This window comes from Manduca sexta, chromosome 23 (assembly GCF_014839805.1).
Source record: "Manduca sexta isolate Smith_Timp_Sample1 chromosome 23, JHU_Msex_v1.0, whole genome shotgun sequence".
In the NCBI taxonomy this organism is placed as follows: domain Eukaryota; kingdom Metazoa; phylum Arthropoda; class Insecta; order Lepidoptera; family Sphingidae; genus Manduca; species Manduca sexta.
Window position 1 is genome coordinate 4,079,305 of NC_051137.1, and position 108,374 is coordinate 4,187,678.

Genomic DNA, 108,374 nt, shown 5'->3' on the forward strand with positions numbered 1-108,374 from the left:
TATGTAAGAACAATGGATAAGAGAAATAAAACATTAAACATAATTGTAACTTCAATCTAGGTCTGATTTTTTCTGAAATATAAAAAAATGTTATATAAATACATATTTTTTTTATATTTTTAAATGATAATCTTGCAAATAAACTAAAATTCTATTCAGCTTTTTCTTACTCTCAATTACTCATCCTGGGTTTCTCACAAACAAAGGAATTATCCTGTAATGCCCATTATTTTTTCTTTTATTGTCTCATTGTTTTTAAAAAGAGAAAAGTAAGGCTCTCAGCAATGCAGCCTTGTCGACCATTTCTTTTCCACGTACAGTCAACGTATGAATTTTTGAACTTAGGTAATATAATATATCGATTCTTCTTATAAATATAAAAAAATCTGTAATCGACTACTTTCAGATATATGTATACAAATTAAATTTTATGCAATTCTATAAATGTAATTTTAAGATAAATTCAAAAATTTTAATTATCTGAAGTGACTGATTTTTTATCGATAATTACCGAATGATGGACATCATTATACCGTTTCATAGATGGCTGTCCGATCACTCAACTCTAAGAAAAAAGCAAAATGCAATGAACTGAAATGCGAGAAAAATGAACTTTCTTGATGAATATCTATAGTTTATGTTGTGAAAGAGGTTAACTGTTCTTGTATATATTTTGTGTTCCTACAAATGTTACGCATACTGTTTTATAGGAAAAGTAATGGTATGTAGTCATGGTTTACAATTTATCCCCTGAATGTTTTTAGTGCTCTGCCGGTGGATACGCTCCGTAATCTCTTTAATGGAACTTCCCACCAAAGTGTCACAGATGTGTATTATCGTTATGTTTGGTTTAAAGTGAGCGTTACATTGCTTTATGCAATTAAAATGTAATCATAACACATGTGGCATTGACAGTATCAACATAATAATGTGCGAAAGAGGTCACCACAGGCCCGAACAATTGTCACCAATAATATATGTATTGCAGGTCATTTGTAGCTGCTTCGAAGTAGTAGAGCAATGGCGAAGCGAAAGAAGGCAGCGACAAAGCCCGTGGCGACGAGGCGGACGACTCGACGCGGGAAACAGACTGGCGGCGCCTCGGCCATTGCGGAAGGCGAGGCATCGGCGCCACCGCCTGTCGACACCACCGCCGAGCCCAGCGACCCGCCCCCTGCAGCCACTATAGAACAAATTGCTTCTAAGAATGATGAGACCACCGTACCAGAACCCCAAACATCTGAAACATCCGAAACTCCCATCTCAAAGCCTAATCAAGTACCGTTTGTGTCATTGCACAAGAAATTTGGCAAGTACCGGTGTCTGTTCACAAATGATGACACATTTACTAGAAAGTATGATGTTGGCAGTGATAGTGAGACAAATAGTAGTGTAGAAATAAGGATTGTTGATCCGTGCGCTAGTTCAGAATCAGATTCCAATGCAGCATTGGACACACAGTCTGACACTAATAGTGGTGCGTGTCCCAGCCCAATGAATAATGCAACAAATGCTACAGAGAGGTCTAGAGATGTGTCTCCTGTGGTAATGTTAGATAATGTACAGGAAAGTAAACAATGTGTAACAAATGATGTTAATACAATCAACAGCAGAGAAGTAGAGTCTCCATCTATATTAGATGATCCAGTACCATATGAGGAGCATGTTGAGGAACCTAAAACTGAGTCTCAACCGGAATCTGCTGCTAACAAACAAACAAATGCTGAAATTGAGCTCAGTGCTGCTGTCCCTGAGTATGTTGAAGAAACTTTAATCACTCATGACATTCCATTGGATGATATGCAAATAGAATATGCTGTTGATGATGATGAAGTTATTACGGTTGTCCAAATTGTTGAGGATGACAATCCAGAGCTTTACTATGACATCAAAATTGATAGCCCTAAAGCAGAGAATAATGAAGAATCTAATAAACCAGATCCTGATTTCCAGAAACATTTTGAAAATTTAAAATTGGTTACTACGGAATCTGAGTCCCCATTGGATTGTAACGAAACAAGTGATAATAGAACAGGTTTACTTACTTGTGTCCCTGAGGAAAGCTTTTCCAAGGGCATTGTGAATGAAATGCTAACTCGTCCAGATCCTAGTCTAACACCAAGCTCAACACTATCTGATGACAGCAATTCATCACGGGTTACAGATCAAGTTCAAAACTCTAATGACTCAGCTGAATCTTCACCCACTGGTGTTAGAAGATCAAGCCGCATTAAAACCATAAGCAACATGAAACAAAAGACTAAAGGGTATGGGTTAGTAAAAACTCCATTAAAAAAGGCATTGATAACGCAAACCAAGTTGAAATTGGAAGAAACAAGTTCAGACAGTCAAGATAAGCCCGAATTGGCGCCAAATAATGCGCCGAGTTCACCCTTTCCTGTGCCCTCAGAAATGCCCGTAAAAGTGAAATCCAGATGGCGTCGGTCAAGCGAGTTGGAGATGGGCGCCAATTCACCAGCCAATTCGCCACTCGCGAGTCCAAGTTTGCCTCAACGTTTGCCAACAGTGGCAGAAGCTGAAGTCAACAATGCTCCAGAAGAAGATACCCCATCCAAACCCTTAAGCAAAGAGGCATATGATAAAATAATTCAAGAAAGAATGGACCAGTACCAGCATTTAGATGAGAATGAATACCTGTGTGATCGGATGATCAGTAGGGAGACTAAGAAGATGATTTGTGACTGCTTTTTGACCAAAGAGGAGTTGGAACGTGGGGAACTGGCTTGTGGAGAGGACTGTCTCAATAGATTGCTTATGATTGAATGGTGAGATTAATACATTAACTTGTATTTTACATTAATTATTACTAGTAATTTAAGTTTTTCACATACATATTATCACTTAAGTAAAAATTATGAATGTTTCTAACTATAATGCTGCGATGTTATACATCCATATCTTCAAAAATTTACAGCTAAATAATTCCTTCACAGTAACTCCAGATGTCCAGTTGGTGATAGGTGTACAAACAGAAGATTCCAGAAGATGGAAAATGCTGCTTTGAAGGTGTTCTATGCTGATAAGAAAGGTTGCGGTGTGGAAGCCTCAGTTGACATTCCTATGTAAGTAAGGCAGCTATGATGTACAATAATTTATTGACTAGATCTAAAAGTTTAGGATGCCAAAACAATGATTCTGTTTTGCAATAATTGAGTTGGATTTCTACCATAAAATTTGCATAGCGATTGTCAATTTTAAGGTTTTATCTTATAAATATAGTTCTCAAAAAAAAAAAATGTTTATTCACTATTTAAATAGTGGGTGTCCAAAAACAATTGCTAGAAAGCTTTGTCTATTCTCACTATTATTTTGTCCAAATTTAATGTTCCGTTATTTTATTTAACATTCATATTTTTAAATATGCCCTTTGTCATACTCGTAAGAATTAACCTTCAATCTGCCTTTTAGATATGCAATCTAATTTAGAACGGGAGTCACAGAAAGGTCGCTATTGCGATTGTCTAAATGTCTATATTGGTGGTCCCAAATTGCAGTAAATGGGCGGCGGTGTCGGCTTATTGTACGGGGTTCTAGCTTGTTTGTCCACTTGGACAATTAAAATGTCTTTGTAGATACCTTGCTTTATTAATTGATTAATCTTGAACTTGAGAAGTCGAAATACATGACGTATTATCGTTTGTATGACTTCTTGAGTCTGTAACGTGAAGGTCAATTTAACGTCGTGATGAACAATTGAATATACTATGATAAGTGACGTTATCCATTGTATATTGTATGGGATTGTCAGATGGTAAATTTATTGGATGATAATCTTTAAAAATGTGTATAAGCAATAAATGTTACTCTTATCGTCTGCGCATGCGCATTATAAATTGATATACGGCCGATTTCCATAGATGATACAAATCGCTATTTCGTTTATCACGATAAAATATACCTCTATGGTAAACCAAATAGTAATAAAAAATATAAGCATAGTTTATTATTATAATTAAGAATATCCTTTTAAACATTTCATTAACCTGCTCTTAGTCACGTATTTATCGTCTAAAGCCTTTTCCGTCCCAGAAATTTGATGTATCAAAGTCTATGGTCGTATTTTTATGTAAAAGCAATATCAGATGTTTGTTATAGAACATAAAACTGAACATCGCGTTTAGTTACTAATAATATCAGCCCTGTATTATATACTGTCCTATTGCTAGGCCTCATCTGCTACTGAGAGGGATTAGGCCTTAGTACATACACCATGCTGGCCTAGGGTGTATTAGTAGACTTCACACACCCTCAAAATTCCTATAGAGAACTTCTCAGGTTTGCCAGTTTCCTCGCGATGTTTTCCTCCACCTTTAAATCAAGTGATAATTCACAAAGAATACACACATAATTTAAAAAAAGTCAGAGGTGTGTGCCCTTGGGATTTGAACCTGCGGTCACTCGTCTCGGCAGTCCGTTCGACATCTAACTAGGCTATCGTCGCTTGAAAATATTTAAAAGTATATAAATTACAATCCAAAACTTATACCTACGTTAACAATAAGTTAGCAAATTGTTGCCAATTCGATCGATAACGCATAGCAAACACACATTTTCCAAAATATATGCATAATTCAAATAACTGCTAACGTTTCTTACAGGGGTGAATTCTTAATGGAATACGTCGGCGAAGTGCTCGACTACGAGCAGTTCTACAAACGGGCGCAGGCCTATTCCGAAGAGAACAACATGCACCACTATTTCATGTCGCTAAAGGGCGACACCGTAATCGACGCTACAGTAAAAGGCAATATTTCACGTTTCATCAACCATTCCTGTGAGCCGAACGCCGAGACCCAGAAATGGACAGTGAACGGCGAACTGAGAATAGGGTTCTTCAGCAAGCGAGATATTGTCGCCGGCGAGGAGATAACGTTCGACTATCAATTCCAACGGTTCGGGTGAGTGATATTCATACGATAAATTACAAGTGTTATTATTGATCAAATGATAAATGTGCGTATTTAATTATCTTTGATTCTTTAAATTTTTTTATATATTCATTGATTTACGTCACGATAACTTATATCGAATATGAATTCGATGAATACGTATATTCATTTATCGAAATTAAATAATTTATAACGTTGAATTTTGTTACAACCTGTATAATAATATAACGCACATCATTGGTTGTTGGTTCGTTGTTCGAATACAGGGTGTGTATGGTAAGAGTTAGTGTTGTTTCCGTGCAGAAAGGTGGCGCAGCGCTGTTATTGCGGTGCGGAGGCGTGCCGCGGCTGGATCGGCGGCGAACCTGACTCCGATGACGATGATGATGATGAGGTACAGTCCTATAACAACTTTGACTATAAAAAAACTTTACTGTTTTGTAAAAAAATCTATAAATTTTCAGGCATTTTTTTATGAGCATTGTAATTTTAGCATTATATTGCAGTGTTATAGAACATAGACTAAATATACATTTGACAAATTGTACGCGGCTTTTGGGATAATATTGATATTATGTATGTAAACTATGACACAGTTCATAATTAGCGTTGTTTTATAATTTGACCCCACATTAGGAAACTCTAAAACGTTATGTAGCATTGTATGTTTATTCAGGAGGAGGAAGACGTGTCGACGTCGAAGGACTTGGCCGGTTCCACCGAGGAGTCGCAGGCCTTGCTGGCGGAGCAGCCGCGCCCGAGACCGCGCAAGGCCAAGCCGCGCAAGTACAAACCTAAAGCGCCCGACCTAGTGCAGGACGCTGATGTAAGTATTACTTACCATTTCGTATAGTATTTAATTTAAAATAAACTGGCATATAGGTAATACTCGAATCTAAGCTTTTAACTATGGTTTGATTGATATTTAAATGAGTCAGGTCAAATTGGTTGAACTGCGACTACAGTGTGACTCCAGTGCTGCATTTTATCGGCTATTTTTTAAAGTCGCAGTGTTAGAATATTATTTTTGCCAAAGACTTGTTTCTACTAAAGTTGCTATGAATGTTTTAGAGATCATCCTCTGTATATGACAGATCTTTTTGTTTATAATTTTGAATTCACCCTGTATACTTTGGTGCACAGATCGAGGAAGATCTAGAAGCTCTAAGCCGCACCGGGGTGAAGAACCAGTCGCACACATTGCGCCTGTCGCGTACGGTGGTCCGCGCGAAGGGCCGGCCGGCGCAGCTGTCCCTGCTGCGGCTCCTGCGCGACGCGGACCTGCCGTGCCGCCGCCTGTTCCTGGACTACCGCGGCCTGCGACTCCTCGCGCCGTGGTGTGCCGACGCGCCGCTCGACTTCAGGTCTGTATACATCTGCCAGTTCAACTAATTTTGAGGATAGAAATTCGAGATTCTTGATTTGATTTGAGAGCCTCGGGTGATGCTCTAGCGACATAGATATTTGACGTTAGTGTTAACACGGTTCGTCGGCGGAAAAATACTCTTTATCTCTTTTAAACAGCAGCACAATTGTACATAATTACGCAAACTAGGTTTATGAACATTATAGCGTCTTCAAAGTCAATAGAATAACACTTTACGTCCAGGTTGGAGATGCTGCTAACAGTGGACCGTCTTCCGATCCCGAACAAGACGATGGTGCAAGAGAGTCGTTTCTTCAACATCGTAGAGCGTTGGCTTAGCGCGGCCGACGTGCCCGTGGACAACGTGTACATTGACGAAGCCACAGGTGAGATATTGATACAGGCATTGTGCTCATGAACACCCTTTTATTTACTAGCACGGCAAGGTGATCCTGCTACATCTGATGGTAAGTGGAATGGGGTCCAATAGAATCGATCGTCGATACAATTATGCCGGCCTGTCGGAACTGGGTATACATAAGCTGATCCCAGAACGCGACACACTTATGTGGGTTACCTGATAGAGAATAAAGTTAGAGTCACTGGCGAATGAAATTGTAAACTGTTTTACATAATAAAGTGTATATAAAGTTTGAAAACACTTTAAAATTTTTAGTTAAGTTTTGGAACATTCTGTATAGCTTATTGTTAAAAACTGAGTTATTTGATTGTATGACATTTTTTTTCCTGAATTGGAAAGTAGTATAGTAATGTAATTTTATTGTGTTGTTGATGGTAAAACAATATGAAATATCAGTGATTGGTATTCAAAAAATTTCAGGTTTACCAATAGATCTGCCTAACAGACCAAATCAGGAAAACGCACTGAGTCCAGAGAAAATCAAGGAGAACGCCATCATGTCGGAAAAAGTTAAAGATCTCTCCAACCAACTGCTGGAGCGGTGGTCCAGTTTGAAGGTATGTGAACAATCAATGATTTTATAGCGGAAGTTAACATTTTATTAATCAATATAGTGTATTAAGCTAATTTAGATACTGTATTAAAATTTTTGACTAAGCTGTGTCAGGGTCAGTAATAGGCAATATTGTAATTGCAGGAAGTTTTCAAAATTCCAAAGAAAGAACGCATACAACAAATGAAAGAACATGAGAGGCAGGCGAACGTTGAACGTCGCGCTGCAGACTCAAGCGGAACTCGAGATCGAGATAGGGAACGGGACCGCGATCGCCGGGAAGATCGGGAGCGTGACCGGGAAAAGGAGAGGGAGAGAGAGCGCGAACGGGAACGAGAAAGAGAACGGGATCGAGACCGTGAACGGGACAAGGACCGCGAGAGGTATAGAGAACGTGACCGCGAGCGAGACAGAGACAGGGATAGAGACGACCGCGACAGGAGGAAAAGAAGGACCAGTCCTGAGGGCAGGAGAAGCATTAGGTAAGATTCGGTGATTTTGTTTAAGAAATTTTTCATGATAAAGTATTGTTTCTGTATTAATACAGATGTAAAAATGTTTTGTTTGCGTTCTGATTATTTTTAGTACTATATATTGATTTGTTTGTTAATGAGAGAAGAGTGATCCAGAATGACATCTGTCACTCTGTACATGTAGAGTGGGTGTGGTTGTTAATTTGTTGAAATAAAAACTATTTAACCCCCCCGTGACCATGAAGGCTGCAAAGTCTTCGAAACGTCGGCAGAAAATAATAATATAAAAAACCGCGATAAAACTCGTTAAATAGTTTTTATTTCAATGTCTAACATTCGCGTAAACATAAGAAATCATTATCGTTAATGTGTGTTGTGGCGCAGACTGAGCGAGCGCGTGCTGGCGCCGGTGCCGCCCATGAGCAAGGAGGAGCGGCGGCGCGCGTTCGCCGAGGCCGCCGCCGCCGCCGAGCGCGCGCGCCGCCTGCCGCGCTGGCGCAGCGACTACGCGCAGGTACCGCCGCTCTCTTACACTAGCCCTCGCCAAGCCCTTACTCATACACACTGAGTAAGCTAAGGACTGAAATATACGTCACTGTTTTTATACCGACCCTACATTGGAGTAAATAAGGTGCAGGAAAGTGAGGAGGGTGTTTTTTTTATTCAATGATTCTATGTCCTTTTAAAAATTAGTTCACACATATATCAGATGTTTCCTGGCGGTATGATGGGCGGTCCCGGCGTGCAGCCTGGCATGATGGGAGGCTGCGTGCCCGGAGTGCCCGGAGTTCCGGGTGTACCAGGGGTCCCTGGCGTGCCGGGCGTGCCAGGAGTCGGTGAGGTGCCCGACTGGATAACGCAAGAGTATCCGCCTCAATCCGGCTACTTCCCGCCGTTCCCCGGAGCCCAACAGTATTGCATGCCGCAGCACAAGTTAGTACTTTTTTTGAGCATTTTAAATATGACTTAACATATAGATTTTATTGTAAAATATGTCATCATCATCATCAGCCTACAGCTGTCCACTGCTGAACATAGGCCTCCCCTAAAGCGCGCCACGCTGTTCGATCCTCCGCTCTCCTCATCCAGCGTCCACCGGCGATCCTACGAATATCGTCGGACCAGCGGGTCGGAGGTCGTCCTACGCTACGCTTACCGAGACGCGGTCTCCACTCTAGGACTCGTCTGCTCCAGCGGCCATCGGTCCTACGACAGATATGGCCAGCCCACTACCACTTCAGCTTGCTTATTTTCCGAGCTATGTCCGTTACTTTGGTTCTCTAACGGATAACCTCATTTCTGATTTTATCCGCGAGAGAGACACCTAGCATAGCTCGCTCCATCGCTGCTGCGCGACCTTAAAATGCTGTAAAATATGTAATTTTATTAATTTACTAGCTTTTGCCCGCGGCTCCGCCCGCGTTATAAAGTTTTACAGGCTAAAGTTTTCCGTTATAAAAGTAGTAGTTTCCCGGGAGCCTATGTTCTTCCCAGGGTCTCAAACTGTCTCCATACCAAATTTCATCTTAATACGTTGGGTAGTTTTTGAGTTTAACACGTTCAGACAGACAGATGCAGCGGGGGACTTTGTTTTATAATATTTTTTAGAACTTTTAAAGTGGAACAATCCCGTCATACATCATTGTTGCATAACTTTAACTGTTTAAGCAGCGCAGGCAATGGAAGCTCTCAAAACTTATAATTTTCCCCGTTTTTGCAACATGTTTCATTACTGCTCCGCTCCTATTGGTCATAGCGTGATGATATATAGCCTATAGCACTCCAGGAATAAAGGGCTATCCAACACAAAAAAGATTTTTTCAGTTCAAACCGGTAGTTCCTGAGATTAGCCATTACTGCTCCGCTCCTATTGGTCATAGCGTGATGATATATGACTTTGAGCACTCCACAAACAAAGGACTATTCAACCCAAAAATAATTTTTCAGTTCGAATCTGTAGTTCCTGAGATTAGCCATTACTGCTCCGCTCCTATTGAATATAGCGTGATGATATATAGCCTATAGCACTCCACGAACAAAGGGCTATCCAACGCAAAAAGAATTTTTCAGTTTGGACCGGTAGTTCCTGAGATTAGCCATTACTGCTCCGCTCCTATTGGGTATAGCGTGATGATATATAGCCTATAGCACTCCACAAACAAAGGGCTATCCAACGCAAAAAGAATTTTTCAGTTTGGACCGGTAGTTCCTGAGATTAGCCATTACTGCTCCGCTCCTATTGGGTATAGCGTGATGATATATAGCCTATAGCACTCCACGAACAAAGGGCTATCCAACGCAAAAAGAATTTTTCAGTTTGGACCGGTAGTTCCTGAGATTAGCCATTACTGCTCCGCTCCTATTAGGTATAGCGTGATGATATATAGCCTATAGCACTCCACGAACAAAGGGCTATCCAACGCAAAAAGAATTTTTCGGTTTGGACCGGTAGTTCCTGAGATTAGCGCGTTCAAACAAACAAACAAACAAACTCTTCAGCTTTATATAATAGTATAGATTTCAGTAAAAAATTCAATTGCCTATATTCTATAACATAGGATGTTTTTTTTTTAATTTTATGTTGAAAAGTGAATGGTAATGTGTGTATTTGTATATACACACACATATATTGCATTTACGTCTTTCTAATAAGCTCATATTTATTCATACTATATACATATATTTTTACCATTAATAATACCGAAGATGTGAACCGGATTTGGTCGCCATATGAAAATGTATACATATTGTTAATTCTTATTTGGTCAACTGCGATACGGGCCTGGAGCCGAGTGCAGTGACCGCCGTGAACTGATGTAACTAATGTGAACTGAACCTAAATATATTTCTATTTCTATATATGTATATAAAATAAAATACATAAAAAATACATAAATTTCGCAGTATGATGAGTATGAGCGGGTTCGGCATGGGCGGGTTCATGTTCGGTCCGGGGGCCCTGGCGGGCGCGCTGCCCCCCACCCCCGGGCCGGCCCCCGCGCCGGGCGTGGCGTCTGCCCCGGCGCCCTCGCCTTTTGGCCACCATGGACCGTTACCGCCAGAACCAGAGGCGTTGGTAAGTGACAATTATTTTTTAAACTCTAATATTCCAATAAAAAGCTTTTTTTGGTGCAAAAGTGTTCGACTTCAAGGACCTCATTTTGGCTCTCATTTTATTTTAAAATGTATTGTATGCTTAAAATAAAATATTGTTATTTATAATGCTATTTATATATTTTTTTTATTTAATTAGAAGTATACTTTATGAACTTAGGTAAAAATTACATTATTATTATAGGCATCACATAAAGGCTACACGAAATCCGTCTATATATGATAAGTCGATATACAATGTTCTGGTTGACGGCTCTGTGCGATGCTTGAGCGATTAGAGTATAATACATAAATGTATAAATCACAATGAATGACAACGCTTTGGTGGTCAGTTATTATCGTATTTACAGTTCGCGTGTGAGCGCCAAAGAATTAAAAAAAAAATTACCATGTATTTTTAGTTAGCGAATGCATGCTATATTTGTTTTGATAAATTTAATGGCAAATAAAATATATTGCTATACTTTTGCACTTAAAATGTAAATTAATTAAAAAGTCTTATTTTTTTTTAAATATATTTGCTAATTTGTGGGTACAGCGAATAGCTTTTCAAACATCATAAAACTAGATAATGCAGAATGAATTAACTGTAAAAGCTGTAAAATTAGAAAGTGCGCATTGAAAATGAGTAACGCGACATCGACATTAATATCGCAAACAGTCGATAGCCTCGAGCCGCGGCACCTCGAAGCTCGTTCACGGGCTATAGTGTGATTGCACATGTCCTCAGAGCGTGTCGCTAACAGCGGTTGAGTAACGCAACATCGATATTAGTATCGCAAATAATCCCGTTCCTCGAGCCGCGATACCTCGGAGCTTGTTCACGGGTTATAGTATGGTTGCACGTGTCCCCAGAGCGTGTCGCTGTCAGCGAGTGCGGCGAGTGTGGGCGGTGCAGCGAGCGTGCGGCTGCCGTCGCAGTGGCGCAGCGCGAAGGACGCGCGCGGCCGCACCTACTACTACCACGTCAAGCTGCGCCAGCCGCAGTGGGCGCCGCCGCCGCCGCCCGGTCAGTACACGCCTATACACTGCCTGACGACGTTGAGGCACGTGCCTAATATATCGGATGGAGACTTGTTTTGCAAGGGAAATTGGGTGAACAGATATCTTCTCAGTATAGGCACAGGAACGGAAGAGGGTAGTTGAGACACCTTTTAGCTTTGATTGAATCGACATCCGTAAGTTATGTCACTGTATGTATATTTGTTGCATACGTATTACGTAGTCTGCAATAAATAGCTTGGACATTTCGGTAATAATCAACTGAACTCGACGCTTCTTGTAATAGATATGTAGGTTTATTTTATGTTCTACATAGGTTCCGCATATTTGTGTGTGCATCTCATTGAAAAAAATCCCTTTTTTGACTTATTTCTGATAAAGTTTTGTCAAACTATTTATACCATATTATTTATACCGTTTAGATGAGAGTTCGTCAGAAGAGGAAGACGATCAAGATAACGCCTTGGACAGTCCTATAGTGAGAAGACATGTAAAAGGGAAGCTTGTGGAAGGCGTAAACGGGATATACGAAGGTAATATTTTTATATTAGATATTGAGACAAGAGTTCCAACGATTTGACTACTTTGTAGGTAAAAGATATATCGATATTTCGAATAAATAATTATAGATCGATACTACATATATCGATAATGTTAGTTCCAATACTTATAATTTTTACTATTATATTTGTTTTGTTTTAATTAGAGTAGGGACTCGTATTACAAATATTTAGTTTCGATTGTATATATACAGACAATAGTCTACTGTATAATATCGATAGTGATATCGATACTTCCTTGGAATCGATAGTTACAAGTTGAGTTATTGAGTTAACGATAAAAAGGGATAATAATAGAAACTCAAAGGTCTATTTTGAAAGGTAAATTTAATATTATAATTATATGATTGTCGATTCACAACTTTCTAACCGAAATATGCCTTTAATAATGTTGACCTGTTTATTTCAGTGATAAAAGAAGACACGCATAACGGTTTGATACCGGACCACGCGCTTCTTAACATGAGGCCGAGAAAACGAAGAGTTGGTTTGGTCTCAGAAAGGCCTATAAGCGTAAGTTTTTTTTAACTAACATCAATTATTATTCTATTATTGTTCACTAAAGCACTCGATATTGTCGAAGCGCGCTTCGCGTTTCTTAAATCTTCTTTCTTATTAACATTGATTGGTAGGGCATGTTTCTACTTTAAAATTTTCTTTTATACAATTTTATCTTTTATATATTTTTTATGAACCCTTCAGCCTAGAACAGAGGAGGATAAACTGGCGGGCAGGTTAGAAGTGAAACGGTATAAACAGACAAAGGAGAAGTTGCGAAGAAGACGGGAGAGGTTGATGCAGAAGGTGCGCCTGCTCTCGGGCAAGTTGAAAGTGAAGGCTGGACCACAAGACAAGCTCGCGGTGAGTCACTTATAGGACTTAAAGAGTGATTGTGCAGTAAACTATGTAATAATTTTTATGTTTATGATTTTTTGCTATTTTAAACATTTTAATATTTGTTTGAATTTATTTCATATTATGATATACTATTGGCGAGTAGCATCCGCCACAAGTAGATTTTATTTTTGTCATTAATAATTTGCCTCACTTTCAAGGCCATACTAATAAAACAAGTGGGCCTTGAACAGTTTAAACTGTGCGTATTTTATTAAACTTTATTTGTAGGTGTTGGAGCTGACCGAGACGGACAGCGACACCGACTCGGAGGGCTCGGACGAGGGAGACAAGGCCGCGGAGCTGTCACCCAGCGCGTCACCCCCGAGCGCGGCGCCGTCGCCCGCGCCGGTGATCGCCGGCGCCGTGAGCGAGCGCGACAGCCGCCGCATCAAGGAGCAGTTCCGCAGCGCCATGGCCGGCGTCATGGTGCACCACCTCAACCCCTACCGGCACTCCGACGCGCCGGCCGGCAGGATCACCTGCACCGCTGACTTCAAACACCTGGCTAGAAAGGTAACTGCACGACCTATTATACACCTGTATGAGTGTTCTTATAATATGGGCGTATTGTGTTTATAAAAGGTTTATTAATATCGTTTTTTGTTTACAATAAATTGGGTATTATTCGTGTGGCGAAATTTATGTAAATAATATTTGTTAGTCAGTATAAGTATTTGATCAAAAAACTTATGTTGTAAAACTACAAAATGTTGTCCATTTCCCAATTAATGTATGTAATATTTGCCATATTTACACAGTTAACTCACTTCGTGATGCTGAAGGAGCTGAAGCACTGTAGATCAGTGGACGAGTTGGTGGTGACGGACTCTGTACGTGCGAAGGCGCGGACGTTCGTCAAGAAGTATATGGCTAAGTTCGGACCCGTGTACAAACGCCCGCCCGAGGAGATCGACTAGCCGAAACTCTCGCGGCTGCTTTACGCGATTGTGTGATGATAGTTGGGGTTTTGTGTTCACTGTCGTATCCAATGTGACGTCACAAGTGTCATGTGAGATGTTTGTAACTAAGTTCAGACGCGAACGCCTAAGGAAGCTGAATAGACGCGGTATACGATCCTGTCTATAGATATGTTCATTGTGTGTTTGAGTTTCATATGTCGTATGTTTCACGTCATTTAACTGATCATTTCCATTTTGCACAAGTCTACAATCAGTAAGATACTAAAGAAAAAAAAACTTATATTCAAAAACAAATCAACAAAAGCTTATTTTGTTCTCTTATGGTATACAGATTTTAGGTCTGAAGTTGGCTTCGAGACGCGTCACAATTGGTAGTTTATGATAGAGAGCGTGGATGGCATGTTTAAATCTAACTAACTTCAAGCTGGTTATAAGCTACATTTATAATTGGGTATTTAGACAGTGAATGCGTTAAGGCATGTACGGTTCAGTAGAAAGGCTTGGGCGTTGTGTATGCAGTGCGCGATATTATAAATAATAGCAGTTGTAAAAACTTTTGTTAATGCGAGTAAATAGCTGTCAATGCACCATTGACCGACAATTTGTTATATGCAAAATGCGCAGAACTTTCAATCTATCATTTGAAACACATTAGATTTTTAAAGTGTTGTGGGTGAATATGTGAATTGAGCATTAGGTAACTCACTTGCAAACTTGTGATGTGATTTGTATTATTACAAATTATGAAATATAAAAAGTAAATTTTTACTTATTAAAATTTTCTTAGTTATTTTTTTGTAAGTCTAAAATGTTATTTAAAGGAAGCAATATTATTATCAAAAACGTTATGTAACAAATTGTCAGCATAAAAGTGTTAAGATCCCTAATCACACATTACAAGATAATATAGTAAGACGAACTTTTATTTGTAAGAAAATGTCGATGTATTAGCGTAATTGTAATTGTAACTGGAATTATTAGTACACAAATGTAGGGTTAGTTCAGACTACATCGGGTAGTCGATTCATAGGAGTTCTGGGGGATGTTAGAAACGCGACGTCAACACGACGTTGTCTTGTCGATGTATCGCGGGAATATCAATGAAATAGTTTATATTTAAGGCCAAGAGTATAGGTGACTGCCTCGGTGGCGTAGTTGTATTGCACGTCCGGTACAATAGCGCTCTGAGGTCCTGGGTTCGAATCCCGGGTCGGGCAAAGTGATATTTGGGTTTTTCTGCTCAGTATCAGCCCGGAGTATGGAATTTGTGCCCGATATGGCGATAGGCTCGCCCCCTATCACATCATGGGACGGAACATACTTGGCGAAAAGTGGGTGCCCTGGTTGCGCCTCTGCATACCCCTTCGGGGATAAAATGCGTGATGTTATGTATGTTATGTATGTAAGAGTTTAGGCAATAAAACCTACAAGACGCTACGTTATAGGGATTCTAGTTTAACTAGTATAGCATCAAGTTACAGTCACAGGTATTCGTTGATTTACTGCTATTTTCAATAAACGATCCGTTTCAAGAGAATGTGGTCTTAAAAAGTGTTTTGTGATGATGAGCAATAAACTTTACGTCGCATAGTTAGGTAATTGTAGTACATATTGGACTATCGTTTATGCTTGGTACTGATCGGATCAGGCACCGCCCGGTCGGTCTCTACTATAATATAAAGCTAAAGAGTTTGTTTGTTTGAACGCGCAAATCTCAGGAAGTACTGGTTCGAACTGAAAAATATTTTAGTGTTGGATAGCCTATTTATCGAGGAAGGAAGGAATAACATCACGCTGTGATCAATAAAAGCGGAGTATCAATGAAAAATGTTGCAAAAATGGTGAAAATGTATTTATTTTGGGAGCCTTCGTTGCGTACAAAGTGTGCAGCACAAAGTCCCCGGACTTGTTTGTCTGTTTGAATGTAATAAACTGAAAAACTATCGAACGGATTGCGATGAAATTAAGTATGGAGATAGTTTGAGACCCTGGGACGGACATTAGCTACTTTCTGTCCCGGGAATATATAGCTGGACTTTATTGCCGGAAAACTTTATCACGGATTTTTTTTAACGCGGGCGGAGCCGCGACGCGGATCTAGTCCGTTCAACACGAGCAAAACCACGTTCATATGTACGTTTGTAAGCTTTATTGTCTATGGCCAAAAGACCATGTTTCTAACGTCCCCTGGAAAGTGTCAAGATTTTTCTATCGTACCGTTAAATTTCGATAGATTAGTGATAGTGTTCGTGTGCGCTGTCCGTGTGTTTATAGAGAGTTTTAATGTTTTTAACGTAATGTAAATATATCCATAGACAATGTGTGAGTTTGCTATACATGTACGATTATGACGGAATATTTTTATTTTGTTTATTTTAATGACGTAGTATTGTAGGTATTTTTTATAAATGGATACGTTTCGTTTACGGACACTCGGAAGTGTATAGGGAAGTTGCAAATCGATAAAATGTCAACTGACGTCGCAAAGTGGGACAATATTTAAGGGAAATATTGTGTTTAGTTGTGGTTTCGTCCGAACAAAGGTTCAAAGGTTTGAGTTTTCAATGTATTGAATGTCCAGTTCTAACTATATCCTACATGGTCGATTATTAGTCGGATTTAACGTGGGAAAGGCAAATGTAGTGCTTCGATAGTTTATAAAATGCTCATATTTAAAAACGAATAAGTCACGACTTGCGATAATATGATGAGATACTAACAATATGCGGTATTCGATTTGACCATTCTGAAGTGAGTAGCAAACTGTATTTATTGACTAACGAGTGACAGGGACGTACAGAGTGGTTAGTGACTAACTTCATTAGACTAAATTTAATTGTTACAACTCAAACAATATGGGCCTTCTATATACTGTCCTAGCACTGTGAAATTATCAAAACTGCTCATTTGCTGTTTTGTAAAGTGTATGAATTCTAAGAGATATATAGATATATTAATATGACGCGATATTTGTTGCGATGGAGATTTTTTAGAGGTTACGCAGGGCACAATTGTGATTAATGTGGGCTGAAATCATTTGCTTAGGGTCTAACGGCGACAAAAAGTAAATTTGCTCTGGGCAACTTTAGCCTTATCTCCATTATTTATCAAAGCAACCACAAACAAATCAAATATTTTGCTGCACTTTTTTATGTCAGTCATTCGGCTGGTAATGAAAACGAAACAAAAAAATATTTACCCTAAATTAATTGACAAATGTGCTCTGTTGTGAATTAAACTTTACAACCACAAGTTGCAATGATCTCTACAGCTCGCGATTTTTTGTACCACCCATTTTTAATGTAAGACGCGATCGAAATTCGCAACTCGAATACGAATCTAATTAAGTTGAATGTTTCTAATATATGTGCAGTATTAAAATATGTTTTTTTTTTAAGTACTGACGAAGTGTGCTTTTATAGAGCATCTTAAATTTTTGGATGAATAAAAATGCAATTAATCGCTGTAAATGGCTTATAAATAGTTGGCAGTTACAGTAATTTAAATATATTTTTCTCTATGACTGTGTTGTATTGTTTGCTATTGTCTATAGTCCATGTAGTTTTTCAGATCAGCGCTGTGTGCATTTGTTTCGTTTCATGATGTATTGTCTCTCGTATTTGTACAGTGTCCTAAATATTTGAAGCCATATGAAATTATGAATGAATATTGTACGTGCAATAAACTAAAAGAGCGACCAGGGCCGAATCGGAATAGATTCGAGTAGGTTACATTTAATTATTCGAATAAATGTTAATATATCGAGCACTGACCTCGTAGTTGTAAATTCAAGTAGGTAAGAATTCGGCTAATTTCGGTAATTCGCGTTAAATTATAGATTCGCTCCTGGTGGCCATGAACGATTTTTACATTTCGTAGTATCGGTCTAATGTATGTAGTTTAATACTTTAGAGTGTTGAGCTGTTAGTGTACTTGCGTAGAAGCCTCAAGTGTTCGAGCTAAGCGAAATGGATGATCTCTTCAAATTCAAAACTTCGGATTATCAAGCTTCTATATTAAATTGTATTTTGTTCTGACTTACGACAGACCTGATACGTAAAAAAATATATCTATAATAAATACAATTTAGAAATCATATTAAATAAATAATATTGGTAGTGGAGGATATTCTTGATTCTGTCTGTATGTCTAAAGTATTTTGTTTCTTTCCTATTATATTTAACCTCTTCCATGCGAGACTGCATGATCACAACGAATAAAAAATTGTACAGACATGCGTTGTGTGTAAACTCTTTTTTAATAATTCACAGACAATATAGCTATAAAACCTGGCGAAAATTATTTTATGTAAACACTCTAACGTCCCTAAAAGGTGGTATAAGGATAATACATAATGATTGTGAGTGGTCGAGAAACCAAAGTGTAAGGTGTTGTACGTGTTGGTTGATCCACCAATCACAATCAAACGATACGGACGTTCGTGTCGTTTTTCATAACACAGTGTAGGGAGCAGTACGCATTGAAAGGGTTATTCTCTGCTCAAATCTTACTCTACAAATTATAAAAAACATCGCAAAGACAAAAAAATTGCATGGAATATCAAGTGTACACGAGATCATTTAGTACGATTATGTTATTGTAAATATTGTACATAGACCAGTGAATTATGACGGTGTGTATGAAGATGAGATATTTTTAATGTTAAATGGATTGTGAGAGCGCGGGCCGCGTGACCCGACGCCGCGTTTAGATGTAAGCAGCCGATGGAACAAAATAAAGTGTTATTTCTTTTATGCAGTGTCGTTTTATTGATCGTAATTGACTAGGGACTGAGTAATGCAGGCAACGTACGCCTAAAATAAAGATTCCAAATATTTGAGGTTTTGATTGATGTTAACGCAACAAAATTAGTAAAATTAGTAAGTATATTTTTCATTACGCAAACACTAACAATAATGTTTACAACTTAAAAAATATAATCTTACAATAATAAAGTGGATAAGATGTCTAGATTAATTATTATAACGTCTATTAAGGCATGGACAAAATTTATTCAAAACTTGTCTGCAGGACACCACATCTTTCGCTGTTTTATCACATCCCGGTTTTCTCCTCAGATAAGAAGTGCTTGTAGTGTTCTGGCCCTGTTGGTAAAATATACGATTTGTAATATTTAGATTACGTATTGTTTTCTAAAGTTACATATAAGTAAAAATTTTGGGTTATGGAAAAGAATATTATGAAACATATTTCCTGTAGGAACTTATTAAAATTCCAATTTAATGCTATACATATTTGTTTGATGTATAGTTTTTTGGTATAGGTATTTTGAATTGACATTCAGCATGTTTCATAATTAATTATTTTGTGGTAATCATTTATTTATTAGTAACAAACTTAAAAAACGATATAAGTAGAGATGATAATTCATAAAATTTAAAAACCAATTCAAAAAGATAAATTCGTAGCGGGAACATTTGTTAACATAATGCAATCTATTATTCAATCTACATACCATTAAATAACCGAACAGGGCGCATGTCATATACTGTAAACTCCGGCAATTTGGCACCAATTGAGGGTAGTTCAAATAATTATGATCGCAAAGGCAGCACTCCCGTATCAACTGATTCATGTATCTAGTGGCCGGCTGTTGTCTGTCCAATCTGTTTAGTAGCGCATACGCTTTGGGAAAACTCACTGTGTTCCTTCTCTTCCCGTTTATTCCATATTTATTTCTAACAACACATTCTCCAAACTCACACTGTGAACGTGGTTTTTATAGTTATGCAAAATGTGACAGAAGATACATGTAAATAGAATTTACGTATTACTTAGGTATTTCTTTACTTGACAAAGTGACACCACTAAAGCTAATGATAAGTGGAGGAGAGTTCAGACAGAGTGTCGACTGACGAAAGATTACCTTTTTTCAGTCGACACAATTATGCAGGCCTGAATTATTCACAATTATGAAACAAGACACGTTTACGAAGACTACTATGGCGGATTTAACTTCATGTTTGATGGTCGCTATCTGGTCGAGTACAAATATTTTACGATTTACTACCTTAGTGGGGAGGTTACACTTTAGTTTTGGTGCTCTTGTACTTCCTACAATGATAATTATCATTTCAACAACATGATTAATTCCAAATCTAATTATTCATAGATAGTTGTTGGATCCAATTACTGTCTAATTTGTCACCATTATGTTACAAACATTTGTTTAGGCACGAAAAATAGCAGTAAGTATAATTTCGCGTTTTACAAAAATGATCTACTTTCTTGCTTACATTAAAGCGGGATTCCATCCAATTATTTAGCCGCCAGTAATTAAATCTATGTTCTACGACAAGGAACCTAAATTTATATTTTTGTAAGTCTTAAATTATATTTAATAAGTAGATCTTACCGTTAACTCTCCGGCATATTGTTTTCTACAACTCTTTATATTGTTGATGAATTGATCCAAGGGCTGCGCGCAAGACACTTTCATCACCTGTTTTATTTATGAAATGAATTGAAACATATATATATATATATATTTAATATTTCATAAAATATATAAAAATATTGGAATAAGTAAGTATATTTTTAACACAGACACACACATCATGTCTTTATCCTTGAAGGTGTAGGCAGAGGTTCAATAAGGGCACCCACTTTTAGTCAAGTAATTTCCAAAAAGGTGAGAATATAACCATACCGAGCTTACATAACGTAAATTTCACACTTTAGACTGATAAGTACCGAGTCGATAAACCGAATATCACTTTGCCTGATCCCGGACTGGAACCCGGTAACTCAGAGCGGTGTGCACGCACATTGCGGCAATACAACTACGCCACCGAAGCAGTATAATTCCTAATATAAAAAAATTTCCATACTCACGCTTTCAGTCATGAGAGCGGAACATGCTTGTTCCGGAGTCTTTGTGCATTCGTGAACAATCTGTGAACCAAGTTCTCCAATTTTTTTTTCTATTTATTTGAGGGGGTTTTTTCCAAAATTCAAATGTCACCCCATTATTGTTTACAAAATTAAATACAAAAAACAGAAATATTTTTTTTAAAAAAGATTAACAGATACAAGTTCTCCAACAACAAAGTAAGAAACAATGTAGACACCATTTGTTTGACAATGAGTCATTTTATATTACTTGGAGTTACTACGTATTCAGCCAGTCTAGACCGCAACTGTTTGGTTGGTGCATTTTGGCACGTTACAGATACTACAGGAGTTGGGCCGCACGAGGTGGCTCTGCGCAGGTGCGGATGCGAACAACATCTTAGACACAAGTCGGAGGAAGTCAGTCACCGCGGAATTTTAGTTGGTAGGCCGTACATAGGGTGTATATAGCGTTAGGGACTCGGCCCGGCGATCGCCCGACGTTTACTATCTCCCCGGGCGATGCAATGTCGGGTCGTAAGGCACGGTAACCCCAGCATAACCGATCAGTCGCTTCCCATAAAGGCTGGACGGTAGTAATAAGGTACTTTCTCCGCGAAACAAAAAAAAAAATACAAATACTTCAAACTTTCCTGCAGTTGCTCCTAAATATTATATTATGGTAGGTATTAAAACTAATTAATTTATAAAGAGTTTAGATACTTACCAAATTGTGGCAAAATATTAAAATAGCACTAAAGACACTAGTTGGCCACATCATATTATTCATCGCAGTTTTGTTTTATAACTGAATGTTTGGGAAATAATTTTTGCAATAAGTATTTATCATAAAATGAATCACGATCGCAATGCCCATGATAATTATTATGAACATAAAATAATAGTTGATAATATTATGTGGTTAGATGACACGTGTTTAATGCCGATGGAGTAGTGAGTGGATAATGAACAGTCTATGTAGAGAAAGTTGTGGGATTGTTTCCCGCGTTTGTACGATTTTTTGTGTGAGCTTTCAATAGGTATGATAGTATTTTAGGTCTGGCTTTTACAAGTGTTTTTAATAACCCGACAAAATATTTGAATGTTGGTAAAGATCTTTCCTATGACAAATATAAAGTTTATGTTCATTATGAATAAATGTTAGAAGTTGTTTTCAAGTAATGAACAAATTTATAGGCAGTAAGTAAAAGTTTATTTTTAGCGTGCAGTTACTTTATAATAGCTACAATTAATAACACGCCTATTTAATTTCCCGTTGCCGTTTGTTGTTGCCTCCAAAATTCTTCTCTGTTCTCTAAAAAGCGTATAGCTTCTTGTGCTTGCTTGACCACTATGTCATTCTTTTTGTCTGCTATGGCCAAGTCTGGATTCTTGATGAGGTTTTCAAGATAAATTTTGTCCGACATAAGTTGTCCAAGCACGGGTCTAGCTGATTTAGAAGCAGCTCGTTTGCCTGTTTTCTTGACTGTTTTAACTGCACCAATAGTATTCTCGATAGCCTCCTGTTATGTTTAAATTTAATATGAGTAATCATTTTTACCTACCGCAATGAATTGGTGGGATTTTTATCTAGGTAAGTAAAATGTTAAAAGCAAAAGTCGGTGAATTAATAATAGATTCTATTATTAGACGCCTTTCATAAAATACAGAAAGAGAAACTCAATTCAATATTACATTAATAATACCTGAGCTTTCTGCACTCCAAGTCTGAAGTCGTTCAAATCGGGCCGCGTGCGCAGACCTCTATGGTAATGAACCAGGCTCATCTCAAACTCGCCGCAGTAGTACAATGCTTCGGCTTTACGAAGCAATGCCTTCGCGTCTTTCGGGTCCAGCTTCAAAGCCGCTTCTGCATCAGCGAGGGCAGAACGAGGTTCTCCGAGAAGTAGGTAACATTTGCTGCGGGCGACGTATGCTGCTTTCTCTTCTGGGGCTAACTCGATTGCCTGAAATCCGGAGATAGAAACGAATTATTACTTGCATTATACATTTGATACTAGGACGACGGTTGATTGATTTTGAATTGTTAAATTATTTAATTGGATTTACACTGCGCATTATTGATTTTAGATAGTATATTTATACCTTATTTACGAACAGTACCGCCGTGCGATACCGTTTCCTCATCATTTCAGCTTGCGCCAACGCCAAAAGTGTACCAGCATCGGCTTCTACTGGCAATTGCAGGGCACTGCTTCTCTCCGCCTTATCTTTGAGGCTTAAAGATTGCTTAATATCTTTAGATCCCATCACTACAGCGGCTGCACGGTCTTTGTCCGTGTATAATTCTTCTTCACGCTTTCTCTTCTCGCGTTTCTGCTTTCGCTCCCGTCGTTTACGCGGTTTTAACGACTCTTTCCTACCTCCAGCTGCTGGTTTCTCTTCTTCCATCTCAGGTTCACGGACTTTATCAGCGGACGGTGGAGCTCTCTTGCTGATAGAGGCTTTTTGAATCGGGATTTCGTCTTCATCCTCAGCAATACCAACTCGAACGAAACTTTGTAAGAATTCGGCGTCTTTTGTCGGGCCGAGGATGGACCTGGCATGGGCCTTTGCGTTGTCGTAACTTTCCATTGCAACTTAGCAGAGTTACCCTGAGTTACGTAAGGCGTATGAAGAGGCGTTAGTATTGACACCAGGTTCGTAGTTGTCATGGAGACAGTATGTGTTTTCGCACCCTCTTAGCACTTGCCTTCACACTAGTAGCGCTTAGGTTATGAGGCGAAGCGCACGTGTAGTTAGATCTTGGAGCTCTATTCTATAGGAAACCTTTCAAGCAGACCTTCGCTGGTGCCGTTGATAAATGCGTTAACATATTTATTTTGTTTAAGATTTGGGTTTTTATATAAAACAGCATTTAATTTATCACATGCGATTTTTGATAATAAATTTGCAAGAGCATCACTCAGTTCAATTATTTTTTACAACACATCTAACACATTTAACTTCTAAAATGTGTACTATAATGAAATAGCATTAAAAATTGAGTCTTATACAATTGTATATTATGCAAATATGTAAATATTATAATCCGATGTATATCGATGATGAAAAAAAAATTACTGGCCGTCTTTGCTTCTTAAATAGCTAAGTAGGTACAGCAAAAAAAATTACCTACATGAATAATGCATATACTTATGCACTTTTCTAGGGGTTTAGGTAGAGTGTAATATATTTAAAAGTTTATGCATACTTATGTCAATAGAAATATCTATGATATTTATTAAATTCAGCTTTGTGGAGGTACATTTTAACTGAAAAATTGTACAAATAATGGACTTACTTTATAGAGTGATGTAAGAGCACGTTCATAATTGCCATTCTTCAAATGCCCCGTGGCTTCATCACGATGTTTCTTCGCTTCTATCGGGTTACTAGTTGGTTGGTCTTGCTCTTTACCACGACCCATTTTTCACAAAACCTATAATGATAAATCAATTGTTTTGTGCTTCCTAAAATTATATTTAAGGATCTTGATATACTTGTAGCTAATCATGATTATCTTAAAGTGGAGTAATTACAAAAATATTGATGTTTTCTTAGACTTAAGACGTACTTAATGTTTTCTAATACTGGAAAAGTAAAAAGACCATTTTAATCACTATCAGAAACTTTGCACTTTATTTAGCACCAAAATTAGTAGGTACTTACGGTTTAAAGAAAGAATTATAACTAACGAAACATTTTGCAGTCACAATTATACATATAAGAAGACAAAAATGCTATGTTAAAAGTTGACTTCTTTGATGTAGAAAAAGGGGTAGGTAGGTAGGTATATTAGGGCAGAAAATTATAAGTAGTTGACAAACATTGCCATACGAAACTGATACGTAGTCAAACGAAGCTTATGGATTGAGTAAACATTATTTACCGAAAGGTCGAATATGATAATATGACATTGATGAATGACCTAGTACAGAGCAAAACCTTTTTGTTGCAATAAATCTGCCTATTTTTGTATCTTTGATGAGATACTGCTAATGTTCGTCGCATGCCTCGGCTAATATGTGGTTAAAATTAATTTCCTGATTTCTTTGTTTCTATGGAGTAAAAGTATTGACAAGTAAAAGTATATTAATATAAAATTTTGTATAAACTAAATTGATGTAGTATGATGAATTCGGATTTATGATATAATAACGGAGGTTGTGAACACTTTCCTTATCCACAAATTGTTAAAAAGTTGTTTGTGAAAATGGCTTTAAATGATCGGAAGCACAGCACAACGCTCAGTGGTACCAATTGATTATAACTATTTGTTTCGTAATATGAACTCTATCTATACTTTTAACTAAGTTACAAATTATAAAATCAAACATTAATTGCGTAAAGAAGAAACCAGTCAGTCTATGTAATGTTATCATCTTCAAACAACAATTTTGCGTTGAATACTTACCTAATATATATACCTACCTCGTATTATGTAGACAAAATATACTTTTACATACTATTTTATCATTCGAAAATTATTAAAGAAGTCATAAGTAGTAAGTACAATATCGGTGTCTAAATTAGTTGTTGGTATTTTAGTGGAGTATCATTTATCTGTGGTCTTATCATCTGATCTCCCCTCCATAACAGTCATAACTAAGTTTATTATGAACGATATACAAAGTGGGTCAATTAATATGAAACCAAATTATACTTTCTTAGTTTCTCTATCTGTGTGGAAAAAAACTAATATTTGCGATTTTAAGCGGTGATAGCCTAGTTGGGTGTGGATTGGACTGCCGAGACGAATGTCCGCAGGTTCAAATCCCAAGGGCACACACCTCTGACTTTTCTAAAAAATCATGTGTGTATTCTTTGTGAATTTATCGTTCGCTTTAACGGTGAAGGAAAACATCGTGAGGAAACCTGCACATCTGAGAAGTTCTCTATAGGAATTTCGAAGGTGTGTGAAGTCTACCAATCCGCACTAGGCCTCAGCAGTGGGCAAGTATATAATACAGGGCTGATATTATTATTATTTATTATTATTTGCAATTTTGTTAAAATCAAACTTTTCTGAAGGCATTACGTGATGTTATTATTGTGAATGAATTAGGTATGTACACGGAGGATGTTATCGTTATTTAAAAAGTAAAATAATGTAATTTGTTTAAAATTTGTTTTCGTCCTTCTGTGTTGAACAATTCTACCCATAGAAAAAAATATTTTTAGAACCTTTATAGGTTCATCAATAGTCCCGATTATCTTCTGCCGATTGTAACTGTGACCCACAGTCGCTCGTTCTTTTTCCCTTTAAAGAAGTACCTCATGTCCATGCATCGGATTTCGCGTGGCTACATTGTAGTATATATATATATTATATATATTTGCAGGGCTTTTCTTATGGGGGCACGCGAGGGCAGGCAGTGCCTCCAAAGGAAATTTCGAAAATATCGAAACAATTGCCATTTAAAAGTACAGGAAGGGAGGGGGGTACAAAAAATTATAGGCTTACAACTTTCGCGTGCCCCCTAAAAAGAAGTGACAAAAAAGGCCTGAGTATAAAAGTTACCTATGAAATATTACTCTTGCCTAATGCAGTGGCGAAAAGCAATATGCTTGCGGATTAACTTTAAATATTATTTCAATATACAATTCCGAATTCTCAATAATTGAACCACAACACAAAGATAAACTCACAGCGAAGACTTGCAAGTTAAGGTAGCTGTCATAACTTTGGCATCGGTTACTGGCTCATTATCGTCGAAATTATTCATGCAAACAAGCCGAGTATTGTGGGAGATCACGGCATGCTCATCATAATGCAGGGATTGTGGTGCAACGGTCCATTAAAACTGTTACTTATTATCATTTAATATTCATTGGGTATTGTTTTGCTCGTGATGTGAATTGAGAGTATTAGTGAGGTTTATGAGAACTTAGAAACTAGAGATATATTATTGGTTGTACATTAGTGCTGGTATGTCATGGGGCTAGTAAGATTGTCGGAGACCTAAAATAAGCTAATTTCAATCTACATTTTCTTCCTTAAAGGTCGACAACACAATCAAAATTCCTCTGGCATATTGAGTATCCATTCTCCAAAGAGTGTCGCCGGCAAGCAACATGGGGCTTTCTTAATTTTAATAATTATTTAAAAATACGATTTTCGTTTCTATTTTACATATAATTGTGCTATTTGGAAATAGATTTTCCGGAGATTAATAGTACTTTTAAAACTTTAGCCTTTTTGTTATACCAATATTAAGTGTTCCAAACACAATATTGTTCAAATAGCAATTGCTAGTTGTTAACCGGTTAGTGCGTGTACATCGTGAGAGTTATTTTCAAATTTAGCTCGCTTTAATTCTGAAGCCGAGCCGATCCGCTGATAACAGGAAGTATCTACTAACACATGATATGTAGTGTTTGTTCGGTAAGTAATTATGGTGTTACAGTTAACCTAGTTTGTTGCTTCGTAGGTTACCTAAGTACATCGATAATGTAGTAGTCGGATACATTTTATATTCGTCCGGATAGTGACAACCGTACACAAGGTGTTAAAACACGCCATACTGGCCCACGTAAGTGTCACGTTCGGGGATCAGCCTGTGCATATCAAGTTCCAACAGGCCGGCATAATTGTGTCGACTGCTGAGGGGTAATCATCTCAGTCACTCTATTGGACCGCACTCCACTTACCATCAGGTGCGGTTACTTTGCCGTGTCCATATAAAATATATAAAAAAACCCAAGCTTACGTGTATCTTAGATAAAGATAAAGACTACCATCATTATAATACATGCATGATGATTTAGTTCCTTGCATTCTCAACTCTTTGGGTATATTTAGTTTTAATTATTTTTTGCGTTATCCTAAAAGCTCACTATTCCCTACTAATTTCTATGAAGGTATCGCTAGTGCGTTCTTACTACGGTTATCTTGACATAACTTTCATATAACATAACATAACCTCTTTCGTCCCTTGTAGTTAATGAATTTGCCCTTCGAAACTGCTCATGATAATTTCACATAATATAAAAACTACAAATGAGCGTTATCCAACATTGTAGTCGTGCCTATTTTCTATCATTATTCCATATGGGCGAAGTCGAATAACTCAATAAAGCTAAATTGATTACTTGGCAATATTTACTTACATCATCTTTTATGAACACAGATAACTATCGTGAGTCGTGAATCACGCAACCCCACAATATAGCCGCTTTACGACCGCAAAAATAATGAAATTAGATATTATTTTGCTTGTAAAATATTTATTACGTCCGCTCCTACACGCAGAATTCAATATAGTGCAGCCTGTTTAGAAACTGATTTATAATGTTGAATTATAGTTTAGAATTTAACTATGTATTTTTAATAAATGAATCTATACGTATTATAAAACAAAGTCCCTTTTTCTGTCTATATTATATAGTATATTATCGATTTTCTCAAAATATACTGAACGGATTTTTATGAAATTTGGTATGGAGATAGCATAATACCCTGGGAAGGTTATAGGCTTTCTTTTCCGTGAAAATATATCGCGGGATTTTTATCTCGGAAAACTCCATCACGCGGGTGAAGCCGCGAGCAAAAGCCAGTTGCTAAATGCTTTTAAAATCGACCCATTTCACGTAAGAGGCCTGTACCTACCTGTGTAAATATATTTTTGACAAGATCAGTAATTTAACAGAGATACTCCTTTGAGTATCTCTGTTAAATTACTGATGATGATGAATTAGGTCTTTACCTAAAGGAATCTGCACTTTCAATTGTCAACTGTGCCACATAATCTACGATTCCTTTAAAATATAGGGGTTATACTTACGGTGTATGTTTTTTTTTTAATGGCCCACTTACTAATTTGGTTCCGTTTTGCAACAAATAAATAGTTTCAAGACTAACGTTTCCTTGTATTTATAAGTTTGTAACTAATAGCATTAGTTTTTTACTTCCGCCGTATTTACGACATTTATGTCCATGAAATAGAGTACCTACACTCATCGACTGTTATTGTACTTTATTTAAATGTTGAGTGCTTAATTTTTTTACTGAATACCTAACTAAGAATCTCTATAAGTTCTAACTAACTAGATTATTAGGTATATGCGCATAAAAAATGTTTTTTTTTTCGTAAATTATGCACATTCCAAAAGAAGTTGAAAACAAATCCAAGCAAAAAATATTTTTAGATAAAGTAATAGCTACCTATGTGGATCTATAGATGATTTATTATATACAATTTGTATGTAGGTATATTATTACTAAGTTACTTTACTTATACTTATCTTTTAAAATAATTTATATTTTACCAATTAAAATAGGTACGTTAAAACGACTCCAATAATAACAAAACATAAACTAATCAAAACTTAATAATTTTCGAAACACCAAACTTGGACTCACCTAATTAGTTTAATTACGTCACCAACCTAATTGTTTTCACTCAATCAAGTAACTAATTAACTGAAGTTATTAAAATCGCAAAGGACTTGATACCGAAGCCCGTTGTGTGTCGGCCGGGTTGACTTTCAGACTGAACTAGTGGTAAAGTTACCCCTTAATGAAAGGGGCTGTTTACACAGTACGAAATTATGCGATGGTTGTAGAAACTATTTTCTGTGAATTATTGTGGAATCTGTTTTGTTATTCTATTAGGGAGTAAGTTTTTACGGAGACATGTGTGTGTGTGTATTTATTGAATAGGTTTCTGAATGTGTAATTTATTTATAATTTGGACATCCAGTAGTTGTTATTACAACTAACTCCAATAACATATAACAGTAATAAAAGACTTAAATGCACAACATTCTAAGATATATGGAATGGGAATTATCTCAAATCTGTAGAAATGGTGTAGTGTAATTACGCTGTAAAACGCAGAGATTGTGTGTTATGCAATTTAGAAAATACATGTGAGTTAGGACGGCATCGGGTTTGCGATGGTGAAGACCCCCATAACACGCATCAGATATAAGTTAGTAAACAAAAAACGCAAGCTCTTTTGAAACTTTAAAAAATATTTTATTATTGACGTAATTGTTATGTATTTTCTTAAATCTCTACGGATCTTTAAAAAATGCGAGCTCTATATTTTAAAAACTTCAGATCGAGCTAAAAAAATTACAGACCTTTGAATACTTATTGCCGTAGTTGTTGAAAACTCACTAAAAACAAAAAATATTTTGTATGTAAGTAATTAATGTTATATTATTTTTTGGTGTTTATTTGTTTTTGAAGACAGTAAATTTTTTTGTTACAATGTTTTTTTTTTAACTACGAATATCGTGCTAAGTTGTTACACCTCTGCCTACCCCTGAGAAGCGGAAAATATGTGATGGTATAATAAGTAGTCTCAATCAAATCCTACGCAAAAGCACAGCTGAAAAGCGTTACAGGAAAGCAATTTCCAATATTTGGGCGGCATGCTTATTTCAGTTTAAGTTTTCAAATCAAACTTCTTCAAACCAATTTTGAAAAAAAGTCGATTTTTCCAAATTGATTAATAAATGACAGAGTTCTGAGATGACAAACAATAAAAAAATACACGTTGAATAAAGAGCATCGTGCTTATTTTGAAATCGGTTAAAAGTTTTAGTTCAATGTAATATCTTTTAGCAATAATCATAAAATTGTCCAAGTTCGTAATATTTTCAATCGGCGTTTAAAAAATCGTAATCTACGTAAAAGTTTGACGAAATTACATTTACTTTTTATATTAACAGTAACGGAGCTACGTGTTTATTTCAATAAAAGAACGGGTCGCGTCACGCGACCTGATGAGCTTCATCGAGCTCGGGTGAAATATAGCCATGTCACAGCAGTAGACAAAGGAAATTCATTTGAAGACATAATTGCCATTTTTTTGGGTTCCTTAGGAAAGGTAAATGTAGAGTCGATTAGGGTGCATTAAGGTTTGAACTCGAAATTCGCTGCAAGAAAATACTTATAATATTTTTCTTTTAAGTATATCTCTCTACAGCATTTGACCCCGGTTTCATTATGATATGATAGATTCTTGTATGCATCAATCATGAATAGAACGTCAAAGATTTTATAATAAAATACATTTAAAGACGACTCAAATTCCTGTACTTTATAATTTAACCAGGTATAAATAACAAAGAAAAAAAAATCTTTCTTACACCTTTATAAATTTCGTGATGGACAATTAATACGGAACCTCGATTAGCTGCTCGCGGGTTTCAGCCGCACTTGGCCGTTTTATTTTTATTCTCGTCGAGCGAGTTAGCAGTGACACGAACCTATTTGATTGATACAAACAGCACAGCATTGCATTGTTTTCAGGCAAAAAATAAAACTAAATTACGCTTATTATGTTAGATACATTTTTAGGCAAGGTTTCTTTGAATTAATCGACTTGTGTCTATGTAAATACATATAAAAATATATAAAAAATACTTGTAAACTATATCGTGAAAAATACCTATATTTCTTAAATAACTTGATAATTAATTATTCTTATTATTCCTCATCATGCACCTTCATTTTTCATATTTTTTTAATAAGAGAAATCGAAACAGTTTTCTTTCAGTAATTTTCCTACAAAATACTTCCTTATTTTAACTTAAAAGCTGCATTAGCCATTTAGTAGCATGTAATTATGTTGACAGTATATTTCATTTTGGTTGCACGCAACGTTCCCTGGTAAACGCTGCGTAAATGTAAATACTTAGTAATTTTGATCTTCTAATCGTGTTCTAAGCTATTTGCCGGAGTGCATAATTTTTAACGAATCCAAAGAAGAGACGTTATCTGTTGGAAATAAGTTTTTGGAATAGTTGCCTAATTAAAATTCCTAAGTTAAGATTCAATTAAAATTAGAAACCGCCTTTGGAAACTAATGTATAAACATAACAACACAAATTGGAAAGATTTCTTTGCTTAATAATAATATCAACTCTGTATTATATACTGTCCCACTGCTGGCTGGTCTCCTCTACCTTATAGCTGCTAGCTACACGCTGGTTGACTTAACATCAAAATTCTCATAGAGAACTTCAAAGGTATGCACGTTTCCCCGCGATGTTCCCTTCACCGTTTCATTGCTTTCATTTTAACAATGTCTTATTAAAATAATTAACGCGTATATAAAGTTCATTGTTTTTTGGATTGCAGTGGTTATTTTTATCTATATACGTAATTATTGCTGTTATTATGCTTGAAGGTATTAAACCTTTAGAAGTTAGGATGTGACCATTCCTTAGTTATTTTAATTGTGTTTTTTTTTTCTATAAATAACAAAATACCCGTATTTCAAGATAGAAAAATAAAGTGTATGAAATTGTGATAGGTTCAATTTCTGTTTTTATGTATAATATTCTTTTCGATTCAAAAATTTAAGATGGTGAGACTGAATTTGTAACAAAGTGCTGGTCAGACGCCATTGGATTTCAAGCTTTCAGGCAAAGGAACAAATAAAACAGCCATTATTTTATACATATATTTATTTCATAGACAATAAGTAGATACACAAATAAATTTTCAGTCTAAATTTTACTTACATTTTTAACTACGCAAACCGTTTTACGGTCGCAATTTTTCCATGATCAAATATGTTTTCCTTATTTTCTAATCTACAAAAAGAACTCTTCCAATCTACCCAATGTTACCTATTATACAGCACTACTAAATCTTTATTAGATAGCAGAATTTTTAGTCATAGTTTGACATATACAGTCTTACTTATAAACTTGTCAATAATTAGCAAAAACAACACCGGTTTCCTAGTTTAAACCTTATTCAGACGAAAGATGGCGGGTTTTGACTTACAGCTCATCGATTAAATTTGTGTTTTAACTAAGCATAGCTTTGCGATTTTTTTATAATTAAGACTGTATGTCTAAAATTTAGTAAGAAGTTCTATAAATGTTAATCGACATATCTTCGCAATTTAGCGTAATTATTTTCGTTATTTGTTTATAGTACCACGAAGGTTTTAAATGCGTATATAACAACGCATACACGCTACAAACATTACATAATGTAACTGGTTAATTACAGGGTATTTAACCATTAATACCTAAGGATACGCCGGTTGCAGACCAAGGACTAAGCAAAGTGAGTTTGGCTGAGAAAATTACACAAAGAACATAATTCCGCAGTGGCGAAAGTTGAATTCTTTCGAAAGGGAACTTGGCACAACATATAGTAATTAGTAATATGCAAGAATGCAATCTGCAAATCATTCTGAAGATAATTAGAATCTACATAAAGGTAAGTCGACTGGAAATGGATTATATGAACCCTTTGTCGTAGTGGCTTAGTTTAAATAGCTTGCGGTCTCCACAAAAGTATGCAATACCACAGCTATGCGATCTAAAGTAAGGCTTAGTTTTCTACCCGCAACCTACTTTAAGTACATTTAGATAATATAACGTTTACACTAAAACACCGAGATATTGATAAATTGGCACATTATATAATCGAAATCATGACCAGGAATAGACAATTATTATAACCAATTCTACTATACCTACATGACCCCGATTGAATACATTAAAACTACTACATAAATAAAATTATACAGTATTTAAATAATACATTACATCTCCCCGCTTTCTTTCGGTTATGCGAAAATAGACTGCTTATAATCAGTTATTGTTTAATCAAATTATTGTTCTATTAAAACACAAAATATATTACACCGTAAACAATTTAAAACAATATATTATGTTCTATTCTAAAATAAATGCAAAGAAGGAAACGATTTCAATGGAATGTTTGGTGGAATCTTCAATCGCTGGACAGTACGATGGTGGGTAGAGGAGTACGTACGCCGCTGCAAGCTGACGCTAGCGAGGCGCGTACACCCTACAATAGGACCAAATAGAATCACCCATTGATACTAGTTTTGGCCGCAGCGCCGTCCACTGAATTATGTAGAATTTTTAAAGCATAAGAGATCTGGAGAAACCCCTTTAAGATTTTCAGTTGCAAGCAAATCGTGTTTAGTAAGTCTGTACAAATTTTTATGCACCTGGGATTTGAACTCAGGACCTCTCGTTCTACAGCCTAAATATGCTGCTATTGGAGTCTAGCGCAAGGAGAAGGAAAAATAATTGAAAGACGGATTGTTGGTCGCGGACGACACCTTTCTGTGTCTGAGTTCGATTCATCATGAGACTTCTTCACCTTAACCTGCTTGCACTTGATTTGGCAGATGGCTTTCTGCCAAAAGATCTGGTCAGTTTAAAACCAGTCCTTATCTTCTAAAACTACTGATTATGAACGAAGGTTTTATTGTTTTTTTATTTTTATTACTGACCTTATTCTCTGAAACAGCAGACAGCCTCCTCTTAGCTGCAGCGCTGGCCATCCTGGTCTTCTTCCCTTCAGCGAGGTTACTGGACGCAGACGACATCTTCCTGTGCCTGAGGCCGTGTGACTCCTCATGAGATTTCTTCGCCTCCAACTGCTTGCGTTTGACGAGGCGGGCGGCGTTCTCTCGGATGAGCTGATCAGCTCGGAGACGCAGGATGTTGGCGGCTTCCTTGTGGTATTTGAGAGCTGCGTCTAGGTCGTTACGGGAGAGAGCGAAGAGGCTGGAGTAGCCACGGGATCTGTAAAGGATTGTCTGGGTTTGTTTCTGAGCCGACAGTTGAAGGACGTCAGCGTTTGGTTCAGAGGGAGCGATTAAGGATTTTTTAAAGGTATTCCCAATCATTAAGCTATGAAATCCAGGCTGGGGTTTTACTTTCTTTTGTATTCATTAGAGACATATGTAAGCCTAATTAATTATTAACTTCAACAGACTTAGAAATTTGTTTGTATTCATACTTTAGTGCCTTTAAATAAAAAGTAATTTCGGGAAGACGTGAAAATGCTTATCATTTCAATAATCTTTCTCATTCTTAGGTACATAATGGAAAACGGCAATATATGTTGAATTTTACTACTAACTGATATAAATTCGAAAGTTTGAGAACGTTAAGATGTTTGTTACATGTAAACGCAGAAACAACTGAACGGATTTGTATGAAATTCAGTATACGAATAGAACATGCCCTGGATTAATACATACTCTTTATCCCGGTAATTCGCACCCATGGGAAATTATAGGATTTTGAAAATAAATAACGCTGGCGTCATACAGGTGGTGTTATAAATCGTTACAATGTTTTAGAAACGTTTGTAGCGAGAAAGGGTTTACACGCGGGTGAAACCGCGAGCAATATCTAGTGTTTCATAAACCTGACAGTAGCCGTGCGCCGGCGCAGTCCCTCGATGCCGAGTAGACTGATCTCACCGAACACAGAACCCTCACGCAACGTTGCCAGCACCTCACTCTCGTCGTGGGACATCACCTGCAAATACAATCAAGCACATATTGCTCCGGACTACATAAGCGGCGATAGCTGAATTGAGAGTGGAGCGGACAGCCGAGTCGAATGTCCGCAGGTTCAAAACTTAAGGGTACACATCTCTTTTTTTAAATTATGTGAGTATTTATTTGTCTTTTATAGGAAAACATTGTGAGGAATTCTGCGTATTGAAGTTTTCTATAAGAATTTTGAGAGTATGTGAAGTCTGCCAATCCGCACTAGGCCAACGTGGTGAACAAAGGACTAATCCCAGTAGTAGAGGAGTCCCGTGTCCAACAGTAGTATATTATATTTACGTATTGCTTCGATATTTGAATATTGTTACTGAAAATCAGAACAGAACTAGCCATCACTGTGATCTTGAAGTCAAAAACGCGTTTAAGAGCGATCGAGTGTTTTAGTGTTTGTTTATTCACGTGTTGCTGTGTTTGTGTTTAACATAAAAACACTAATAGTGTTTTTATGGAGTGTGCTAGTGAGCTAATGAAAGCGTTTTTGTTGTTTTAAGTATAATCGGTATTGCAATTGTCTATAAAGAACCCTGGCACGTAACAGTATTAGAAAAATAGTACCGTAGCACGGACAAAAATATATAAACATCTAAAAACACTAAATTCCCATACTCACACAGCACTCGCCAGACTTGATGATGTACATCTGGTGGCCCACGTCCCCCCGTCTCACCACCAGGTCTCCCGGCAGGAACGACACCGGCCGCAGCTGCAGCACCAAGTCCCGCAGCAAGGAGTCGGAGCAGTCGCGGAACAGTTGCACCTAAACAGATGATGGCGAGGTGTTTGGAGAAGTTAGCATTTTACAATAGGCTCATCCAGGGAAATAGGATAATAATAGATTCCTCTCTTCTAGATCGTGATGCCCGATAAGAAAATTGTAATTAGTCCTTCCCATGGGTTTAAAGCTGGTTATGCCCATAGCCCTTCAGCGTCAGTCCCTTCCCTTGGAGCTGATTATTCCCATAGCCCTTCAGGGTTATAAATTGTCTCCATACCCATCCTTAAGCGTTGCACCATCGTCGTCATCTTGTTGCAAAGAACAGTACTATATAACTGGTTCCCTAGCAGTTTCAACAATCTTCAGCTTAATAACGTCTGTATTTTAATATATATTGTAGGCTGATAAAATCACATTTTAACAATTTTCGCAAGGTACACGTACCTTGCTCAAGGTGGACATGTGAACGGCCAGCGCCACGTCTCGCTTCATGTTGAACGGTAGCGAGTTCAGTATCCTCGACTCATCTGAAAGACCTTCATGTTTAAAAGTATTTTTGTTTTCTTTTTAATGCTTTGACGAAACGAGCTTGCTGTTCGCCTGATGATAAGCTATACGACCGCCCATAAATAGTAGAAACACCATCCAACACCTTGAATTACAAAGTATTGTTTGGTATTCCACTGCGCTCGCCATCCTGAGACATGAGATGTCAAGTCTTATTATGCCCAGTATTTACACTGGCTACAATGTCCTTCAAACGGGAACACAACTGCTGCTTGGCGACAGAAATAGATATTGTGGTGGTACCTACCCAGACGGACTCTCACATATGAGAGATCTACCACTAGTAATATGCTGTAAAATCAGACTGATACTGCAATATATCGGTATATTACTAATCACAATTATGTATATTATTGTCGGTTACTATAATAAGAAATACAGCCTTATACTAGTTCATCTATACTAATATAAAGCTAAAGAGTTTATTTGAATGCGTTTATCTTAAGAACTACTTAACTGATTTTTTTTTTTACTTATAGGTAGCTACATTACTCCTGAGTGCTACAAACTACTCCATGTATCCTACCACCAGCAAATCGATATACCAAATATTACTATACCAAATCGATATACCAAATCGATATACCAAATATTATTATACCAAATCGATATACTAAATATTATTATACCCAATCTATATACCAAATATTATAATACCAAATCGATATACTAAATATTATTATACCAAATCGATATACCAAATATTATTATACCAAATCGATATACCAAATATTATTATACCCAATCGATATACCAAATATTATTATGCCAAATCGATACACCAAATATTATTATGCCAAATCGATATACCAAAGCATCTCTGCTGGCTCCAGGTGTACGTGAACCAGAGAGTGACGCGGCGCTGCAGCGCGACCGGCATGTTGAGTCGCCGCAGGTACCGGCTGCACCCGTCCACTGTCTTACGGTACTCTGCCTGCAAGGTATCGATATAGTTGTATCAGATTATAATTACTGTGGGCTTTTCAATTAAGTAATAAAAAAAAGCGAATGGTATGTAAAAAAAAGGGGATTTTTTAAGGATATGATTTGAGTTTCGTTCTGGAACAAGACATGCATCGAACTTGTTAAGTAAACGAACTTAGTCTCGATGCGGGGAATAAACTATTTTATACACATACACTCAGGAAGAGTCGTAACAGCGATACTTATTTTTCGTGCGGGTGAATTCTGCCCCATGATGTACTAGGGAGCAAGCCTTTCGGCATATTTGGCACAAATTCTAAACTCTGGGTTAATACTAAGAAGAAAAACCTAATATCACCCGGAAACTAAACCTGAGACCTTAAAATTGCATTGACATAATAATACAACTACGCCATCAAACAACGAAGCAATAAACAATGTTAGAATATAAGGAACACTTACCCTAGCCCTCGTAGCCGTCGCTATAATATCCCTTATCTGACCGATCAGTAACGCGAACACGAACACACCCATCAACCAAGCCGCAGTCATGAACAGGTACTCTATAGTCTGCTCCGGCTTCGGGTTCTTGCCGATAGATGTCGCTGTTTTTGTCGCGAAGTAGAAACAGCGGATGTACGCGTTGCCCTCGTTGTCGTACACACCCAGCCGTTGGAGCCGAGGCCGATGTAGTCGCTCATGGCGTAGTATGCGCATGCGTTGAGATGGATCAAGTAGAAAATGTAGAATAGGGTCTTGCCGATTCTCACCTGGCGACGAAAATGTGGTTTAAAGGCTGGAAATATTCCCTACCGTAGAAGAAGGTAGTCATCTGGTCAGAGGAACTGTATTGTGTTCTGTAGAGACAGATTTAAGGCATTGCAATTAGTATTGAAGCTCCGGGTATGTCATGTTTATGGGTCAGCATTTATACAAATATACCTGCGTTGGCTCTTTTGAACCTGAGAAACTGCTCCAGCTATCCAAATAGAGAGTAATAAACTGGGTGGGTGGAGAGACAAACCTAAAACTTTTCCGTATTTCTAAGGATAATAATTTTGAAATTGTTTTTTTCTATCTCCAACTTACCACATAAGGTGAGGAGAGCACTCGGTCCATAGCCTGGTGGAACTCCCAGAAGGTCTGCAGCTTCAGTAACCTTGGGAATCGAAGCGCCACTCGCTGCGTGCCAAAGTAGATGTACAAAAGGTCCAGAGGAGTCAGCGAAATTACATCGAACTGAAACAAAGAGGTATCAAATCAGCTTTTACATGCACCACCTTTATCGTTGGCGCCATTTCTGTGATACAGTGAGCCATTCCACATTCAACACAAACCCTATCATGATGTAAATGCAACTTACTAGAGCAAGTAACTTACTTACTATGAGAAGATTAGTGAACAGCTTTGAAATGTATTACCACCTTTATCGTTGATGCCATTTCTGTGATATAGTGACTCTATCACGGTCTACGTTCAAGCCAATACCTATCATGATAAAGATAGAAGTTACTAGAGCAAGTTATATGAGGAGATTGGTGAAAATATATTAAGATAGGTGAGGCCTATCAGCAGTGGACTTCTAAAGGCTAAAGAAGAAGAAACTACGTTGGTATCAAATGGTGAAAAGTGGAAATCTACAGTTCCTGACTAACTTTAAAACTGGGTCACAGAAAGCAGAGGCGTTAAGTACCTACGTATTATACTTATAATATCATTATGAGATAATATACTTAATACAAAAATTCTTTTATATTTTTTCTATGCACTTACTTTATATTGCAGTTTCTTCATATAATTCTTCTTCGTCTCATTAGGATCGTCAACCCAGAAGCCTTCATGCAGGAACATCAGTCGTGGCTTAACGAGCAACAAATCAAGCAAGTACACCAGGTCGCAGAAGTAATCAGCAGTCATCCATATAGGAGTGTTCTCTTTCGTTTGGTAAGGGAAGGTGGCGCGTAAGGCGATGCACCATGCATTGTAGCTGTAGCAGAATGTCACCAGAAGTAGCCAGGTGATGTAAACGCGTCCTGTAAATCAAACAGGATTTCCTAGACTTTTATGCTTTCTGCCTGGCGTTATCCCAGTTTGGTACTGGAATTGGTATTCTCTGAACTGGATCTTTTAGAGTGAGAAAATTAGGATTTATGTTGTGTAATATATATCCAGCCTTGTTTTAAATAATTGACCTAATTTCAAGATATGGTGCACGTGGTATTTGAAAGGAAAAAAATAATCCATTTGAAGATTTCTTGTCGCATTCAGAAGATAAATATAAAGGGTAGTTGTGAAATCATTTATTATGATCAAAACAATTATAACTTGTGAAAAATAAAAGCAAGCCCGTTTAAATTAATTGCTGTAAACCTTAATCAAACTGTTATTTAGAAATAATTGTCTATTAATCGTAATTGTCGGTAATGGTATCCCGCTGTTAATAAGAAACTCGCCTTGCGGATCGATGGGCACGAATGGGTCGCAGAAGGTGGAAAACTTGAAGAATCCTTTGCATTGCTTGTGACGTGATGGCGATGTTGGCACGGGACTCTGTGGCGTCTCCACTGGCGCTGGTTTATCTTCAGAAATTGGTGGCCTGCGAGGTATATATGGTATTGAAGCATTTGTCAAAGTTAACAAATAAACTGTATTTCCATCTCTATTAGATGTTTGATTTGTAATTTATAGCGAAGTGTACCTAACTGTTCATTTTTAATTGGATGTTAAACTAAAAATAACTATTCTATGACAAGAGCCGGTTGTGTAATGTTTCTTAAGTAATTCTTATGCTGCAAAGTCTTTCTTACATTAGGAGAAAATTAAAATACAAAGAAACTGTGATAAAATCCGTAAACTAGTTTTATTTCGATGGCAAGAGTGGCATTAATGATAAAATGAGCGATAATTTTAGATGTACTAAAAGACTAATATGAAGTAAACTTAACTTCTTAAATTATCACAGATGCTATTACCTATTTGAAAATAAACACTCTTGACTACACTAAACTGAAACTGATGATTGCTGACGTTGAAGTAACTGAAGCAATAAATAAGAGTCATTGTCTCAATATGTTTCATAATTAATTATAATGAATACTTACTTCTCAGCAGAATTGCTAGATAAAGTTTTCTTAAGCTCCTTCAGTTCAGTAATCACGTCCTTTTCTTCGCAAGTCGCCTTGTACTCCGGCGGTGGAGTGGTTGAGAATAATCTCACCTTTTGCAGGGGAATTATTGGACTGAAACATAATATACGTTCATAATAAAATGTAGGATTTATAATATTATAATCGTCAAAACTAGTTTTTATATTAAGATAAAATATTTACAATAATATTAGAAATAAAATTAAAAATAACATCCGTCGATTTCTTGGTCTTATGGCTGCGCATGAGTTATTTATTGCAAGGGTTTGAGATGAATCTCAGGCCGGGTAAAATTTATGTAGATTTTTCTAACATTATTTGATTGAAATTGCTTCCTTTAAGAAAAGTATTAACATCAAACAGGTGGTGAGACACTTTTATTGACTACCGGCTCTACATTAAAATAAAGGCATATTTAACAAAAAATCTTTTTTTATTGTATTATTTATTATGACTTTGTTTATAGTCACAGAATTTTACTTACTTTTCCTGTTTCTGATGACTATCTTTGATCTGTGTTTTCGTTTCAATGTTCGATATTGTTTGAGTTAGTCTGAAAGTAAAATATTAAATTCACCTTAAAAATCTCATACATCTTCATTTGACTATATTTATTGACACATAACTTACTTATTATGAAGTGGCGATGAGTCAGGAGTACACCAAGATCCATAGGGTCCCCTCGCAAATCCAGTCTTGGACACTTGTGGCAACCCTGACGACGAGGGATGCACTGTGTGCTGTAAAATATTAAAGCGTCCTTAAATATTGTTGCTAGTTCTATGACAGAACTAAATAGATAATTAATATTCCACTGCACCAATATAAATCTAAAAAAATCTGGTTTGTAGTTACGAATATTGCATTGAAAAGGGAAAACTATATCTATCCGAAATTATTGCTTTGAGCTTAAGCCTATAAAGTCAAGTTGATTAATTGCTATTTTTTGACAGCAGCTGGTAGGACAGTAATGCTTAGGTTTCAGGTTTGATCTCCGGATCGGGCAAGTGATGTTGAGTTTTTCTACTTAGCATCATCCTGGGGTGTGGATATTTCTGTCTGATATAGCGAAAGGCTCGCCCGGGCAAAGTGATGTTGAGTTTTTCTACTTAGTATCAGCCCAGAGTGTGGAAATTTCTGCTCGATATGGCGATAGGCTCGCCTCTGATGACATCATGGGACGGAAGAAACACAGCGGAAAATGGATGCACCAGTAGCACCTCTACCTCACTTTTAGGGAATGTGTGTGCTATTTTTATTTTATTAGTCCAGCAAAAAAACGCCATAATGCCGTGCCTGTTATTGATAATAAGAACGCCGTATTATTACGTCCAGTTATAAAATACGACCATTAATCCATCCTAATTTTGTGGACGACACTTGAAAGAGCATGGCGACGATGTTTTACGATCGTTTTACCGTCCCCATAAAACTCGCCAACTCATAAACGATGTCCACTCCTTGTATATGTTCTTAGAAATTTGAATAGTCGCATGACGAAGAAACCGTTCAATTATCAAATTTAAAACAAAGGAGGTTTGTAACAATAAACAAAGGTAGAAATGTCAAAATTGGTGTAAGTTTGTGAAGATCTTTTATGTTTGTTGAATGTTAACAGAATAACGCTGTTTGGAATTAGTAAAATATTGACATACAGATGACCAAGCTTACATATATTTTTTTAACGGGGACAAGTTGACAGTGCCAATTTTATTCCGTAAATTTACACTCATAAGGCAGATAAAGCGTCAAAATAATGTGTAAAATAAAACCTTATTTTAATTTTTTCTTTTTTTGCATGTACCAGTGGCTAGAGGAAGCGCTAATAAAGACTCGTAAATATCTGCTATTTTTACGACATTACAATTATCATTGTTGTAAGGGCCTGCTCCTGAAGACTCAATCGGAATCAAGGTTAAACACCTAATAAATGTAAATGCATCATTGTTCGACGATCATTGCTCATAATTGTTTACGAATGTTGAAAGCACTTAATGGCGCTTTCGTATTCAAATCACAGGTGCGCGCGGTAATGGAGGCGTCCTCGCTTCATTGACATCGGCTGTTGACGCCGTAGATCTTAAGTGATAACAGTGTTTTGGAATGAATGTGTAACAAGGTTTATACGGGTGTCGGTACGAAATCTTATCTACTACCTATATAAAGTTTGTGACAATTATTAGATATTTGAATGTTTGTTCGAAGTAAACGCAGAAACAACAGAACGAATTTGTATGTAATTTGGCACGTAGGTAAACCATGTCCAGGATTAACTTATAGCCAATTTTTTAACACGACAATTTGATAATCTAGGAAGAGACGGTTTTTTATATTCATTTTTGAAATAGATGGCGCTGGTGTCGTACATTGTTGTATCGTCTTTTATAGCGAGAAAGGCGTATCCGGCAGGCGTAGCTGCGAGCGGTTGCTGTAAACCAAGATTTAGGAGTATTAACGTAGATTTTTTTGGTATGAACATATCTAGACGTAAAGGTACAAATGAAGTTCAATGCATCTTTAAAATTTTAGAACTCAATTAATCTAGATAATATTTCTTCGACACATTGTGTTAATCTGCTGCTAAGTTTGGTGTTTTATTCGATTAATTTCCTAATGCGAAAAGAAATAACTAACAATTAGGTCGTTCCGCCATTTCGAGTCTATTACATTTCCAGGCAAATGAGTATTAGAAAAAATGCCTAACTTTTAATGAATTCTACAAACAAAACACACATCATGCATATGTTCCCGAAGGGATATGCAGAGACATCCACTTTTCGCCAAGTGTGTTCCGTCCCATGATGTGATAGAGCCTATCGCCATATCGGGCACAAATTCCAGACTCCGGGCTGATATTGGGCGGAAAAACTTATCACTGCCCGGTCCGGGTTTCGAACGCAGGACCTCAGAACGCTGCTGTACCGCGCATGCAGTACCTACAATTTCGCCACCGAGATAGTCAGTTAGTTTAATGAATTATATTCGAACGAGTACCAAATCAATAGTTAACTATCTAACATCAAATTCTACAGGAAATCATTCGTTTAACTCAATATATATTTTTAAAAAAGTTAGCTTCATTTGATGTGTTTATGGAAATTTCTGTAATAATTTTGTTTTTCGGGGAACGATATTTGCACGAAATGACTGAACTACCCAATTCTCAAAAAATACCTTAAACAACAGTTTCAATATAATTGAACTCCAGCAATTTTTCCATAATATTTCCTTCATTAAGAGCTAGTAGATAGCATTTTGATTAATTATCCATGTACATAGTTAGAGTGATTAAAGAGAGGGTGCGGCAAATTAGCTAAGTCATATATCAGAGTGACCGGCCGGTGTTTGCAGAATGGTATCAATAGGCGAAGCGATACCGGGGGCGCACTTATTATGCGGCCACAAAATTATTACACACAAATTTTGTTACCTTTTGTTACGCACGTGTAAGTGAAGGATACTTCTTACCTTTTGGATATTTTTTATGTACTCTGTTCTAACTTAAGTTTCCAGTCCGGAAGTTAATATATAAAAGAATAACATTTATAGACGTTATGATATATTTAATTCTTCCTTGGTACTTATTGCACTAAAAAAATATTGTAACTGTTCTTCCACAATCTTGGTCATTATCTTACAGTCATATTTGATTAGTGGTGCAGTAATTTAAAACCTGGCCCCACTCCAGGAAAATCTTATTACTAAGCTTTTGGGTAAAGTTCATTTTAATTCAGATATATTCGATTATATATTATGTACTGCAGAATTGAAAAATTAAAAATCTTCCAAAAGTCTGACTTATATAGACTATTGCATGCTTTGTAGTATGTAGAGAAGTTTTAGCGTATTGAACGACGCCTACACCATTTCTACTGGGGAAATAAAAACAAGCCACCGTGAAAAAGTTGTTTTTACCAAGTTAGTTGTTACAGGTATAGGTTTTATTTTGTGTGTTGGACCCCGCAGTCAACACTGGGAGAATCCTGTGAATGGGATACTGGAATCCACCAGCTTAGCGACTGCAGAGACCTGGTGGAAAGCTGGGAGGAGATAGCTGGAGAAGGGAAATGGGGAAGGAAAAGAAACCTTCTTAGCATGAGCGACAAGAGAAAGCCAGAAAATCTTCGCAAGCCCTCAGAGGCCTCAATATGTAGTTACAATCATGAGGTATACACACTGGATCGCGTCTAGGGTCGCTGCAAATGTCCCCCTGTTCACGGGCGTGCATTCAGAGTGAATACCGTTCGCAAAAGAATTGTCTAGGAGGGGGAGGAGGTTCAGGTATGGGTTAAATGTTGGTTTGCGTGTACCTATATAAGTGGTGTTTAAGATAAACGTGCTTAATTATTGTTACGTACAAGAATTAGTCAAGTTCCACACGCGAAACGCTCTTTAGAAATTATACAAGTACAAGCTACAAATTGAAACTTCATTTAAAGTTTAATTTAAATAATAGTCTTTGTTGCTTTGTTAAAAGTAAATAAGTATAAGAATAGTATAAGTAAATAAATGAATATCCAAGTTACGAGTGTAATTTTTTTGTTAATTTAACTACAATATTTAAGTTAAGGAAGTATTAGGTTATAACAATAAGTTAAAAGTAGAAAACAAAGATAAGTAGCATTATTGTTATGATCCTATCCATACTTATTAGCTGTAATTTCGAATTGTAATTATTGTTACTACTGTTTTAGAATTTTCTTTGTATTACTGTAAATATGTGCTTTCAATAGCCGTAAAACATTATTGTTGAAATAATACTTAACACTAGAGTTTCTTGCATTTTAGAGTTTGGTGAAAATTGCTTTCCGAAATTATCGACAAAAATTTTACGGAATCAAAATGATGTTAAAATATATTATGTTCTAAATTCAAATATAAATTTATTTAAGTAAATTACAAGAAGAAATACTATGCTAAAATATATTACATTTAATTCAATACCTAAACCTTTTTAAAAAATTGTGAATGTATTTTAACGCAGTTTCAAAGCATTAATTGGCTTACCTACATCGCCTTGGAATTTATGTGAACATTTTGTTACAAGTTTCTATCGTTTGTCCAGGCATATATGAAAGCATCATAAACTTGTCGAGCGTCTACGTCGTCACTGTTTTCTGTCAAACATATATTTTGTTATGGTTGGGGCTTTTTGCTTATTACGTAGTTGCTGTAAGATATTTGCTGCTCGGTATAGCTACTTGATGTGTTACAGTTTTTTAATTCAAACACAAATAGTTACTTCCTGTATGTGTCGATAAAAATAAGATAGGAATTTTAGTTACGTCAAAAATTATTTTGATACACATGACTCCCATATCTTAAATAAATTATTAAACTTTCAAGACTTAAGCATTTTCTTTTTAATTATTAACCACTGCAAGCTTTTTAAATTTAAGTGCATCAAATTTATACTATCAATTAAATATTTTTATAACCACAGGAATTTTATTAATTTAAAAAACTTACCACATCAACGGTTATTTCCATTTTTAAAAATCATAAACAATTTTGTTACTTTTTAAAACCATGATTACAGAATTTTGGCGCGAAAACACATAGTCCGGAAAACGTTCGCGGAAATTTCCGAGCAAACACGCGCGGTCAGTACGAAGGTATTTAATCCACTGTACGAAGAAACTAGTAGCCTTTAGGTCGCGGCCATTGTGGAGGCAGCGCATAAGCGGTAGCGGAAAAACACAGAAACTTAGTAAGTTTGGTTCAATATATTTTAGACAGTATCTATCAAGATAAAGGTAAGCACTGTTATACTGAAAACTAAATTATAATTGGAATGGAGTGCCTAAGTATTTATTGGTATTACAAAATTATTAAATTATTGACAAAAATATCTTTTTGCTTATTACGTAGTAATATTATTAAACACAAAAGATTTTACGTTTAATATGAATGTTTAAATAAGGTATTAGGGCTCTAGAACACACTTCGTCTTTACCCTGTGGCTTGCGATACAAAAACGATAAAAAAAAATTATCATTGTTACTGATATTTCATATCGCAACAGAAGTCAGATTACTAGTTAACATTTTTGTAGCTGCAGTTTGCGTACAAAGCAGACATGTGTCTCGTCTAAATGTCTATATTTTATGAGCGTGCCGCTGCGTTACTGCAACCCATTTAATTTGTGACCATTACTAAGCGTGTCGTTGATAACATACCATATCTTTAACTACATTTACATATGATTTTTTATTACGTAATGGCTTTTTCTCGCGGCTTTTCCCGCGTGAAAGAGTTTTCCGGGATAAAAGACCTGCGAATTATTTTTCCGGGATAGAAAGTAGACCTTGTCCTTACTAGAACCTGAAACTCTCCATACCAAAATTCATCCATATTTACAATGCTTCTGACTTTAGAAGTGGAGTTTTTAAAATTGGGTGATTTTTTAAATTAGCTATAGGTACTAAACAGTCATACATTCCGTAGTGATATGTGTATGATGTTATCATGCATTGTAGTAAACTTTTGAGCATTTCGAATTTTGAAATAGATGTTGCACATAAGTTCCAGAATAGTCACGCTCGCTACCGCTTCTCTAACATAATGTTGTACCGTTGACAAAATAATAAGGCGCAGCTGTTTGTCTATTGGAAAAATATAAATTTTACTAAACAGTGCGAAGGTAATTTTCACGGGAATTGTATACGTTATGTTTATTTCCAAGAATAAAGGATTATTCTTTATTCTTGGAAATAAACAGTAGTACTTAATAATAATAATATAAATAATTACAGGAGTAATTGGTGTAAATTGTGTATAAACTTAGATACTTGGAATTATAATTTAGGTAAGGGGGAAATAAATTAAAAGAGAAACATTATTCAGTACAGAGATAGTCTATAAGTGCCAATACATATCGCTGCCTCACTATTACATGGTTCAATACTTTTGTTTTTTTTTTCTTTTTTTTATTCGTGCACGTCAAAGTGAGTCCACTGCACCTGATGGTAAGTGGAATGGAGTCGAGTAGAATTTCGACTGACGAGAGATGAGTTGATACAATTATGCCGGCCTATTGGAACCGGATATACACAGGTTGACCCTGGAACGAGACACAATTACGTGGGCAACTATGGCGAGTTTTAAGACTTTGTGTACGGTGGTCGCTATCCAGACGCATATAAGATACATCCTACCACGTGTTAAATATGGTGCCAATTCAATTATATATATATATCAATTATATATCTCAATCAATAATAAATGCCAATAGCCTCAAAATAAAAAAAAAATATTATTTTTTCATTATTTTTTTTTATTTTACCAACATAAAACCTTTTAAATCAATTTTTTGCAACACAAGTGAAACATTTACATAGAACGATGTAACAGTGAGCCAACGATATGTAGATCATGTTTTACGCGGAAAATAGGGAGGTGCTATCTAATTGAGCCATATGCAATGACGTGGCCCTATATGTCGCGCCACGACTTACTGCCAATTTTACAAATAGGACTTAAAAATAATTACACTTATCTTTTTAAGCTACTCCTAGGCCAATTACATAGTTTAAAATTAAAAAACATGTGATTTTAAAATACCGAAAATGACTTTATATAGGATATATAAATAAAAGACTAGGGGACGAATTACGTAGCAACAATTACGTAGCAAAGTGAATAAATTTATAGTTAGGCAAATGATTAGATAACATAACATACAATAAGTATAACAAAAAAATCTTTATTCTAATTGGTAAATTTTCACAATCGTTTATTCCCGTTAGATTTTTTGACATGCTTACAAATGACTTATTTTGATTGGTTTATAATCGGGATCGGGTCGAAGATTAGCATTGGGATCGTTTATTGAAAACGACCGAGTATAAGTATACTCTCTTCCCTTCTTCGAATATAAGAGTACACTTAGGAGGAAAAATTACCTCTATATAAAGAAAATTAAACAAAAGTCTGCGAAGTTGACAATAAAAACTGTCCCGCTTTCCATTTGAAGGTTTCTTGGAACTTTACATAAAAATAATACAATTTTTTATGAAACAAACACAGTTGCGTTGTTTCGTATAATACAATTAACTTAGAAGATTTAATCGTAGAATAGATACTCCGAGGCGTTTTTCGCTGAAATAAAAGTACCTACTTTTAGCTGCCTACTACCAATATAGTTACTCATAAGAAGGCGTTGGAAATTAATGTTGTAATATTACTAAAAACTACGAAATAGGCAGGTACTACTTTTAACATAATATTGATCTTTTTAGGTAGGTAGATAATTAACGTCACTTAAGAAATCAGATTTATTGCTGAGTTTATATGTTGCAGATGTTATTTATTACGTAACAGTCGGCATTATATCCATGTAACGCCGTACTTGCATCCAATAATATATTATTTGACCATTGTACCGATTAAAAAACATTATGTGCAATCTTCCTTTGCCTAGATTTATGTGTCAGCTGTTTTTGGTTTCTTAATTGTTAAGCATTAAGCCTGAATGTTTCTATATTCAACGCCTTAAAAAACTCTATACCATATACGTAACGACTCACTTTCGAATTCGTAATTGTGATTAATCTTTAGATTTCACATATAATTTCATATTAAAATCATCGTAATAAAAAATAGTTACTGGGTTTCTTACTCTATCAAAAGCCACCCATATATGTAACATTTTTAAATATATGATATATAACTTACCCTTTTGAGCAATTTGAGCCCTGCAAACACCATTTTCAATTGTTTATAACTTTACCACCCACACCTCGCAATCTACGGAACCATTTTCCTTTTATACTTCGAGCTTTTACAATACAAAGAAAATCGAAATCGAAAACCTATGCAACACACTTGTCAATTTTATTAGCAAGAATGATTTTTTACACGACCTAATGCAAAATGCCATTTGGACTGCAAATACTAAAACATCAAACTGCTTTTTAATTTGGCTACGTAATCACGTATTGTAAGGGAAGTAAATATTTGTTGTGTTCATATTGAAACTGAATCTTGAAAGCTCAGCGTTTTCAGCGCTTTAAGCTTTTACATGGGGTTGCAAGTGTTAGTTAAATATCCACGCTTAGTTTTCTACATTCTACGTACATACTTGTGTCATCAGGCATTGATAAATATAAATTATCATAAAAATATAAAACCAAGAGAAATCGACAACATTGGTTGGTTCATTTTCGCAATAAAAATAATGTTTGTTTTTGTTGAGATTTGATTTTTACGTTGGTAATTAGCGCAAACTGTCAAATCAGATATCAATTTCTTGTTTTGAATACTTGTTTGTTATAAAGTTTGGTGAGTACAAAAAATATTAAATGAATAGAACATTTCCTATTCAAGTGATTGAAGCGCTGAAGAACTAAAGAATAAATCAATCAAAACAAATAATGCGCGCGCATTTTGCTGTCCTCGTCATATCGTCGGCAAAACAGATTTTGCAGTGACGACAGCGCTATGTGACTTCCGAGACGATTTTAAAACGATAAAATAAAAATACACATAGAAGTAATAAGTTATAAATGAATATTCATTTGTTGTATACATCATTTAGTTACTGTGAAATGATAACCAAACCATGCAATTAGTTTCAGTGTAATACGAACAAAACCAAAATGGATTCTGGTATGGACGTTTGATATCTTTGTTAATCGTTTGCACACATTATCTACTTCAGAAAATCATGAGTTCATTCCCCTATTGTAGTATATTTGAAAATTTCGCGCAATCAAAAATCTAATACAATATCTGGGGTCCCTAGTGAAATGCTGTATATTTTCACAAAATTCTTAGTTATTCTCATAAAACGACATGAAACTGTGAGAGATTCAAGCAAATTACTGAAATATAGAATTTACCCTAATATATATAGATATTAAAGATTAAAGAATGAAAAAAGTTTTTTTAATTTTCAGACTTTAAAAAAAGACAAGTAAGCTTCGACCAGTTGAATGCCCTGTTAGATTTTCTCAAAGAACACAATGAATTGGCGAAAGGCCTTACCAGAGGAAGAAGAGGCAAATTACAGACTCTTAAAATATGGAACCTGTGCGCCAAGAAACTTAATGTCTTTAAAGATGGAGCGATAAAGGATGGAAAAGGATGGTCTAAGGTAAAAATATTTACTTACTGTTTATTCTTAATTAAATTCATTATTTATTTTCACTGTATTGGTAAATAGTAATGTTTGATGCTTAGAAATTTAATCTTTGCAAAAAAAAAACTTGCAAAATAAAGGCAATCCATACATTATTAAATAACTGGTGCATTTAAGATTATCCAAATTGGTACAAACATACTTCATTTATTTAAAAAAAAGAAACAAAATAATATAAAATAAAATTAGAACAATATAAATTTCTTAATTTAAATATTTAACATTATAAAAATTTGTATTCTAATTGGCCAGTATTATTTAAAAGCTTACATCTCAACAATTTTATTAGTTTGCTATTACATTAATTTTAATATCCTTCGTTCTACTGCCAGTATTCATAGATAATTTTAAAAAGAATATTGTGCCATATACATATGGTGCCACTCTACACTGTGTCTATGAACCATAATGTACTTAAAGCTTAATACTTTAGTCAATTTTATTTCCATGCTTACAGTATTGGTGTGACTGGAAATACAGGGTTCGGAGACGAGCATTGGAGCTGAGAGCAGCTAAGGACAGCCATGGATCACCACCTGATGGTGTGACGCAGCTGTCTGCCATGGAAGAGACCATACTTAGTATTATAGGAGATGGTGCAGTAGACGGGATCATTATTAAACATGATCCACTTGCTGATGGGGTATGACATCTTGAATTGAAATAATACTATTTTAGAATCAAAAACTAGCATATATTTTGTATTTGAATTTTGAGGGTGTGTGAAGTTTACCAATCCACACTAGACCAGCGTGGTGGACTAAGGCCTAATCCCTCCTAGTAATAGAGGAAGCCTGTTCCCAGCAGTGGGACAGTATACTATAATACAGTGCTAATATTATTTATTATTTTTTAAAGAAAGATACTAGCAGGTTCCATGCCTTGTGGTATTCTCCTCTTATAATAAGTAGCATTGACCATTCAAAATACTAAGTTTTTAATAAGTATATGTAAAATACATAAAAATAAGAGTAAAATAAAATATCTTGATATTAAATTAATACAATAAGCAAGTTAACAGGCAAAAATATTATTCATGGTCGTGGTCAATATTGTTAGTTGATATGAGTTCAAATATTGTTAGGTTTTGGATTGATTGAACAGATTGTTGTGAAGCTTATTTACACAATTGACAAAGAAAAGTAATATTTTTATTTATTATCATTTATTTTCTCTTTACAAAGACAGTCATAGAATTTACAATAACATATACCATAGACCAGATTCCACCCTTGTGAAACATTCTGCCCTTTGCAAGAAAGAAGCTTAGGTGGTTGACCCATTCACTTCCCCCTAAGTTCCATACGGCTTCTGCTGCCGTGGCAATAGAGAGGGCAGTAAGCCAGAAAAGGCGGTTCTGCTCTATTACCCGGGTAACTAGATTATCTTATCATTCTTACTGCTGTTTATCAAACAAAAATATTAATGTATAATTTACCTAGATGTATAAAACCTAAATAGGAAGAGTTTGTTTAATGTGCATACCAAATTAATAATTAAAAACTTGGCCGCCTTTGACTTACTACCCTCTTGATTACCATGGCAATGTGGTTTAGGACTTAGATTAAGTGTTATCTGAGTTGTTTTATCTCTTATGGTAATTTAAATGGGATTACAGCATTATATCCCTTATGGTCTTTATATAACAGGCTACAGAAGAAGAGGAGGCAGATAGTTATCACAATGAAGAGCCGGCTGCAAATCAGTATTGTGGTATGTTTAATGAAATATTGGCTATTAAATTCACAAAATGAATGTCTGTATATATTTTGGCTTGGGAATTCTATGCAACTAGGTTCACTTTCTAGTTCCTAAAATATCTTTAGATTGATAATTGTATTTTAGAATAAAATTATTAACCATGGACGTATAATGCGCCTGCGCCTTTTGTATAGGATTTTTTTTTATTAAGAGGGTGTAAATATTATTTTTCTATTCAATATATACATATTTATATGACCATTAGTGTGAGTAGTCCCTTGCAGTTGTTTGAAATTCAGGACACTCACATATACACACACTCATACACAAACACACATCATGCCTTTATCCCCCAAGTGTGTTCCGTCCCATGATGTGATAGGGGGCGAACGTCTCGCCATATCGAGCATATATTCCACACTCCATACTACTTTGTCCGACGTGGGATACGAACCTGGAACTTCAGAACTTTGATGGTACCGCGCACGCAATACAACAACGCCACCTAGGCAGTCATTGTGATTCAAAGTTCGTATAAATATGAAAAATTTGTTAAGAGTACTTTTGAATCTCTGAAAAAAAAAATATTACTGGCACACTTTTTAACACAAACAAACAAGGAATAAAAAAATATGTAATATATTAATACTAGCAAAGGTATCCCTCATTCAACTGGATGATGCGACCTCACTAGTACGATCTATAATCTTTTATTTATAACAAATGAAACCTTGTTCTGGATGTATATTTTTTCTAATGTTTTTAGAAACACGTCTTCGGTCTCGTCGTGGTCGGAAACGTAAACATTCATATAAGGACACGTCAGACATGGAGGAATGCAGTGAGAGCAGCCCAATCGACAGGAAGCCCAGAGTCGGCCGGCAGAAGAATGGACACATTGACGAGACGGGTATAATAATTTCTATATTTATTTATGAGCATATTTCTTGACGCATACATGGAAGTTTTTCCGGAATAAAATTGTTACTGCCTATTAGTGATGGCAATTAATGCTATTTCGAATTAATTTCTTTAGCATGCTAAATAACCATGCTAATGCTAAAGGCTAATATGACGCATGAATTAAAATTGTGTGAATGAATTAAAATCCACTATGTATTAGCAATTTGCACGCAATCAACGGAATAAGTTTAAGTATTATAAGTACATATTATATCTGAATTCTCTATTCAGATATAATAGGTGCAATATTATCGGGCCTAATATTCAGTAATTTTCAAAAAATATGAACAATTTATTGAATCACTCCGCGCAACGCATCTATCGTGCCTTTTTTCTCGCTCAATCCATCATTCAAAACAGGCCGCGTTAGCATAAGCATTAATGTGTAATATATAATACTAAGGAGAGCGCGCAAGTTTGTGTTGCTATTGCGAAGCGCGCTAACGCACGAATTAATTAGCACTTCACAAAATTAAACAACCGTATAAATTGTGAAATGCTAATTCACTTTATACGGTTAATGCTAATTAATCCAAAAATACTGGCTATAGCACTTAGGGATAATGTAACTTTCTATTGGTAAAAAACTAAATCTCGGTCGGTTTAGTAGTTCCTGAGATTAACGCGTTCAAACAAAGTCTTGAACTTTATATATTAGCATAGTTTCAATAATTATACAATATTAACGTATTTCTTTCTTTTGCAGAAAATGATAACGAGGCTACAGAATTTCTCCGTTTAGAGAGAGAAAAACTGGAAAACTCCAAGAGGCTGACCGACTCTATACAAACTATAGCGAGTGAAATAACGAGGCTAGCAGATGTGATGAGCCACATCAGAGATGTTTTAATTAATAATAGAATAAATATTTAAAATGAACAGAACTTCTTTTATTTCTTTACCCATAAGTTATTGTTACAATCAGAGAGTTGAACTAGGGGGTTTAGACTGAATTTAGACGCGATTAATCTCTTAAGATATACTTAGAACATATAGAATTAATTCAAAAGTTGAGTTGCGTTATCTAGTAAAAATATATATTTCTTTTTATCTCTACCAAAATCTTTTATTTAATATTCACGAATGGAATTGATAGTATTTAATTACTTGTGATTTGAGGCATTTTTAAGTCTGGCAACCAACGATGAATGATCAAAAAATTGACTTCTGTCATCACACCGACCACTATAATTCTTGTATGTATAGGATCAGTAGTGGCACGCATTTTATGACACCGAGCGGTGTTAAAAAAATTGTTAGATATACTTTTTTTCGGTCTTTAGTCGAGTCTGATAAAGTTGCGACGGGTAGTTTGGAATAAATCGCCAGAAAACATGTAGGGCGACATCTGTATAAATGGTGCTTCATTGAAAATGATAAGTATTAATTTCATTATGCTGGACGCAGACCTAGCCTCGTTTACAACCGTTTTCGATAAACGATCCCAATCTCGATCTTCAATCCGATTCTGAGAATGAACCAATCAAAATAAGTCATTTGTATGCATATTAAAAAAAATATCTGATTGGTCCATTTTTGAGATGGATTGAAAATAAGCGATCGGGATAGTTTATTAAAAATGGCGGTTAGACAGATCAATTACAAATAGCAATAATACGTAATTATTGCTTTGAAGAGTTACTCCGACTGGACATACGTATTGGTTTATAGCGTATTGGTTTTCCGTATATTGTAATAGTCTGGTATTGCCGAGGCACTGAGGTGAGGCGATTCTCGACCGCTTTCATATACCTACGAGTCTTCACAGATATTAAAAGAAACAATTATTACTAGCAATAATTGCAAAATCTAAATGAGTTTATATCGCGTTCATTATATGATTATTAAACGTCTTCATTTGATTCCAAATCCTGTCATGGGGTCTTCTCTATAAACACTTGGATAAATAGCACTGATTAAAAATTGTTCAATAAATTCTGAGTTGATGATGTTCGTGATTTTATTATGTGTTATTGCTCGCGACTCGTCCATTCTCCATAATAAATGATAATAATGTAAGCCTTGTTTATACTGTCCCTGCTTTAGGCACGGACTGCCTCTGCTATTGAGAGGGATTAGGCCTAGTACGGGTAGGTAGACTTCACATACCCTCAAAATTCTTATAGAGAACTTCTGAGATACGTAGGTGTCCTCACTATATTTTCCTTCACCGTTAAGGTAAACGATAATTCATAAGCAATACTTAGAAGAATAAATAGTTTTAGAAAAATCTGGTGTGCGTGCTCTTGGGTTTTGAACCTTCGGATATTTGTCTCGGCAGTCCGTTCCACTCCCAACTACGCTATCGCCGCTCTAGGTTGGAAGCAGCCTATAACACTCAGGGATAATGCAGTTTCAGCATTGGTTATGTTATTTCAGAAATTAATTCCCACATCAAATTTATCCCTAATAAATTAAATACAATAAAAATGTACGCATGCCAGGTTGTATTTATTAAATTGTATCGATGGTCCATGACTAAAGTTTCTAACCGCTTGCATCACATGGGTAATATACACATGTATAATTTTGTATAATAATGTTCTAATTATATAAAGATATCAATTACTTTGGTATGTCAGTTAATGGCGTGTTATTAATGAACACATGGATTGATATCAAACATACAATGTTGAGAACAGAGGCGAACTTGGAACCTGTCAATCTGGACACAGAGCTAGTTAATAAAGGCCCAGAATCCATAAGATAGAGTTTTATGGTTCCGGTGCAAGAATTTCTGGTATGGTCCAAAAGTTAGTCGCTACAGACTGGACTATGGGTTAATCGCTACCCCCTCTCCTACTTTAGTCTCTCCCCACCATGTGTGGCGGAACACATGGCAAATGAGTGCCCTGGCCTCTGCCTACCTCTTCGACGTTATGTGTGTGTGTTTTGTTTTAATTCGCTCAATAAAATATATACTATGACGCTCACGGGCAAAATAGATTTCCATAAGTAAAAAGGACTTATTTATAGATCGATTAACTAGAGCAGGCACATTCACAGTGTTGACAACAATATAATTTTACAGTGTAAGTATTAAAAAATATTTCGAATTTATATATGTAAGGCTGGATACATAGATGCCAACATAACAGCAAGGTATAATTTTTTTAAAGTTTTTGATGCATGAGCCACGAAGACTGTCGTGTTTTCACAAACACTACACAAGCGAACCATGTGAACGTATGGAACACGCTAGCTTTAGATAATCGACTTATAACAAAGAGTTCTTAAGTTTATATTATAGACATTAGGAAGATTGTCATAAAAAAATATTGCGCTCATGGAATACTCAATCTATTGCAAAATATTAAAACACTAATATAACATATTTCATATTTTTTCATATCGCGATTTGCACTTTTTTAATAAGCTTATTAGCGTATCTATTGTTAATGTTATTTTTGTATTAATATCTAAGGACGCTGTGACATCTTGTCTCACGGACATTTCAAATAGGATAACGACATTACCAATTAGTAATAACTGTTTGGGCACAAATTTGGTCCTGATTTACTGTCTGTAATGATGTACTGTCTGTATAACTATCTGTACTATTTAATGTCTTTGCCTTATACTTACTTATGTAAGTAACCCTTTATAAATGAAACTTACATCTACAAAATGACACACGCTTAACACAAATGTTGTTTCCTTATAGCCAAACCTCTGGGAATCCGCAAAGTATGTCACAACTATTGCGGGCCGTTTTCAGTGGATAGTTATTTAGGTTTTGTATAATATGTTAGGTATAATAAGCCTTTAAGCCTTTCTGTGAATATCAGGTACAGGTGATAGCTAATGTGAAAAACCCAAACGGTACATACACTTGTTCATTTTCCTGTTGCAAGTATTATATAAAAGCGAATTCAACAATATATAGAATAAACGTTAAATTAGGTTCCATCAGTCGTGACCTTTTAAAAAGAAGAGTATAACGCAGTTTGAAATTTTTATTTAACCAATTTATTCTTCTGGTGTCTACTTAAATTTTCTCGTACATTCTATCGTAAACCCTTGGCAAAATTTGTCCAATTTTATTCTATATCTATTGGTTAATCAAAATCCAATTTCGCGCCAATTGTAGCAGTAAATATTCTGCCATTATATAAATTATATAATTAGTTCAGTGGAATTTAATGGGCATATCGCAAGTAATTCAAACTTTGGGATCACGTAGTTCAACTGATAATAATACGTACGATATTGTTTGTGACATTTGCCAGTACTCGTTCAATGTTCAAAACTATGTCATCGAAACGCAATTAATTCATAATTATTTATTTTAAACAATTTTAGAGATTAATCGGTTAAAAAGAAAGTGATAATGAAGCTGGTGTTGTGTTTGTTAGTTTTCTATGTGAACAGGTAAGATTTTATATTATAATTGCGTGTACTTGCATCAGACGTTTATGGGGTATTCTTTTTTTTGTTTTTAATTCACATTTCTTGTACCGCTAGAGTGCACCACTGGCGTAAATTATTCGTTTGAAACTGCCAATCATGCAAAGAATATTAGTTGTAGGTATTTTATTTTAAATGCGCAGATAGGTACCTAATTTGTTGTTTATCTTCGGTTGAGTACAGATATATTTATCATATATGTACCGCCTACATTTTTATATAGATTTATTAGAAACGCGGAAAGCGTGTAGTACATTGAATTTAACATGGATATAAATCGTAAAAGTATCGCTGTCCGAATCATTGATTAATAAGAAACAAAATAATACAAAGAAGTATAATAAAAATGTACTTCACGTTATATATATCCTGGTCTCATTTATTGTAAACTGTATTAAATTACATAAATGTTTTATCTGCACAACATTCAAGTTTTTGTAATTTTCAGCGCATACTGCAAAGTTACCACCATTGCAGATGGCAAATCATCCAACGTATTAACAAATTCATTAAATAAAGATATAAAAGTAACGGTGGGTAGAACCAGTAACAAATTAGAAGACAAAACTTCCTTCGAAAAAAGACCTGTAGATGATAAAGATCGACCTTCTCAAAGCACGTGTACTATGACAAAACAAAATGCTATTCACAATGAACCTTGTTCTGCGAATGATAAGATCGATAATGGCACAGCGTTGATATTGACACCATACATCAAAGAAGGTCGGGTAAAAGCGGCGAGGAACGCGAGTAGGGTTGACCCGGATTTGTTTCTTGGTTACGAAAGCTATTCAGGATATTTTACAGTGAACAAAAAATATAATTCAAATCTATTTTTCTGGTACTTTCCAATGAAGAAGGCTTCGAATGACTCACCATGGGTTATATGGCTGCAAGGAGGGCCTGGCGCTTCAAGCATGACCGGCTTGTTCGACGAAATAGGGCCATTTAAAGTGAATAGTGCTGGCAAACTAGAAGGTCTGTTAATTATCATTATATTTAATTGCCTGATTGAGACTGCCTTAGCGGCGTAGATATATTGCTTGAGCGATACGACAGCGCTCTAAGGTTGTGTCCGGTAATTGTTTTTTTTGCTTACTATCACCCTGAAGTCTAGAATTTATGGTCGATGTGACAAAAGCCGCGCGTTAACAACGTGAGACGAAACATTAGGAAAATGTGTGCCCTGGTGTGTATGAGTGTTCGTGTGCATATGCGTGTATGTGTGTGTGATTTTCAGATCTAAGGATCCGACTTAATTTTATTGATTTCTCAGCCGAAACAGTTTTCTATCACGAAGCAGTGCTGTGATTTATCTTATACAAATTATGAAGCAAATACTTACAGATTAAATTCAAGTCTAGAACCTTACGATTATCCGCTACGACTTGCCTAAGGAGACATTTTTTTTTTAGCTAACCCATACACATGGCTGCAGAACCACTCACTGGTGTTCATAGACAACCCAGTAGGCACTGGATTCAGTTTCACAGACAACGCAAAGGGCTACGTCAAAAACATGTCTACGGTAAGGATGTAATATTTGATTTATATTGCAAACCAGTTCTTCACCAGGTAACAGTTGGGGTTGATGGAGAAGACGTATATCTACGTCTACCCTATCGGGTTGCCAAATAATTCTAAATGTTTGGGAACAGTTGTTTAATTTAATTCACATTTGTATCTAAACCAAATGAGGTGTAATCAATACTAATAACAAAAATGGGTCAGTAACTCTGTTTTGCTTTTACGGGTAATTGAACTTATTTTGGTGAAATATGGAACGGTGACGTCATAAGGTGGCGTACCACCATAAGATGCCATTTTGATAATGTCGTAAAAGTTACTTATAACAAGTTACCTGACGAGACGAAAGCGCCGACAGCCTTGTTTCGTAGAAGATATCTCAACGAAGATTATGACATAAGCATGTAAGTTTATGACTACTGCCACCCAGGAACAATCTTCTAACCACACAACACAGAATTTGCTATTCCAATTGGCACAGTATTGTGCACAGATCAATTTAATACGATAAACATCTAAATTGCCTTTTTGTGCAATGTTTTCAATGCCTTTAATCTTATCTTCCTTCTATTACAAATGCGAAAGATTGAAAAAATGTTTGGATGTTCCGACATTTGGATGTTTGTTAGAAGTAAACTCAAAAAAGCTGAATGAATTCATATAAAATTTGGGCCCTGGATAGACAACGTCGTGGTTTATTTTATAGAGTTTTTATACCGGTAATTTGCTCCTGTGGGAAAAGTGCTGGCATCGTATATGTCGTGCTATGCTTCACTACAGTAATTTAGGAATTTTTGTAACGGAAGTAGCGTTTCATGCCGATGAAGTCGTGAGCTGCACCTATAATATAATATTAGCCTTGTATTATATACTGTCCCACTGTTGGGCACGGGCCTCCTCTACTACTGAGAGGAATTAGGCCTTAGTCCGCCACGCTGGCCTAGTGCGGATTAGTAGACTTCAAACACCTTCGAAATACCTATAGAGAACTTCTCAAGTATGCAGGTTTCCTCACGATGTTTCCTTTACCGTTAAAGCAAGCGATAATTCACAAAGAATACACACATAATATTTAGAAAAAGCCAGAGGTGTGTGCCCTTGGGTTTCGAACCTGCGGACATTCGCCCCGGCAGTCCGTTCCACACCTAACTTTTTTAATACACCTAATAATCAATAAATCTATTCCAGTACTCAAACCATCTATTCTCAGTACTGAAGCAATTTCTTCAAATATTCCCGGAATTACGCACACGACCGCTGTACATCGCGGGCGAGTCCTACGCTGGGAAATACGTGCCGGCGCTTGGCATGGAGATCTACAACCATAGAAACACGCCCGGATTGGATATCAACCTTAAGGTGACTAGCTTTCATTATAATTAAGGTACTGCGCAGACGGAAAACCGAAAAACGCAACACTAAGTACTATAAAACTTTACTTTACTATGGGTTTGCAGTGCTTTCAGTAACTTAAGCAACTGCCATTCACATAGTAGTTTTAAGCAACAATAGAAATCGTCTTTGCGTTGACTAAATGTTGTTGTCCATTTTTGAACGCTATTTCTGTCCCCTATTAACATTTCGTTGTGGGGGCGACTTTTTATTTCACGAATGTAATAGAAAACAGTTGCTGTAGTTTTTACAATGGTCCACAAGACCGTAACTCGGAATAAATCCTAGACAAATTATATTATATAATCACTGTTTTGTAAATCTATTCTTCACTTCAAATTGTTCGAAAGCCAGAAACAAAACCCCTGTCATTAAAATATTAAATTAATATGAATATAAAGCCGGGTACCTATGTAATTAATCGGCTTAAAATCATTAATTTATATTATTAATGATTTAAAATAACATTCATATTTTCAGGGTCTCATAATAGGGAACGCATATGTGCACCCAGAGATGATAGCGCGTTTGTCATCATCGTTTTATTATTTTGGACTGTTGGAGAAGGAACAGTTGGACTCAGTGAAGCCTTTGATGGATGCTTTCCAACAAGATATCGCAAACAACCGTAGCGTCGAGGCTAAAGACGTAAGTTTTTTTTTATTTAAAGGATTATAAAAAAAGTTTACCTAACGGATGTCAGTTTATGACTTTTTTCATTGTTGAATGATACGCTGTTGCATATCTATTACCTCCAATAATCATTTATTAATCTTCCCTTACGCATACGTAATCCTCATTTTTACAAACATTAACCCTCCAAGGCGCGTCTACTCAAGTGCTAGCAATAAAGGAACCTGCAGTAGGTTTTTTTTTTCCCTTATGGTTCGACTGAAGGTCTTATTGTTTTGCTAAATTTATGTGTTGTTCAGTGTGGTCGCTATTGTGATTCGATTTCTTTTCGGGGGGTGGGGGGGTGCTGTCCCCCACCCCTAATGTTGATTTAATAATTGGTATTTTAATAGTTTCCGAGTTTAATACTTTGTATTAGTAGTGACCACACTGATTGGTTCGAAAATAGAGGTATGGGGGCGAGCAGGGTCTGCTATTTGATACGTTGCCCATTCGCCCCCATAATGCAGTAGGTTTAGGTAGGTTATCAATAAAAATAGATACAAAAGTAGGTAGGCAGATGTACAACCGGGGTATCCTTTTTTAAGATGAGGGCCAGGGTAAGCTTTTCGTCATGGATGGCCGTCCCACGATGTGATAGGGGCGAGGCTATATGGGGTATAAATTTCATATTCCGATGAGCAAACTGTTCAAATTCGGAACCAGGTGTAGAGCATAGGCACGTGGGAGAATATTTAGATGGTAGTAACAAAAGTATGACGTACTGTACTAATAAAGGCTTACGTCGCCTCATATGGAAGGCATGAAACAGAGAATGCTTACACAACCCCATACTTAAGAACGCAAATGTGTGTTCCTACACATGTATTGGTAGTTGATAAGTAAGGAGTACATTAAATGATACTAAAAGTTTAATTAACACTTAATATATATTTTTAGATCGCAATTAATAATTTTGATTGTGTTGTAAGAGATAAAACAATATATTGATATGAAACTAATTTGCGGTCAAGGAGTCAAGACGTTATCTCCGGCATAAACCGTACAATTGGTATTAAGTACGCTAAAAAAACTCTTGAACAAACTAAAAAAATAACCGTTCATTAAACGCTGATGCCAAGGTTTTGGATTAGACTTTAGTTAACCTATAAGAGTTTGTTGTAAAGTCTGGTCTATATAGAACCCAATGGCGACGATTTTAAGTTTCATCTTACGTTTACAAAGATTATAAATGCTAAAGTTTTTAAAAAAAGATTGGATATCTGTAGGTATATTTGTTACAAGTAAACGCGAAAATAATTAAACGGATTTTAATGAAATTTGACACACGACTCGACAATATATTAACACACAGATTACTTTTTATTTCCGTTAATTTGCAAGTAAACGCAAAAATAACTTAATGGAATTTAATGAAATTTTACACACGAATAGACAATGTATTAACACACAGGTTACTTTTTATTTCCGTTAATTTGCAAGTAAACGTAAAAATAACTTAACAGATTTTAATTAAATTTGACACACGAATAGACAATGTATTAACACACAGGTTACTTTTTAATTCCGTTAATTTGCCAATAGAAAATAATGTATTATTTGTATCATCTCTTTTTAAATAGATGGCGCTGGTGTCGTACAGTGTTTTAAAGACTTTTGTAACAAGAAAAACATCACGCGGGCGAAGCTGCGGCAACGTTACCTATAAATTGTAATTTTTTTTTTCAGAAATGGGTCAGTCTCATCCATATTCTGTTACTTCTAACGCACCAGAAACACGCGTACAATTTCCTACGAGACGATTTGGCTCTGGGCAATTACATGCAGTTCCTAAAGAAGTCCGAAGTGAAAAGGGCGATACACGTGGGAGACATTAAGTTCTCCTTCATCAACGTGACCGTGAATATCGAGATGGCACCAGATTTCTTGAGCAGCACTAAACATTTGTTCGAAAGTTTGCTGGATCATTACAAAGTGATGGCGTATTGGTAAGTATTTAATTTTAATTATTGTTTTTATGTGCCTGAATGTGTACATAATTTTTGCACTTCTATCCATACTCTACATATTATCCTGTTCTATACAAAAAAGTTCTTCCACATTTTATCAATATGTTTCTGGATATCTATAATTGCAGTGGCCAACTGGATCAGATGTTGCCTTGCGTGTTTACCTCAGAGAACTATCGCACGTGGAAGTGGGGCGGCTCCAACGAGTTCCTCAACGCGACCAGGTTCCCATTCATGTACAATAACAAACTAGCTGGGTAAGTTTGTATTATTTTTAGCTGAATTAGGCAGGGTTTATTTCCAATATTTATTTTTATTCTTTACGGCCGTCCATTAATCACGTGAGGCTCGAAAGTGGGGGAGGAATCCGGAAATAAAATCACGTAACATAAAGTGGGGGAAGATTAGTATAAAATCTCACCACATATCACCAGGGGGAAAGGGGTTAAAAAGACACCAAAACATCACGTGGTTAATGGATGACCCCTTAGTCAAAGGATATACAATTGATGTTTCCAACTTCTCCCTATCTTTCTATTTGATTAATTTTGTTGCGGGATAATGACATATTAGTTTTCCCTGAGACTCGCCGAGCTTCACTGCTCGGTGTCATAAAATGCGTGCCACTGCTGATCCTGGCTCATAGGAGTTGTAGTGGGTGTGAGGGCGGGAAAGTCTCTAGTCAAAGGATATCCGCTGCTGTACATAGAACTCCTCCAAATGCTAGTTAACTTCTTTTCTATTATTATGTGCATTCCATACCGAATAAATGCACGAAGGAGAATTTACTATAAGATGCCACGCAATGCTGTTTTAAACTTGGCAAAAAATTTCTTTCCCTTCGCTCCTCCTACCCTGAGTAATAACTAAGTATTTCTCCAATTTTCTTCTTCTCCCCATTTCCCCTCTCGAGCCGTTGTAGTTGATAAGCCAGCAATGTTCAGTTTCCCTTCAGCAGGACCGGTAATGCTAACCCTCGGTGTTACCATTGCTTAGTTAAGTGGATGTTGGTTTCCAGTTATCACAAAAGCGGAGGTCGCCTGACAGAGGTGGTGGTGCGTGGCGCTGGTCACATGGTTCCAATAGACCAGCCCGGAGCTATACAGAACCTGATCTCGCGGTGGACGCACGACAAACCGCTCAGCAAATGGTTTGATATACTCCAAGGATCGTTCATCCAAGACTTCGTTAGGAATCACACTAAGGTCATATTTATGTAATTATTTACTGTAAGAAGTACTTGTTATGTTATTATATTAATTGATGATTAATTGTTGAGTTTTATTCGTCATTATAACTGTTCTACTAACTAACTAACTGACTGGTCCTTATCCCTGTTAGTAGTAGAAGAGGCCCGTGCCTAGCAGTATATAATACACGACTGAGATTTTTATTTTTATTATTATGTGCACTCTAAGATTATAAAGTGGCAATGTCCATCTGGTGGACCTACACGTTTATGTGCCTTTTGAAGCTCGAGGGAAGAGGGAGAAAAACTACCAATTTCCTGAATCCGAGCTGTGATTAAGTAAGTAATTTTAAGATAGAACTCAGTTACAATGTTTTTAGCTCGACCTGGGATTCGAACCCAGGCCCTCAGCGCGGTAGTCCTACATATACCGATTACACAGTATAACTACGCCATCAAGGTAGTCAGAATATTGAAGAACGAACACGCTATACTTATTTAGTAAAACAATAATATGGTGTGTGTCAGCATCACAAAAACTTGAAATACTTTCAATGTTTCCCATCTATAATTTACGTATAATCTTTCTAGTTTTTTAATTGACCATAATAAATAAAAATTATCAGATTCAATTCTTTTTCAAATCGATATTTTTACGTTTCGCCATAAACGACTAATTATTTTTTCTACGCTTTAAACGTGACAAAATACTTTATTCGTCCTGTATTCGAGATACAAGGCCCCTAAAAGTGCGAGGTCTTAGGCGATGGTCTACGTTCCCACGCTTTACAACGCCTTTGTAGGCAGGAGTCCAGATATGGTTTAACAGAGCCATACGAAGCTTTTTTATAAAAATATGAGATGTTGTTGAATTTATAGAAAATATAAAAACACATACATCACGCACTTATTCCCGAAGGGATATGCAGAGGGCACCCACTTTTCGCCAAGTGTGTTCCGTCCCGTGAAAGGGCACAAATTCCAGACTCCGGACTAATACTGAGCAGAAAAACTCAAATACCACTTTGCCAGACCCGAGAATCGAACCCAGGACCTCAGAGCGCTTCTCTACCGCGTATGCAATACAACTACGCTACCGAGTCAGTATCTATACTATTATATAAAGCTGAAGAGTTTGTTTGTTTGTTTGTTTGTTTGAACGCGCTAATCTCAGGAACTACCGGTCCAAACTGAAAAATTCTTTTTGCTTTGGATAGCCCTATGTTCGTGGAGTGCTATAGGCTATATATCATCACGCTATACCCAATAGGAGCGGAGCAGTAATGGCTAATCTCAGGAACTACCGGTCCAAACTGAAAAATTCTTTTTGCGTTGGATAGCCTTTTGTTCGTGGGGTCCTATTGGCTATATATCATCACGCTACACCCAATAGGAGCAGAGCAGTAATGGCTAATCTCAGGAACTACCGGTTCGAACTAAAAAAATCATTTTGTGTTGGATAGCCCTTTGTTCGTGAAGTTCTATAGGCTATATATCATCACGCTATGACCAATAGGAGCAGAGCAGTAATGGCTAATCTCAGAAAATAGGAGTTTGAACTGAATAATTCTTTTTGTGTTGGATAGCCCTTTGTTCCTGGAATGCTATAGGCTATATATATCATCACGCTATACCCAATAGGAGCGGAGCAGTAATCGCTAATCTCAGGAACTACCGGTTCAAACTGAAAAAATATTTTTGTGTTGGATAGCCCTTTGTTCCTGGAGTGCTATAGGTTATATATCGTCACGCTATGACCAATAGGAGCGGAGTAGTAATGAAACATGATGCAAAAACGGGGACAATTTATTAGTTTTGAGAGCTTCTGTTGCGTTCGCTGCATAAACGGTTAAAGTTATGCAACAATAATGTATGACGGGATTGTTCCTCTTAAAAAGTTCTACAAAAATATATCATAAAACAAAGTCCCCCGCTGCATCGGTCTGCCCGAACGTGTTAAACTCAAAAACTAACCAACGTATTAGGATAAAATTTGGTATGGAGACAGTTTGAGACCCTGGGAAGAACACAGGCTTCCGGGAAAATATATAGCGTGACTTTTATAACGGAAAACTTTAGCCTGAAAAACTTTATAACGCGGGCGGAGCCGCGGGCAAAAGCTAGTAGGGAATATAATGCGTCGTAAACGCTTATTGGTCAAATATTGTATAGTATTTATAAAGGTTTATAAGTAAGTACGTAAATTGTAATAAATAATTGTTAAATATGTATAAAATTGTATTTAAATACATTATATAACACATTACTAACGAAAAGATATTATTTTAGTTACCTACTATTTTCACGTATATTTTCCCCCACGGTCCTTCATCTAGTCTCTTGTAATTTTAGTACCAACAGCAGGTTTAATGTACATACATAGCTATAGGTATTAACAGCGAAACTAACACCTGTTAAGGTGGATAAAATTATGTTTCATTTCCTAATCGTTTTCCCTTCACCGAGCGCATAAGATTGCATTTATTGCAAAATTAAATAAATATCGATATTAAAATAATTTGAGTAATTTTCTCAGTTAAGTACATATAAAATGTAATAACAGAACTCGTATTCATTTGTGTACAGAAAATAACCATGTTATTATTAATAATGGCTTTGTGAATAATAGTAGGCAGTAAATACTGGAAATTTTTCTATTAAGGAATTTGGTTTCGTGGCATTATAACATTAAGTAAGAAGTAAGAATTAATGGAATGAAAATTGAATGTGAGGTAAGATCAGGGGGCCCTATTCCGTCTCCTGGGGTATATCCGCCTTTTTGCAATCACAGGCGTTCTGGAAAGGACAGATTCAATGTCCGTATAGGTGAGAGAGCCAAAAAGCCCCCTATTTACACAAAGTGCAACCTGCATATTTTCCTACACACGTATACCGGAGCATCATGACGAAACACCTAAACGGAATGCATGCCACATTATTCACTACATTCCACAATCCACATGCATTAAATATGTTGACCCTTCTAAAGCAAAAATGAGTTAGTATATTATTATTATTCCATTTAATTGCTGATCGAGTTCAAGTCTAGATTCAAGTAAACAATTGTTATAACCGATAAAATCATATTTTTACAAATACGGGCATACATTTAGTAATTAGCAAGGAGAAGTAATTTGTTACACTGATAGTGGTTAATCGCGAGACCATGATACAAATAGAGAAGTTGCTATTACTTCTAATGAACGAGTACAAAGAAAACATGTTTTGCCTCCTCGTGTTTTTATTATGGTAAGAAATTTGTATTGAACTTATCTGTGTTTTGTTTTAGATGGTTATTGTTATGAATTTTACAGGAATTCAAAGAAAATTCCTGCGTAATTGATTGTAATAACTTTGACAATGAATAATGCCTGTATGAATTATGGTAGCGTGTAAAACTTTGAGATTTTTTTTTGTGAAAGCTTTCTTATTTAGAAACAAATTTATCGGAAGACATTCCAAAATCTATTTAAAACTCAATTCTTCCGGCCTATCACAATCAATAATTAGGTACCTATTTAAGAGCATTGTTTTATGTTCTGCCTTTTTTTTCAGTGTGACTATAATCAATGCAGAAAAACCATTACCCGAAAGTTCTACACTGAAATCTACTGTGAATACTTCGCCACTCTCAGACAAAAGTGAAATCATCCATGATGGCAATGTTATATTGAATGGAGACGATTCTAACTTGAACGACAATAATTACATAGGTATAGAAACAGAACTTATTAACCGACAGCTCGAAAATGATTATTATGATATATATGAAAATAAAAACAACAATTTCATTGATCAAGGGCTACAAGAAATTAATGGTATATTAAACATTTTCAGGAGTTCAAAAACTGAAGATATTCTGAATAGCGGAGTCAAAGCTAGCATAAATTTTATGTGCAATTTAATTGATATTTCATGTTAGATTGTAATAAATGTATTTTGTTAATTTATTTCATCGTCGAAATAAAGGGTAGAATAGAACTTGGAGAAAGTTCTTGGTTGTGTTTTCAATAGGTAAGAGCTAAACCAATGACCAAATCGATTGTTATTCTTGAAAATCCTGAGTCTTAAATGCAAAAGAAATGGAAATGTTCGCCATGCTTATCGTCTATGTAAACTATAAATTTTAAGGGTGAGATTATTTTTCCAAAGATCACTGCATACTGGCCTAATTTTGATGTTAATAAATTTTAAATACGGAACAAAATCAACGATATAAGTAAATATAGCTATGGTTACATAATTTCCTTTTTTCCTAATTGGCTCGGAACTTTCATCACATACCCCACTTTTAGATTAGCGCATATACTCACATGCGTCACGTATACGCACGTGGATTACAGCGATTAATTTAGATTATTCAGTTACATTTACGGTACTGATTCTGATAATAAATGACGTGATTGCTAGCGTAAAGAAAAAAGATATTTCGGTGTTTTTTTGTTCTTGATAAAAGTAAAAAAGCTGTAGGTAAATAATACGGCCGAGAAAGCAAACACTGGTCAGTAGTTGATTGGTATGAATGAATCAACGAACGAACGTCGGTCCCCGAGTACGACAACGCTCGGACACTCAGTCGGCCCGCACCACGCACCGTGAGCGCTTGTAATTTGTGTATTCTATTTTAGTTGTAACCTGTTTTATATACAAAATGTTTCATAAAATTGGATTGTTTATGGTTTTAAGGTAAGTGTATATTTTAAATAGTAATTTGATTTTTCCAAAACAAATGCAAGAATAATGATGAAGAATAGTAGTGCTTTACAATTTGTGGTCGTATCATGTCGCTTATAAAATGTAGTAACTTTATTGGAATTGAGATTGCAATAAACAAACGCATAATGTATTGTTAAAAGTAACTGTTGAATTATGCAAAACAAATTTAATAACACCATAAAAAAATGTTGGGTAGGTTTGTAATTTGATTGGCGTCGATTATAGCGCTATAAAAATACATTTATTATTTTATTACCAATTAATGGGAGCTTTAAAATATCTAAATTTTATAGATATTCAAATAACGATCGCACATTGTTGTTGGTGTTTGTTGATGTCTCTATATCTTTTTGCCGATTTATTATTATAAAAATATTAAGGAACCAGGGTTCGTAGGAAGAATATAATTTATCAAAAATTAGATGTTTCAAATTTATCTAAACTACCCACTTAAAAAAAAACTAGTATTACACAAGACCATTAGCTTTCAAACAAATAAAACATATAAAAATAGGTCCACTGAGGGTCGATGACACAGTTACAAATCTTAAATAAATAACACCCTCTTTTTCCGTCAGGATTGCTTATGAAATAGAAGTTAAACAATAGGAACCTTTTTTAATTATCATACGTATTTGTATTACAAGAATGTGTCAAAAAGAGCAACCGATAAAGCTAAGATTACGGAAGTATTACTTATTAGACACTAAAAGGACCTAGACTTCAAAAGCTGCTTATAAACGTCGCTTAACACTTTTACTGCGATGCTACACCTGTTGTGTTTTTAAGTGCGCAATCAGCAGTATACAGGCGCTGCATTTGAAAGGCCTTGTAAAAAAACACCTCAAGTATACGGGAATATACGCATCACGTGTTGAAATTGGCGATACAAAAGTAAAATCACACTGGCTGTGTTCTTTGTAGCAAACAGAGGCATGGGGCTGTTTTTGAATAAATACTTACGCCTGTGATGTTCACCGATGCACTGGCGATCAGGTTTGGTACCCAAGTCCACTATAAAAAACATAAACATCATCGGTCGATAAATAGCAGTAGCTTCGGCGCTATGTCAACGCGTATGGATGAGGCTTTGGTTCCAATATAGATAAGTGCACTTCAACCAATATGCCATCCAAACGTTAACTACGTGATAATGTTATGTAGTGTATTATCTAGATAAAAATCAGTATTAAGTTACAAATTAATATAAAAAAATTAAGTATTGAGCAAAGTAAATAAGTCACACAAGGAAAATAAGAGGACTTTCTACAATAGTAAAGCATAACCTATGAATATTGAAAAATCTACTATGTTTATAATAATTCATAATTATAATTTTAAAGTACAGTGCAACATAGTATTTAATGTACCCAGATCTTGTTTAATCCTTTTAAATATGCGGAAAATATGTGTCGGTTATTAATATAATCGGCTAAACATTATCTTGCCGATATTGCCCGGCGAACACGTTATGTCATTGACTTTTTCTTTAAAGGATATCTCTGATTCTGTTACGTTAATGAAACGGTAATGTATGTATACCTTTTTTTGTGGGTAGGTCATAATAAATACGTGTATTCTGCCGCATGATGAATTTTAATACGCTTGACTTCTCGAAGGAGTATTTCGCGCCAAATAGACATTTCTAACTCAAGACATGTTAGGTTCGTAATTATCACACCACATAATTAGGTAATGGAACCATTGAAGGTCCACCTAATTGAAAATCTGCATAAAATATAAAAAAAAAAAGATTAAATTACAACTTTACTTAAATATTATAAAATAACTCATAAAACATCGTATGTAATTGCACTTCAATACAGAAAATACTAAAATCATGGATGGTGGGCCTTTTTAGGAGGCGGTCTTTCTTCGATCATACTACCATATTACAAAAGAGAATCTTATTACAAACTGCGCAATTGTAACCGACAAATGTCTCTAACATCATGATATGGGTTTTTGCAATTCGCATCTAAAACGACACCCGCCATTTTGTTTCGTAAATAATGTCGGTGCAAAGAAAAAATCAAGATGTGCACAAGATGTGACTGCCTCGGTGGCGTAGTTGTATTGCATGTCCGGTACAATAGCGCTCTGAGGTCCTGGGTTCGAATCCCGGGTCGGGCAAAGTGATATTTGGGTTTTTCTGCTCAGTATCAGCCCGGAGTCTGGAATTTGTGCCCGATATGGCGATAGGCTCGCCCCCTATCACATCATGGGACGGAACATACTTGGCGAAAAGTGGGTGCCTTAGTTGCGCCTCTGCATACCCCTTCGGGGATAAATGCGTGATGTTATGTATGTATGTATGTATGTATGTGAGTACAATAGAGATTTTTTTCCAGAATTAAAAAACTAGTGTTATACAATAATTCAATTTTAACCGATAAATATATCGTTAAATTGATGTCATCATTTTGAATTGTTCTTCTTAAGGTTTTTAATTGATCATTGTTGCTGTCTTACCGGACAGACTATGCAAAAAACGACAACAATCAACGCAAGGTTATCGTAATAAGTCATATTCGTTATGCAGGCCTTATAGTTGGCTTCCCAATGACAGATTTTTACGATTATTTGCCAATAGCCATGTACTTTTTATGTTACTCTTACATTTGCTGACTTGAATAAATCATATTTATCAAGAAGTTTTCCGCATATATTCTGAGAAATATTACAATTCAATTCAGTAAGTACTTTTCCTTGATGGAATCAGAGCACGAGCTCGGATAAGCTTGTTCATATTCAGGAAATTCCCTGTTATTTATATCTGATGATATACATTTCTAATAGGTTAATACCCATGAATAGTTACGTTAACACGTAAATAATAGCTTTGATATAGTCTAAAGAGCATAGAAACTTGTAGATGTCAACAAGTTGCCCATAATTGAAGTTGCTGAAGCAACAAGTTGATTGCGTTTTCGCGTCGCATAATTTTACAGTTGACAATAATATTACGTATGTGATTGAGTGATTTCATTTTGTTTTAGCTATTATTAGCTATTGTTACGTATACTTGAAATTATATAAATAATACTGTTTTATTATAAAATACACCATCATTATTTTTTATTTACATAAAATTATTATAATAGGTGGTTGCCACAAAAAATATTTCGCAATATTTAAAAATTTAAACGAAGTTGGACCATCAATATTGTGAATCATGTGTTTGTCTGTTGAAACCGCTATTATTATATAATATGAATGTGTAAATGACTTCCGGTAACTATAAATTTGTTAAAATGCAGTTTCGTATTATAAATATGATCCGGATAACAGTAGGTCGGTACTGGGAATTGAAAAAATTGATATCTACAATACATTTTTTGTATTGATTCACCTTACGGGTTAATTTTCAACCAAAGAACAATTTTTTTTCAAAATAAGTTCGATAGTTTGTTTCAATAACTGGAATAAGTATACCGTCTAAGTAAACGAAATTTCGAATTTTGCTTTCTTGTGACTTTTTCATTCGTGTTTTTGCATTGGTTTTTTAATTAAAATATCCGAATAAGTTAATTGTGAGCGTTATCTACGTTTTTATTTAAATAAAACCCTATCAGCATTAGATTGGTTTTACTTATGTATATATATTATTTCCATTGCTATTGGATATTTATACGTAAAATCTAACGCAAAATCGTGGCAATCAGCCCAGAGACCTCCCTTCCCTCTATTTAAATTTTAAGTGTTGCTTAATGTCAATGTATAATAACTTCTTGATGAGAACTATCTAGTATTAAGAACTATCAAGAATTTTCATATTACTATCCAGTGCTCATGTGTCAAGTTGATAACTGAACCCTTTAGAAGCTTATCGCGTCAGAAACAAGCGTTTCGTTTTGTTAGTTTACATTTGTTAAAAAAATCTTTTATAATAGATATTTAATGTTTACTTATTTATCCGAATTATAGCTAAGTACAGCCGACTACAAAACTAGGTGACAAATTCTAAACTGCAAAAAGCTTCTACACATTAACTTCAATTGAAATATACGTATTAAGTACATAAAAACTTAAGTGAATGAAAAATATAATTGAAAAGCTATTGACAGTAATTTTATTTTTCAATATTGTTTGACGCATTATGGATGAAATTCCGAGGGAACTCCCGGCGGCGTCTGACGTCATATCATGCCGGAATGTTATACAATGTGTCTCAAGTCTTAAAACGGGACCACGTCAATGCTGTTTGACTCTTTAAGTTCATTGAATGTATATGCATAACATTTTCGAATTCTATATGGCTATAATATTATCGAAATTTACATGATGTTGCACATATCCCATAGGGCACGTGCGCGTTCCGGAGCATTTAAGTTTGTATAGCTCATATCGTATAGCTAAGAAAATTATGGAAAACATAGATTACTTTACAGTTTGCCGATTAGACACATGGATGAAAAAATATCTCGGCTTTGAGATCTAAAATAAACTAAGTTATTTAGACATTCGACGACATCCAAACGAAGAGTCGCGATACAATACCTACGGATTCTAATTTTATTTCTAAACTATAGGATATATTGTAATATTGAAAATGTATACATGTAATATTGCTATATTATAAAAAAAATATTTCGTCAAAAACACTAATGAGATGTGTCGTATTTTAAAAATATATTTATTCCAAAATCTTAATTCTGAAAAGCACTAAGTTACTAAGCTAAAACTATTTGTTTTTTTATTACATTATAGCGATACAAGTACGCTACGCTAAATCGATTGTTTGCTAATTTCCGTTAGAATGCAAAATTATTATTTCTCAATCTTTTATAAGCTTACAAAATTTCTTTTTTTTGCTATATAGAAGAATTCTTGAATTACACAAAACGCTCATTATGAAAACTCTAGTATTATAAAATTTATCTTATTTCTCGCTTTCAACATCTCTCCTAAATTGACATTTTCAAGTTGGCGTAGTGTTAATTGTAGCTCTCATTAGTATCACTCCAGTCGACCATGACTAAACCTAGAAAAAATGTAAAATCCCGTCTCTATCAGTGGCGAAGGGTGAAATTTTTCAAAAGGTAACCCGGTGTAAAAAAAATTGGCGTCAGTTAAGATATCGGGGGCAATTTATTGGGAAACAAAAACGAAGACAACGAATTAGTCTTGAATCTAAATCGACAAACATTGACATGCCTACTAAATTACCTATTATGTGTAAATAATTGAAACATTTATAAAATCGAACAATAAACGTAGATAATTCTCCTTCCATTAATCACAAATATAAGTACCTACGTATTAATTTGTTATAACAGCAAACAAAAGTAAGTATTCAAATTATAACCACACTACGTACCTATGATTATCTGTTTATTTTCAAAATAAACTGTAAGTAAATGTAATTTCTCCTTATAAAAATAGGTATCACGATCGCCAAACAGACCAACAGTTTAAATGCACCTACATGTTAAACTTATATAATTATCAATTTAAATAATCAAGAAAGGTTATTCGTTAATATTTGTTTGTACGTGGTGATATTTCAAATTCAGTAAAATATAATATTTATTTTTTTCTAACAAACATTTTGTGTCTGAAATCAAAAAGTTTCAGATATACTTCAAATATTTAACCATCTAAATACTAATATGTGAAATCACATACTAATAATATACTTACGTAAAGGTAGACATTATCTGATCACAAAGTAGTTAGTTATTTCCATTATAATACACTTTCATTTGTAGTTTCTAAATAAAGCGCTGGTAACGAAATATCACAGAACTATCAAAAAATAAAATGAATATGACAATTTACAAACACCGCAACTTGGTAGCATAATAAATTATGACGTTTGAAGGACGTAAAAAGCGACAACTATACAAAGTCGGTTAACGTGAAGCCGAACTAGCTCGGGTTACCTATGCCCATATCTTCCGCGTGATTTCGACAAACACTAGCATAGAAAGTCATAGAAAGTGCTGCCATCTATATTAAAAAACATGCTACGACATTAAGCCGCTTGACAGCGGGTTACCTTGCGCCTGTGGCGTCATAATTTCACTTTGTTAACGGAATTTCTGGGGAACTAAATACAAAGTGCGCCATCTAATGTTATTTAAAATAAGTAATCGATATCGATTAAATTTAATAAACATCGGGCTAATGGCCGATAGATGTCATTATTAAGTTATCATTAATTAATAATTTAAGCTATTGTAATTATTGTTCATTATCTGATATGTTTTAAATTTAAATTTACTTATTAAATATATTGTTTAGTATCACCGAAAATGTAAAAGGGAAGCCGGTAGGAATCGGCTTGTATTGACGCCTCGCCACTGGACTCTATTTCAAATAATTGAGTTGTGCAGTCTCATTTATTGTGACCTTTTATTCACAGCGGCATCACGGTCGTGGCATCATCACCAGCACTGATCCTCACTCCATTATTAACAAAAGGTCACGTCAAAGAAGCGAGAAAGTTAGCGCAAGTCGACTCTTCCTTATTTCTTAACGTTACTAGCTACTCTGGGTTCTTTACAATCGATCGGAGATACAATTCGAACACTTTCTTCTGGTACTTCCCGGTGGCTAATAAGCCTGTTAATGATACGCCGTGGATAGTATGGCTTCAAGGCGGGCCCGGGGCATCCAGTCTCGCCGGACTGTTTGATGAGATGGGCCCGTTTGAGTATGATGCTGCTACGAAGAAAATTAAAGGTAAGATTAATGATCGGAAATTTTTATTGATAAAGAAATGGCCAAAAACGTTTTGATTTTTTTTTATGTTTTACAACTATTTAAGCTAAATTACTTAATAGTACCTTAATTAGAAAAAATAATACGATCATGCAAACCAATAAAAAGTTTGTGAAAAAAAAGTAATTCCTTTTAATAAGGGCCTATTCTCTTTGCACATCACGTTATTTGAGCGAGCTGAAAAATACTCTATACAAAAAATAAACTAACTACGTCCTCAGCACGCCTTAAAGATTTGTGTGAAATTTTACATATTTTAATAACTTCCTGCAGCTTTTACCTAGCGGGATAAAAAGTCGTGTAAGTAAGCCTTGTCTTCAATTTCATCACACGACTAATAACAAACTACGCTGCAATTTCATATTACTGCATGTATTTTAACGGCCTTGAACGATTAGATTATTTATTTCCGTGTTGATAAATCTTTTCTTCGTAATTTTACCTTATATCAAAGTTTTCTAACATAATACCTATTAGCTAGAACATTGCAATACTATAATAGGTTGGTTACTTACATATATTTCCTAGTTAACATGAATAATTCATACGTTATGCTTTTGTTTCCTTTGCTTATAGTTTTTTTTTGCAATGCGATGGAGTTCTAGTGACATTTATTAATGTTGTATCCAAGACATTTATGTTTTAATTACGTATTGGTAATTAATTAATTAATTTGACCTTCCGTCTATCACAACTTTTACATAGTTGTAGTTTACACTCACTGTAGATAGTCAATAGCAAAGAATAGTTTGGTTAAGATTTGTATGTAAACACTTCGTAAATAATAAAATAGCAACACCACGCTATATTGGGTTAACACACACATACGCACGCACGCACACACACAATATCCCTTTATACCCGAAGGGCTAGGCATAGGTACAACTCAGGCACCCACTATCTGCATGTCCGTTCCGTAACATAATGTAAAAAGGGGCGAGCCTATCGCCATATTCCAAAACAATTCCAAAATCTCTATTCCATTTCCAATTATTTCCACAATTCCACAACTATTCCAAAGTCTGGGCTACTAAGCAGAATAACCCGTATCTTTTTTCCGTATTCCAACCAAAGATCTCAGAAAGAGTCCTACCGTTCGCGCAATACACGTACGCCACCAAGACAGTCGGTGAAAATGGCCTTGACCAAGGTGAATATTATATCTACACTCACTATTTCATCATTAACTATTAACCGACTTTTGACTCCCTCGGTGACGTAGTTGTATTTGTACAGGGTACCAGTACGATTAGAGCTGGGGTCCTGGGTTCGAATCCCGGACCGGGCCAAAATAACTGTGACTGGGTTTTTCCCTCTTAAAAATTCATTTGTCGTCATTCAGTCGTAGCTCGGAGTCAGGAAGTTGGCGGTGTGATAACATCGTGCCTCGGAAAGCACAAAAGCCGTTGGTCTTGCGCCTGATCTCTCGGGTCTTGTCGGATTGCACTATAATATCTCCTGCGTACATACTTGGGTGATCACCGTTGAGATTGGCCGCCATGGCCGAAATTAGGTTAGGCAGGATCAACTATTCACAAAATTTTAATACGACGATATTTTAACAACGTGGTCATTTCTCAAACGGAATCAGTAATCACGTAAGTCACGTTTGTTACTACAAACGTGTCTAATGTATAATTAATCAGCAACAAAATAACTAAACACATTCAAGACTCAAAACACACAGTAATCTGTACAGGTGATTTGAAATCGTGAATTGGTTAAAACCTTAGTAATTTAATCGTAATGTATTTTTTTTTATCTAGAATACAGATAACGTTTTGTAGTTTATTTCATTATAAAAAAATATATCGACACAGAACTCCAAATACGATTTGAAGTTTTCAATTTGTTCAGTGTTTTTTGTGACCCAAGCTAGTGCCAGTTCTAAAGCGAACTACACCTACAGAGTGATATGTGCTTACGTGAAAAAATCCACAAGTACACTCAAAACGTTCGAAATACCCTTAACCTTCAGTAAATGTCATTTGAGAGTTATATAAATGTTAAAAATACTAATATGAGCAACTATTCTTACAATAAAGTTTGGCACATTATAAAATAACTTATATTTTTCATGCTGTTTCCTTATGATGTGTGTACAACGTTATTTGATGCATCAAAATATATACGAGGTACATACGCGATAAAAATACCTAAGCCTGATTTTATAAATAAGTGCAATCTATACTAATATTTAAAATTGAAAAGTTTGTTTGCATACGTTAATCTAAGAAACTTCTTAAGCAATTTTGTTTGTTTAATAGGAAGCTGCATTACTTTTGCTGTAGGCTACTTTTGATCGTTCAATGCCGTGTCGTAAGGCACGGTGACCCCAAAATACCGCCCAGACAGATGGCCTCCGCGAAATAAAAAAAAAATCTTTTATCCCGATAAAATATTTATCCCGAAAAATCTTTTTCGTTCTAGCGGAGCCCCAGGCAAAAGTTAGTGTTAAATAAAACCTCTTGCGAAATAATGCATTAATGTCAACAGGTAGTACAAAAAGAGCTCGGAGAATGTATTGAGGTACGATACTCCGCAGAAACAAGGCCTCATAGAGATCAACGACCTTGCTATTGTTTGCGATTTCTTTTCCCACTAGTTAATGTGCGAATTAGTACGAAATAATTTTATGCAGATTTCTGAACGTAACCTACATTTACAAACATAAATAAATTGCGGTTTTACATTAATGTCTTAAAAACGATTGATAAGATCTTATCTGTTAGCTTTTTCTCGCGCCTCTGCCGACGTGAAAAAGTTTTTCCGGAATAAAAATCCCGCTTTATGTTTTCCGGGATAAACTAACCTATAGCACTCAAGAGCAATGTAGCTTAGTATTAGTAAAAAAAAATCTAAATTGGTTTAGTAGTTCCTGAAAGCGCGTTCAAGCAATCAAACTCTTCAGCTTTATATGTATATTAGTATATATATTTGATAATCACCGATTCATAATGCCGGTAGGTCCTTATTTATATTGATAACATTATTATTTACTAGCTTTGTTCGGGGTTTCGCCCGCCTGAAAAACATATCCCGAAAATAAAATAGCCTATGTCCTTCCCAGGGTTTTAAACTATCTCCATATCATTATCATTTTCTTTACATAGCGTATTTTCCCTCAAAATTCCTAAGATCATTTGACCATGATTTACAAAAAGTGTTTGTATTTTGATGTTTTTATTATAAATACGTTTGTATTTGGGAAACAATTTCATACAACTGAATTTATACTGTTTCTCATAGCCGTGTCGACGGGAAGTAACGGTAAAAATCGGCCATAGAATAAAGGCCTTTGGGTTCCATTCTTACACCGAGACTAATCTTTAAGTGCCCTCTAAAATTTATTGGACCTCAATGTTAACGAAACATCTTCAAAATTCCTAACAAGCGCTTCACAATACTTGAATTTCGATCAGAATTATGTATGTGACTAATTTGGCAATTAATTATTCAAGCACTAAGAGAAATCTTATCTGTAACATCACAGTCTAAATTAAGTTACGTCATATGCAGACATCGTAAATATTCATCGCATTTATGTAATTTGACCGATATGTTAGCTATAATTTTATAATGAGACTCCGGACGCATGGAATTCTGGCTGCTTGATATATCAAGCAGCCAGAATTCCATGATTCCATATAATTTACCTAATCCTATAGGATTAGGTAAATTATTTTTGAGTAAGTTTGACCTGCTTGACGGATTTTCTTGGTACAAAAGTTCGAAAAACACGATATCGATTCATAGACCACCAAAACGATACTAAAGCGATCATTAAAAAAAACATTTATGTTATTCCCCATTGGGAACATTATTATAATATAGCTTATGTGTTAATCCAAGCATATCGCAAGATGGGTCGACGACATAGTAAGAATTGGGGTTCGAACCTGGATACGATTGGCTCAAGATCGAAAAAGATGGCACGATGTGAGAGAGGTCTATACCCAGCAGTGGGATTAGAAGTTGTGGATGATGATGATGTGTTAATCTAGGACATGATCTATCCATGTGCTAAACTTTATCCAAATCCCTTCACCTGTTTTTGCGTTAACTTTTAACTAACTCCAAACATTTTCACAAACTTTCGCATTTATAATATTTGTAAGATAATAATAAGATTGTATGTATTCTTATGCAAGGAAATAATTGATGTGTGTCGACATTCTGGAATTTTTCGATATAAAAATACCGGTAAATGCATGTAACCTTAGCTATATTATATCGTACACAGGAACTTTCCGGAACAAGAAATTGTCAATTACCGGAAATAGATTTGCTTCCGATATGAATATACGACTCGACACGTCGTAGGCGGAAGTCTCACAAACGAGACATATAATGTACATTGCATTCGAAAGTCAGTTCGGACATTGTTGTTCCTAGACAATATATAAAGGTCGCGGTTTGTTTGATCTTTCCTTTTTGCCAAATTATAAGAGTTGATGCCCATGCGCACATTTATAAGTACTGATATGTGCAAAACAAGTGTTTTAGATTCATTTATGTGTGCTTTCATAACAATACAAAACGCTATGGTATGTGTTACATACTGTGAAGTTTTCCGAAAGGTAACCCAACACATATAGGTAAATGCATAAACGTGGTCTACAAATCGTTATAATGATAATTACGAAAGGGAAGCCCGCAGCAATCTGTATTAATGAACCCTTCGTCACTTATGTGTTGCACTTTCTTTGTAGTAGGTACATTGAAATTGACAAATTTTTGTTCAAATATGGCACATCGTTTCTAGATACCTTAACTCTGAGCCTAAGATCTTAGACTACGGTATTGCTGCAATTTAATAAAATATAATACAAAAAATAATATCTTGCCAATTACTCAGTTTTCTTTTCTGGTTAGATCACTTTTGTTTTTTATAGTGTTTTTTTTTAAAGGCCACGCTTGCTTGGAAACCCCCGAAATAAAAGCCCCGCTGCGCCGCGCCGCGCAATTTCTAGGAATCGGAAGTGCACAGCATGGACTTGATCTATTTTATGCCAAATTTCATCTAAATACATAGAGGAATCCGCGACCCAAAACAACATGCATATTTAAAACAAACAAATACTTGTACATAATCGTAGAAATAGCGTATAATTTAGTTTCTTGCTTCTGTAATTTTTGTTTTGTAAACATGCTGTATCGATATTTTGTTAAACATAGCCGAGTGTGGGCATCGATTTTATAACAGAAGTATTACATTGTGGTGGAATATATTAACATATAGACATGCACATAATTGACAACCTCATCAATATTCATACAGCATAATCAATGTACAACCGGACATACATACATTTTGTATGAGAGCTAATATTAAGTAGCCCTTACGCGTGACTTGACTTACATTAAATCTTGTTTTTAATATTTTTTGTGGTAAAAGCTACGCGTACATGTCATTCATGGCATACATACAAATTCGATTGTCGATATATTTAAAATGACGAGGTTTTTAATTTTACTTTTTAATTCGTTCAGTCCACTGTTCTTTTTTTTAAATATAAATTAAATTATGGAGTAAAATAGGATTTAATGTGGATAAATATTTAAGATATGGATAAAATAATCATTTTACCAACATATAATATATTGTCACATTTAAAGCTGTCAATGTCAAAATGTAATAATATTTTTTATAGACCAATTCTTCAATGATTGGTTAACGTTTAATAAACTTTAATAGTTGTTTGGCATTTGGCAGGCCCTAGTTAGAAGATAAATGTCAAAGATATAACTTTATTTCAATACAATTAATTATTAACGATTAAAAATATGTCATTAATTTCTTTAAACCATTACATGAAAAGGGTTTTATTGATTGACAAATTCATTTGAACGACACAAGTACTAATATTATAAATGCGAAAGTTAGTGAGGATGAATGTATGTATGTTTGTTCCTCTTTCACGAAAAAACTACTGAACGGATTTGGATGAAACTTTACAGTAGCATTGATTATACATCAGAATAACACATAGTCTACAATTTATAATGATTTTGTGGAATTTCGTCATAATATAACGTTACATATCAAATAAGTCAGAGAAAAAAATATAACCCGGAAAACTCCTTCATGCAGGCCAAGCCGCGAGCAGAAGCTAGTATAGTATAAACGACTGGTTATTTTAACAAGCACAACTTTGAGAGGTCACATTGAATCTTGATTTTAGGTAAAATTATACACAATTCACTTATGGCTTTATTCAAGCATGAAGGTCGATGGTGAGAATTTGATTGTTTTGATTATGATACAAGCATGATAGCCTTCACAATTTCGTCATTCTTTTATTGTGCTCAATATGGGAAGAATTGCAAAAGAATCCGTTAGAATTCCACCGTCTTGTAGATAACCTTACGTGTAAAAGATCTTAATTATTTTAAACTTTAAGGATAATTACTTCATTAACTAATTGCTTACCTTTACCACGATTTGCAGTCTTGAGTTTGATCTCTCTTTTCAGGGCCTTAGTGATGTAGTTGCACGCTGAGGTCGTGGGTCTCGAATCCTGGGTCAGGCCAAAGTAATTGGAATGGGTTTTACCTTCTTTAAAATTACTTAGACGCAGCTCGGAGTCAGGAAGTTGGCGGTGTAATACCCGCGTGCTTCACAAAGCACGTAGTAAAGCCGTTGGTCCTGCGCTTGACCTTTCTTCGGTCATGTCGAATTGCCGTCTACCCGGACCATGAGTGCAGGAACAGAGTGCACTATAATATCTTGCGTAATTGACTGAGTCCAAAATTCGGTTAGGAAGGATCCGTATCTTTCATTAATTATACTAGCTTTACGATTCTCTTTAAAATATAAGTATGTTTTGAAATATGTAATTTATAACATACTCTAACTCAGTGATTCTCAAACTTTTTAAATGACTGAACCCTTTTGGGAAGCAAAATACTTGATGGAACCCTACAATAAAACAATTGTATTTATAAGTGTATTTTTTATTAATCAGCATAATAAAAGTACAATGTAACAGTTACTAATAATTATTTACTTCACCACTTGGCAAGGACAATAATAGAAAACATTAAAAAAGAAAAAAATCTAACTAGTGGGAGGCATGAAACTGTTTTTTTATTTTTCATCAATTGGTTGATATCAGGTTTGATGGAAAAAAGTTGGAGTTTCATATCAGCTTTGGCGTCAACATAATAAAAAAATATTTTTTATTTAATTGTAACAATAAAAATTGTGTACGTACATATTTGGGTAAAACTATGACACATTATAAGTTTTGTTGTCACGTGGAGGAGGGTACGCACTACGCACATTCCACAGACCGGCAAACTTAGAGCGAACGGGTTGTACAAGTATAAAATTGTTGATACCAAACTTATGAGATATTGTACCAGCTATTGTAACACATGTTTCTACAAATACAAATAAATAAATAAATAACGTTCATAGCGTTTTGTCTCCGCGCGGCCGCGGAGCGACCAGAGAGAGGTGTTTTGATTTTTTCTAAATTCTTGCGGAACCCCGACAGAGGTATCACGGAACCCTAGGGTTCCGCGGAACGCACTTAGAGTATAGCTGCTCTAACTCATATGCTATGGCGTGCTATGTCGAGGTTTCCCGCGCTTTTTCGTACTCTTCTTATAGTACAGCACTTCTCTAATCAAGTAGCCTTGAAATATTCTAATGATATAAACATTCTCTATTAATCTTAAGTAGCAATAAAAATTTGATTATTTGAACCTGTATTTTAAATTCAAAGCTACTATCTAACATCGAAATCGATCGATCAACCGTAACGCGTGACATTTCCAAGAACAAATACATAAGTGGTCTAGTCGCCAATAATGGACACGCCCTTGTAAATATAAATTCTGTTTCAGCGCGGCAGTGGTCTTGGGCCAAAAACTATTCTCTGCTGTTTATCGACAATCCAGTTGGAGCAGGCTTCAGTTTCACTAACAGTAAAGAAGGATTTGTACGCGATATGGATTCGGTGAGTAATAAGTGATTAAAGAAGTATTATCTTCAAGTAATCGTTAAAAGAACGGGAATGCCGTACTCAGGTCAATCAATTCAAACTAATCTTCATAAAAATAATAGTTTCAACAATATGAAATAAATCTATTTTGTCACGTTTCTTTGTTTTAATTGTATTGTAAATGAATTTGTCGTATCCATATAAAGCCGAAAAATATCAGTTATAACTCTTACAATGAACTTAAGTAGAGTTCTTATCGCAAACTTGATTGATATTTTATTTTGCTTACAATGTTTTTTTTATATGACAATCAAAATGCACGCTTAATGAGCAACCCGGAAACTTTGCAATGGAAATAAAAAATAACCCTTTTGCTCAATATTTAAGGAACACTAACCACAAGCTTGGTTCTTTTTTTAACTAATTTGTTTCGGTTTTGTTGAAAATTCCAAATATATAACTATGCACTATTATTTAAGTTGGATTGTTGAATTTTATAGAAACATCAATATGTGTGCAAAAACTCGAAAAAAGTTCTAGGCATTCTATGCTAATTCCACATTTATTTGGATTTGTTGAGGAAAATATTTAGCCGATGGGACAACTTCAAAATTGGAAGACGGAAATCCCAATAGAGATCTCGTGCTTACGTAGTACCTCAACTTATTGCTGCCTTATAGTCTTTATTACTTTTATTTTAGGTACCTAATATTATTTATGCTCACTAACACCGTCAAGTTCCAAAAATGCACATTTTTTATTTTGAAAATGTCGTCTTATTACTCAATATTTTCTAGTTTTCAATTCAATATTTTTGATAGATTGTCTAAATGTATGCTTACTGGTTCGAATTGTAAAATTATTTGAGTGTTGGATAGCCCATTTATCGAGGAAGGCTATATAACATCATGCTATTACAATTGGAGCGGACCATCAATTAATATTGAACCAAAAAAGGAAATTTATTCTTTTTAAGAAATTCCGTTGCGTGCGCTGCGTAAACGGTTAAAGTTATGCAACAATAACGACGGAATTGTTCCTCTTAAGTAATCCTAAATATTAAGTATAATTAGGAACCATAAATACTAGAAATATAGGTTACGTTAGTCTATTTGATAACCCAATGAGATGAAGATCTTATATGGCATTGTTCATTCGTAATAGTTTCAAGATATTAAATACTTATAGCGTTACCCATTCAGCAACTAATTAACTCTATTAACTTACATGTCAGTGTGCTGGTCATCTTTACGACGCTTTGAGGCAATTTGTGGCGATATTCCCTGAATTGAAAAAAGCGCCGCTTTACATCGCCGGGGAGTCATACGCGGGCCGATATCTCCCCGCCTTGGGTCTGAAGATTCATCAACAAGATCCCTTGCTGGGAAAACTTGATGTTAACTTACAGGTATGTTACTTTGATAGTGAACAGTTACAGTAAACTGCACAAATCTTGAGCGCAGATGAACAGGGTTGGAGAGGAGAGCTCGCGTATCTACAAATGGGACGAAAGTGTATAGTAGCATATGACATACGTCAGCCAATAGACAACGAGTTAGAGACTAAGGAAATAATTGCATGCGACATGCGTGCCTTGGACGTCCAACCGACCAATCATGAGTGTGCTCACGACTTGTGCCTTTAAACTTTGATGCTGTTCGCAGTTCCACTCGGGTGAATATCCTTTCTCCGTATAGAGAACACACATTAAATACAAAATTAGACAAAATATAATAACATGTTAATGAAAAACATGTCCTGTGTACCAAACTTTATTCAAAAACGATTAGTTTCTGTGTTTATAACATTAGGTAGTAAGTATCATTGTACATATTTCATACACATAATTTTGGAGAAAAAATCCTAACATATTTATTATAAAACACAATCCCCCGCCTCGGCTGTCAGAATGCGAAAAATTTAAGAACTACCGAATGAACTTCGATGAAATTAGGCAGGGAGATTGTATGAGGCCCTGGACATAGGGTAGGGTTATATACCAAAAAAATACTATGCGAGCGTTGAATAAATTTTTGGCAGTATATTTTTTTAGAACGTAACGTTCGGAATTTGAAATATATTTTCATGTCACCGTGAACTTGATAACCTTGGGAAGCAAGAATATTTTAATGATACCAGGATTTACAAATTGAATATTTTTACAGCCATTAATATTATTAATATGTCTATAACATAAAATACCGTTTATTTAATGCTAAAACTAACACATGGGCTTCAAATATATTAAACTCAAAGATGCATTTATATATCATTGATCATGATATACCCGTTATTTGTCACAATAAAATACAAATGAAGGTGAACCGTATTACGGTTAGTTACGTCTATAATACATTTTTTTTTCTTACTGCCAAACCAGTTCAAAATGTACATGTATTTATTCTCAAAAGCTGTAAAGGAGCAAGTAAAACTTAAAACCGTATTAATTGATAGAATTCAGCTTCACTCTCGAGTGCTATATACTGTCAAATTAAGGTTAACATCTTAAGATACTGCCAAATTAAGGTTAACATCTTAAGATACTGTCAAATTAAGGTTAAATTCTTAAGATACTTTCAAATTAAGGTTAAATTCTTAAGATACTGTCAAATTAAGGCTAACATCTTAAGATACTGTCAAATTAAGGTTAACATCTTAAGATTCTGCTAAATTAAGGTTAACATCTTAAGATACTGCCAAATTAAGGCTAACATCTTAAGATACTGCCAAATTAAGGTAACATCTTAAGATACTGCCAAATTAAAGTTAAGATCTTAAGATAGTCGCTACTTAATAAACTCATATTAATTTCAGTTCAAATGATATCACCTTGTACGGTGGCCGCTGTCAGGGCGGATATAAAATATATCTTAACACCAAAAAAAACTATTTAGGAACTTGGCTAAAGTAGACAAGTTACTATGCCAATTTACTATCTTATGATCTTGCAGTTAATTTCGTACCAGTCATTCAACAACTTGTCAAATTACTCACTTTCGAAATCAAAGGTCAATAATACAATGCTCTTGGAGAAGTGAAACCTCGGAAGCAAATATGATTTATGATTACCGTAATAATTACGAATACAAGAAATTCTTAAATTAGCAATCTACCTACGTACACGTATTTAAAGTTTAGTTTTCCTTGTTTCAAATATCTTTATAAGAATACTATTTCCATATTTTTTCCACACATGTGTAACTTCTATTTTATGAATTCCAGGGCGTTATAATGGGTAACCCAGTGTTAAACCGAGACAGTATAGCGAACTACAGTGCAGTCTTTCAACAGTGGGGTCTCATCGATTCTCAGGGAGCTGAAGCCATCAAACCATTACAAGACGCATACTACGACGCGATCAAGAAAGAAAACGACGAGAAAGCCTTTGAAGTAAGACATAACGTTTTGAATCATTAATACTGTCATATATGTCGCGTCGGTTGTATAGACTTATTTATTATATTACGTGTGTGGTAGGACACTGCTATAAGGTCCCGGGTTCGATTCTCGGTTCGGACAAAGTGATATTGGATTTTTTTGCTCCGTATCAGCCGGAAGTCAGGAAGTGTGCTTGTATGGCGGTAAACTCGCCTTTTGTCACATCAATGGTATGGAGCACACATGTCGAAATGGATGTAAAAGGTGATAGCACCTCTACTTACCCCTTCAAGGACAAAGGCGTTATGTGATCTTGTGTGTGTAATACTATAATATTCAGTTTAGTAATAATGTAGATAAAAGCGCGGTTTAAATGTAGTACTTAGTGATATAAAAAACTGTATACATAGGTATATATAAGTAACTAGGTGTCTCTCGCGGTGACGCCCGCAAGTGAAGGTTTTCCCACTATAAAAAAACCTAAAACACTGGAGCGATTATATACTATATACTATCTGTACTACGCCAGCGCCATATATAAAAAAATCCTATATCATGATCCACGACGTGGTCTAATCATGTGCCTAAATTCATTCCAATTTCTTCAGCTGTTTCTTCTTTTACTTCAACCAGACATCATCTTTAAAACTACACAACGGATTTTGATGCGGTTTTTTTTAATAGATAGAGTGATTCAAGAGGAAGGTTTATTTGTATAATAACATCCATTAAATAGTGGAGAAATACTGTTATTTTGTTATGTTATACCCGTGCGAGCCAGAGCGGGCCGCTATGTTTTTATATACAACGTTCACAGTTTTTCTGTAATGTATTTAGTATCAGCATTGCACCCGTGCGAAGCCGGGGCGGATCGCTAATTGAACTATATACTTAGTTAGTTATAGACCGCACATCAGGGCCAAATTGTTGCTCCAAAAGTACCAATTGGTATTAAGTCACTGTCTTATTTGAAGCATTCGTATGACAATGCCACAGCGTCCTTATATATTAATACAAATATATTTACAAAAATATGCTAATATTCGCATTAAAAACGTAAAATAATTATATGAAATATTTTACATTGATGTTTTACGATTTGAAGGTAGATTGAGCAATCATCACATAAGCAAAAATTATTATATGAAAATTTTCCCAAGGTTCGCTCTATATAATCTTAGAATCTTTACTTGTAACAAATGTCCAAACATTATCACAAACTTCCGCATTTATAATATTAAATTTAAGATATAAGGAAATCCTTACGAAACTATAAAACCCTTTATTTCCCCATCGGATTATCATATCAATATTAATTTATATTACCCATTCCAATGGTTACTGAGATGTCTTGTCCAGTTAAACTTGTTTTGTGGTATGCATTGTCGTTAACTCACGAATATAAACTTTAATCCATTAAACAGGTTGTTCAAATGAAATATAAGGGACGTCATATTATGTAACTTAAATTTGGACTAGAGGTCGTTGTTTAGTATCTCTTTATTACTTCTCTTTTACTGACTAATCTTCCCACATGATGGTGGGGTCAGAATTCTTCACATTTTTCTTACACTTCGCTATATTCATGACGTCATAATCGGAAACACTGCATGCTACCATGTCGCGTTGCAACACATTTGCCCATGTAGTTTTTGGTCCCCCTCTAGGTCTTTTTCCGGAAATGGACAGTTCCAACACCTACTTACCAAAGTAAAATTATTGACCTGAGTTTAGGTTGAAATTCTTTCAAGCCCATTTAGAGTATTTATAGAATCTATAAAATCCGTATTTCAGGTATTATTCCATTTTTTGGCGGTTATAATTAATAATGTCCAAGTTAACCGAGTATGAAATTATCACAAATTACTATTTACAACACTTGATATGATCTATTCTAATTTTCATAGCAACGACTGTAATTATGGGGAAGGTACAATGTCCGAATTTAATTCTATGTAATATACTTCCAGGTAGGTCTATTTATATTTTCTTGCTTATTGCGGATTTTTATGTATTTTTTTTTTTGATAACAGATAACTTACTTGAAATAAAGCCCAAATAGTAAGTACTTTGTTAAGACAAAATTGGATTACTAGGTTATTAGTACAATAATAATTAACACATAGTCATGTTCTTAACTTTCGAGTATTTTCACCTGAAAGGCCGCAACGCTTCTCTATGTCCCCTGGTATTGCATTTGTTCATGGGCGGTAATGAACACTTACCATGAGGTGAACCATATGCTCGTTTGCCTTCGATATCACATAAAAACCCTGTCCTTGACGATTTTGACGATTAAAACTCGAAAGGATAGAATAAATTCTAGATATATATGCTTATAACAATTTATACTGTATTAAATAAAGGAAAAAGCTCATATATCCATGATTCCGAATCCTTAATGCATTTGACACAGACATATTTTATGTTACTAGGTTATTGTTAACATTTTAAGTCATTTAATCTTTTTAATGACCCGGAAGCACCTTACAAAGATCACTTCAAACATTAACGTCGAATTTCGTTGATTATAACTGGTTACTTCATAATTAAATAAAAAACTTAACCTTCTTTTTTCAGTTTCGAAACAAACTCCTGGACAAATTACAAGACATGACGGTACAACCGCAGATGTTTAATATACTAAAGGACGATCTGAACGGCCCACTGACGAGTTTTATAGAATTCGTAACAAGGCCGGTTGTGAAGGAGGCGATACACGTAGGAAATATTGAGTTCACGTTCTCAAACGGGAGCGTCCACGAAATGCTGATACCAGACTTCGTGAGTGACGTCAGCTCCAAAGTGATGACGTTGTTGGAACATTACAAAATATTGATATATTGGTAAGGATTTTATTTTGGATTTTTTAAACTGCCACAGTAAGCGGCACGAGTTGTGAGCACAGATGAGCAGTGGTGGGGGCGAATCGCGTATCTACAAATTGGACGAAAATGGCAACACACAACAAGTTGAAATACGTCAGCAAATCAATCGTGCGCAATATCGGCGCGTTAAATGTCAAACTGACAATCACGGATATGCCTACGATTCGTGCCTCTAATAATTGCAACCTCGGTTTTGGTAATTGAAATTAATGACAAGTTGACTATCGTTACGATGTCAGGTAAGCGTCAGTAATCAACGTCCTACTGAGGATGTTAAAAGATTTCGTAAGGCTTTTTTTTAATTGCTTTGAATGACGAAACAAGTTTACCGTTCGTCTGATGGTAAGCGATACGACCGCCCATAAACAGTAAAAATACCATCCAACACCTTGAATCACAAAGTACTGTTCGGTATTCTATTGCACTCGCCATCGTGAGACATGAAGTGTTAAGTCTCATTATGTCCAGTAGTTACACTGGCTACAATGTCCTTCAAACCGGAACACAACCGGCAGAAACAGACCTTGCGGTGGTACTTACTCCGAGAGACTCTTACATATGAGAGACCTACCACCAGTGATAACTTATGCAGATGACGGATTTTTTACGTGTTATATGCAATTGAAACGCCCATTAAAGACGGTTGTTGGTGCGTATAAAATAGGCCGTCTGCATTGACTCTCAGCGATGGGACTGAAGAGAAATGAAGAAGTGTGACTTCATTGGCTAGCAGTGGCAAAGGGTCCATATAACCCGATTCCTCGCGACTTCCCTTTCGTATCTTATGTAAAATCTAATTTTCATGGGAACTATTTGCAGACCGCATTTGTGCATATTAGTAGTGCCTATATGTCACCCTTCGCCACTGTTAGCTAGTCATGCGATGGTCCCATATTAGAGCATAGTTTTAAAGATTACACTATCATACGCATCTAGTTTTTGACTCTCTGTTTAAAGTGGCAATTGCGCGCAGCATTATATTACACAAGAACTTTCAAATGCCAGGTAACACCAGTGGCAATACATTATTTTTTTTCACGTGCGTCTCGCTGCAAGATCTGCATGCTTTAAAATTTGCTAGTTAGCTTCCTGTGATTAGTTACACGGTAAATAGTGCTCGCGGAAGTCAATTTCTGCAAGTTTTCTGGCAAATTTAAATCCCGCATATTATAATAAAACCGTTAAACCATTATGTATGCAAAAACACATAATCCGGTTTTTAATAATATTTTGTCGCCTTTATTACCTGTTTCAATATATAAACATACGTTTTTACAACCTACATATTTAATGTTGCAGTTTTTTTAACATTGAGAAATCGATCCGGTAAATGTTTCTACAATTTTATTCAGTTATATATTTCTTAAATTAAGTGTACACTATTGGACAATCACGCTTATTCAAGATTAACAAGTAAAGGATTAATTTACTCTCTAATTACAAAATTACGATACCAACATAGAAATGAAATACAAGGTATCACAAGAAATATACATATGACTGGCCTCAATCTGCCTAAGGTGGTTTAGATTCTCTTGAGAAATCGTAAAACTTATAAACTTAAATAAACCAAAACTACACGGTAAAACTTCGCTGCTAGCATTAGCACATTTTATGGTATTTTATTTCATACATCAACAACCACTCATATCACCAGTTTTGTTTTTTTTTTTTATATTTTTTTTTATAAATATACTCTAGGTTTTAGGCATCGAATGTAGAATGGCCACCTACTCTAATTCCATCATAGGTAATTACTTATTTAATTGTTTTATAATTAACATTTTTCCACAGCGGTCAGCTGGATTTAACAGCGCCCTGTGTTCAAAACGCACAAGCTCGGAGGTCCCACTGGCAATGGAGCTATCGAGAGGACTTTCTGAAGGCCCCTAGGAAGCCTTGGTGGTACAATAACTCTGTGGCTGGGTGAGTACTCGGTTGTTATATACTGGCTGACTCAGTGGACGTGACGTCATAGGACGTTGTCACTCCGCAGGTTAGATCGAAAGGAGTTTGTTTTTGAAAATTTAAATACTGTGCCAGGCGATATATTTAATTTGTAAGAGTTATCTGATCCTTTTTTGTTTTATAAATTACTAGTGCAAAAGTCCAACAAAACCTTAATGATATAGTCACTTTACAAATAACTACTACCTCTGTACTCCGGAAAATCTACGTAACAATCAAAATTACTATGACCAAAAACCACCTGAAGTGCGCGTAATCATTATCATTAAAATGTATGCAATCTACTTAAAGGTACGTGAAGTCTGGAGGCCGCCTAACTGAAGTACTTGTCCGAGGTGCGGGACACTTAGTACCGATGGACAAGCCGGCGCAAATGCACAACCTCATCGACTACTTCATACGGGGGTTCGACCTTCCCTTCCCTCCCAACTACATCCCATCACCAGACGAGACCCCAGACTACTTTATAGAGGACTCAACTGAAGGCTCAACGGGGCTGACAGTGGGGCTCATTGTGAGCATAATGTTTAATATTCTTTTAATTGTTTCTTTTGGCGCTGGCGTCATCTATGTTCTGAGGTGGAAAAGTAGGACTGAAGCGTATTTCTACAGTAATGTTGATGAGACGTCAATATCAGAAAGTGTATTAACCATGTCGTGATGTTGAATGTGATAATACGAATTTGAAACAAGACTGATCAGCCCGTTTAAGGTGTTCCGACGTGTTACGTTCCTTAAAACTTTTCATAGTGTGTTCTTCCATGTAAGATAATATCCGAAACTAGTGATGTGCCGTGGTGAGAAGACTTTTTATTATTGTGACGTGTTTGATGTATTCAGCCTATGATTGTATTTTATTTTAATTTAATTGACTCTATGCTACTATTTATAATACTGTTCTATTTTTAATTCGGAAAATGATCCATCCATTTGTTCATCCGTCCATCTATGTTCTAATATTCTTATGTTAATAAATAAAATTTATTTTAAAAGTTTAGAAAAACAGATAGTAAATATATATGTATTATTGTTAATTGTATTAGAGTTTTGCCTGCAGCTAAATCGACTTAAATTTTCGCCGTAGAAAAAATATTATCAACTTCTCGTTTTTAGCTGTTTATCATAAATTTAAAAATGAAACTATTTTATTATGGAATATTGTATTTAAAAGTTTAGAAATTAACACTATTGAATTTATATGAAACGAATTATCTACTTTTCCTTATAAACTATATTTTTATTATAAGATCTATGTGATGTAAATATAAATTATGAATTGTCCCTCGTATTTTTTATTACATCATAAAAGGAAAAACCTTTCGAAGAATAGCGTATTTGGCTATGTTTGATTTTGTGCATTCTTTAATGTGTAATAGCAATAAGTATAAAAAAGAAATTAATCTGTGAAAACAGTATTAAAATTCCATACGAAATGAGGCAGTAATTCATATTTCAAATATTGCTACGTACAGCAGTGGGAATATCGCTCCATCTCTTTCTTTCGCACGCATCGTAATTTCCGATGACGTCACATGCAAGTACTGCGTCCCATTTCTGTTTTTTGACACTAACTCCTACTGCCTAATTTGAATGGCTCATAACTTGTAGATTTTTCATAAGGTTTCAATGCAATCTTCTGTTTTAAAACTTATACGACATTAATATTTTATAAAAGTTATAAATAAATATACTTAAGTCAAATACCTATTCTGCCATGCTAAGCGCAAAAGATAATCGAAGTTTTGTAAACATAGTTTTATAGTTTTGTATGTAAAACTGAGATAGAGAAACTCTTTTGAGTTTTTTTTTACAAGTTCTAAACAAGATACCGTTATTTAGGTAAGTTCATTCGATGGGTATATCTTTAAGCTATCTGACGACACAAAAATCAAGATTGTGATTTTTTTTGAGATACCGCTTTTGACTTTAGCACGACAGTATTGTATTCATTGTGCTTCTGTTTTCTTATTTAATGATTATGTTAGGTTTATATTTATTTATATTCGTCGATGAAACGATCTATGATGAATTTTGCGACCTCCGGCTGATCGACGGGCACCATGTGACCGGCATTGCGGACGAGTACCTCCGTAAAATTCCCTCCACTCTTTTTATACCTGAAAATAAGATACCATTCAATTAATAAATAGTTAATAATCTGTAGCGGCAACCGTATAGTTGGAAGTGAAACATCAGACTCCCGGGACGAATGTTGGCATATTCAAAATCCAAGGGCACTCATCTCTGACTTAAGGTAATCTGAGTATTTTTCGAGAATTATCACTTGCTTTAAAGGTAAATAAGATTCAAAGTAATATTACACGTCTTTTGAACGTAGTCTAAATTTTTTGACAATTTTACTGTCGCCGATATCAATAATTTTGCTTGAACACTTACTATGAAATCGCTAGTCGACATTGTAACCATCAAGGAGACGATAGAACCAACTCCTTGCGATTATAGCCTAATCCCATTATTCATAGACGTTATTTATCTAAGGACGGAGCTGTTACATCACTACAGCGTCTGTCATCGGAAATGCAGACAATGGCCGTCATCACAATTTTCACCTATTTAATAATTTATATAAATAACAATTACGCATTAGTGAACCAAATAAACTCATCAATAGTAAGGGATTTCATCTTTTGCAATAAGTACATACATACAAAATAGGAGCATTGCTGTGATAACAAATCTGTTTCTCAGCTTTGTTCATCTGACAGCTTGCTGTTTGTTCAGCTTTGTTTATCTGACAGCCAACTAGATTAAAGTTGTATCTGAATATTAGCCAATCACAGCGGCCCTATGTCTACGCACTGCGAAGGCTGCCATGCCGTCAGCACTGAGAAACAGACTTGTTGTCAAAGCAATGCTCCGTCCTTGGATAAATAACTTTTATTAATACTGGCGTTAAAATATAACTTACCCCACAATAGTTCCATTGATAAACCTCCGTAACCGCTTTCGAGGAGCTCGTTCATATTCCTGCCGTCCAGACCACTCCAGTAGTTTGTATGTGTGTTTCGATAAACTATACGCCACAATGATGTCCAATTGTCCACTACAAATATATAAATGAATTATATTCCAATTTATAGCAATCATCATCAGCCTTGGGATATCCACTGCTGAACCTGGTCTTCCCCCAAAGATTTCCAGATCGACTTGTTGGAAACGGCCCGCTATATACGAATATATCTTATAGTTATATATGATTAATTTTTAAGTACCCCGAAATAGATATTCAACCGAAAATCGAAATCGACTGCTTCTCATTTCATTATGTATTTAGGTTTTATGTGGTATTAAGTAAGTATAGTCGAATTAGTTTTGTGTGACGTTGCTATTGTTTGGGGATAGGCACAGAATTCACTTTTAAATCAGTTATTTGCATGGCAGGCACATATTCACTATTAAAATTAAATTTGCTTGCCTTGAAAGTCCTAATTAATTATTTCTATATGTACATACTCATTTCATTTCAAAGTGGTATCGAGGTCGCTGCCCCTCATCAAGCATATTCCCAAAACGCAAGTGACTAGTTTTAATTGCCGGCCGCATGCCTTTTCTGCTGCAGAAAACCTATCGATACTATAAAGACAGTTGCGCGGGTTCGTCCCAGTGTCTATCCAACCTAAACCCCCCTATAACGGACCCATTCCAGGTATATCGTGTAACAACGCCCGACTCAAATTGTAGTCTCCTAATTATAATCAAGATAGCCTGTCTTTTCCCCCAAAACATATTGCTGGGAAAATTAAAAATGATATAAAATATTTTTTTAAAGTTATCAACCAATTTACTATACTAATTAAATAGATAAATTAGTAAGATCTATGAGCATGAGAACTAATCGATTGGTATGCACACAGGACTGCTGGGTCTACAATCAAATCGACCGATTCGCATACATGAACCAAATAAATCTCTTAATTTATTGCTAGTAAACGTTTATAGCCTTAACCAATTTAATTTGTCTGCGGTTAATCGTCTTGTTCAAATGAGAACTCAATTTAGGTAACTAAAATAATGCCTAACAAATCTAGCAATATTATTAAAGTAGAGCCGACTTTAGTATAAAAGGACATTCAAAACATTGATATCGTAATGTGGTATTCAATTAAATTGTGTGAAGTAATATTTTTCACTAACTACTGTATACAATATCTACATATTTAGTAAACAACACACCTTTTAAATCGATGCATATGAGATCTTGCAAAAGGATTTCTTATATAAAATGAGCGCCAATAAAAAAGGATTTTGGCAATTTTTCTTATTTGTAAAATCTGATGAGGGACATGCATACTAACTTTATCAACAATTTTTCTAAGACTTAACTGCGTCGGTGGTAATGCTAACGCGCTACGATAGTTCTTTGAGGTCCCGAGTCAGACAAAGCAATTTTTTTTGTTAAACTTCAGCCCGTTATTTGGAAAATGTGCCTTATACATCGATAGTACATAACCTCATTCGGACGGATCACGGAACACACATGGCGAAAAGGAACATCTTACTTCTTTAGGTATAATGTATGATGTGTGTGTACCAAGTTTTGTCCATTTTTGCTGGTGGTAGGTTATATTTTATATCCGCTCGGATAGCGACTATCGTACACAAGGTGTTACAACCCGCCATAGTGACCCACGTAAGTGTGTCGCGTTACTGGATCAGCCTGTGTATCCAGTTCCGACAGGCCGGCATAATTGTGTCGACTGCTGAGAGGCAATCATCCCTCGTCAGTCGACACTCTATTGGACTCCACTCCACTTACTATCAGGTGCAATGGGGTCACATTACTGCATACAACAAAAAAACATGATTGTAAAAACCTTTTCCCCTATCTTACCTGTAACTCATAACTCCATAATGTTCCAACAACTCTTGAATAAACGGTTTTGTACTGTTCATAATATCAGGCAACATTTTTTTATACACCACCTGGTTGTTGTAATTAAAAGATGCGTTTCCAACGTGTATGACATCCCTCACATCAGGCCTGTTTATGTAGGATTCGAAACTCGGCAGCCCGTTTGAGGGATTCCGGTTGAAATTATACACGCTAATACCGCTGTTCTTTTTAATAAATTCTATTGTTTCATTGAATTTCTGTAAAAAATTAGTACCGTATACTTATAGACAGCTAAAATTTGATATATTGTATCAAAAGTAAGTGCTTCTAAATAAATCTAGACTTCGATGACAATTACTTAGGGCTACTACTTTGGCTTACTTAAGGCGATACCTCAAGGTCCATTTTCATACATTTTGTTTCATCTTTAATCTGGGTAACTATTAATCATGGATATTTCGGCCTTTAAAATTTAATATGACGAAATTTTAAAGGCAGAAATATCCATGATTATTAATTATTTTTACGTTTTTCTTTCAACTGCGAGAACTAATCACTAACTAGACGTGAATTTAAATTCTTTACTTGCCAATACTTGTTTAGTTACCCAGATTAAAGGTGAAACAAAATGTATGAAAATGGACCTTGAGGTATCGCCTTAATAGATCAGTGCTTTAGATTCACGTACGTAGTCAGTAAATAAGTTCGTTTGAAAATTCAAATTTAACTTTATTTTTTAAACTTCGAATTAACAATAAGCATAAAAAATATATTTTAAAATTCGAATTTCAAATACAGTCACTTACATTAGCTGCGTCAACCATTCTCACTTCATCGATAAGTTTGACAACATTCTCCTCCATAACCCTCAAACGCTCAATATGGGAATCGTCTAAGATACCAATAACATTGACCAGATCACTGTAGTGCATCATAGATCTAGGGTCTATCAAACCGTTGCCTATTGCCAAACCCTATAAAATAAACAATTGTATCAGTTATGGTGTTAGTGGTGAAGCGTAGTTGGGGCACCAGAGAGGTTCGACCCGAGCGGCTATTTTAAGGTGCTGACAAAATATAAAAAATTTAAAGCTTTAAAAAAATAGTTTACATATGTTGTGATATTATGTCACTTTTGTTATTTTACCGTTTTTTTTTTATCTCGGCGTCTGGGTGCGGCCGTTTTTAGGTCCACCTCTGGCGACAAAAACTCACCCTACGGTATTCAGTAAGCCACGTTTTTATAAAAAAAAAAAAGATTTTTTAGGTTTAAATATTAAAATTATTTTAAAAACTAGTAAAGAAATTTCATCGCATAAATCAAGATATTAATCTGGAAAAACAACTGCTATAATGTGGAAAAACAACTGCCACATTGTAACTTTATGCAGTCTAATTTTGTATTCACAATGTACATATTATTAAGAAATATTGAATACTGCTATTAGGTTACCTACTACAATGAGACATTACAAACCTAATGGACATACAGTAGATACCGCCTATGATGATATCATTTAATATCGTTGTAACCTATATAGGTTACAACGACGTACCCGTTATAACGACCAAATGGCGATGTTCAGCCCCAAGTTATATAGAAAAAGCTATGTAAATAAGCCCCAAAATATGACATCGGATAAAGCTATATATAGGTTAAAGCGACGAATATCTGTAACAACCAATTGTCGCATTTTACCTTTAATCCTTAATATTATTTTGATCATTTTTATAATGTAAGAAGCCAAAATTATATAAGAAGGTTTTATTTTATTATTAACTGCGATTTTTTTAATTTTTTACGCGATTTGTCGTATTTAGACCTCGCATGTTTTAACGACTGATGAGTGTGCATAGAGTTCACAATAAACTTTTTGTATTAATTATTGCCATTTTGTTTGCAGACCTGCCCACGTCCCTTTAATTTCGGTATAACCGTTTTTCACTGTAGATCATCTTACTGACGAATATACGACAGTGACTAATGTTACCAGGATAACAAAAATCTAGGCATTCCTGCATCATCGACAAACTTAACATCGATGCAACTCATGTTTCACCTACAAATTCGTACGAGAGCGTAATTTTAATTTGACAATTTTTTTTCCTCAATTTCAAAGTTTAAGGCAAATCAAATGAAGTTACGATGAATTGTTTGCTAATATAGCTTTCCATAAACAAATTTATTACCTATACACATATATAACACCACAACAGTTAGGGTACTAAAATAATGTCATAGGCAAAGTATTAATTTTAACAATTTGTTTCAATACCTCTATACTTTTGTGAATTCTCGCAAGCCGTAAACAAAGGCATCCAAGTTCTAGGATATAATGTTGAGAAATCGTATGGCCCGTTACATTACTAACCACAGTTTGTATTAAGAATACGAAAAGACTTTTTAGAAATAGTTTTAGCCAATTCATAAATTTTTAAACATAAACTAGAATAATAAAAAAAACTATTAAGTAACGAATTGGTTCTCACCAAAATTGTCAATAAATCATCTCAATCTATGAATTCGCAAAGGTTACGAGGGTATACCACACATCGTTTAGAACGGAATGATGCTCCGTTACCTTCAAATTAATTGGATGACGATCAGTCTTATGCCTTTGTATCTGGATACCGAATGCTGGAACGTACTTTCCACCATAAGATTCTCCAGTTATGAACAACGGAGCTGTTCTTAATTCCGGAAACATTTCTAGAAATTGCTGAATAAATTCTAATAATTGTTCGCCAACCTGAAATATATAATATTCGAGTATTATAATTATATTATAAAACAAACTCCCCCACTGCGTCTGTCTGTCTGTTGGTCTGAATGCAATAAACTCAATAATTACCAAACATTAAAAAAAAAAACATAATATGGAGATAGTTTGAGACCCTGGAAAGAACACAGTCCGCTCATTATGACGGGAAAACATGTAGCGGGACTTTTATCTCAAAAAAACTCGGCACGCAGGCGAAACTGCGAGCAAAAGCTAGTAATGTATAAGTGATAGTTCAATAACACGATGCAAAAAATAATACATGTTTTTATGCTTCTCTTTTGTATTGACTTGTCTTTTGAGGTATTTGTTGGTGTGAATATTTATAATATGATCAATAAATTATTTTAATTTTATACTCCTATCTGATAAATTTGTGGAAAAAGCACGTTTATCTTTTATAACACTATAGGCATCAAAAATCAGGTCGGTATTCGAAGTGAGAGCACAGGTATTATTAGTTTTAGTTGTAACGGTAATTAAAAGCATACCCAAACATGCATAACAATTATAGGACGATGATATCCCGTATATGAACCATCGACCTTCCATTAAAGGACTTGTTAATGCATGAGTTTTCTAAACTGGTTACATTTGCGTATCTGGTACTGGTCTCCTGTTATTATCATTAATAATGCGATGCGTCATAAAATTTTACTATCTTCCCAGAGTTACAAGTGATATTAAGTCCTGGCCTTAGAGATATTTATAATTTAAAATATATATTTGGAAATCGAAAAGAGCACTATGATTGTTATTGATTTAAAAAAAAACTAGCTTTGGCCTCCGCATAATGTTTAAAATTCGGTTAGAAATTTGACAGGTGCATTTTATTTATGAGATAGTATTTTTTTTTATTATCCGGCTAGTGTTGCCCATAATAATGGCATTAGCTCGTAAACGAATCAATTCCAAAAATAGATATCAGATCGAGTCGAGTATTCAAGAATAGAATAATGTATTTAGAATACTTTTTAAAATAAATTGCAGTACAAATGATAATCGCCATATTTTAATGAGTCCCTTGTATTAAATGTTTATTAATGAAAAATAAAAAAAATATCTTAGTTTATTATGTGAAATATTGTGTTAAATGTAAAATATATTCAAGCACCGTTGAATTCTTCAAATAGGAGTATGTACCGTTAGTTTGAAGAGCATTCACACGACTTTATATTTTAATTTATAGTTTTATAGCCAACATTGCATAAATATTGAGCAAAATTTCCATTTATATACTCCATAGATTATACTATAACAATATTAGACATATTATAATAAATAATAATCGCTAGTCCATCTCCAGCTACGTATCTAATAGTTACATTTATTTTTACAACTCTTCAGTGTTATCTTACTTTAAGTAGCAGTAATTTCTATTGATGAATATTAATATATTGCAATAAAAATGTATTTTCTTTACAATTTGCATGCATTCCTGTTTTGATAATGCTTCTAAATTAGACAAGACCGTACGCTACAGTTATAGCTAGTTTTTTGTCACAGCTTAGCTCGCGTCAAAGCATTTTAAAAGATTATTCTCTTGATGAATTAATTTTAGGCCGGTGAAAAAGATTACGAATAATCGCGACAATGCGAGAAGATGGAGGCATATCTACGGACGTCGCTCGTTGGTCGATATCCTATAATGGTGAGGCTCAAATTAACTGTAACCCCGACAATAATTTGACAGATTCGATGGGTAGTGGTATCGCGTGCGCGGTACTTATTCCGTTATGAGGTCTCAGGTTCGAATTCCAGGTTAGACATATTGGGTTTTTCTTCTCAGTATCAGCGGGGAATCAGGTTCTGTGCCAGATATGGCGATAGGTTCGCCGCCGATCGCATTATGGGAATTACATGGCGAAAAGTGGGTATACAGGCTACATCCTGCCCACGCCTTCAATAAAGGCGTGAGTGTGTGCATGTTTGACAATACTCATGACGTGGCAATTTATATCAGCTCTTAGTTCCACCCGTGCTATATCTATAATCTAATTACTTACATCATCTTCGTTGTTGACATATCCTCGCTCATCTTCTGTAAAACTAAATCCAGCTCCAACAGGGTTGTCAATGAACAACAGGGAATAATCGCTTGCCCACGTCACGTTCCGCAATTTTACTATAAAAAGATCATTAAAACTATAATTAGAAAGAGCAACGACTTGCGTTAATTTGATTTAATTAGACTGTCATGGGAACTTGTCGCGCAAAAATTTTATTACATTACGTGTCAGAATTATGTGCCATTTTCCTCGGGTAAACCTTTTAAAGAATTTGTAGTTTCAGTATTTTTTTTTATTATTTTTTAAATGTTCATAATAATTGCTTGATTGCGTGTTGTATAATATTTTTAGGAATTACACCAAAATGTTTGTAATTGAATTATTATTATTAAGAATAAGATATGTGTATATTTCAAGTTGTGAACCAAATAAAAAAAGAGCATTAGGTATGATCTATTTTGTAACGGCAGTTTTTCGGTAGCTAGTAGTGTTCTAATATACATATGTAATATAATGTACCTATACTATGTCTAGTTGATTACTAGACACCGATACTTTTTAATTTGCTGCTACATATCAAATCCCAACACCAAGTAATCATGTTCTGATGTGGTGCCGTTTCTAGTAATTTTGTGTTTTTTTTTTCTATAGACACATCCAATAAAGTCTCCCTAACAACTATGAAGGTCGTATGAGAAGTCTAACAATCTAATCTAGGTTAGCATAGTGGACTAAGATTCAAAGCTCCCTCAGACTACTGAGAAAGCTTAGAGGTACTTAGCGAATCAGTATATAATTTAGTGCTGGTATCATTATAAGTAAGTATACAATATGTTCTTGTATTTCGAGTCCTAAAATTATGACAGAGTTGCTTGTAATGCGGAAACTTAGACTCGAAATTATAAATACATAAATTATATTCCGTTCAAATTGGATATTTGATAAGTTATGCTACAAATTATACCAATTCCGGTAAAAAAAAATAATATAACGTTTTCTAATTATACATTTACAATCCTTTTCATATATACATACTTAAGCTCACGTATATATGAAAGGTGTCCCAAGAATTGCTGAACAATATTTAGCCTACGATTAAGTAGCTCATTGCCAATTTATGAAACATGAAGTAGTTTCAATCCTGTGAAATTTAAATAATTTCTTAAACTTGAAAAATATATTTTTTTATTAAAGCATATGACCCGGATATGTACTCATAACATCACGGTTACCCAGTGGTGTAGCGAGGTTACCCGGGGCGGAACCAACATTTTCTGCTCCTAGACGCCGGAGGAGAGTAATAAACACACACAAAAAAAAACGCGCTGCTCCTACTGAGACATACGACAAAACATCAAAATATAGGACATAGTTCCAATTTTATAAAACTGTTATTATAGACAATTTTCCGCTCCCTAAAAGTATCTTGACCTGACCGCCTCAGCAGCCCTAACAACGCTATGTCTCTACGATTACCAATGCAAGCATGAAGCCAGTAAGAGACTAGGCAAATAAATGTTTGCAATCCTAGACACAGCTAAAATTTTAAATTTGTAATTCGCTATTGTATTTAGGTATCAGTACAGCATTAATTTGCAAGCTTATTGTATATTCAAGGTATAACATCTCCGTAGTGACTCATCCTTCGAAGGCATAAACGATTCTATGTGTAATAGGTGTAATAAAAACTGTACCTGTTCCGTCTTCAATTTTAATTGGCCCAAACATGTCGAAGAGTCCCACTAGAGAGGAAAATCCTGGACCGCCTTGCAACCAGATAATCCATGGCACCATCGCCAGTCCAAACTGATGCGGGAAGAACCAAAAGAATAGATTGGAATTGTATGTCTCCTTCACAGTAATAAAGCCAGTGTGGCTAATTATTCCATAGTAATTTTTATCATCTATTTGTGATAGCTTTCTGGCTTCACTGGCGCTTCCATTTTTGATAAACGGAGTGAGAATCAGGCAACCTTTGCATCCACTGGTATCAGCATACCCAGTATGCAATATAGACCTTAAATATTAGTATAAAAAAAAGGTAAGATTGTTAGCAAATAGCATAAAAAGAAGACTAAGTATTTAGTATTTTTGCGTCGTTACTAGATGGATAGAAACAGTTCTCGCTTACTATCAGTTAGTACGGTTCGGTTGCCTGCTTTACATAAAAAAACATTTATGTAAAGAACAAGATCGTGGGAACCTCATAGATTACCGCTGAGAAAAACACGTCATCCGAATGTACGGAGACCTTCAACTTCGATGGCACGCTACATTAAATCCTGTCACCAAGTTAATTTTGTTTTCAAAATACTACGATCAATGAATTATTGATAAGGGAATCCTAATTTTAATTTATGAAATATTAACCTCAAACAGTTACATCTCTTGAAAATGGTTACCTTTTATGTGATTTGTTGAAATAAATGCCATTTAGAATTAATAAAATATTAAAAGTATCATACAATCTCGCGATACAAATTTGAACTTTTAAGATTTAACAATAAGACGCGGTATTTAATAATTATAAGGGAGTGCGTTGGGGGTTCAAATCTATTAATTTATTTATTTTTATTAATTAACACTTTTTATCATTTTTAAATACTTAGCTGGTCGGCTTAGTATTCGATGGTGAAAAGCCCGTGAAAGGCGCTGATTCATCCAGTCCACTTGACCATTGTAATCCTAGATGCCATTAAGGAACGCAACGCCTCCTTAGAAAAGTTTTTGACTGGACTGTACGTACCATTAAGTGCACTGCATACCCCTCACTTTACCATAAAAAAATGTAAAATCAAAACCACTAACCATAATAAAATCGACAATCCCGCTAAAATATTCTTCATGACTGTCGTATCAGAAATCACATTATATAATGAAACAAAATTCATTTAGTTACTACACGTATGTTCAAAAACAATCAATTAGATACGTAGTGTGAAGTATTTATTATGTTTTGTTCTTTGACTGATGGTCGATAAACGATACCTTGATTCTTATTTAAATTTTATTGTTTAAAGTCCATTACTAATAACTGTCTATACGAGTTGTGATAATAATGTTTATTTATCCATTTAAGTAAACATGTGTCCACTCCCTAACTGCAATCGTAAGTCTATAAGGTAGAGATGTGTCAACTTGATTTACTAAGACTCGAAGAACTCCCGCCTGGCCGTAGCGCATCAGCCGAATGACCGACAGTCGCCACTTGTACGGTGCGGCGAGATTTTTTTATTGTTAACTAATAAATGAATACATTATAAATAAGTAAATGGTCCGTCTTAGAACTAGATATAGATTCTATTATTATATTATTTGAGTACAAAGAGTCAACGTAGAGTATGAATCAGCTAACTGCCAAAATATGATTTGTGATAAAATAGTTAAACAGCTAAGTTCTTTTTTAAGCTTTAAATTTTTATTGTAATAATTAAACCGTAAGATAAATATATATGTATCTAGGATATAAAGTTAGACTGATCTGATATTATTTTGTAGACTGTATAATTTTTTTATTTATTTTTTTTTTTTTATTTATTTATACATATATTATAACACCATAACAGTTGAAACTAATGCGATGTTATACAGATTTAATTTTAACAATTTATTTCAATACATTTATGAGCCATTTCAGTGAATTCTAACAGGTTACATATAAATATATCTAAGTTCTGAGATATAGTATTAAGCAATCGTATGGCCCGTGACGCAGGCGCAAACCTTAGAATATTTATTCGCGATGTTTGAAGGCGGAACAGTGGTAGGTGGCGCCGAGTGCTGACGCGGCCGCTCGGCACGCACAGCTGTAGCGCGGAGAGCACCTCCGGCAGGTGTACCCACCCGCGCTACACTTTAAATATTAATTTGACAAGCCCAACATCCCTCCTCACTTCCAGCTAAATAACAGTGAATTTAAATAATAAATCCCTTTATTATTTAAATTCACCTGCTGAGTCGTTACATTTGTAAAAATAACCCAAAACAAATCATTACTCAGTTTCAGTTTACCCAATTAACTTGAGTTACTTAACTCGAGTTGAACTCGAGTTACGTGAATTTCAACTCGGGTTAGCTCGAGTTGTGTTTATCCCGAGTTGGCACATCACTACTTTAAGGCACTGTAGAGGCGAAAATCCCTATTTCCCTATTTATTGCCTAAATCGTTTATACAATTTCGTACAAGAAAGCAGATACTTCTAAGCATCACAAGATCTATGTAATAATATCATCCCTGTATTATATACTGCCCACTGCTGGGCACGGCCTCTTCTACTACTGAGAGGGATTCGCCTTTAGTCCGCCACGCTGGCCTAGTGCGGGTTGGTAGACTTCACACACCTTCGAAATTCCTTTAGAGAACTCAGATGTACAGGTTTTCTCACGATGTTTTCCTTCACTGTTAAAGCAAACGACAATTCTCAAAGAATACACACATGATTATAGAAAAGTCAGAGGTGTGTGCCCTTGGGATTTGAACCTGCGGACATTCGTCTTGGCAGTCCGTTCCATACCCAACTAGGCTATCGCCGTTTTTTCTAAGCAAGATCTATAAATATACATAATTAAGTGATGTACACGGATCTTGATGTGTGATATGATATTTATTTCATACCTAGCTTTTACTTGCGGCTGCGCTCGCGTGAAACAGTTTTTCCGGGTTAAAAGTCGCACTATATATTTTACAGGGACCTTTATTGATCTTGAGTTTATTGTGATCAAACAGACGGTGCTTTAACGGTGAAGGAAAAATATCGTGTGGAAACCTGCATACCTGAGACATTCTCTATAAGAATTTTGAGGGTGTGTGAAGTCTACCAATCCGCACTAGGCCAGAGTGGTAGACCAAGGCCTAATCCCTCTTCGTAGTAGAGGAGACCCGTGCCCTGCAGTGGGACAGTATATAATACAAGGCTCAAATTATTTATTATTATTAAGCAGACGTGGTGGGGGTCTTTGTTTTATAAAATGTAAGGATTAGGTATTATTCGGGGCTTCGGACGGGTTTTGAGGAATTTTAGCATAGGTCAAGGTCGCAGCTACCGCTGTATCAGCCGTATCAGTGATACGGGGCCCCTCTTGGCCCATACCTGCATTAAACTAAGCGAGCGCCCCTCTATAGCAAGCTACGCTACTGGTATAGGTGTATCTTAATCCTTAAGGATCTACGAGTATACCTACAGTTTATTCTTATTTAACACTTTACCAAGGAGGGTCAACTGGGAAGAATTTAAGCCGTGTACCGATTGTATTAAAATTTTGGTGTGGATAGTTTGGACCTTGAAAATGGATATTGGATATTCAACTTTATTAGCACCCCTAACAATATGAGTGAAAGGGAGAGGGTGTTGAGTAAATAAGGTGCTAAATCGATTGTGTGAAAGTTGGTATTGATATATAATCTAGACAATGGATGTGGAATATTTATTTATGTGAGTCCCTAAAAGGGGAACAGGAAAGAGAAGCTCCATATTAACTGAAGTATAATATGTTTTATTAATCTTACTTATTAGTATTTATTCGATACCCAAATCCACGAATATATTAAGCATTTCAACAATGTACTAAATTATTATTTGTTAACATATTATGTACAATATTATGTCAATATTTTATCTATTTTATCTGGGTCTTATAAACTAATTATTCATAAATTATTTCTTCAAATAAACGGTGACTGTAGTATCTACAATTTACCTTCTGTTCGTTTTATCGATTTGTTACGTGCTCACGTACATGCGTGTCATAATTTTATTTCTTCTTCCCTGCCAGCCCGAGCTGGCTTCTTTGTTTACTAAGTATATTTTTCATTTATTTTATTGTCTTTGTTTATATAAGCTAATCTAATTAAGTAATAATTGAATATTCTCATGTACCTTGACTTATCATAAGTGCAACTATGTTCGCCTACGTGATGAATAAAGCATTTTTATTTTTTTTATTTTTTAAAAGAAATCAAAGCATTATGATTAATAGCGTGAGAAAATTACCGTCGCATATAAACAGTAATAGCAACATTAAACATGAAATTGTGAATACGATTCACAGCATATTAACATAAGTGCACATGGTAATATGCTCTTACGTATTTTTTCTATGTATGTGTTAATAAAATTAGATTTATATTGCGGTCAGTAAAATGTGAAACATGTAAAATCGTTCGAAGTAACTAATTTTTTATTAAACAGTCTATTAAATCCATTCTTGATTTTCGTAAAGTGATCAAATTGTTCAAGTGATGAGGCAGAAAAAAAAATACAATGCGCTAGCGCAATAGAGTACCCAAATAATAACACGAGTCCGTGATTCGGTTGTTCTTCAAACCAAATTAAACGACCTGTATGTTATGGGTTTCGAAGTTATAAATGACCTTGATATCAATTACTTTTAAATTTATTT

The 108,374-nt window shown here is 35.3% G+C and overlaps 6 protein-coding genes and 1 pseudogene across 9 annotated transcripts; 4 read left to right on the plus strand and 3 right to left on the minus strand.

Annotated features, from left to right (window-relative positions):
• Nucleotides 1–538: 538 nt before the first annotated feature.
• Nucleotides 539–18,970, plus strand: LOC115443705 (probable histone-lysine N-methyltransferase CG1716). 3 transcript variants are annotated; one of them, XR_005112833.1, is made up of 20 exons: nt 539–721; nt 989–2,786; nt 2,955–3,083; nt 4,620–4,919; nt 5,214–5,304; nt 5,569–5,736; nt 6,054–6,274; nt 6,520–6,662; nt 7,118–7,254; nt 7,395–7,732; nt 8,108–8,237; nt 8,433–8,656; nt 10,628–10,799; nt 11,693–11,846; nt 12,262–12,372; nt 12,809–12,912; nt 13,102–13,260; nt 13,525–13,809; nt 14,055–15,350; nt 15,631–18,970. XR_005112833.1 is itself a non-coding variant. In XM_030169223.2 (19 exons), exons 2-19 carry the CDS (start codon nt 1,021–1,023, stop codon nt 14,211–14,213), a joined length of 4,791 nt encoding a protein of 1,596 aa, XP_030025083.1. In that variant the 5' UTR covers nt 539–721; nt 989–1,020; the 3' UTR covers nt 14,214–18,970. The 3 variants fall into 3 exon arrangements, 2 of the variants coding, with proteins under 2 accessions (XP_030025083.1, XP_030025084.1); XM_030169223.2 differs by having other exon boundaries at nt 14,055–18,970; XM_030169224.2 differs by having other exon boundaries at nt 5,587–5,736; nt 14,055–18,970.
• Nucleotides 18,971–19,083: 113 nt separating this feature from the next.
• Nucleotides 19,084–23,705, minus strand: LOC115443709 (tetratricopeptide repeat protein 25). The gene is made up of 7 exons (XM_030169233.2): nt 23,175–23,705; nt 22,775–23,035; nt 21,796–22,591; nt 21,072–21,131; nt 20,593–20,679; nt 19,693–19,941; nt 19,084–19,321 (listed from the first exon to the last, which is right to left on the minus strand). The coding sequence occupies exons 1-3, from the start codon at nt 23,661–23,663 to the stop codon at nt 22,334–22,336; spliced, it is 1,008 nt and encodes a 335-aa protein (XP_030025093.2). The 5' UTR covers nt 23,664–23,705; the 3' UTR covers nt 19,084–19,321; nt 19,693–19,941; nt 20,593–20,679; nt 21,072–21,131; nt 21,796–22,333.
• Nucleotides 23,706–33,398: 9,693 nt separating this feature from the next.
• Nucleotides 33,399–49,822, minus strand: LOC119188332 (annotated as a pseudogene).
• Nucleotides 49,823–49,974: 152 nt separating this feature from the next.
• On the plus strand, nt 49,975–54,430 carry LOC115443685. Of its 2 annotated transcripts, none has more exons than XM_037442004.1 (7): nt 49,975–50,233; nt 50,314–50,350; nt 50,641–50,837; nt 51,340–51,525; nt 52,532–52,595; nt 53,350–53,493; nt 54,253–54,430. In XM_037442004.1, the coding sequence occupies exons 2-7, from the start codon at nt 50,341–50,343 to the stop codon at nt 54,417–54,419; spliced, it is 768 nt and encodes a 255-aa protein (XP_037297901.1). In that variant the 5' UTR covers nt 49,975–50,233; nt 50,314–50,340; the 3' UTR covers nt 54,420–54,430. The 2 variants fall into 2 exon arrangements, with proteins under 2 accessions (XP_037297901.1, XP_030025050.1); XM_030169190.2 differs by having other exon boundaries at nt 50,002–50,023.
• Nucleotides 54,431–57,724: 3,294 nt separating this feature from the next.
• On the plus strand, nt 57,725–64,785 carry LOC115443683 (venom serine carboxypeptidase). The gene is made up of 8 exons (XM_030169188.2): nt 57,725–57,917; nt 58,402–58,931; nt 59,369–59,481; nt 60,669–60,839; nt 61,353–61,520; nt 63,234–63,493; nt 63,643–63,771; nt 64,533–64,785. Exons 1-8 carry the CDS (start codon nt 57,877–57,879, stop codon nt 64,732–64,734), a joined length of 1,614 nt encoding a protein of 537 aa, XP_030025048.1. The 5' UTR covers nt 57,725–57,876; the 3' UTR covers nt 64,735–64,785.
• Nucleotides 64,786–69,154: 4,369 nt separating this feature from the next.
• On the plus strand, nt 69,155–93,054 carry LOC115443684 (venom serine carboxypeptidase). Its single transcript, XM_030169189.2, has 8 exons — nt 69,155–69,389; nt 75,787–76,106; nt 84,000–84,112; nt 85,332–85,505; nt 87,320–87,487; nt 90,056–90,321; nt 92,158–92,289; nt 92,623–93,054. Exons 1-8 carry the CDS (start codon nt 69,355–69,357, stop codon nt 92,990–92,992), a joined length of 1,578 nt encoding a protein of 525 aa, XP_030025049.1. The 5' UTR covers nt 69,155–69,354; the 3' UTR covers nt 92,993–93,054.
• A 1,186-nt stretch (nt 93,055–94,240) lies between these two features.
• On the minus strand, nt 94,241–105,085 carry LOC115443719 (venom serine carboxypeptidase). The gene is made up of 8 exons (XM_030169245.2): nt 104,784–105,085; nt 103,670–103,992; nt 101,973–102,091; nt 99,769–99,936; nt 97,993–98,160; nt 97,184–97,443; nt 95,261–95,395; nt 94,241–94,448 (listed from the first exon to the last, which is right to left on the minus strand). The coding sequence occupies exons 1-8, from the start codon at nt 104,864–104,866 to the stop codon at nt 94,325–94,327; spliced, it is 1,380 nt and encodes a 459-aa protein (XP_030025105.1). The 5' UTR covers nt 104,867–105,085; the 3' UTR covers nt 94,241–94,324.
• Nucleotides 105,086–108,374: the final 3,289 nt, after the last annotated feature.

What these genes read in the sequence shown, in the direction of transcription:
- LOC115443705 (XM_030169223.2), top strand. Translation starts at nt 1,021, where the DNA reads ATGGCGAAGCGAAAGAAGGCAGCGACAAAGCCCGTGGCGACGAGGCGG. An exon ending in GCCTCAGTTGACATTCCTAT is followed by an intron (nt 3,084 to 4,619) that starts GTAAGTAAGGCA and finishes CGTTTCTTACAG; the next exon opens with GGGTGAATTCTTAATGGAAT. An exon ending in ATGACGATGATGATGATGAG is followed by an intron (nt 5,305 to 5,568) that starts GTACAGTCCTAT and finishes AACGTTATGTAG; the next exon opens with CATTGTATGTTTATTCAGGA.
- LOC115443709 (XM_030169233.2), bottom strand. Translation starts at nt 23,663, where the DNA reads ATGGAAAGTTACGACAACGCAAAGGCCCATGCCAGGTCCATCCTCGGC. An exon ending in CGGTACTGTTCGTAAATAAG is followed by an intron (nt 23,036 to 23,174) that starts GTATAAATATAC and finishes TCCGGATTTCAG; the next exon opens with GCAATCGAGTTAGCCCCAGA. An exon ending in TTGGAGTGCAGAAAGCTCAG is followed by an intron (nt 22,592 to 22,774) that starts GTATTATTAATG and finishes TAAACATAACAG; the next exon opens with GAGGCTATCGAGAATACTAT.
- LOC115443685 (XM_037442004.1), top strand. An exon ending in ATGATCCACTTGCTGATGGG is followed by an intron (nt 51,526 to 52,531) that starts GTATGACATCTT and finishes TTTATATAACAG; the next exon opens with GCTACAGAAGAAGAGGAGGC. An exon ending in TGGACACATTGACGAGACGG is followed by an intron (nt 53,494 to 54,252) that starts GTATAATAATTT and finishes TTTCTTTTGCAG; the next exon opens with AAAATGATAACGAGGCTACA.
- LOC115443683 (XM_030169188.2), top strand. Translation starts at nt 57,877, where the DNA reads ATGAAGCTGGTGTTGTGTTTGTTAGTTTTCTATGTGAACAG. An exon ending in GATTGGATATCAACCTTAAG is followed by an intron (nt 60,840 to 61,352) that starts GTGACTAGCTTT and finishes TCATATTTTCAG; the next exon opens with GGTCTCATAATAGGGAACGC. An exon ending in TACAAAGTGATGGCGTATTG is followed by an intron (nt 63,494 to 63,642) that starts GTAAGTATTTAA and finishes CTATAATTGCAG; the next exon opens with TGGCCAACTGGATCAGATGT.
- LOC115443684 (XM_030169189.2), top strand. Translation starts at nt 69,355, where the DNA reads ATGTTTCATAAAATTGGATTGTTTATGGTTTTAAG. An exon ending in ACGACGAGAAAGCCTTTGAA is followed by an intron (nt 87,488 to 90,055) that starts GTAAGACATAAC and finishes TTCTTTTTTCAG; the next exon opens with TTTCGAAACAAACTCCTGGA. An exon ending in TACAATAACTCTGTGGCTGG is followed by an intron (nt 92,290 to 92,622) that starts GTGAGTACTCGG and finishes ATCTACTTAAAG; the next exon opens with GTACGTGAAGTCTGGAGGCC.
- LOC115443719 (XM_030169245.2), bottom strand. Translation starts at nt 104,866, where the DNA reads ATGAATTTTGTTTCATTATATAATGTGATTTCTGATACGACAGTCATG. An exon ending in TATGGAGTTATGAGTTACAG is followed by an intron (nt 95,396 to 97,183) that starts GTAAGATAGGGG and finishes ATATATTTGTAG; the next exon opens with TGGACAATTGGACATCATTG. An exon ending in ATCAATGGAACTATTGTGGG is followed by an intron (nt 94,449 to 95,260) that starts GTAAGTTATATT and finishes TCTTATTTTCAG; the next exon opens with GTATAAAAAGAGTGGAGGGA.